This window comes from Lampris incognitus, chromosome 4 (assembly GCF_029633865.1).
Source record: "Lampris incognitus isolate fLamInc1 chromosome 4, fLamInc1.hap2, whole genome shotgun sequence".
NCBI lineage: Eukaryota > Metazoa > Chordata > Actinopteri > Lampriformes > Lampridae > Lampris > Lampris incognitus.
Window position 1 is genome coordinate 26,484,863 of NC_079214.1, and position 144,179 is coordinate 26,629,041.

A 144,179-nucleotide genomic window follows, 5' to 3' on the forward strand; every position below is an offset into this window, starting at 1 on the left:
TTTGGTGAGTACTGCGTCACCCGAGTTCAGTGGGCGCAGTGTCCGCACGCCGTTCCTGCGGTTGTAGTAGAAAGCCTGCCTCGATTTGGCTGCGGCGTCAGCGGTTTTGATCAGTTCCTCTTTAGGCCAGGCCGGTTTCAGGTTATGCTGCAATGTGGGTAAGGTGGTTCTGAGTCTCCTACCCATGAGCAATTCCGCTGGACTGGCTCCAGTGGAAGAAGAGGGTGTAGCTCTGTATGTCAACAGGGCGAGGAGAGGGTCTTCCTGCCTTAATATGCTTTTGGCTATCTGAACAGCCCTCTCTGCCTGTCCATTACTCTGGGGGTAGTGTGGGCTTGAAGTCACATGGATGAAATCATAATCCTCACTGAACCTCCTCATCTCTTCTGAAACTAGCTGTGGCCCATTATCGCTAACTACAATTTCAGGGATACCAAAACGTGCAAATGTAGCCTTCAGCCTAGCTACAACCTGACTGCTAGTAGTTGTTGGTAGATTTAGGATCTCCAAAAACCTGGAATAATAGTCAGACACTATCAAGTAGTTTTGCTTTTTGTACTCACACAGGTCTATGCCAACTTTCTGCCATGGTCTGGATGGGAGCTCACTTGACATTAAAGGCTCTTTTCTCTGTGTGTTCTTGTGTTCTCTGCAGAATTGACATTGCTGTATCTTTGTTGTAATGTGCTCTGTCATTTTGGGCCACCACACTGACTGGCTAGCTCTCTCTCTGCACTTAACTATCCCCTGGTGCCCGTCGTGTATTCTGTCTAAGATCACCTCCCTCATCTCTGTGGGAATGACGATACGACTGCCTCTGATGACTAAACCATCTACCTCAGATAACTCCCCTCTCACCTGATAAAAGTCTCTGACTGTCTCCGGCACTTTATCGACATACTCAGGCCAGCCGTGTCTGATGAAGCCCAACACTGTCTGGAGCTGCAGATCCCCATCCGTGCTCTGTTTTATCTCCTGCATCCTTTGAGGTGTGGCAGGCACCTGGCACACGATGGCATCAATGTGCGCTGCAACATCATCATGAGAAGCACCATCTCCGTAGCACTGCTCTGGGCCTCTGGAGAGTGCATCAGCCACAGCTAAAGTTTTGCCTGGTGCGTATTCAGCCACTGCATTGAAACGCATCAGCCTCATTAACAGTCTCTGGCACCTAATGGGCACATTATCCAAGTCTTTGCTGTTCATGAGAGGCACTAGTGGTTTATGATCGGTGACAAGTCTGAAATTGTCAAGCCCAAACAAGTACTTCTCGAACCTTTCACATGCCCAGACGCTGGCTAAGCACTCTTTCTCGATCTGTGCGTACCTTGTCTCTGCGTCACTCAGCCGTCGGGAGCAGTAGGCCACGGGCTTCCAGTGTTCCCCGTGCTGCTGGAGCAGAACGCCTCCCAGCCCGTAGCTGCTGGCATCTGCTGACACCACCGTAGCCTTAGTGACGTCATAAAAGGTGAGTACCGGGGCGGTGGCGAGTGCTGCTTTAAGGTCTTGGAATGCTGTGTTCTGTGCAGGTCCCCACAGCCACTCTGTCGTTGCTTTAAGCAGTCCATAAAGCGGCTGACCTACAGTGGACAGCTCTGGGACGTATTTTGCCAAATAGTTCACCATCCCGAGGAACCTCTTGAGTTCCGTCACGTTCTGGGGCTGAGGAAAGTTCTCTATTCTGGCCACTTTGTCCGGGTCAGGTCTGATGCCTGCCTCGTTGATGATATGACCAAGGAAGCGGACTTGTTTCTGTTTGAACTTGCATTTCGCTTGGTTCAGTTTGAGACCTGCTGTTTCAATGACCCCCAGCGCCTCTGCTAGGCGCCGGTCATGGATTTCCTCAGTCTCTCCATGTATAAGGATGTCATCCATGTACACCTCTGTGCCCTCTAGCCCGGTCAGAGTTTCCGCCATCTTTCTCTGGAAAATCTCTGGAGCACTCGTTATACCAAATGGAAGGCGGCAGAAAGCATACCTCCCAAATGGGGTGATGAAAGTGGTGAGCCCCCTGCTGTCTTCATGCAAGGGGATCTGGTAAAACCCACTTGCTGCATCCAACGTTGTGAAGAACTTTGACCCTGCGAGCCTTGGCATTATTTCCTCCATAGTGGGCAGCACGTATTTCTCACGTTTCACCGCTCGATTCAGCCTCCTGAGGTCAGCGCAGCAGCGAACCTCTTTCTTGTTCGGTTTCAGCACCGGCACCATAGCGGCGCACCATTCTGTGGGCTGAGTCACTTTTTCAATAATGCCCTCATTTTCCATGCGCTGCAGTTCTTTCTTAACCAGTGGTACAAGTGGCAGCGGTATCCGTCTGGCTGTATGCACCGCGTATGGCTGGGCACCCTCCACCAGAGCTATTTTCACTGGGTCTGTTTTCAGCAGTCCACTTGAACCGAAAACTCCACTGACCTCATTCATCCGCTTCACTAGACCCATCTCCACTGCCTCTGGACGACTCAGCAGACAGCTGCCTCTCCCCTTGATCACATACACTGGAAAGGAGTATTGTTTCTCCTTGTAGTTGGTTGTGGCTTGAAACTGTCCTATGCAGCTGATGTTTCCACCTGGGCTTATGAAGCATGTGTCAGGAGGTCCCAGTTTTATGTTTGGCTTCAGCTTTTTAAATGTCCCTTGGTTGATAACAGTAGCGTCAGCCCCCGTGTCAATTTTAAAGGTTATTGGTACATCACTTATTGTTAAACTAACAGTCCAATCTTCCTGACTGCTCTCTTTGCCAACTTCTCCCAGAAAGTACAGCTGTTTAACCTCTTCAGTGACTTCTCTCACCGCTTTAGAGTGACATACACGCTCCCAATGTCCCTTTTTATGACACTTGTTGCACTTACTGTTCGTTGCAGGACACTTCCGCTCATCGGTGTGCTGCGTCTTGCCGCACCTCCCGCATTCATCTACTTTGTTGGTTGCAGGTCTGCTGCAACCATGACGCTGTCCGCCCTTTTTGTTTTGGCGTTCGTCCCGCCATCGGACAACATTGACGTTAGCCAGCTGGGCCTCTGGTTGGTTAGCTTGGAGGCTGAGCTGCTTTGTTATTGCCTCCGCCTGGCGCACTTGTTCAATGACTTTCACCAGAGTAAGGTCCGCTGTGAGCTGGAACTGACGGGAGAGCACTTTGTCTTTTATGCCCACTACCAGACGATCTCTGATATGTTCATCCCTCTTGTCCCCAAACTCACAGTGTTCAGACAGCTCGTACAATGTCCGGATGTACATCTCCGCTGTCTCTCCTGGCTGCTGGCTACGTTGATAGAAGCACGCCCTCTCATGTATGATGTTACGGCGGGGAATAAAGTAGTCGTCGAACTTTTTCAGTACGATATCATAGTCCACTTTATCACCCTCCGCCGCGAAGTCAAACGAGCTGAATATCTTTTCAGCCTCGCTGCCCATTGCATAAATCAGCGAACTCACTTGAATCTCCCCGTCGTCTTTATCCAGCTTTGTCGCGAGCCTGAAGCGCGAAAACCGTTGTCTCCACTCCGGCCATTCAACGGGGCAGTCAAACTTGAATTCACTCGGCGGATTAAACTTCGGCATGACCGCTCGTGTTCAGATACACAGACTATTCTGACACCATGTAATGTCCGTAGACGCCTTGTCTTACTGACATAAGAATAATTCAAGAACGAGCCGACTTCGTAGGTTCTTAACTGTGTAGCTTTTACTAGCGTTCATCCGACATACAACCTTCATAACATGCGCGTCTCCCTTCCTCTATACGTCACACGCACTGCACGTACACCCGTGAGTAGGTCAAGTTAAACACGTGACCTTTCATTCATTACAGCAGGTGTAGTCACCGATGGAAAATCCGCCAGCAAACGCTGAAAAACATCCCCTAATGCTAAAAAGTTAGCGTGTGTTAACGGCCCGGCTCCCCCTGTCTCGCACGGAACAGTGGCGAAAGACACAGCATCAATTAAACGGCGGTTTGCAACATCAACCAGCAGACCATTAGCACACAGAAAATCCGCGCCGATAATAGGAACAGTAATGGCGGCCACTACAAAGTCCCACTCAAAATGGCGCCCGTGGAAACAAACAGTCACCAACCTTGTGCCAAATGTCGCAATGGACGAACCGTTAGCTGCACTTAACTGTGGGCCGCCGCCTTCGGTCGACCTGTGTCTTAGCAGGAGGGAGTAGGCTCTTTTGCGAGCCTGAGTCCACCAGAAACCGTCTTCCTGACATCGTGTCCTTAATGAAGAGCAGCTCACTACGTCCGCCAGCGCCCACAGCTGCTACTGCGCGCTGGCCCTGGAGTTTCCCGGCGCCTCAAACGTGCACGGAGGGACGCAGCGCCTCGCCTTGCCGCCGAACCGCTGGTGGAAGAAAAAGAGGCTTCTCCCGCGCCGTCTCCGGGCAGTTACTCCAGCCACCAGCGCCGGGTCCGCGTCCTCCGACGCCGGCTGCAGAGGCTCAGATGCCACACTGCACAGAGAACCGTCTGGTAGCCAGCAGGACCCGATCGGCCTCCTCAGCCAAACCTCGGCAGTCACCAGCGGCCAGACACGGGGAGTTAGCCAAAGCCGCGCGCACAGGAGACGGGAGCTGGCGCAGGAAAACGTGCGGGAAAAGGAATCCTCCTTCGTCCGAGCCTAGCAGCGACAGCATATTGTCCATGAGATCCACAGCCGTCTCGTCGCCCAAACCGGATAGGGAAAGGATTCTATCTGCCCTCTCTGCGGCAGATAGGCTGTACCTCCGGAGCAGAAGATGTTTGAGGGCGACGTATTTACCGTGTTGCGGAGGGGCGCGCAACAGCTGCATGGCCCGGCGTGTGGACTGCTGGTCCAGCGCAGCGACGACCAAATAATATCTTGAGTCGTCCGCGGAGATTCCACGCAGGTGGAACAGCGCCTCGACATGCTGGAACCACGAAGCCAGGTCGCTCTGCCAGAACTCTGGGAGCTTCACAGCCGCGGCGAAAACGGCCGGCTGTGAGAGTTGGGGCGGCGTGGCCGAAGTGGATTCACACTCATCTTCTGCTCCAAACATGTTCAATTCGGGGTCACCAATGTGGCAGGATGAGGAAAAAACACAGGAGACGAAGGCGAGTTTGCTGTTTATTCCTCAGCTCCAAAACCAAACTAAAGCAGGAACAACCCTGCACCAGCAAGCCCGGGAACGTAAACCACGCCCCCAGCTCACAGTCCTGCTGGGTGAGAGGCATAGCCCCTAGTGTCCGCCACAATGCTACTTTTGTTTAATCCTACTAAGAATTATGTTTTAAAGTATTTGTTCCCTAATGAACAATTTCTTTAATAAATATTTATACTTCTAACCCAAAATACACCTTCATGAAATGTAAACATGACACACACAATACTTTAAATGCAAATTATGAATTTAGTAAATGTAAAAAACAAATATCTAAATCAATAATAAAAATAACAATTATTCAAAGGACAAGATACTGTAGTGGGAAATGCCTGGGGATGTACTTGGAATGTTGCACTGGGCTCGTGCAGCTAGAGGACCAATCACAGGTTAGCTCGTGCTGTCACAGACGCAACTATATTAGACACCGCGGGAGAGACAAAGCGCCAGAACTGTTTAGTAACCATATCGTAGACTGTCACCTTAGCGTGGGATAGAGCAGGGAAACCTAGCGTATCCTGGGCTAGACAGTAGATACGGTGGCTAGCAGTGGTAGTGTTAGCAGCCGACTGCCTCGGTACCTGTAGCTAGCTGACTACCCCCGAGAGCTTCCCCAGAGAGACTAAGAGAGACATTCACCCGGTCACACCGGAGCCAGAGTACAGAGAGAGAGAGAGAGACGCACCCCGGAGAGCAGCCATCCATCTCCCGCCCCGCCTAGAGCTCAGCCGCCCTGTTCCATCACCAGCCCTGGTCCCAAGGTGAGCTTGCTAACCCATTAGCACACGGCTAACTAGCTAACTAGCAGGCTAGCCCTAGCATTGGCGCAGTTATCTAGCTAACGGTGGTGAAGCCCGGTTTGTCGCACCTAAAAGTCCCCGCCTCCATCCATAGTTACCCGGGCTATAGAAAAACCGCGACAAGTGGTGTCAGAAGTGGGATAAAAGGTTGGGATTCGCCATAATCTCAACACCGGAGGATCCTGCCCCGGTCACATGGCGGCATAATTCAGCCTGCACACTGTGAGCTAACCCAGCTAGCAAGAAGCCATTTTGTGAAGCACTGTAATTTCTTCAGTAGTCACGTAAATCAGTGGAAAAATAAAAATGTCACAGGACAAAGAAAATGTAAAAGAACAGTCTGAGTTGAGTCTGGATGGTGCTGGTGTGGGGACAGAAGACCCCGGAGAGCACGCCTGGATGAAGCTCCTCCTGGCGCAGATGGAAACCATGAACCAGACCCAGGTTCAGATGCAACGCCAGATGGAAAACATGGAACGCCAGACCCAGGTTAAGATGCAACGCCAGATAGAGATGCAGATGGAGGCCCTCACAGCGCGTATCGATGGACTAGCGGAAGCGGTGGCTAAGCGATCTCGTCCCCCCACACCTCCCATTCAGCGCACCGATTGGGCCCGTCATCGTTCAGATATCCAAGGTGAGCCTCCCGGTTTGTCGCCCATCGCTCAAGTAGTGAAGCAAGGGGTTTCTCCTAGTAGCCCTCAAAGCGATAGTGGTGTAGGGTCGGCAGGGGCTGTGCTCGGAGAACGAACTAGCAGAACGGTGCAAGACATGAGCCTACTCTCGCAGTTCACCCCGGCCCGGGAGAACCCAGGGGCCAGACAGCGAGACGGCGCTGATCACCTGTTGCCAGCAGCTATGGCCGCAGTGGCTAACTTGAGCGACCGGCGCAACGAGGAGACGCCAGCCTGGCCGAGCAGCAAAGCGGCCCCAGCAGCCCTGCGCTATACAGGAAATGGACCCAGTGAGCCCGCACCACTTACCAGCACTCCGATCGGTCATGGTGGAAAAAATGGAGCGACTGCAGTACCACCCCCCCACGGGATGCAGGGTGGCCAAATGTCCCTGGACAGCAACGGCAGCCGAAACCTGCTGGATGACAGCGTTGGAGGGCAGGCAGGTTCCTCTAGAGGTCAACAGAGCCAGACAGGAGACCTTCAAAGTCGGAGCGGCAACCGAAGCTCACAAGGTCCCGACCGAGGACACGAAAATGACATCAAGCTCCTCGCCACTTTTGATGGTAAGGGCGACTGGGATAGTTTCGTTGGACCATTCGAACGGATGGCGAGAAAGAGGGGCTGGACCGACGAGACCTGTTTGGACGCCTTGTATCTCCGACTGAGGGACAACGCCATGTCTTTTGTCATCGCGCAGCCGGCTCCGATAAAAGATGACTACCACGCGCTCATCACCCAGTTACGCCGCCGCTACGGTAAAGAGCTGCCTGAGGGAACTGCGCGCCGTAAACTCAGCGAGGTTAAGCAGGCCAGAGAGATGACCCTCTATGAGTTTGGCGAGGAAGTGAGGAGACTTGTCACACTGGCATACCCGCAGGTTGGTGTTACACTGCAGGAGGCCTACGCTGCAGAAGCCTTTCTGCGCGGGCTGAAGAACCAAAACATCGCGTATGAAGTCCTGGGGGCAGAACCCAAAACACTAGCTGGAGCAATCAGGAAGGTTGAGGCACGCGAGTATGACTTTAAAGCGACGCTGGGGCGAGAGGTTGAAGGAAAAGGGAGAATCCGGCGAGTAGCATGGGAAGACGAGCGGCGTCGCGATAGCTCTCCAAGTCCTCCGCCGGTAGGAGACAGCATGAGCACCCCCGAGCTCAAGACCCTGGCCAGTGGCATCGACAACATTAACAAGGTGCTCTTAAACATCGAGCGGTACATGGTCAAAGAACAAGTAGGAGTGGAACGGGGAAGGACGCTTGAGCGGGCTACCTACGCGCACACGGGGCAACGCGCGCAGCGGTCCCCGAGCCCAAGTTCCCGCAGCAAAGGGACCTGTTACCAGTGTGGAGAGGAGGGCCATTTCAAGCGAGAGTGTAACTCACGGTCACCAAGCCCGAGGGCTCCGAGGAAGGTCAGCGAGCAGCCATCAGTCAATCTCGGCCGAGCCTCGGGGAATGGACCCAGTCTCGTCATTCCCATCACCGTGAACAGCCTGCAGCTGAAGTGCATCGTTGACACAGGGGCCGAAGCCACGGTGATGTCCCGAGACACATTCCAACGATTAAATCTGGCCGACCAGCCGAGCGTCGGAATCGCCATTCTGCGTAACGCTGAAGAGGGTAAAGACATGGCTGAAACCCCGAAGTATAGGGTGACCATCCGCTTGGGCCCCAAGACCATCGAATGGGATGTGTTCGTCGCGCCCATCCGCGACCCCTTCCTCCTGGGCCTAGATCTCATGTTGGCCGCTCATGTCACTGTATCCGGGGGAGGCCAGGTCTACGTCGAAGGGGAGCCAGTGGCCACAGTTATCGTGGGTACGTCCGTGGGGGAGTACGCCGTCTCTCGCGTACTGCTGCAGGACTCTTTGACACTATCAGCGGAGAGCGAGCAGGACGTCTGGGGTGTGGTGGAAAGCCCCAAGGCAGGTATCTCCGCCGTCCTGGAGCCTGCTGGCCTCACCGAGGGAGTTTCATCTGGCAGTGTGTTGGTCAACGTTGCCCCACACGTCCCTGTGCGACTGTGTAACCTGATGCCGAAAGAAGTTAGGCTGAAGAAAGGAGCCTGCCTCAGCGTGCTAGTGGAGGCGGAAGAGGAGCTTCAGGCCCCACAAGAGGACGACATGAGCCGAAAAAATGAACCAGCCACAGTCCGACGGATGGAGTCGTCACCAACTATGGGTCTGCCCGACCATCTGTCGTCCCTGTATGAGTCCGCCAGTGAAGGGTTGGATGAGGATCAGCAGAGGGCCCTGCAACAACTCCTGATTGAACACCAGGGCGTGTTCGCGGCCAGTGACGCGGACCTGGGGCGCTTCGATGCGGTCCAGCACCGAATCAACACTAGCGAAGGCCAACCTGTCCGACAACCGGCTCGGCGCACGCCCCTGGGCTTTCAACAAGAAGAGGAGCGGCACCTGAAGAGCATGCTAGAGGCCGGAGTGATTACACCATCCACTTCGGAATGGGCCTCTCCAGTGGTGTTAGTTAGAAAGAAGGACGGAGGTGTGCGGTGGTGCATAGATTATAGAAGACTCAACGACCTGACTCTCAAAGATGCATATCCACTGCCGCGGATCGAAGAGTGTCTGGACACCCTCGAGGGGGCCACTGTATTCTCGACTTTAGATATGCAAAGTGGATATTGGCAGATTGGAGTGCACCCGGATGATCGTGGAAAGACAGCCTTTATAACACGCTATGGGCTGTTCGAGTACACCCGAATGCCCTTCGGGCTGTGCAATGCGCCCGGCACATTTCAACGTGCGATGGAGGTGGTGTTGAGAGGGTTACAGTGGAGACACCTGCTTGTATACCTCGACGACATCATTGTGCTGGGGCGTGGAGTCGAAGAGGGTCTGCAGAGCCTGGGGAAGGTCTTGGAGCGCATCCGGGCGTACGGTCTCAAACTCAAGCCATCTAAATGCCACCTGCTGCGGAGGGAGGTCCTGTTCTTGGGGCATGTCGTGAGCGGAGACGGAGTCAGCCCGAACCCGGTGCTTGTGAAGTCTGTGAACGACTGGAGGACCCCAAGAAACCTCACTGAGCTCCAGGCTTTTCTCGGCTTGTGTAACTACTACAGACGGTTTGTGCGAGGATTTGCCCATCTGTGCAGCCCCCTCTACGAACTTCAGAAAAAGGGGGAGGAGTTTAAGTGGGGCGACACACAACAAGTAGCCTTCGAGGAGTTAAAGGCAAGACTCACCACGGCACCTCTTCTGGCATACCCCACTCGAGATGGACTGTTTCTGCTCGACACTGACGCGTCCAACACATGCGTGGAGCTGTCCTGTCACAGATGCAAGCAGGAGAAGAAAAGGTCATAGCCTACGCCAGTGCACATCTGCAAAGCACACAGCAGCGATACTGCGTCACACGCCGAGAGCTTCTGGCTGTAGTCCGCTTCACACGGCAGTTTCGCCACTACCTGTTGGGCCGGTCGTTCATCATCCGGACGGACCATAACAGTTTGATTTGGCTGTTTCGGTTCAAGAGCCCAGAAGGCCAGCTGGCGAGGTGGATCGAGGAGCTGAGCCAGTACGACTTCAAAATCGAACACCGGCCAGGAGTCAAGCACAGCAACGCGGACGCGCTGTCCAGGTCACCCAAACCCGCCTGTGACTGCTATCATGCTGGGGAGAGTCTGGACTCGCTGCCTTGTGGAGGTTGCTCCTACTGTCACCGTGAACACCACCATTGGGTAAGGTTCAGCGACGATGTGGATGATGTGGTCCCGCTAGCGATCCGTCGAACTGACTCGGAAGAGAACACCTCCGGAGCGGCAGAAGAGGGCGTTCCACCATCGGCTCCAGGAGGAGAGGCAGGAGGCCTAACGATGTCACAACCTGTCAATGAACATCAGAATGGTGCCGAAGAGAGTGAACCACCTGCTATCAACTGGTTAGCCCAGTATTCGACCAACGAGCTAGCGGAGCGCCAGAGGGGAGACGCCGTGCTAGCGAAGTTGCACCAGTGGAAGGATGAGGGGAAGCTACCGTCACAGGAGGAGATGGCGCTGGAAGGACCTGCTGCACGGAAGTACTGGTTGGTCTGGACGCAAGTAGAAAGGCGAAATGGAGTCCTGTACTACCGCTGGGACGAAGGAGCTGACACGCCATCCATCCTCCGTCTCATTGTTCCAACAGCGCTCCAAGAAGAGGTCCTACGTTTGTGTCACTGCGCCCTGCTGTCCGGTCACTTGGGCCGTGAGAAGACCTACCATCGAGTTCGCAGAGAGTTCTACTGGGTTGGTCTGACTGACAGTGTGAACCAGTTCGTCCGACGCTGTCCTGAATGTCAGGCGTGTAAATCCTCTGGAAGAACAGGCAGAGCTGCCTTGCAGATGTACCAGGCCGGCGCTCCTAGGGACAGGGTTCACATCGACGTGGTTGGACCGCTCCCAGTATCCAAGATGGGGAACCGATACATCCTTGTGATGGTGGACCAGTTCACGCGCTGGGTGGAGGTGGCCCCGATCCCCGAGCAAACTGCAGAGATCACCGCTCAGAAGCTGCTACAGGAGTTCCTCTCCAGGTTTGGAGTACCCCTGGAGATCCACACAGACCAGGGATGCAACTTCGAGAGTGCCCTGTTTCGTGAGCTCTGTGAACTTCTCCAGGTGGCCAAGACCAGAACGACCCCCTACCATCCTGCGTCGAATGGTCAAGTCGAGAGGTTCAACCGAACTCTCCTGCAAATGATCCGCTGTTACGTGGGGAAACACCAGAGCGAGTGGGACCAACACCTCCACCTCCTCGCCGGGGCTTACCGCAGCTCACCCCATGCCTGTACGGGTTACACACCAAACCGGATGATGCTTGGGCGAGAAGTCAACCAGCCGCAAGGACTCACCCTGAGGGTGCAGGAAGCCAACGTTCATCGCACTTCCCCAGCCGAGTACGTTGCTGACCTGGAGGCGAACATGCGGGACACCCACGAAGTGGCGCGCCAGCATCTCCGTGCTGCCCAGCTCAGGAACAAGAAGGACCACGACCTACGTGCTCGACAACGCACATTTCACCCTGGAGATCTAGTGTATGTCCGGGACGACACCAGGAAGAAGGGTCAATCTCCAAAGTTGAAGCCACGGTGGAGAGGTCCCGGCCTCATCACAGAGAAGATGGGAGACGTCTTGTACAGAGTCCAGGAAGGTCGTAAGGAGAGAGTCCTCCACCACGATCGACTGCTACCCTACCTCTCAGACGACGTGCCGGTCTGGATTCAGCGGAGGCGCCATGCTCTGTTGTCTGCTCCAGCACCAGCCATAGGGCCGCAGGAAACACCTGAAGGAGGTCCTCCCGCTGCTGACATGGAGGAGCCGGGGGCGCAGAGAACAGAGGAGTACGAAGGAGTGACAGAGCAGGAGGAGATCGATGAAGACCTTGATCTCCGGCTGGAGGACCTGTTCCACGCAAACGACGATGGAGGACCCAGCACACCAGGCTCCCCGGCTCGGTTCCAGCCGCTCCAACACACTGCTGCCAGCTACTCTTCAGGCGAGTCGACAATCACCCAACGACGTGGGACAGCAGCCTGTGCTCCGGGCGGGCAGTCCAACGCCCCTGACCCAGAAGGAGACGAAGCCGACGCCGCTGAGTCCCATCTCCCGTACACCACCAGACGGGGCCGGCCAGTCCGGAGGCCCGCCTGGCTCCTAGACTAACTTTGACGGACGTGACTAGTTGACTTGGGGGTTACTAGGCTAGTCACAAGAGTCCAGTATGGATAGCGACCACCCACATTTGTTTGACGCCCTTTGTTCCGGGCCTAGTTCATTTCGCGGGTGTTCTGTCCCGTTTATCGTGTTAGATTAATCAGACTGATCTTTGTAGTCTGTTGTTCATTTATGTTGAAGGGACTCAACAGTGCTGGAGGGGGGCAGTGTAGTGGGAAATGCCTGGGGATGTACTTGGAATGTTGCACTGGGCTCGTGCAGCTAGAGGACCAATCACAGGTTAGCTCGCGCTGTCACAGACGCAACTATATTAGACACCGCGGGAGAGACAAAGCGCCAGAACTGTTTAGTAACCATATTGTAGACTGTCACCTTAGCGTGGGATAGAGCAGGGAAACCTAGCGTATCCTGGGCTAGACAGTAGATACGGTGGCTAGCAGTGGTAGTGTTAGCAGCAGACTGCCTCGGTACCTGTAGCTAGCTGACTACCCCCGAGAGCTTCCCCAGAGAGACTGAGAGAGACATTCACCCGGTCACACCGGAGCCAGAGTACAGAGAGAGAGAGAGAGAGACGCACCCCGGAGAGCAGCCATCCATCTCCCGCCCCGCCTAGAGCTCAGCCGCCCTGTTCCATCACCAGCCCTGGTCCCAAGGTGAGCTTGCTAACCCATTAGCACACGGCTAACTAGCTAACTAGCAGGCTAGCCCTAGCATTGGCGCAGCTATCTAGCTAACGGTGGTGAAGCCCGGTTTGTCGCACCTAAAAGTCCCCGCCTCCATCCATAGTTACCCGGGCTATAGAAAAACCGCGACAATACTTCACATCACTTAAATGTATTGACCTTTTGATAATGGGCTTTCTAATTAAATTCCATTTGACTTTAAACACGTCGTATTTCGTTACCTATATACCTCCTATCCAAAGGGCCCACACACACTCTCACACACACCCTCAATACTGCAAAAAAACAAACAAACAAAAAAAGCATGTCTCTTTTCAAAATAAAATGTTGCAGGCCTGAGTCGATGCTTGGGAGCGTGGTGACCAAAAACAAATGGCCGTTTCACTTGACTACGTCACGCAGCAAAATAAAATAGCACGTGCATTGGTTATTGTTACTCACAGACCATGAGTTGGAACTGACGAATGAAGCGAGTCAAGGCGATGAAAACCACGAGTGAAACACAGGCGGGAAATCGTCAACATGTCCGGATGAAGGGAGAAGCTGTGTGGAAGACATCTACTTGTCTTTAAGGTCCAAGGAGTACTTCCTGATCCTCTCGGTCTAATGAGTGTACATGACAGTTTTTTTTCCTCAGTCACTGTACTCATCATGAAACTCATTACTTTTCATATTGAGTTCAGTTAAGCTTTAGCGGGTTGCTAAAATAAATATATGCTAACACACAGTTACATGAGCTGCTGCTACTACAGGAAACACAGGCTAATAGGCTAATACGCTAATCGCGACTAGCATGACAATTCTTTACTCAGATATAGCATCGTTACAGAGTGATACAAAACACATATACTGAGATATTTACCTTCGGCAGATTGTACACGTCCTTTACACATTGGAAAACTCTGCATTCACCGGGTAAAGTACATTACGCTCCGCTCTCTCTCTCTTGGTGTTTTCAGAACGTCCTTCATATAGCTGTCTGCTTGTCGTCTGACTAACTCCCTGAATCGGACCTACGGGTTCAGCTTGAGTTTCTCGCCCCTCCGCCATTCTTATTGGCTTTTAAGTTGGCAACAACCAATGCAATTAACAAAATATCATGACAGGCAACCAAATATTGCCAAAAGTTAGTTTGTGAACAGTCCACGTTTTTCCCTTGATTTGTATAGCCAAACAAACTATTTAAATTTCTATTAACTTTATTGACACTACAATGAACGTAACGCAATGACATTTATCAGCCTATAGTGCTTTTCTTTTTTTTATTCACATGAACTGTATTAAACATTCATCTTAACTGATTTTCATGAAATACTTTTTAAAATTTTATTAAGTCATATATATTTGTCTGAAATGTCAGATTTTAGACGGGGCTACATTATGTTTTCAGTGTTGCCTTGAAATATTTACAGTGTTTTAAAAAATGTGCACGTTTAAAATAATGCACTTATGTCATAACATGTTTACTTAAGGGGCAGTAGAAATGTGATTGATGCCAAATGTTTTGTATGTTATGAAGGCATTTTATTTTAAGAAGGGAGATGTAGTATTCCTGTAACCTGTCTATTGTATTTTGAAATCACGTCAGGATACAGCGCTGTCGCTCGACACAACCTCTACGTTGCATTCTTTATTTAGACTGACACAGCATCACAGGCAGACCAAACAACCCAGAGCCCGCAGGCATCACCAATCGATCCCAGCACAATAGAACAGCACCAAATCAAATGCAGCACTGTCGATGTGTGCAGACATAACACCCCCCCCCCCCCGGCAGGATTTCAAACATGAAAGGTTGACACAAAGTCCTCTAGGTGGCCAGGGCGTAAACGTGTGCGAACAGGTCGCGGGGCGGCCTGAGGCTGGGCAGGCCGAGGTGGGGAGGGAGAAGGCAGGGGAAGCTGAGGCCCAGGAATGTCTGGGGCCCGTGTAGGAGCTGCATGAAGCCCCGGGGCATCTCGCCATGCTGAGGGAATGGCTAAGGTTGTGTCACCAGCTGTGTGTGGCGGAGCTGACACCTTCCGTAGACGACTGGAGTGCCACCGAGTGCCATCGCTGAGGAGGTAGGTGGCTGGGCCCAGCTGACGGGTGACTTGGAGAGGAGAGGACCAGTATGAAGCCATTTTATTGTCCCTGTGGGGCCTGCGGACCCCGACCCAGTCTGACACGTTGATGTCTGGCACCCTGGTTCATTTTGACTGGTCAAACCGTTGCTTCATCCGCGTCTGCTGAGGAGTGACTGAGGCTCTGACCCCAGAGGGAGGTGCCTGGGGTGTGGAGGAGCGGAGCCTGTCAAGGGGCATGCACAGTTCCCGGCCTAGCATGAGAGAGGCTGGGGAGACGCCTGTGGTCGAGTGCTGTGTGGCCCGATAGTGCAGCAGAGTGTGACGGATGGCCTGCGTGAAAGAGCACCCTTGGGCCATGTGTGCTCTGAGGCCGTTCTTCAGTGACTGGTGAAAACGTTCAACGCCGCCATTGGCCTGGGGGTGGTAGTACGCAGTGCGTATATGACGGATGCTCTTGCTTTCGAGATAAGCAGTGAACTCAGCGGAGACCAGCTGAGGGCCGTTGTCAGTGGTGATGGTCTTTGGGAGGCCCCAGCGAGAGAAAAGAGAGTCCAGGAAGTCGATGATGATCTGTGAGGTCACAGTGCCAGAAGTGGTGAGTTCAGGCCATTTTGAGTGTAGATCGTAGGCGACCACCATGAAGCGTTGGTGGTGGGGAACTCCATGGATCTCACCACAAATGTCCAACTGCAGGTGTTCCCAGGGCTGAGAGGCCCAGGCGAGAGGTTGCAGGGGTGGGGGAGCCTGGTGGCCAGTCTTGCCACTCACAAGGCAGGCAGAACAGTCCTTCACCAGAGCCTCAATATCTCTGTCTATCCCCAGCCAACACACCAGGTCTCGGCAGCGCTGTTTCAGTTTCACAATGCCCAGGTGGCCTTCATGTGCCATATTCAAAACACGCGCACGGAGAGCAGCTGGGACCACTGTGCAAAACCTACGTGCCACGCAGGTGTCGTTCCAGCAGGAGAGCTCCTGTCTGACTCGGGCGAACGTAGCCAGCTCCTCTGGGACCTTGTGAGGCCAGCCGTTCTGGATGTAGGTGCGGAGAGGACAGGGTCCTGTTCGGAGGCTGCCCTCAGCTTCTGCAGAGAGACAGTGGCCTGAAGGGGTGTGTGTAGCATTTGGACAATGTCCTTTTCCACACAGTCAGTGTCCGTCTGAGGAGCTGGGGTGGAGACAGAGCGAGAGAGCAGGTCGGCGACATTGTCTCTGCCTGGGGTGAACTGCAGGCTGAAGTTGTACTGGCGGAGGCGGTCAGACCAGCGGTGCAGCCTCAGGGGTTTGTGACCTGCCCCAGATGTGGACAGCAGCGCTGTCAGGGCCTGGTGATCTGTCGTGAGGGTGAAGGAGCGGCCATAGAGGTAGAGGTGCCACCTTTCACAAGCCCAGATACAGACTAACGCCTCACGCTCACCCACGGAGTACCGCTGCTCGGTCAGGTTGAGGGCACGGGAGGCGAAGGCGGTGGGCTTCTCCACACCGTTCTGGGTTTGAGACAGCACAGCCCCTATCACTGTGGCTGATGCGTCACAGGTCACAAAGGTGGAGCTGGAGATGTCGAAGTGAGCCAACACTGGTGGTGAAGTCAGTTGAGTCTTGAGACCACACACAGCGTCACTGCATGCCTTTGACCACACCCATGGCTCGTCCTTACGCAGCAGCTGGTGCAGGGGGGCTGTGGTCGCAGAGTACTGGGGAAGAAACCTCAGGTAGTAACTTGTCATACCCAGGAAGGAGGCGACCTGGGCGGCCGAGCTGGGCTCAGGGATGGCCTGAATGGCGTCCACGTTGGATTGTAGTGGAGTTACACCGCTCGCTGACAGCCGGAACCCCACGAACTCGATGGCTGACACAGAGAGGACACATTTCTCAGCATTGAGAGTTAGCTTGTGCTTGGACAGGGCTGCGAAGACCATGTTGAGGCGCTTGTTGTGGATTTCACTGGTGGGCCCGTGTACCACTATATCGTCCAGATAAATGGCCACGCCCAGTATGCCAGCCAGCACGGAGAGCATGATTTTCTGGAAGCAGCTAGGGGCGGAGCTGAGACCGAAAGGCATCCTGGTGTAGCGAAACACTCCTGCATGTGTCACAAAGGCTGTGAGGTTTCGGCTGCTGGGGTGGAGGGGCACCTGTAAGTACCCCTGTCTGAGGTCGAGCTTGGAGAAAACCTCAGAGCCATAGAACTGAGCAGTGAGTTCTTCTGAGGTGGGCAGTGGATACTTATCAGGGACCACTGCCTTATTTACTGCACGTAGATCGACGCAGACACGCAGGTCCCCCGACTTCTTAGCCACCACGAGGTTTGAGACCCAAGGTGACGCGTCCACCGGTTCAATGATGCCAGCTTCCAGCAGTTGTTGCAGCTCAGCGGAGACCCCATCGCGGAGAGCCAACGGGATGCGGCGCAGTGGTTGGATGACAGATTTCACAGCAGGGTTGAGGAGAGGTTGATGGGCGAAGGCGGAGAGGCAGCCCAGCCCCATAAACAGCGATGGCCACTTCTGCTGCGAAGGTGTGGCAACAGTCAGGATTGCTGCCCCCCTTGTGTCTAAGAGGGAGAACCCCAGAGCGGAGAACAGGTCCAGGCCCATCAGGTTGGCCCCACGGCATGCCACATGAAAAACTGCATTGGGCACCAGCTTGGTTCCATAGTGGACAGTCACTTGGAGAGAGCCAACCAGATCGATTTTGGAGTCACCATACCCACAGAGGACAGCTGAGGGTGCGGACAGTGACAGTGAACCGAAAAATTGACTGTAGGTATCAACATTCAGGAGAGACACACCTGCACCGGTGTCCAACAGCAGGAGGATGCACACATCATTAATGTTGACTGTGCATGATTTGAATGACACTGGCCCAGAGCTCACCTTGTGAATGACGGCTGTTGAAGACTGGGGGGTGTGGCCCTCTGACCCAGCCAGAGGGTCAGAAGGCCACACCAGACGTTGGCAAAGTGATTTTGCTTACCGCAGCTACGGCATGTCTGGCCACGGGCAGGGCAGTTCTGAGCCCTTGAAACATGAGACCGAGATCCACAGTTACCACAGGACTGTTGAGGGCGGGGCCGAGAACGCCGTCGTTGCAGTTGCAAGACGTCCCCAGTGGAGCCGGCGCCCGCCTCGCTCTGGCTGGGTTGCGTCCCGAGGGGCGGCCGTGAGTAGAGGGAGGAGTCGTTGGCAGCTTGACTGGAGGTGGCCACTTGCTGTGTATTTAGCATAGCAGCACACTCAGCTGCTCTCTCAACCTATAGTGCGATGGTAATTGCTCTGGACAGCAGCAGATCGTCTTTTTCCAGCAGGAGAGTCTCACGCACCTTTGCGTTGTTGGTGTGTTCGATTAGCTGGTCGCGAACCATCTCGTCCTGAAGCGCGCCAAACTTGCATGAGCTAGCTAGCCCTCGCAAATTAGCTACGTACTGCTGCACAGACTCACCAGGCAGTTGGTGTCGCTGACGGAATATAAATCGCCGAAGGAGGGCACTCTGTGGAGCAGCGAAATGGGTGCTCATAAGTCCCACAGCTTCGTCAAAGTTTGTGACGTTCCCCAGAGTCCCGAGCACACGATGACCCTCTGCTCCCAAGCAGTGTAGCAACAGAGCCGTCTTCCTAGCCTGGCTCACGTCGCCGAGCCCTGAGGCGATGATGTAATTTTCAAAACTATGTAGCCAGCGAGTCCATGGTACCGGGGGCTCGCCAGGTAATGCCAGGAAGGGGGCAGGTGGTGGGAGAGAGATATCAGCCATCCTCGTCGCCAATATTGTATTTAGAAATCACGTCAGGACACAGCGCTGTCGCTCGACACAACCTCTACGTTGCATTCTTTATTTGGACTGACACAGCATCACAGGCAGACCCGATCAAACAACCCAGAGCCCGCAGACATCACCAATCAATCCCAGCACAATCGAACAGCACCAAATCAAATGCAGCACTGTCGATGTGTGCAGACATAACACTGTCACGTTACAGTTGCCACGACAGGATATGACATATGACGTACGGAAGTACTTGAGGTCAGAGATGTCATGGGGAAGACCCGATGGAGTTGATTAAAGACAAACAATTTGAGTAAACTGCCTCATTCATTATACCATATCAATGAATATGACATGCGATTGTGGCGCATCAGAGCGTATTTATGGCGACAATAATAGGCAAACTAAAAATGAACACTTTTTCAGAGGGAAACAAAACGGTGAGTTGCTAGCTACAGCGTGGCTTGTTTACTCGAAAACAAAACAGAGCGGTGGAGCACATGCGTTGAAAGGTTTGAGTATTTTATACTTGCTAATGTTGGACTGCAACTCACTCTACCAACTCATCTTCATCTATGTGAGAGCGTAGTCCTGCGTGTTTGTTGATAAAGCAATAGGAGAAGATGTCCGGTCTCAAAACCATCCGTTTTATTTAGCAGTAAATGGATAAAGCATACAGAGCTCTGGGTCTAGATCTTCCTATCCCCGACAAACAACAGATTGTGTCAGTTCACGAAGTCTGACTCTCTCTCCTTTCCCTGACCCAATCTTTATACTATACAAAGTGTTGACTGAACATGAATGTGTGGTCTTCTTTGTGATTGGTCCGTTCATCTGACTCCATTTCCACCTCACTGATATCCGGACTCCAGGTAATCTTCTTCTACATCTGCTGTGACCTCCTTGTTGCAGCTGCCGTCGTAAAATCCTGTTCCTATTTCTGAAACCACAAATCACAGCACATCTTGTCTCTACTCCCCCTTGACCACAACACCCTTATTGTTCCCTTTCCTATTCAGAGCCGCTAACCTTATCTAAGGTCAGGGATCCTCACTCTTTTACCTTCCATGGAGATAGACACACTCTTCTTCTTGGGACATCTTATCATTTTATTGCCCCCCACTTCTCTTCCTATAATTTACCCTGCATTCCTCTGTCTGCTAACATACTCAATACTTTTCCACTGCCACTATAGCCCCTTATGTCCTTGTAACAAGCCCTGTTCCTCATGCATATGATTTCCCAATGATTAATATATCCTTATATCCCTTATTCCAATCAATATGTTGTAATCACCATTATTAAACATCACACCATTACATTTATCTACACTAACAAGATTAATGGAGAGGTGGTAGTGCCAATCTTCTTGAGTGTTATGGGAGGAAAACCATTTAACCTACTGCACAGTTTAGTGCAGCCTGACAAGCCAGGGGACAAATCATATGATGAGATAGTCCAAATACTGGGAAATCACTACTCTCCTAAGCCACTGATAATCGCAGAGCGGTTCAGATTCCATAAAAGGAACCAGGAAGAGGGGGAATCTGTTTCACAGTTTGTAGCTGCACTGAAACAGTTATCTGAACATTGGGAATTTGGACATGTGCTCAATGACACCATACGTGACAGATTGGTGTGTGGCCTATGTTGTGAGCTCATCCAGACACGACTACTTTCTGAGGCTGATTTGACACTGAAAAAGGCCATAACAATAAGCATGTCAATAGAGATGGCTACTAGTGAAGCACAGCAACTAAGGGCATCAACACAAGTGCATCAGTTGTCTTATGAGTCCAAGAACAAGGCAACAGCTGGCAAGTCATGCTACCATTGTGGTAAAACAGGGCACCAGGAATCAGAGTGCTGGTGTAGAGACTTAGACTGCAGACACTGTGGTAAGAAAGGCCATACTGAATGTGCCTGTAAAACAAAAAAGACCCAAACATACAAACAGCACATTGAAAATAAGGAAAGTGGCTTCCACAGAAGCAAAAAGAAACACATGAATAAGATAGAGCATGACCAGGATGAGCAGAGCAGCTGTGAGTCTGATGATGACATAGTGTGTGTTCTATCTGTGAGGGACAGTGATGATGGATACTGGGTCACACCACTGTTGGAGAACCAAGCAGTGCAGATGCAAGTAGACACTGGTACATGTATATCCATGGTATCAGAAGCTGTCTATAAGGAGAAGTTGCAGCATCTTGCTCTACGAATGACAAAGTTGAGATTAAGGATGTACACGGGTGAGGCTGTTCCAGTGTTAGGCACTGTTGCTGTGACTGTGGAACACAACAAACAGAAAATGATTCCTCCACTCTACATCATTAAAGGAAACTGTCCAGCTCTGCTAGGCCACAGATGGCTGGAAAAGCTAAAACTGAACTGGCAGGATGTGTTACTGGTTAATGATAGAGACTTAGGCTCCCTACAGTAGATCTTGGAGAAACACTCCAATGTTTTTGATGGAGAACTCGGCAGCATGAAAGACATTACAGTTAAGCTGACAGTCAGTCCAGGAAGCACACCAAGGTGTCTAAAAGCTAGACCTGTCCCGTATGCCATCAGACCCATGGTAGAGGCAGAATTAGACAAATTAGTGAAGAGTGGAGTATTGGAACCAGTGAGAACAAGTGAATGGGCAATACCAATTGTGCCAGTCATGAAAAAGGATGGATCTCTAAGGATCTGCGGTGATTTTAAAGTCACTGTGAACCCTGTCTTAACTGCAGAACAGTATCCTTTACCCCTCATCGATGACATCTTTTCAGGTTTGTCTGGAGGACAGAAATTTAGTAAGATAGACTTATGTCAGGCATATCTGCAGATGCATGTGGATCCAGAGTCACAGGAACTGTTGACCATAGTGACACACAAAGGGCTATACAGGTACCACAGGCTCCCTTTTGGGATTACTTCAGCTCCTGCACTGTTCCAAAGAGCAATGGAACACATTCTGAGTGGGCTACCAGAGGTCCAGTGCTATCTAGATGACCTCCTTATCACAGGTCCAGAGGAGGAGTCCTACTTAAGGAACCTGGATGCAACACTGCAAAGACTGGAGGATTATGGTCTGAGAGTAAGGAAGAATAAATGTGAGTTTTTCAGATCTTCTGTTGAGTACCTGGGCCATGTAATTTACAGTAACAGACTCCACAAGGCACCGTCAAAGGTGAAGGGTATTGTGGATGTGCCGTTCCCGAAGAATGTGAGTCAACTGAGATCATTCCTTGACCTGCTGACATACTATGCAAAGTTTGTGCCTAACCTAGCCAATAAGCTGAAGCCACTGCATGAGCTTTTAAACAAAAGCAAGATATGGAAGTGGACAGACAAATGTGAGGCAGCTTTCAGAGAAGTCGAGTTAACCCTCTCTGAATCAGAGGCCCTCACTCATTTCGACCCCAGACTACCACTTCAGTTGACATGTGACGCCTCGCTGTATGCTGTTGGTGCAGTAGTGTCACACATCGGGGAAGAGAGACCAATTGCCTTCACATCGAGGACCTTGGGCCAGGCAGAAAGCAGGTACACAGAGATTGAGTGTGAAGCACTGTCTATAATATTAATTCCGTCAGTACCTTTTTGGCAGGAAATGTACGCTACTGACTGACCATCGACCACTCACCTCTATCTTTGGTCCCCACACTGGCATACTGTCACTGGCAGCCAGTCGCATGCAGAGATGAGCTCTGTTATTGTCCGCTCACCGGTATGACATAAAGTACAGCAGATGGGCACGGGGACGCAGATGGGCTCTCCAGGCTCCCTTTACCTGTCACACACGCTGAGCCAACACAAGCTGAGATCTTCTACTTCAAGGAAGTGCCTGCTGCTCCAGTGACCTCGACGCATGTGAAAAAACACACGTGGTGATCCAGTCCTGTCTGAGGTTATGGACATCATCACCTGTGGAAGGAGAGGAGAGATGACACAGAGTTTGAAGCCTTACCTGGTGAGAAGGAACGAGCTTTCAGTCCAGTCTGGATGCTTGTTGTGGGGCTATCATGTCATCATTCCACCGCCACTAAGAGAGAAAGTGCTTGATGATCTCCACTCTGGACACTGTGGTGTGGTGCGAATGAAAGAGATCACATGCAGCTATTTCTGGTGGCCGGGCCTAGACACAGCTATAGAGGAGAAAGCAAAGTCTTGTTCTGCCTGCCAGAAATTGAGAAACCTTCCACACCTGGCTCCACTACACCCATGGGACTGGCCTGAAGAACCGTGGCAAAGAGTCCATATAGACTTTTCTGGACCGTACCGCTGGAGAACTGCACGTTTTTAGTGGTGGTTGACACTCATAGCAAATGGCCTGTGGTTGCCGTCATGAAGAGCACCTCCTCAGAGAGAACCATGAAGAGCTAAGGTCTACCTTCAGCCGTTTTGGTTTACCACAGCAGCTTGTTAATGATAACAGCCCACAACTAGTGTCTGAAGAGTTCAAGACATTCATAGAAGAGAGCGGAATCCAACACATCAAGTCTACGCCGTATCACCCAGCTACAAATAGGCTCGCAGAAAGATTCGTACAGACCATGAACCAGGTGCTCAAGTCCTCTCAAGGTACACAATCCCCCAACCGGTGTCTCAGTGCCTTCCTGTTGTTTTACCGAAACACACCTCATGCTACCATAAAGATGTCTCCTGCCACGGCTCTGCTTAAGAGACAACTCCGCACTCGTCTGGACCTCCTGAAACCACAAAAGACAAGAGAGGTTGTGCACCGTCAACAAAGAGCTCAGGTAGAGAGATGAGGGAAAGCAAGACTGCGGAGCTTCACAGCTGGTAACAGGGTTCTTGCCCAGAACTATGCCAAGGGGGAAAAGTGGACACCAGCGACAGTTTTAGCAAAAACAGGTCCAATGTCTTACACAGTAGAAACCAGTAGTCATCTAATCTGGAGAAGACACATTGATCAACTACTCCATGCTTCTGGTTCCTGTGTTGACTCAATTCAATTCAATTCAATTCAATTCAATTAGATTCAGTTCAATTCAATTCAATTCAATTTTATTGTCATTAAAAACAATGCGCAGGCACATGTTAAAAATGAAATGAGGGCTGTGGCTTCACCAAACAGTGCAAGACAGACACAGACAAACACAGCAAACACAGTATAAGATATACACACATGAAGACCAAAAGCTAAAAATAAGTTAAAAAAAAGAGGTGGAGTACAAAATATTAAAAATATCTACAGACATTCAGTGGGTAGCCAGGTTCAGGTGGGCAACAGCTTGTGGAAAGAAGCTGTTTTTGAGCTGGGTAGTGTGGGCTCTGAGGCTCCTGTAGCGCCTCCCAGAGCGCAGGGGGGAGAACAGTACATGGTTGGGGTGGGTGGGATCTCTGCTGATGCTCAGACCCCTTCGAATGCAGCGTTTGTGATAAATGTCTTTTATGGTTGGGAGCTGGGTACCGGTGATATGCTGGGCCGCCTCACCTCAGCCGTTATCCTTTGATCCAGAGCTGGAGGCCTACCAGGAACCAACTCCATCACCAGAAGATCCCCAAACGCCAGCATCTGGAATGGATACAGTTCCAGACACCACTACGCCTGCTGAGGTGCCTACGCCAGGCATTACTTTGCCCAGACCAGGATCCATACAGGCCCCAGCCAGAGACACAGTGACTGACTTACCCACAGGTCGCACTTACCCTAGAAGAGACAGACGACCTCCGGATAGACTGACACTGCAGTCTAGAGACTAACCCACAGTCTACTACTACTACTTTCGGCTGCTCCCGTTAGGGGTCGCCACAGCGGATCATCCGCTTCCACCTCTTCCTGTCTTCTGCGTCTTCCTCTGTCACACCAGCCACCTGCATGTCTTCCCTCACCACATCCATAAACCTCCTCTTTGGCCTTCCTCTTCTCCTCTTCCCTGCCAGCTCCATATTCAGCATCCTTCTCCCAATATACTCAGCATCTCTCCTCCACACATGTCCAAGCCATCTCAATCTTGCCTCTCTTGCTTTGTCTCCAAACCGTCCAACCTGAGCGGTCCCTCTAATATAATCGTTCCTAATCCTGTCCTTCTTCGTTACTCCCAGTGAAAATCTTAGCATCTTCAACTCTGCCACCTCCAGCTCCGCCTCCTGTCTTTTCGTCAGTGCCACTGTCTCCAATCCATATAACATAGCTGGTCTCACAACCATCTTGTAAACTTTCCCTTTAACTCTTGCTGGTACCCTTCTGTCGCAAATCACTCCTGACACACTTCTCCACCCACTCCACCCTGCCTGCACTCTCCTTTTCACCTCTCTACTGCACTCCCCGTTACTTTGGACGGTTGACCCCAAGTATTTAAACTCAAATGCCTTTGTCACCTCCACTCCTTGCATCCTGACCATTCCACTGTCCTCTCTCTCATTCACGCATAGGTATTCCGTCTTGCTCCTACTGACTTTCATTCCTCTTCTCTCCAGTGCATACCTCCACCTCTCCAGGCTCTCCTCAACCTGCACCCTACTCTCGCTACAGATCACAATGTCATCCGCGAACATCATCGTCCATGGAGACTCCTGCCTGATCTTGTCCGTCAACCTGTCCATCACCATTGCAAACAAGAAAGGGCTCAGAGCCGATACTTGATGTAATCCGACCTCCACCTTGAACCCATCTGTCATTCCAACCGCACACCTCACCATTGTCACACTTCCCTCATACGTATCCTGCACCACTCCTACATACTTCTCTGCAACTCCTGACTTCCTCATACAATACCACACCTCCTCTCTCGGCACTCTGTCATAAGCTTTCTCTAAATCTACAAAGACACAATGCAACTCTTTCTGGCCTTCTCTATACTTCTCAATCAACATTCTCAAAGCAAACATCGCATCTGTGGTGCTCTTTCGTGGCATGAAACCGTACTGCTGCTCGCTGATCATCACCTCTCCTCTTAACCTAGCTTCTATTACTCTTTCCCAAATATTCATGCTGTGGCTGATCAACTTTATACCTCTGTAGTTGTTACAGTTCTGCCCATCGCCCTTGTTCTTGAAAATCGGTACCAGTATGCTTCTTCTCCACTCCTCAGGCATCCTCTCACTTTCCAGGATTGTGTTAAACAATCTAGTTAAAAACTCCACTGCCATCTCTCCTAAACATCTCCATGCCTCCACAGGTATGTCATCAGGACCAACTGCCTTTCCACTCTTCATCCTCTTCATAGCTGCCCTCACTTCCTCCTTGTTAATCCACTGAACTTCCTGATTCACTATCCCTACATCATCCAACCTTCTCTTTCTCTCATTTTCTTCATTCATCAGCCCCTCAAAGTATTCCTTCCACCTTCTTAGCACACTCTCCTCGCTTGCCAGCACATTTCCATCTCTATCCTTGATCGCCCTAACTTGCTGCACATCCTTTGCAGCTTGGTCTCTCTGTCTAGCCAATCGGTACAAGTCCTTTTCTCCTTCCTTAGTGTCTAACCTGTCATACAACTCACCATATGCCTTTTCCTTTGCCTTTGCCACCACTCTCTTTGCTTTACGCTGCATCTCCTTGTACTCCTGTCTACTTTCTTCATCTCTCTTACTATCCCACTTCTTCTTTGCCAACCTCTTCCTCTGTATACTTTGCTGTACTTCCTCATTCCACCACCAAGTCTCCTTGTCTTCCTTCCTCTGTCCTGATGACACACCAAGTACCTTCCTAGCTGTCTCCCTCACTATTTCTGCAGTGCTTGCCCAGCCATCTGGCAACTCTTCACTACCACCCAGTGCCTGTCTTAAGTCCTGCCTGAACTCCACACAACAGTCTTCCTTCTTCAACTTCCACCATTTGATCTTCGGCTGTGTCTTCACTCGCTTCCTCTTCTTGGTCTCCAAAGTCATCCTACAGACCACCATCCTATGCTTCCTAGCTACCTTCTCCCCTGTCACCACCTTGCAGTCTCCAATCCCTTTTAGATGGCGCCTTCTACATAAGATATAGTCCACCTGTGTGCACTTTCCTCCACTCTTGTATGTCACCCTGTGTTCCTCCCTCTTCTTGAAATATGTATTCACCACAGCCATTTCCATCCTTTTCGCAAAATCGACCACCATCTGTCCTTCCACATTTCTCTTCTTGACTCCATACCTTCCCATCACCTCCTCATCACCTCTGTTCCCTTCACCAACTTGTCCATTGAAGTCCGCTCCAATCACCACTCTCTCCTCCTTGGGTACCCTCTCCACCATGTCATCCAACTCACTCCAGAATTCTTCTTTTTCATCCATCTCACACCCAACTTGCGGGGCATATGCGCTGATAACATTCAGCAATAAACCTTCAATTTCCAGCTTCACACTCATCACTCTGTCTGACACTCTCTTCACCTCCAGCATGCTCTTGACATACTCTTCCTTCAGAATTACCCCTACCCCATTTCTCCTCCCATTCACACCATGGTAAAAGAGTTTGAACCCACCTCCGATACTCCTGGCCTTACTCCCCTTCCACCTGGTCTCTTGCACACACAGTATGCCTACCTTTCTTCTTTCCATCATGCCAGCCAGCTCTCTCCCTTTACCAGTCATAGTGCCAACATTCAAAGTTCCAACTCTCACCTCCACATGTCTACCCTTCCTCCTCTCTAGCTGCCTCTGGACATGCTTTCCCCCTCTCCTTCTCCTTCGCCCAACAGTAGCATAGTTTCCACCGACACCCTGCTGGTTAACAGTACCGGTGGTGGTCGTTGGTAACCCGGGCCTCGACCGATCCGGTATGTAAGTCTTATTTATGATCCGCATATTTGATTTGGCAAAGATTTTACGCCGGATGCCCTTCCAGACGCAACCCTCCCCATTTGTTCGGGCTTGGGACCGGCGCTAAGGATGCACTGGCTTGTGCATCCTCAGTGGCTGGGTTAGAGACTAACCCACAGTGTTGGGGCATAATAATCCCCAGGGTTCAGTCCGGGAAATGAGGTAGTCTACCCTCTTTCCCTAGTTCACGCAAAAGTTCTATATTGTCAAAACAAGTTTTGGTAATTAACACATGTTAATTTGTTAAAAGTAATTATAAAGGGAAGAATACCAAATAGAGACTGTGACACAGTAATAGAATTTATTTGAAGCCGAGACTTTGAATAAAGTATATACAGAATGAAATTTTTTACTTTTGTTAGGGAACATCAAAAGTAAAGGGGGAGGGATATGTTATGTATTGGCCATCTAGGTTTGTCCCTTCTGAGATACTGTCACGCTTCCCTTGTGTAACTTGTGTGTTATGGTTATGCAGATTCCGGGGTTCCAACAAGACTACATCTGACCACATAAAATACTCCTCCGTCTCTTGCCTCTTTATTAGAAGTTATACTCAAGTAGAAATAGGAGTATACAACAATTCATACTTCCTTTCCCAAGCTGTCTCACTCTGATGGACGTATTAAATCAAGAGTGCAGCACTCAGTAGCGTATTATTTCCTCACACAAGCAACCTACCGGGCATTACGTGGTATTAACTGTAGCCTATTGAATACATTTATTACTCATTTAATTATAATGAATTATACTTATTTAACTAGCCTATAATTAATTAATTATAATAATTAATTAACTAATTATGTTATTGCACTCTGTGCGTGCTCCGTCTGTATTCGCCAGCTGTCTGTTATATTGCATTTACTTTTCATGTTGGTGAGGAGTGAGGATGGGGGGGGGCAAAACGGAAGTAAGGCCTAGGGCCCATTAACGTCATGATCCGGCCCTGTTTAGCCCTTCTACAGCATTATTAAAGCTAGATTTCCAGGACAGGTAACTAGCAGGCTGGTTATCGAACACTTTCAGTCCAGGTGTGATAAGGTCTCGATGAGCCAAATACACTGCTAAGTCAGATACACCTGGTGTCTCTGATCGTGAGCCATGTGGAAACTTGTTTGCTGAGTTTTAGTGATGGCATGTACAAAAGGTGGGGGCATTCACATCTGTTTGAACGGATGCAGCACCTGAGAGATTTTTCCTCTAACGGGTTTGCTCCAGGGCTTAAGTAGGAAAGGCATAGGAATCTGACTGATGTGAATTTTGACTGTCATGATGACTTTCAATGTCTGAAAGGCGTCTGTGTTGTATACGAGGAGCCTCTTTTCCTTCATCAATTTGAGCTGAAGCGTAATTTTGACGGGAGCCAAAATGTGCTTGGATGTCCTCACCAGTACGATGTATTGACTGCTTTGATGATAGAGAGTGACTAGCTTTACTCACAAGGTCACAATTCTCTAAATCTGCAGCTGCTTCAAACACTTGAGCTTCTGCTGAGGCAGCCTCAGCTTCACTCTTCTTTTAGTGCATTCAATTTAGCCTCTATGCGTGCTTTGTCCACTTGCATATCTATTTGACGCTTTGCATAGGCTGCCCATGTGCACACAGCTTCTGCTTTAGCACGAGCTTGAGCAGCAGCTACACCGGCTGAAGACATATTTGATTGAGCATGGCGAAGATGAGGAGGATGAAGATGATGCAGCACATACTGACTTGACATCCATGTCTTGAGGATCGATATTGATGGGATTTGGGTCTGACATCAATGTATCGGGCAGGTGGATGTATCTCCAGTCCACAGGAAATACTCTTGAGGATGTAGGCGTTTCTGTTTTTTTTGTTTTTTTGTTTTTACTTTTGTAAACCAAATGGCTGAAATATGTGCTCAAGTTGGGGGATGGGATGCTAGTCTTCTGTATGTGTCTAATCGATAAAACTAATTGCAGTTTGGCAGGGGATGAACTTGTATGTCCCGTCGACTGGATTCTCCTAGACGGATGGATATACAGTGCTGCTTGAAAGTATGTGAACCCCTTGAGCAGTTTAGATTTTTCTGTTGTTTTACCATGATTTTCTTATTCTATCATCCCCAGTTTTCATGTATGAAATGTCAGATATATGTTTATCAGTTGCATGTACTTGTTTAGTGGGACTTGTTTAAGTAGTCCAAAAACTACATGAAACATGGAATTAGTGTGTGTGCAAAAGTAAGTGAACCCCCAGCTGCATTGGTTAAATCAAGCAGGTAACAGACTCGGGGTGAAACACATTTGGGTGCTTAATTAATCATTTAAGCAGACCAATGAAATGAGACATCCTTGGGAATGGGTTTTGCCTGCACTAATTAAAAGAGAGAGGAAACCAACCAAACCACTGTGGTCCCATACAAATCAACAATGCCGGGAGCAAAGGAGATATCCGAGGACATGAAGAAGAGGGTAGTGATAGCCCATCAATCTGGGGAGGGATATAAGACCATCTCCAAAAGATTCCAGCTCCATCCATCCACTGTAAGACAAATAATTTACAAATGGAGGGCCTTCAACATGACAGCAACTCTGCCTAGAAGTGGACGCCCATCAAAACTATCACCCAGAAGCACCAGAAAAATAATAAATCAGGTAAAGGCCAACCCACACATCACCTCTAGAGAGTTGCAGACCTCTCTGGTAGCATCTGGGACAAATGTGCATGCGTCTACAATCAGACGAAAATTGAATAGCCATGACATTCATGGGAGGGTTGCTAGAAGGAAGCCTCTGCTCTCAAAAAAGAACAAAGCTGCCCATTTCAACTTTGCCAGAGAGCACTTGGACAAACCAGAGACCTTCTGGAAGTCCATTCTCTGGACAGATGAGTCCAAAATAGAATTATTTGGTCACAATCAAAACCAACATGTTTGGAGAAAAGCCAACACTGTATATGAAGAAAAGAACCTCCTCCCAACAGTGAAGCATGGTGGTGGAACTGTGAAGTTCTGGAGCTGCTTTTCTGCTTCTGGACCTGGACGACTCCATATTATCCAAGGAACCATGAATTCTCCGGCATATCAACAAATTCTTGACCAGAATCTCCTGCCATCAGTCAGGGAGTTGAAGCTGGGATGAAAATGGATTATGCAACAAGACAATTACCCAAAGCAATCCAGCAAAACTACAAAGGAATGGCTTCAGAGAAAGAGGATTTGTACTCTGGATAGGCCCAGTCAAAGTCTGGATCTTAATCCAATTGAAATGTTGTGGCGAGACCTGAAGAAGTTGGTACATACCAGATGTCCCTCCAACCTCTCTCAACTGGCTGAGTTCTGCAAGGAGGAGTGGGCAAAAATCCCCATAAGCAGATGTGAGAGATTGGTTAGTGGTTACAGAAGAAGTTTGGTTGAAGTAATGGCTGCAAAAGGAGGAGCCACAAGCTACTAATACAAAGGTTCACATACTTTTGCACATGTTAAATGTTCAGTTTTTGTGAAATAAACCACCTTTGTTGAATTAAATAATGAAAATATATCTCTTTTTGTGTGTGTGTCCATTATTTGGAAGGTGTGCTTTACAAATTGGGATTTGGATGTATGTGTAATAAGCTTATTTTAATGTTTTTTACAAAAAAAAGTGACCATGTCTGGAGGGTTCACAAACTTTCAAGCAGTACTGTACGTTATTTCTTCACAGCTTGTAATGATGGTACATCTTTTCACTATTCGGTCCTTGCTAAGTGTTGTCCCCATGAATGTATACTCAGCTATACAGACAGCTAAACACTCTCCTAATCCAGCTCCAAAGAACGGACAGATGTGTTGAAATTGGCAGTTTAAGTGTGAAACTGGACAAAGAACGAGGATATACAAATGAAAATATTACGCTACAGTACTAAACAACAAAGAACAAATAATGATGCATATATGTTACTTTTAAACCAATAAAAAAATGCAACTTACAGATGATGCCATGTATAGGCTATGAAGGAAAAGATTGTGTTGTATTGTAGCCAGCAGTAACATGCGGCCGTCTCTGGCAACCTCTCGAGAGGATAGCTCTCCTCGTTCTTTTTTCTTGTTCTTGTTCTTGTTCTTTTTGCTCAGCCTATCCAGAAACTGTGCGTTGTCTTTTTGACATTGTCAATATTCTAAGACTCTATGGAAAGATGTTTCAAAATGTATTAGTGACTCCTTATACATGGATTTCACATTGTTATATGAGTATTTTATTTTCGAATTCTTTGTCTATGACAATAAATTTGAGGAAAGAGCATATAACATAAATCTGTTGATTATTCTAGCTAAATTCTATATATATATATATAAGTGCAAGTTTACAAACCAAAGACCCCTTTTTATTGTTTTTTATAAAGGTTTTGAACAGTACCCAAAAGTATTAATTCTAGTGTCAATAAAAACGCCCAAAAACTGTAATGGCATGTGTTCGCTGTAAAATATGTATGTAAATGAATTGTGATCTTAGCTGTTGTGTCTTGAATGTTTTTCTTTTCTTTTCCTTTTTATTTTTTTTATTTTTTTATTTGGCCTACCCCCCTGGCATGTTTGTTTTTACTGTAGTCATTCATATTGTAACGTGCATGGATAAGACACGCTGGCCGTTGGCTCGCGGGTCTGACCCTTCAGTCGAGCGGTTAGCGATGCCTCCTACGGTGCGGTCGATACGGGTTCGCGTCCCAGCCGCGGCAGTTCCTGTGGTTGCGTTGTCCCCCGAATTCGCTACAATATTGTAAAAGTATGACATGTACAACTTGTTGTCAATTAGTCAATAAAGGGGAAAAAAAGCTCGCAAGAAGAAGTGGCGCACTTCCTGTTTCCGGGGTTAACAAAAGGAAATACTCAGAACAACCACCGGGGGTGGCAAATTCAATTTAAAAAAAAATCTGGTTCCATCGCAAACATACCCCTTGTGCAGCAGTAACTGCAACTAAACGTTTCTGGTAACTTGATCAGTCCTGCACATTGTCTTGGAGGAATTTTAGCCCATTCCTCCGTACAGAACAGCTTCAACTCTGGGATGTTGGTGGGTTGACCTGGCCAACTATTACACGCCTTGCTCTTGGAGTGATCTTTGATGGTCGACCACTCCTTGGGAGGGTAACAATGGTCTTGAATTTCCTCCATTTGTACACAGTCTGTCTGACTGGATTGGTGGAGTCCAAACTCTTCAGAGGTGGTTTTGTAACCTTTTTCCAGCCATGAGCATCAACAAGGCTCTTTCCGACGTCCTCAGAAATCTCCTTTGTTTTTGCCATGATTCACTTCGACAAACATGTGTTGTGAAGATCAGACTTTGATAGATCCCTGTTCTTTAAATAAAACAGGGCGCCCACTCACATCTGATTTTCATCCCATTGATTGAAAACACCTGATTCTAATTTCACCTTCAAATTAACTGCTAATTCTAGAGGTTTAAATACTTTTGCCATTCACATATATGTAATATTGGATCATTTTCCTCAATAAATAAATGACCAACTATAATATTTTTGTCTCATTTGTTTAATTGGGTTCTCTTTGTCTACTTTTAGGACTTGTGTGAAAATCTGATGATGTTTTAGGTCATATTTATGCAGAAATATAGAAAATTCTAAAGGGTTCAGAAACTTTCAAACACCACTGTACATAATGAATACATACAAGCAAATCAAGAAAAGAAGAATTAACCAAAGACAGTTGGTGTACAATGTTTATCATGCAGTTTAAATATTACAACGCTGTCATTAGATGTAAAAAAAAAAGAAGAAGCAATCTTTGGAATGAAACTCTTATCAACATCATTGTGATGGGGTAAAAATTGCCCCTGTTGTAACTACAAGCATGTGCTTTCTAGGGTACCATCCAGTGATCTAAAGATTTAACCACAATACATTTGAAGTTCCTCAGACTTTGCAAACGATAGACAGGGGTGGGGGGGGGGTGTAAATGTTAAGGTCCTTATTAAATTACATACAAAACTCTTAATGGCATAGCACCTTCATACCGTCATACATCTCTGACCTTTTAATATCCTATCAAGCTCAAAAGGCCCTTAGATCCTCCGTTGCTAGTCTTTGAATTGTGCCCAAAGTACTCCACAAACAAAGAGGGTAGCTGCTTTGATGTGTTGTGCACCAGCCTTGTGGAAGTCCCCCCCCCCCCCACCCACGTGTCTATTAATCAGGCAGGCTCTGTGGACACTCTCAAACAAGAGCTTAAAATACATCTTCATACTGCAAGGCTTTTAACTAACCCATTTTATCTTGTGTTTTATGCCCTAATCAAGTTATGTTTTAGTTGTTATTAAACTTATTTTAAATTTTAATTTATTTTCATCTACAGTATGATGTTGTATTTATTTGTTCTTGTCATATTTTGAGCTAAATAAATACAGTATATTATTATTATTATTATTATAGTTGTTATTACATACATAAATGTACGACGTGTAAACTATTATGTTTTTTAAGTGCTCTCATAGTTCATTATCGTGGATGTTTTCGTGTACATTATGGGTCGCCTATCACTAGTGCCATTTTGAGGCTCGCATTGCGATGTGTTCGTCTTAAAACGTAGAACCTAAAATATACAATCCATTTATTTTGTGTGATGAGTTGCTCCTCTGGTGATGATCTGGTCTTTACTGAGTGGTAGAAACTGTGAACACATTTTGTCAGAAGAAGAGCGCATTGAACTAAACGAAATTAAGCAGCACCAAGAAGAAGAGAATGCGAGTTCATGTGAAGGGGAGTAGCATTCTCGGGGAGCGGGAAAACGGCACAAGACCTCAGAAGGGGATATATGCAGGCATTGCCTTTGTATTCCCCCTTCTGTTGGTAGGCAAAAAAAGGCTGACTTGTTGCCAAGTCCAAGCACCGGAGAAGCGGAGATACACCTGGCAGAGATCTTTATTCTACTGAGTACACTCTTCTAGTTAGCTGATAACCTTATTCAACACTATTTGCATAGTCTGCATATAGATGGGAGGTTGATCAGCTGGCCCTCTGGTGTGGCCATAACAACCTGGAGCAGAGCATGCTCAAAACAGTAGACTTCAGGAGGAGCCCCCCAACACTGCCTCCCCTCACCATACTCAACAACACGGTGTCTACGGTGAAAACCTACAGATTTCTGGGTTCTACACTCTCCCAAGACCTAAGGTGGACATCCAACATAGACACAATCATCAAAAGGCCCAGCAGAGGATGTACTTTCTCTGCCAGCTCAAGAAATTCAACCTGCTTCAGGAACTGTTGATTCAGGTCTACTCTGCAATAATCCAGTTTGTTGACTTGACTCTGCACATCCATCACTGTCTGGTTTGGTTCGGCCACCAAACAGGACAGGGACAGATTACAACGGACAGTTAGGTCTGCAGAGAAAATCAGTGGTGCTAACCTGCCCTCCATTCAGGACTTATACACCTCCAAACTCAGGAAACGGGCAGGCAACATCACTGCAAACACATTACACCCTGGTCACAACCTGTTCCAACTCCTCCCCTCTGGTAGGCGCTATAGAGCACTGTATGCCAAAACAACCAGATTTAAAAACAGTTACTTTCTGCGGGCTGTCATTCAATTGAACACTTAACATTGTCAAATAAATCCAACCACGTTGCATATAATGTACAATGTACGTATACTGGTACACTCTGTCATGTCCATCTACCTCAGGCATGTATGTAAGTAGCCTGCCAACATCTATTTCAGCATCTCATATATTCTCTGCACCGTTGCACTTTATCCCCTCTTATTTCACCTGTGTATAGTCGTCCTTGTGTATATTTCTGAATATTGTGGTGTTGTAGTGTTGTTATTCTGTGTTAAGTACACTGAGAGCCACGAAACCGGAGTCAAATTCCATGTATGTGCAAACCTACATGGCCAATAAACATGATTCTGATTTTGATGTATAAAGCACGTCTGTCATTTCTTTACTGAAATACACACTGACAGGTGTTACATATTTATCACTATTAAGTAGTTAAGATAATAATAGTCATGGTGTTGTTGGTGTTGTTGATTCAAATGTTTCATTTATAAAGCTCATCTCAGACAATAGGTGGACTGTAGATGATTTTTCTCCTCTATTCCTGCGTGATGGCTAGGCCAGGATACAGACACACAGCTGTGCAAAATGGTAGAGAGAGATAGAGAGCAAGAGAGAGAGAGTGTGTGAGTGAGAAAAAGAAAGAGAGAGAGATTGTGTGCGTGTATGTGTGTGTGTGTGTGTGTGTGTGTGTGTGTGTGAGAGAGAGAGAGAGAGAGAGAGAGAGAGAGAGAGAGAGAGAGAGAGAGAGAGAGAGAGAGAGAGCAGAAATCATATGACCTAAAACCAGATGTGCTCATGGGTAGGGTCGCTGGATGGATTGATGCTTAAGCGAGTGGCCTACTTCCAAACACACATCAGGACCACTTACATATTCTCTCTCCTCCTGTTTTTAGTCTCTGATCATTTATATTGTGTTAGTTGGATTGTGCCACATTGGTATATGCTCCTTCCTGTAAACAATATTGCAAGGTATGTTAAAGACAATACAGTAAAAATATTGCCGAGAAATAAAATTGATGTTGTTCTCCTCTGTTGTGTACTATATTTGTATATTGTCCTTAAACCCACTGTTAAAACTCTAAACCCTTTAACAGATATCCATTAGATCTGCACAGCTTCATGTCTTCCTTCCAGTGCAATGCTCAATGTCTGAACACTGTAGACACCCACTATCTGCACATTTTTCCTATTTCTGAATTGTTGGGTTTTGCTTTTTGCACTCTCTGCAGAACATACATGTATGATTCAAAATTCTTGTTTGAGCTCTTTTTTTTTTTAATAGGATATTGTATTCTTTGTGGTTTTATGAACATCACAATTGCTTGGCTATTAATAAAACATGACGTGACATATAAAGGCTGAAATTCGAATAACATCCTTTGTGTCTTTCCAAAAATGAGACAAATGGTGTGATGTGGAAACCAGTTTTTAATGCTGCCTTGAGCCCTTTTCCCTCCCCCATATCCTTTTTACATAACACTGAGATTTCGACAAAGAACACATATAATTTTGAGTGCTTTGCTGGTGTTTATACAGTTATACACAAATGCTGTTTGCCAAAATAATCATGTCTTACTTTTGCAATAATACATTTCCTGCTCTGTCACGACTTGAAACTGCAATAGTATTTTGGAATCAGTAAATAATTCAGTTACGTTTGCCTTAATGGGGCCCCCTGCTGGCTATGGCTCACTTCCTTTGAAATGGAGACTGAGGCAACACCCTGTCCACAACACATCAGCGTTATTTCTTAAAACATGCAGAACAGTGAGAGGTGAGCTCCTGGTGTCCTTTATTTCACAAAATTGACAACATTTAAGCAATTCGCGTTGTTTTATTCATCTTGTGATGAGAGAAGACTCCATTATTTTTTTCCGTCCTGGGGAGAAGAATGGGTTGTACTTCAGGGCCAAGCTGGAACCCCCTTTAGCTTGCAGCCATCCATGAAATGAGAAAATCTATAATGCATTTAATTCTGCTCTGTGTAGATCAGGGTTCTGTCTTCCAATGCACCGCAGAGACGACACACACTGCATCACCCCCTTTCACCCTGCAGCAACCACAAACAGCCCTGTAGGCTCTATAGAGACATATTTTTTGGCTCTTTCTCAAGCTAACAGCATCCACCATTTCACACACACACACACACACAAACACACACACACATGCACGCACACACACACACACATGCATGCATGCATGTGAACACACACAAAATCACAGATACATCTGCAAGACTATACATGCACGTGTAGTGTGTCCATGTGCCTTGGTATGCAGTTATAAACAAAATGTTCTCAACGTCTCCCCTACAACATTTGCACCCATTTCCTTATGGACAGTGTGAGATAACATTTCCTTATATAAACTTCCACACAGCTAGGACTCTGTTCTTAACCTTGATCTCATTTTTCTTGGCCAAGGCTGCAGTAGCTCTGCTGTTTAAAAGATGAATCCTACGCTGCATTTTAATAAGCTAAAGTGCACGTATACCCATCTCCTCAATTATCTTAAGAGTGATCAGTTAACAACAGCCACGCAAGAGTGTTCCTGTCAAAAATTAGAATTTACGTTAAACTGCTGACATATATGAATCTATTGTTGGATATAGAGGATGAAAAGGAGAAACTGCCTCAGACCAGTAACATAGTACCATCTAGCCATGGGTGGCACTAGGGCATCAGGTATGGGGAAGCTACATTTCCTAGGATTTTCATAAAACAAAATTAGCTTAACCCAACAGCTAGACTGAGAATTACAAATAAGACAGTGCACATCTTGCTAAAATACGACTCAATAAACCTTATTCAGCTGTGAGCATTTGACTCAAAATTACATTCAAATTCCCTATTAGGCCTATATGTTGTTTTTGCTGGTGTCATCAAACTGAGATGGCGGAGCAGAATAATTCCATTCATTCATTAACATTCATTTATCCTGAGGTTACCAGTAAGAGATATTTAAGATGATCACAGTCATGCATCTCAGAATGAAAAGGGTGTTTGCGTGCCCTTATAAGCTGTGGCTGGTAGACAGAGGATCTCAAACCTGTATTTATTATATTTAAACCCGTATCATAACATTTTTTTTATTTTACCAACACATTCTAGAGTCATAGCGAACTGAAAATGAAAATAATCATAGTTTTGTCCACCTCAACGACTAGAGTATTACAAGTATCTAGCAGTACACCACATACGAAATGAAACAAACATGAAATGAACAGCAATACGCGTGTAGTCGCGTAAGTAATGTTATTGTATGCTAGGGTAGTCTACGTTCATTGGTATTGAAATAGCACGAGCAGAAATAAAATTCATAACAAGAACGTTCAAAAACAATATTTGTGAATTTCAAAACAAAATAACAATAATATTAATAACAATAAATATAGCCGCAAGCGGCGATTAATGGGGTCCAAGCAGTATTGCAGCCGCCATGTCTCCGATCTGTTTCATATTTGGTACGTGGCTTCTATGGGCCACAAAGAACAAGCCTATCAAGTTTCATGAAGATTGGCCATTCACACTAGCAGATATTAGCTGCTGAATTTTGATTGGCTGTTTGGCAGCCATTTTGGTAATCCAGCCAATCAGCACTTAAGGCAATGTAGCCAAATGGGTCCAAGTATAAGTATACCAAATTTCAGATTTTTTGATCAAGCGGTTTTTGAGATATAGATATGTGTCAGTTGTAGCGCCCCCTATGGACGAAATTTCACAAAATTTGGCATGCTTCCAAAGAATGTTGTGGCGATTGTGCGTGACAAGGTTCATTAATTTGGGACAATCACATCACTAGATATAGGCAATAGAATAATATGGGCCACACCTTAAATTTTGATTGACATGTTACTTCGAAATGGAATGACATATCAAAATTCGTTTGGTATGCGTCATACCAAATTTTATGCGAATCGGATGAAAAGCCTCAGACAAGTTCATTTTACTTTCATGGTGGGAAAATTTGGTAGGCGAAATTGGCGCAAATGGGTGCGTTAGATTCGGGAGCTTTCGCAAAAATTCCATAGAGAGCCCGAGATATGACCCAAAACGTAAATGTGCTTATTATAGTGCCCCCTAGAGGTGTGTCAAGGTAATATCTCTACTGTAAGATCGTTAACAGGTCTGGAACCTACCTACCAAGTTTGGTGTCTGTGCAACGTGTAGTTTTTGCTGCCCCAGACATTTTTAGGGTATTTTGCAGATACAACAACAATAATAATAATAAGTAGATATGACAATGTCGGATTACTTGGGTTGCCTGTGTCCTAGACGATTACCGTATTTTTTTAAAATGTCGTAACACTTCCATTGCTTCAGAAACATGTGCCAGAGTTTCCAAAACTGGACCAGACGGTGTCTGATTTCTTGCGCCCTAGCCGACTGCCGTAAAAAGAAAAAGTATGTCGTTATACCCAGGTGTCCTGGCATGTGGTATGTAGAGCTGCAGCGCTTCCACACCAAATAAGTCAAAATAGCGGGCAAACTATATGACTGACATAGGTGGTCCCAATAGTAAAGTTGTTGAGCACATTGAGATGCATGGGTTGATTAAGTTTTGTGTTGATCTGACTTATGCTGTGGGAGTTATGGCCTTTTAAGCATGACCCTTTGTTATAGCGCCACCATCTGGCTGACATGGGTGATTTGTAGTGCCAGAGTAGTGGGGGGCCGTATGAATCCACCTACCAAATTTGGTTGGTCTAGGACTTATGGTTGCTGAGCCTCAGACACTTTTAGCTGAGAAACCGCGCCCAAACTAATACAAGTCAAAATGGCGGGCAAACTATATGGCTGACATATGTGGTCCCAATAACAAAGTTGTAGAGCACATTCAGATGCATAGGTCTGTGCAGTTTTGTGTTGATCTGACTTATGGTGTGGGAATTACGCATGACCCTTTGTTATAGCGCCACCATCTGGCTGACATAGGTGATTTGTGGTGCCTGAGTAGTGGGGGGCCATAGGAATCCACGTACCAAAGTTGGTTGGTCTAGGACTTACGGTTGCTGAGCCTCACACACTTTTAGCGGAGAAAAATAATAATAATCCTAACAAATACAATAGGGTTCCACCAGCTTCGCTGCTTGGACCCCTAATAATAATAACAATAACAATAACAATAATAATAATAATGATAACGACTTCTGGACCTCCGTCCTGCATCTTCCCCTGATCTTAGTGAGTTGTAATGTCGTTACTGCCCCCCCAAAAAAGCTTATGCCCCCCTGGAAGGGGATGTTGCGTTTGGTTGTGAACATCTCATGGTTGCCGTGATTCAAAACCTTTGAAAAGTGTTTGTTCTTGCTATCTTCGCCCCCTCTCTTCATTCCAAGCTCTGCCCACATTCACCGTCCTACCTTCTCTTTCATTCACTCTCTATCTCGCTCTCTCGCTCGACCAGCGCTACAATCTGTCACTGCCAGTGTGGATGCGCATGCGTGACTCACTTCTACGGTTGCCTCAGCTCGGGCAGCGATAGCGTCAAAACTTTAAGTATTCCGGTATGTCTTGAAAGTAAACGGGAAGTCGATCGTATTTCGCAAGTCAGCAAAAATTCCCTGCTGATCTCAGCACAGGAGAACTGAACCAAGAATAATAACATCTGTCTTTATTTTCATAATATTGTGGCAATTTCGGGGGGCAGCCCGGCCGGAAGCCGGGACGCGAACTCGAATCCCCCGCACCGCGGGCGACAACGTTAACCAATCAACTAAAGGGTCCGACCCGTTAACTATGGGCTAACGTGTCTACTTATTCGTGTACGTTACATTGCCCCCTTGCTTTGGGAAGGGTGTTCCCGGCCGGACTGTCACAGCCAGGGCGCGAACTCGTGTATTCCGCACCGCGGGCGACAACGTTAACCAGTCGACTTAAGGGTCAGACCCATAAACCGTGTCTACTTATTCGTGTACGTTACACTACCCCCCTCCTTCGGGAAACGCTACCAATGGCTTCACGGTTCTTTACGATCCCACCGTCCCACTTCTGACACCAATGTAGCGAATTCGGGGGGCAGTCCGGCCGGACCGTCACAGCCGGGACGCGAACTCGGATATCCCGCAGCGCGGGCGACAAGGACCGTGAGGCCATCGGAAGCATTTCCCGAAGGAGGGGGTTGTGTAACGTACACGAATAAGTAGACACGTTGGCTAACGGGTCGGACCCTTTAGTTGACTGGTTAACGTTGTTGCCCGCGGTGCGGAATACACGAGTTCGCGTCCCGGCTGTGATGGTCCGGCCGGGCTGCCCCCCCCCCCGAATTCGCTACAATTTAATAAACCTGGTCTAACCGCTCATGCTCGCGCATGCGCGACTTACATGTATCGTAGACGTCTCCCGGTAGGAAAAAAAAAGAAAAACAGTGGTGGTTTGTCGCCAAGTCCGAGACCCGGAGAAGGGAGATATGCCTGTTGGGGATCTGCACTCTTCTAGCTTAACATTTTTTCAGTGACAATTTGTCTTACTAGCGCCGCCTATACATCTAGGATTTTTTCCCTAATGCAAGAGAGCTGTTCCCCAGGCTTTACACTTGAGCCAGGAAGAGATGTCAGCAGCCTTAGTCACAGACCCTCAACAATATACCCTTTAAAATCACTCAGAGACAAGGGACTTAAGAGCAACAGATCACTGGAAAGAATTCTCTAACTGTAATTGCAGTGGATAGCTGTCCGTGCTATATAACACTTCATAGTTACAGAGCCATTTCAAGGGATCCTGCAGCTTTAAAATGGCTTGACAAGAGACATGCCATTTGAAAGCTAGTTCTACTACAAGGCCAAGGAGTGTTAATAGACATACATTAATCTCTGCAAGATCATATCAAATTTTCTTTACCCCATAGCCTTCAATTAACTCTACTATACACATCTTTTAGTGCACTAGCGGTATGATGATTACAGAGGAGCTGCAAAGTTTGACTCTGACTCCAACACCCTAGAGAAAGGATAGTCACCAAATGCCTGTGAATAGACTTTATGGACACAACAATATTGCACATACCAAATGATGGCTGTACCATGCCGTTAATGTTGACACTGTTTATGTGCATGTCACCTTCTCCATGGGCTACTGGCACACACATTTCTTTCTTTTGTCCAATGCATCATGGTGGCTAGCAGGCAAGCTCTATGTGGTGATGGCTTTGTGACTTAACTAGGCCATAGTCATAATGTCTGGGGTTGTATCACCAATACTATGATCCCTGTCCCCTTATTCTTTATCTAGGAATAAAGAATGAGAGATAACGATGGGTAAACAAAAGTGGCAGAAGAGGGAAAATAGCTATACAACAAGATTCTAACCTGCTCCATAAATCCCATTAGCAAGATGTTGGAAGAGATAAGAAGTGGGGGCATAAGGAAAGATTTGAGTGGGCTTGTTGTAGCTTCAGTGGAACTGACTCACTCTGTGGATCCTCAGGCCTTCAGCAATATAAGACAGAGTATATTGATGACATTTTGGTAAAATGGAAGAATAACTGCAATGCCCTCAATCATCATCACAGTATCTCACATTACTAATGCGTAAGTTCAGACATTGTCCCATTTGGCAGCCTCTCCATCTAACGTTATCGATGCTATTCGTTGGCTACAAGGTGAAATGTTGAGACAAGTAGGGTGGGAGATAAATAGGCTTGTTTAATCCAAATCTCGTCTCATCATATTTTAAAGTGATGCACTCGCTGTTTACGAGCCAGCACAGTGAATGTAATTCTCACTGTCACTCTGAATTTTGTCAGATGCAACATTTGATTTACAGACACTTTGGAGATCTCCACGTTTGTATGAGTGGTGATCAGTGTGAATAGCTAAGAAAATTAAGCAGACTGACTCTTACTAAGCGGCAAGACTTCAAAACCACCCCTAATTCTGCATCCTCAATAAATAAATAAAAAAAGAAAAATTAATGAAATAAAACAAACCCCCGTTTTCATTTATGGTAGTGAGACTCACGATTGGAAAGCGTGGCTGATTTTATTTATTTATTTATTAATTCCCGTTATATATTTTTCCCTTATTCGACAAGCTAATTATTTTAATCACAGCACAGGTTATTATCGATATAGGTGCCGTTTTACTCCATACCCCACATCTCTTGAGATCAATGAACACGACTCTGGAGCGCTGTGAACATAGACATCCTAAACTAGAACAGGTAGTACCACGGCATTCACACGGGAAACAGTTTCCAATAGGTTGTCTGACAATATTATCAATAGTAGTAGTTGTGTGATTTTTCAAGACACGAACCTCCTCGATACAAAAGCAAGCAAAATCTAAAACAAACAACTAAATAAATAGATACATGTCACCACCTAGAATTCCCAATTCTATGACCATGCAGTCGTGCCTTGAGAACGGCGTGACCGCGCATGTCAGGTTCGATGCAGAGATCCTACTGCCTCGGCTCAACCCGAATAATCCCAGGCAGCGATGGATACCAGACGGACGAATTCACATATTTAAATAGATGACCGGGCAAATCGGCAGTTTATCAGTCGGTTCGGGGGAAGAGGAAGAAGAAAAAAAGAAAAGAAAGTCACCGCAACCCTGCCGTTTGTGGAGGGACACGCCACTGCCAGGCCGTGGGCAACATCACTGATGGGATTCCCAGGAGTTGCTCGACGGAGAAACCGAGAGGGGTGGACTCGTTGTAAATAATTAAATATCCATCCGCTGCTAAAAATATTTGAAACATGCATCTACATCAGGTGCTGACGGGAGCTGTGAACCCCGGGGATTGCTGCTACTCGGTGGGAAGCGTGAATGACGTTCCGTTTACGGTGAGGTTTTAATTTTATACCAACTGCTCAGTGATGTTGGATAGAGCGAGTACGAGTGGCTAGCTAGCTGGTTAGTTAGCCTGCTAGCTTGCGTTATATTGGTACTGCATGAGCTGGCTATCGAGCTTTCGCTTTGGCTAGCTTGACTATTGACAAGTCTGTCTCACCGAGAGATTCACGAATAATGTCAGGTCCCATACTGTTTCACCTGTCATGAAGAAGTAACTATTCATTCGCGTTGACGTCTTCCTTTATGATTTACTCTCGGACCTTAGCAGGCTAGCGACAGCCGGTTGGTGCTCAAGGTTATCGTTTCCGTCCAATTTTTGAACAGTATATTCATATGCACTGTCCAAGACAGTAAGCCGCTCAGATGACCTTTACCAGCATCTCGTAGTATTATTGCAAGGGAATCCCTTAGTGCAGTCATGACATTTTCGGCTAAATGGAAACGCATGCCCAATTTTTAGTATCGCACTCCACTGACTCGGTATTGAGTTTTGGGGTTAACACCGCACTAACCTGTTTACGTGTTAATCGAACCAGGCTTGGCTGACAAACATTAGACATTAGTCCGCTTCTCGTATCATTTACGCCTGTCATCCCAGCATCAGCTGTGCGAGCCATGACGTAGAGAGCCATATATGGATACATGAGCTAGACTGGCTGGATGGCAGTGTTTTGATGTGGAAAAATGCCTTTTTTTTAGTACAAATTATGCCATTTTCCCATAATCTGAATTTGTAAAGAAAACGAACAAGCCTCACTTTCCAATCTTTTCCTGGATGTGGATGGGCAGTGCAAATATTGTTATAGTTCTAAGTTTCACAACGGAACAAGGAACCATTTGTCATCCATTTAATGTGTGTTTACAATACATTTGCATCATTTTTGATTATCATAGTTATTTTAGAACCACCTTAAGTATTTTGGATAAACTGTCCTGCACGGTTACATGTACTCTATTTATATGCGTTGTTTGGCATTTCCCCAACTATTCTCTGTGCGCCTCCAGTTGACAGGACCAAGACCAGTCAATATTCCATTTAGAGCAGCAGCGAGATATGAGATGACTTACAGCATTGCAGGGTATGTAATATATCTATGTTGGCAGACAGAAGGTGTCAGGCCAGGCTAACCCATCTCCTGCGCCACAGAGGTTTACAACCCCTTGCAGATGTCATGGTACTTCTGTTTCAATTCAATGAATTGAGTCCATTGTTTTCTGTGCTAGAGAGCCATCTGTTAATGAGAATAGTAAATGAAAATGGTGATGGCTTTATTTATTCATAAATATTCCCAGCCCATATGGGAAGCTCACTGCTTGTGTTTAATTTCTTCTTCGCTAATTGTTTTAATGTTAAGGATCAGTTGTAGCCTATCAAGCCCACAATGTGGTGCCTTATATACAGTATTGCTTAGTAATGGAGCTTGCATTTTGTCATCTCTAACTTACTGCTCAAATACTATTAAGTTGAGGTACAAGTTTTTACAAATGAGTCTTTTCTTTTTCACTTTGTAGTATTTTTGTCAGTGAAAAGGAAAGGAACTAAGAACAATTTCTTAGGCCTGCATTGTGAAGCAAAGTTTTGCTGGGCCCAGAAACTGAAAGTGGGGAAATCATACTACTTACTATGTCATATAGGTTCTATGGCCCTAGGCCTAGATTAGAAACACTTACCACCTAATTGCATCATAATGGAAATAATCCATGTAACAATACACATTTCAATTTAAGGGCTTCCATAGCTGATATTTGGCATGCCAGTGCCCAAAATCAGATGCTTACACAATGTCTGTGACTCTGCCCAATACATAAAATAACAAAGCCTTTTTAGCTAAAATTTGTCACCCTACTATTCAAATACAGTCTTAAGCTGAGTGAAGAGTCAGTATTGTGCAGTGCATATTGAAACCACTTTCAGCTCGGCAGCTGCCTGTCAGATCTGAGTTTGGCCGGTCTGTTGTTGCCTATTAGACAAGTTGTTGTTGTCTTTTTACCAGTAACACATTACAGTAACATTTTCCGTTTGTTTCCCGTCATGACAAATATGAGGAGAGGGTTCCTCCATCCCCTCATGCTGACCCTGCTTCAACGTAAACAGGCAGGGTTTGAACCCAGGGTCATTTTTATTCAACAGCATAAGACAGTGCTAGCTATATAGCAAACGCCTTTCACATCACCATGAGGCCCTGGTTTCTATGCCTGGTATTTTCTTTCTGTGTCCAAGAGGGCATTTGAAGAACATCATGTCCAGTGCTGTTACATTCACATTGACCCCTCGGGGTCTTTAGGCCAGACTCTGATATACACAAACGCACAAATGTGCACGCGCACACTTAGCTTACCTAACCGACAATAGCCATGAGTTCATCCTAATAGCCAAACATGTATGAGGCTGACTCCCCACTGCCTCATTGCAGCCATGCCATAGGGAATGACTGAACATATACACTGATGAGCCAAAACATTATGACCACTCACAGGTGAACAGAATAACATTGATCATCTCCAAACAAGGGCACATGTCAAGATCTGGGTAGATTAGATGATAAGCAAACAATCAATTCTCATAATCAACGTGTTGGATGCAGGAGTAAAGACCTGAGTGGCTTTGACATGGGCCAAATTGTTATGGCCAGAGGACTGGGTCAGAGCATCTCTGAAACGGCAAGGCTTGTGGGGTGCTCCTGGTCAGCAGTGGTGAGTACCTACCAACAGTGGTCCAGGGATGGACAAACTACAAACGGGCGACATGTTGTTGGGTGCCCAAGTCTCATCGATGCACAAGGGCAACATAGGCTATCCCGTCTGGTCCAAACTGACAGAAGATCTGCTGTGGTACAAGTCACAGAATATTTTAATGATGGTTACGGGAGGAATGTGTGACAACACACAGTGCATAACACCCTGCTGCGTATGGAGCTGCATAGCCACAGACTGATCAGAGTGCCTATGATGATCCCTGTCCAATGTTGAAAGTGCCTACAATGGGCACGCAAGCATCGGAACTGGACCTTGGAGTGGAATATGGTCACCTGGTCCGATGAATCACGTTTTCTTTTAGATCATGTGGATGGCTGTTTACCTGGGGAAGTGATGGCACCATGATGCACTGTAGGAAGATGACAAACCAGTGGAGGGAGCGTGATGCTCTGAGCAATGTTCTGCTGGGAAGCCCTGGGTACAGCCATTCATGTGGACATCAATTTGACACATGCCACCTACCTAAAGATCGTTGCAGACCAGGTACACCCCTTCATGGCAATAGTATTCCCTGATTGCAGTGGCCTCTTTCAGCAGGATAATGCGCCCTGCCACACTGTACACATTGGGCCTCATTCATCAATTGTTCATACATACAAATTTGTTCTTACACACCAATGGAATTTTTTCAGGTCTCAAGATTGTCTGATAGTCAGAAGCAAAGCCTGATGGCTATTTGATCAAGTAACAGTAGCACTTAACAACTCTGTGATTTTACAAAGTGTGGCAGCCAACAATCTTGGTGTTATGTTTGGGCCCATCCAGCCTTTCCTTTGATAAGCACATTAAAGAAATCACCAAGACTGCCTTTTTTACTTACATAGCAGCTAAAATCCAGTCTTTCCTGTCCATGGCTGACACAGGGACTCTAATACATGCATTTGTTTCATTCAGACTTGATTACTGTAATGTTCTGTTTTCAGGTCTGCCACATGCTAGTACTAAAAGTCTTCAGATAGTTCAAAATGCTGCAGCTAGAATCCTAAGTAAAACTAGAAAATTTGACCATATTACATTAGCTCTTGCCTTCCTTTATTTGCTTCCTATCCATCAGTCTTCAAAGTGCTTCTGCTGACTTAAAAAATCCTAAATGGGCTTGCCCCATCATACCTGTCTGATCTCATTAAACCATAAATTCCATCTCGAGCTCTCTGCTCTCAAAATACAGGGCTCCTGTGTGTACCCAAAGTTAAAAAGAAGTCAGCTGGTGACAGGGCCTTTTTCTGTCAGGCCTCATTCTTGTGTAATAACCTGCCTGCTGCCATCAGACTATCAGTCTGTTGAGTCATTTAAATTCAAACTTAAAACTCATATTTTTTGCTTTAACCTACAATTTGTTGCCTTTAAATTGAGTACTTCACGACTTGTACTGCATGGCGGGTCAGTTTCTGTCTCAATGAATTTACCAAGCAGTGTTCTGCCAATGAGATTATAGAGTATAGATTATTAACTATTGCAGCTGTTCTCTTTTCTCTCTCTCTGATGTCTTCTCCTGTGTATGTGAATGGTGTGATGTGAGTCTCCCCCGTGTGCATATGTAGTCTGTCCTCCTCTCAGTCTCCATGGTGATGGTGGTCGCCACCTGGATGCTGCTTGGCATCCTCCTCATCATATTCTTTATATATCGTATAACTCTATATATTTTTTTATCCTGTTTCAATGTTATATCCTTCTCCCTCTCTGATGTGTGACTGTCTTTTCTTGTCACTTCTCCACTGTATGTGAATGGTGTGATGTGAATCTCCCCTGTGTGCATGTGTAGTCTGTCTTCCTGCCAGGTCTACATGGTGATGGTGGTCGTGTGGCTCAGGTCCTAGGCTGTTCCGGTGGCATCTGGACACTGCTTGGCATCCTCCTCATCATAATATTCATATGTCTTATAATTCTGTCATCCTCGTTCAATGTTGTATTCTGTAAATTGTTCACACACAACATCCATTGCATGTATGTCTGTCTTGGGAGAGATATCCCTCCTCTGTTGCTCTCCCTGAGGTTTCTTCCCATTTTTTTCCCAGTTAAAGGATTTTTTTTTTAAGGAGTTATTCCTTTTCTGATGCGAGGGTCTAAGGACAGGATGTTGTAATTTGTGATACTGGGCTACACAAATAAAATTGATTTGTAGTTCCTTCCACCTAACATCTTTTGCCTGCCTTCTTGCACCAAGCAATCACCCAGGCTTGTAAAGACATCAGTGTTTGCCAGTTGGTGTCTAATTTCATGGGTTACCCAGGTTTTACAGTGGTCTCTGAGACAACCGTCAGGGCTAAAAAATTCCATGGGTGTGTAAGAACAAGTTTGTACATACAAACGATTGATGAATGAGGCCCATTGTTCGGGAATGGTTTTAGGAACATGATGAAGTGCTCAAGGTCTTTAACCTGGCCTCCAAATTATCCAGATCTCAATTCGATTGAGCATCTGTGGGATATGCTGGACTGACAAATTTGATCCCAATCCACGGCGGCTCCACTTCACAATTTACAGGATGTGGAGGATCTGCTGCTAATGTTTTGGTGACAGATACACACGGAGGACCAACAGCATATTAGGCAGGTGGTCATAATGTTTTGGCTCATCAGTATATGGTATGACTATAAACGCTGGGTTCAAAGTACAGAACTTTGGACTATGCTAAATATAGCCTGGTTGTCTTAATACAGATTGACAGAGGAGCTAGTTCACTGTTGGCTTATATTGATCACGTCATGTTTTTCAAGTTTATAAGCTTCATGTTTATTTAAAGGTAACCTAGATCGGTGAAAGCTAGGTGAAAATGAAAGCGGTACCCAGTGTCTGTGACAGGAATACGTTTGCATGGCTGCATTCAGCATAGGGAATCGGTGACATTTGAAAAAATGAAGTCAGAAATGATCTTTCGTCACCCTTTCTTTCCCTCTTATTTTATTTTCATTTTCAGCCACTGATAATGTTTGTTTTTCCTCTTAACCCAACTTCAGAAGCGGGAACAGGCCAGTCTATCAAAACGACATTTACCCTGGAAAAAAAACAGGGCTTACTACCGCAGCTGCTTTTCCATTACTTAAAGATTATTTACGACGCTCTTAACCAGCAAGGTGGGAATCTTTCCATCTTGCTTCAGTCAATAATAGGAAGATCTTATCTGGATGAACAAACTGTCCTCCTCAGTGTGTGGAAGCAGTATTAACAGGCTGTGTTTTAAAGCATGAAACCTCGGTGGTTCTCCATATCTTGCCTTAAGAATTTAACTAGGACTGAAAGGTGTTTAATTGATCATTGGGTTGCTAACAGATGAAAAGAGAACCACTATCAGAGAATTTCCCTGATACCAAAACCCAATAAAAAGAGCTTTGTGCAACATATCAGAAAGCAAAACAGTCATGGGATTTTCCGCGTTTTTTCCTCCACAAAGAGAACTCTGTCTGAATTTTAGTGTGTTTGTCCATCAAAATAACAGTGTTATATCAAAACTTACTATCAGACAATACATTTAGCCCTCAGAGTTTTAAAAGGAAAAACATGTTTACTTTGGAGTTGGTTCATAAAACTTATTTCATACACTGATACTATACTGTATAGAATACGTCAAGAGTAATGAGCTTGGTAATGGGCCCGTATATTGTAAAATATGCATCAATAGTCATTATTAAGACTTGCTTGTTATGATGTTCGTTCGTTGAGTAGGTATTCGGTTTTCAATTTTGGGATTCGGATCGTTTTGTTTTTTTATGTAGACTATCAAAGGCGAACTGCAAAATGCATTTTGTCAGCACATTCTTGAACTATATTCATACTTTTTTACTTGCACTGTTAACATGTGGAAATATATACCATCTGAGCTTGGACACCTGACATCCCTCTCACAGCAGTGAACGTCACGCTTCAGCTCACCTTGGCTGTTAAAGGGAAGACAAAATGCCAAAGACCTCAGCTGTGTAACGATGGGTTAAATGCAGAGGACAAAAATGCGTTTCAGTGAATGCTAGTACTGAGAAATGACAATAACGAACTTATAAATAAATATACATTTTATAAATATATATCTCAAATCTTAAATTTGTCGGAGCAAGTATGCTGTTTCTGCGCCTCTTGTTTCACAGCGCTTTGTCGGATGTTGTCTCGGATCCAGAGCCTATTATTATGAGTATTTATGCAGGTCTAGAATTTATTCATGATAATAATTTCCCTCCCTTTTCTCCCCAATTGTACTTGACGAGTTACCCCACTCTTCCGAGCCGTCCCGGTCGCTGCTCCACACCCTCTGCCGATCCGGGGATGGTTGCAGACTACCACATGCCTCCTCCGATACATGTTGAGTCACCAGCTGCTTTTCACCTGACAGTGAGGAGTTTCGCCAGGGAGGTGAGCATGTGGGAGGATCATGCTATTCCCCCCAGTTGCCCCTCCCCCCCGAACAGGCGCCCCACTCGACCAGAGGGGGCTGTAGTGCAGCGACCAGGACACATACCCACATCCAGCTTCCCACCTGCAGACACGGCCAATTGAGTCTGTAGGGATGCCCGACCAAGCCAGAGGTAACACGGGGATTCGAACTGGCGATCCCCGTGTTGGTAGGCAATGGAATAGACCGCTATGCTACCTGGATGCCCCATGATATTAAAAATGGCCGCAAGCTGTTATTATGTCACAAAAAGTACATAGATAGGGCCTCGTTCAACCAAACCCATCGGGATTACAAACGTGCATGAAATACACCAAAACTTTTGGAAAGTGTTTATTAACAAATAATACAAACAACAATACTGTAGAATAACAGAATCCTTAAAAATAAATGCCTTTAACTAAACCAAAAGACGTGTTGCAGCGCTATGCTGTCCATCTCAGCCGAGAACAGAAACATATCTGGCTGAGTCCAGCACCCCCACCATAATCTGCTATAGCAAACTGATTTATTTCCATCATCAATTGATGTCAATGAATGATGGAAGAACTTCAAGGCTGATTGGCTGAGATATTTGTTTTCTAATCTCAGCCACTGAGAAACTCTCGTGCAGTGCATTGGAGGCAATATAGAACAGCTCTTTATCGAAGGAGAACATCGATTTCTCTGTCAAAATGAATGGCGCCGAAGTGGCTATAGTTTTGAAAGATGGCACTTAATGGACATGCAGATTAATAGGGGTGAAACGTCCCTTTAAAGCGTATTTATCCCTTGATGGTATACAACTGTAGGGTAATTTGGAAATAAAGGATTGTACGTCATGTGGTGCAAATGTTAACCATAAAACTGTTCTCCATTTGTCTTTCTAGCCTTCAAATCAAGTTGTGCGTTTGACCATGAGTGCGTGCATATATGCATGCCTGCCTATGTGTGAGATGAAACCTGTCAATGTAGCTAGAGATGAGAACAAGGTTAGAATGAAATGCAGGGGCCAAGTGACTGGCTGACTGAAGGAAATACAGGAAACACAGGGCAAATACAAGCAAACAAAGAGGTGCTGATAGGTCTTTCTACTCAACAGATACCCACACACCTTACCAGACTGGCTCAAAGTGGTACTATGTACAAATTACCTGGATGACAGGGAGTAGGATGGACTCTCAGTCACATGCTGTTCTGTGTGTGTGGGAGGGTGAAAGAGGGATAGAGAAAGTGTGCAGAGCAGGCCTAGACTGCGTGACGGTGACTGCTTTTAATTTCAGCTGTAATGTGCAGGAGCATCTGTGCTGCAGCGATGGTAAAGGAGGACTGCACCTCCTTATCTCTCTCTCATTGTTTCTTTTTTATTTGTTCTAGGTTATTCTTTGTCCTTCTTCATCTTTCTTCTTCTCCTGCTCCTCTTCCTCCTCCTCTGGCCTTGGGCCAGTTACCTTGTCCCATAGGTGCCATTGCTGCTACTACTATGTTTTACATAGCTACCGTCCGCCGCTGTATCACCACTGTATTGATTTACCCTGCTTCCCATAACCCAAATCCTAACCCACTCCTGCCCAGCGGAATGCACTGGCTCTAGGGGTTGGGCAGAGATTTGCTCTGATGGAACCATTTTAGTAGATGGGATGCCCTGTGACATTCATTGCCCGACTGTGCCAGTCAAGTTGACAAGATTTGTGGCTTGGCGGTGCATGGTTGTAAACTATGTCCACTGGGTCTGCACAACATTCTACTGAATTTTCTTAGTCTACTGGAATTTTGAAAGAGGCAAATTCATGGGCCTGTCATTAGACCAAAACACGCTTATCTTGACTCTGCATTCTGTTGATGTGGGTGAATTTAGATGAAGGGCTGACTTACAGAGAGTAAAATGCATTTGTATCCCTTTTTAATGGAGAAAAAAAAAGCATCATCTCAACTCCTGTCATTTACTGAAAATACAGTGTCTGTTTTTCTAAATGTGTTATTTGGTCAACCTAGCATATAACTGCTGTTAACTACTATTCACTGTTTGCTTTCAATTTGTGTTTTATGTTATTGAGTCATTATCAATCTTAAATCAGCAGGGTCTCTAAATTAGTTATCTCATTAATAAAGTAAAATGTTCATTAAAGAGTTTACATGTCATGAGGATTAACACACACAACACTGCTGAATTCAAAATATTCCCAAGGTTTGTTTTCCAGATTACTATACACTTCCTCTCTATATTTATTTGGGAGTAAACCAATGCTAGTTTAGCACCATAAGAAAACAAAGTAAGGTGGTACTATACTAGGTTAATTACCGGTACATTTTAAATATTACTTTAACTGCCATTATGTGCTAATGTTGTATCAGTCTCACAGTCATTCAATGCTTCTATGGTTTTACAACTGTCTTTTTGATTGTTTACCATACCCCATTTTCCTGGGTAGAGTTTACTTAGTAAATTACTGCATACAAGGGAAGCTCCCCTTGAATGTGCCCTATCTTGCTATTATCAAATACTCACTCTAAAAAAAGAGATCAGTGATCAGGTCACTCTCATGCACCAGTTCAGTGTTGTGTAACAGAAATTCAAACTTTTTTTTCATAATCTACTGTTGGAAGTGTACTGTATTGTTAGTCTTATTAGTGAAAACATTCATAATTCAACATCTTGTAAGTTAAGCTCAGGTTTATTCATATTTCATTTCAAGCTATTGCAAGACAGTACGTGAAATGTGCAGCTGAAGAAAAAATTTACATGGATTCAGCATTTGCCTCTCTTGCTTTCAAAACACTTGGAAGTAGTACCAGCCCTGAAAATCTATAACTCTTATCTTGCCTTCTACGATATTAGGGTTCAGTATTCATTTTGGGGTACAGATTCATTTGGTTCATGTGGCTTCCTCTGATTCGATCCCCCTGTTGTTTCTTCACCTTTTCCAGGCCTATGGCTCAGGCTGTGATATAGTGATCCTGGCCAGCGACTTTGAGTGTGTACAGATTATCCCAGGAGCTCAGCATGGAAACATACAGGTGGGCTGTGTGGAGTGCTCCCACCAACTTGGCAGGGTAAGTCCTACTTACACGTATGCGCCCACTCACACACACACACACTCACTCACACATATTCTGTCTCTCTCACTTTCATTCTATCTCGCAAAATTCCAGTCCTCCAAGACATCACCAAATACATAAAGCAAAGGAAAAATGAAGCCATTTCTTTGCTGCTGTCATTCCCTGCCATCCCATGCACTTCCTTTCTTGCTACTCTCCTCTCCTGATCCATTCTCCACCTCGCCTTCTCACATGGGAATGACTGTGCAGTAACACTGATTAGATGAGTAATGTTGTGATAATGATTGCAGCTCTATATTTTTAGATTGCCGCGTCCTACGGGAACACAGTCTGCATCTTTGAACCCATCGCTACCAACCCAAACAAACGACACAAGGTAAGCACAAACCCTGTGTATGCACACGCCAAGCTGTCTGTCTCTGTATGCATATTCTGATACATGACTATAAACAAATATTCTCTACTATTTGCACTTTGGATAAAAAAAAATGATGATGAGAATAAACTGTATTCATTTGTTTGAATGAATTAACAATATTTATTACAGAAGCTTCCTCGAGCCATATAAGGCAAAGCATGCCCCTGAGGCCCCCTTGGTTTCTTTGATTGATCTTAACTAAATTGTATTGACGGGGCCTTGGCCTAGATTCTACTTTTTGTGAAGGCAGTGGATCACACATCGAAACAAGATGTGTGTGTGTGTGTGTGTGTGGGGGGGGGTTTGGGCACCTTTGAGTGCAAATTTTGCACTTAGTAACACCTTTGGAGTTTTCCTGAACTTGTTACTGCATAATAACTGCAATACAACTGAAACTGTTGGTTCAATAAAAGTATCCGGTTAGGGGAATCACACCTATAACATTGCATGGTGTGGTTGCGTGTGAATGCTGACCTGCTCTCATGTCCTGTCACTAACAGCAGCTTAACTATCAGTGGCAAAAGACAGGACAGTTCTTCCTTGATGCCATCACCTACAACCTGGCCTGGGACCCACAAGGTAGGCCAACGCGTTAGGTGTCTGAACAACCCAGTGACTGCATGACTAACTAAATCCTAATCTACAAACAGTTCCCTCTCCCAGCTTCCGTCTGCTTGTTCAGGGACTGCCTGTTTTTATGTGTGCTTTCACTGTGCACACTGTAAGAAACGCAGCATGCATGTAGCTCTGTGTACTGCAGTTGCAAAAGTGGGGCATAATGCATGTAACACAGTGCACGTCTGTCCTTAGGGAATCGTATTCTAGCAGCAACTGAGCGCCTCCAGCTGTGGGCCCCGCCGTTGACCGATGCCCTGATAGAGGAGGAAGATGGTCAGACCACAGATGACAAACCCCACCCTGTCCTCAATGACTGGAAGTGTGTCTGGCAATGCAAGTATGTCTCCAAAGTATTGGCACACATGCAAATGATCTTTTTTAAAACTGAACACACTTTCAGTTTTTTTTTTCTTTTTTTCAAATTTCATATGTGCATACATTACGCATTAGATGTATTTAAAAATATGACCTGTTAGCCCACCCTAAACATAAAGGTGTATCCCTCGGGCACCAGGCTAAGTTATGTACATAGACAGATACATTCTCAGGTGCAAAATATAGTCTCTTTCTGAGTTGTAGAAGAGGGCTCTGTGTCTACAGCACTTTCATCTTGAGCTCTATTTTGTGCCCAAATTGGTTATTGTAATGATGTGTAAAATATATATTGTGTATCCCAAAAAATAAAAAAAATAATAGCATTCATTTTTGAGGGTGAAATTGAAAGTGAACTGTAACATTGGTAAGAGCAATAAAGAAAACAACCAGACTTATTTTCTTTTTCATGGCTACAGTCAGCAGGATTGAAGTGACCTTTTTCTCTGACACTTATCTTTCAGTATGGAATTTGGGTGTTATTTCCAGGCTAAACGATGATTTTTCATTTTTCCGTCAGAAGTGATTTCTTGGGGGCATGTTAGTGGCCACGCTTACATAATTCTTATAGGCTAAAATTTACTGGCAGTTATCAGCAAATCCAAACTCGTCCTCCAACAGCAGTCTATGAAAGAGTCAAAGGCCACACCCTGTGTATCCAGCTTGTATGAGATTGTCACTGCTGTGTTTACTGTTGCGTAAAGAGCCATAGACATGTGACCTACTGGAATGATGGTTGTCATCTGCTGACTCAGTACATATTCAACCAACCTTTGTCACTGCTTGAGGAAGAAGTCTAGAATGAAGAAGTGCAAGTGTAAAATTTCCAACTGCAGCATCTGCACAAACAACAAACCACGCACATACGCACTGACAGTTTTGTGTTGAGCTGTGATCTATACTCCTTTTCCCCCTGACAAACATGTCTTTTTAGCCTAGTCTTGTTCGTTTGAGACAGGGAGGTGGAGTAGTTTCCCACAGAGAAGTGAATGTTATTCATTTCTGGTTTCTTTCCCTCAGGACCGCTGCGTCCATTCACATAGCCAAGTGGTCTCCTGATGGGGAGTATTTTGCAACTGTTGGGAAGGTGGGTAATGCCCAAAAACAGTAACATAAAAACAACTCAAAACAAAATCATTTTCTGTTCCCTATTTCCTGTAAATGTTTTCAGCAGTAACATATTTTTGTGTGTTTGCATGTGTTTCTGGACAGGATGACTGCCTGCTCAAGGTGTGGTATCCCAGCATAGCCTGGCGTTCTGCTGTGGTGGTCCAGGACCCTTCTGATAAGAAGCCCCCACCTGTTCACTTCTCATTTGTTTACCTCGCTCACCCTCGTTCAGTCACTGGCATGTCCTGGAGGAAGACCAGCAAGTATATGCCCAAGTAAGAAACCACACACACACACACACACACACACACACGCACACACGCACACACAAACACGCACGCGCGCACACACGCACACGCACCCACCCATCATCATTGACGGTCACTCGAAGCGAGTATGACTGTCCTCTCCATTGGGTTGTCTACTTGTGGGTCTTCAGATGGCTGTAGAGGCTTATCCCCTATCCACATACTTTGGTGCAGTGTGGACAGGGGAAAGTGGTGGTGGTTGAGCCTTTTTCTCTCTCTCCTTGCAGTGCTGTCGCTTTTTCTCTGTGACACAGTGGAGTTCCATTTCATGACGTGTAGCTCCTTCCTGCACAGATTTCTTCCAGGAGTGCCTATCCAGTGTAATGTGTTTCCAGTTGCTCAATGTGATGTTGAATTTCTTCAGAGTGGTCTTGATATTGTCCTTGAAACGTTTCTTTTGCCTGCCGGGAGTTTGCTGACCTTCCTTCAGCTGGGAATACAGGATCTGGTTGGGGAGACGTGTGTTGAACATGCAAATGACATGGCCTGTCCATCAGGGTTGGTGCTGCATTATTGTGGTGATGGTGCTAGTCATGTTGACTTCTTCCAGAACAGTGATGTTGATCCATCTGTCCTTCCAGCTGATCCTCCAGATCTTTTGTAAGGATCTTTGGTGGAAGCAAACACACACACACACACACACACACACACACACACACACACAATAACAATTTGTATTGATTGCAGGCCTATCCATCTACCTTCTCATGAGTGCATGTTTGATTAGTGCCATGGTTTCTCTTGATCTGTTTGCTTTTTTTCTGTCTAGGGGTTCAGTGTGCAACGTGTTGCTGACATCCTGCGATGATGGCGTGTGCAGGCTGTGGTCAGAGACCCTTCTTCCAGAGGACAGCCTGCTGGGGGGGCAGATCTCTGAGAACACACACACCTTCAGCTCCAGCCTGCCTGGTCTGGGGGGCAATAAGGACAAGATACAGCATGCACTGGAGGTATACACCTTTTCTTGACAAACACAAGAACCAGAAATCCTTAGCTTGTTTGATGAAGGAATAACAAAATTATGCTCCCCTCCCACTCTCTCTCTCTGTTACTTAACTGTGCTCTGTGATTTGACTGGCCAGTCGATCCATCACCTGAAGCATCTGCGCCGGGGCAGACGAAGGTCCTCTGCTCTTGTGGCTCACACTGAGCTACTTCCCTCTCAGCTGGGCACACAGGACACACACACTCACCGCCACATTGCTCACCATGCCAACGCCCTGTGTCACTTCCACATCTCTGCCAGTATTAACCCCAGCACAGGTAAGATGAGCATCATCTCTGCATGTCCCCACCATAGATCAATGAATACTCTATAAACCGCAGTTCTAGTCTTGTTACAGGGTCAGAATTTCCACTCCCCTTTCTCTCTCTATGACAGGAGCGTATCTTGACCCCAGTATTACTCATTTTCTACCTTCATCCCTCTATTTCTCCCTTCTTTTATCCCCTCCCTCCTGGTATCAGACATCCCATCCATGCTGGCTGACTCTGCAGTGTTCAGCCCAGAGGATAGCACTGGCGGGGGAGGTTTTGTGGTCCACTGGCTCAACAACAAGGACCTTAGCTTTACTTCCTCCATGGATCTCTTCATGCTGCAGCTCCGTAAGTTTTCTGAACAGCAGTTGGAACAGACTACTGATGACCCCCTGGAACCAGAAAGCTCTCCCATGAAGTTTGACTTTGGTATGACCCATAAAGCAGACCTAATGCAGTTTTCTTCAAACACCGACATAGGTAATATCGCAATGAAGTCTTCTCTCTGCCTTTTAAGATCTGGACGAGATGTCCGACAAGACATCCTCTGAACATGGTGAAGAGGGTGAACCTGGAGAGCAGGGAAGTACAAAGGCTTCATCACCAGGCTCAAGTTCCAGCATGCCACTACCCTCCATGCTACTTGAGAGGAAGATGGAAACATTGACCATAGAGTGGAACAAGAGCCCGGACATGCTGTTTACCATCCACCCCGCTGATGGCTCTTTTCTAGTTTGGCACATTAAGTACCTGGATGAGTTTATCCAAGGCATCTTCAGACAGGTCCAGGTAATGCATTAACTCTCCATAGCCACTCCATGTACAAACAATCATTCACTCATGGTGAGGCAATACTATAACTGCAGCAGCTTGTGCAGAATAGAGAGTGACTCAGCACTCTCCTGCTTTAGCTAATACTCCCACTGTTCTTAACTTTTTCTGTCTTGATTCTTCTCCAGGTGTCTTTCTCTTCTCGAATTCCAGTGGCATTTCCTACAGGCGACGCCAACTCATTGAGTAAAAACATCTTGATGTATGCCTGCACTGTGACTGAGGGTGAGAGCCCAGGGGCAGCAGAGCAGGGCAGGCGAGCCCACCGTGTACCCCGCTCTGCCTCAGCTTTGGCTGGCCTAGGACCACCTGCCCTGGGGCCCTCCCTCACTCCTCGCCCTGGGATTGGCCCTGCTGTAATGATGATCTCTAAACACGTTGATGGATCTCTCAACCAGGTAAGCAATGGCTGAACCAAAGTGCCCTCTAAAGCCTGAAAACATTGGATTACAATAATTAATTGTTTAACCGTATCAATAAAAGGATTTGTTGATGTGTATACTTAAGCCTTTTAGTATGCACAACCCTGAAATAAAAGTTTCCTTGTGATTGCCTCTGTCTCTAGTGGGCAGTGACCTTCGCTGAGCGCTCTGCCTTCTCCAATGTTCTGACTGTGTCTCACAAGTTCCGCTACTGTGGCCACCGCTTTCATCTGAATGATCAAGCATGCCACACGGTGCTGCCACTGCTGCTGACCTCCTCACATCACAATGCCCTGCTCACCCCTCCCTCAGCTCCTGGCAGTCTGGATGGGGAGCAGCCCCCTTCCCTACCCCTACCCAAAGGACAAGCCAGGTAGGCATGCAGAGAGCTGTGGATGGAGAAGCAGAGCAATAAGGACGGGGAGGGTGGGTTCAGACAAGAAGAGGCAAGGGAGAGGGAGGGATAAATTAAAGATTTAAGACTAGCAGGGATATAAATGTTTATAAAACACAATATACAATAATTTTGCCATGATAACTTTTCCATGACACTGGACACGAGTTCAAATCTACTGGACAGTGCCAGAGATGTAAAATGGGTGCACTTCCTCTGTTTGCTATTCATTTGGGTGCTCAGCTATAGTCTAGGCAAGGCAAATGTATTTATATAGCACATTTAAGCAACAAGGTAATTCAGAGTGCTTTACATAAAACAAAAGGCATTAAGAGAAGCAACATAAGGCAATAAAAGGACATTTAAAAACAAATAAAAAGTAAAAGTTACAGTGCAGTGTAAGATGAAAATCAAAACCTTCAAGTTTTATTTAATAAAAGGCAGCGGCAAAGAGGAAAGTCTTCAGCCCTAGATTTAAAAGAACTGAGCATTGTGGCAGACCTGCAGTTTTCAGGGAGTTTGTTCCAGATATGATGTGCATAAAAACTGAAAGCTGCCTCTCCATGTTTAGTTTTGACTCTGGGGACAGAAAGCAGACCTGTCCCAGACGATCTGAGTAGTCTGGATGCTTCATAGTGTAACAGTAGATCAGAAGTTTATTTTGGCCCTAAACCATTCAGTGCTTTATAAACCAAGAGCAGAGTTTTAAAATCAATTCTTTGACGAACAGGGAGCCAATGTAGCGACCTCAGGACTGGAGTGATGTGATCCATTCTTTTAGTCATAGTAAGGAACCATGCCACGGTGTTCTGTATCAGCTGCAGCTGTTTGATCGATTTTTTTTATATAAAGACCTGCAAAGACACCATTACAGTACCCGAGTCGACTGAAAATAAATGCATGGACAAGTTTTTTTCAAATGCTGCTGAGACAAATCCTTTAATTCTTGATATTTTCTTCAGATGATAGTAGGTGGACTTTGTAATTGTCTTAATGTGGCTATCTAAATTCAGGTCTGAGTCCATGACTATACCAAGATTTCTGGCTTGGTTCGTTTTTTTTTTAACATTACCGATTGTAGCTGAGTGCTGACTTTTAATTGTTCTTCCTTGGCTCCAAAGACAAGTACTTCAGTTTTATCTTTGTTTAATTGAAGAAAATTCTGAGACATCCAATCATTGATTTGTTCAATGCACTTACTCAGTGCTTGTATGGGATTATAGTCCCCTGGTGATACCATTATGTAAATCGCCGTGTCGTCTGCATAATTATGGTAACATATTTTGTTGTTTTCTATAATCTGGACTAGTGGGAGCATATAGATGTTGAACAGAAGTGGCCCCAGAATGGAGCCTTGGGGAACTCCGCAGGTCATTTTAGTATGCTCAGATTTGTGATTACCTGTATACACAAAGTAATCCCTGTCTTTTAAGTAGAATTCAAACCAGTTTAGTGCTGTGCCAGAAAGTCCCACCCAGTTTTCCAATCGGTCCAGTGATATGTTGTAGTCAACTGTGGCAAATGCAGCACTGAGAGCCAATAATACCAGGACTAAGAGTCTGCCACTGTCTGTGTTTAAGCAGATGTCATTAAAGACCTTAACAAGAGCAGTCTCAGTGCTGTGGTATGGTCGAAATACTGACTGGAAGACACTGACACTGTTGTTTAGTGCCAAAAAGTTGTTGAGCAGCTGGAAAACAGCTTTTTCAATTATTTTACTCAGAAACGTGAGGTTTGATATGGGCCTATAACTGTTCATAGTGAAGTGTTTAAATTATTATTTTTTTAAGAATGGCTTGATGACTGCAGTTTTCAGGGCCTGTGGGAAGAGACCTGAGAAAAGAGATATGTTGACAATTTGTAGAAGATCTGAGGACATGCAATAAGAAACAGTTTTGAAAAAGCCTGTTGGCAGAATATCAAGGCAGCAGGATTTCAGAGGTTGTATAATGTCCCCCAAGTTTTTATAGTTGATGGGATCAAATTGTGACATGCTATTTGAATTGATTTTAGGTGTACTTAGGGACAACATGCCCTGTACCTAGTATGGAGGCACTGGCTGCCTGCCATTAAAGAAGGAGGCAGCACTGGCTGCCTCCTCTTTTAATGACAAAATTTTCTGAATTTTGTCATTAAAGAAGGAGGCAAATTCATTACAGGCCCTGATAGATAGAAATTCAGAGGGTACTGCCACTGGGGGGGGGGGTTGTTAGCCTGTTGACAGTAGAAAACAAGGCACGTACGTTATTGTTGTTTTTGGCAATGATATCAGAGAAGTAAGACTGCCTTGCATTTCGCAGATTCCAAATTATAAATGCACAGTCTCTCTTTATAGATTTCATAATTAAGAGTAAGGTTTGTTTATTTGCCACCAGCGTTCAGCTTTATGATGCTCTTTTTTTTCTATTCTGACCAGTGTGGCACATCTCCATGGAGATCTTTTCTTACCAGAAACCACCTTCACCTCAGTCGGTGCAATAGCATCGATAACATCTGTAATTTTAGAATTAGAATTATCTACAAGCTCATTGACTCTGATCCGAGAGAGGGCGGGTGTGGAAGAGAAAGCCTAAATAAATATTTCACTGGTGCTTTCAGTGATATGCCATTTTATGATTACCTCTGTTTGAGCATTTGTGCACATGGAGATAGTACTCTCAAAGAAAACATAGGAATGATCTGAGAGAGCAACACAGCACAGTGGCCCAGTGGTTAGCGCTGCTGCCTCACAGCAAGAAGGTCCTGGGTTCAAACTCCAGGCTGTCCCAGGTCCTTTCTGTGTGGAGATTGCATGTTCTCCCCATGTCTGCGTGGGTTTCCTCCGGGCACTCCGCGTTCCTCCCACCATCATAAAAGATATGCATGTTAGGGTTAATACTGCTGTCTGTGCCCCTGACGAAGGCAATAGGAAGAAATAACTGGAGTTGGTCCCCGGGTGCTGCACGGCAGCTGCCCACTCCTCCTAGCTACACAGATAGGATGGGTTAAATGCAGAAAGTAAATTTTATTTGTATATATGTACAAAATGACTAATAAAGAGTATTCTGTTCTATTCTATCAGTCACTGCAACCTTAGCAATGTTCAGACCCCTTGGAGAAAATTAAGTCCACAGTTTACCCCTTGTTGTGTGTGGGCTCTGTCACATGCTGAGTCAGTCCACAGTTATCAAGAACACAGCACAGTTCTTTAGTTCCTCTGTCCTGGGGGTTGTCAGCATGGATATTTAAATCACCAACAATAACTACACTGTCAAATTCAGTACAGATTATAGACAGCAGCTGAGTTAAGTCATCAAAAAAGTTTGCATTGTATTTAGGTGGCCTATACATGTTTAGAAATATAACTCGAGGAGAGGAATTCAACTGAAGAGCCACATATTCAAAAGAAGCAAAATTTCCATAAGATATCTTCTTGCATTGGAGCAAATCATTAAATAAAATGGCAACTCCACCTCGTTTTTTATGCTGTCTGGTTTCGCTCACAAAACTGAAATTGACAGGGTTTGATTCAATAAGAGCAGTTGCACTGTTGTCTTGGTCTAACCAAGTTTCAGTTAAAAACATAAAATTGAGATTGTGCTTGGTGATAAAATCATTGATTAGAAATGTTTTTCCTCTTCAGTACTTTGTAGAAAGGCCTTTGGAACCAATTACAACTGTGTCTCTTCTTGGGTGTGAGCTTTGCGCAGTTAGATTTTGGAATTTTTGCCTACTCCTCTATGCATATTTGCTCCAGATCTTAAAAAATATGTGGCGAGTATCAATGAACATCAATTTTTAAGTCATGCCACAGATTTTCTTTGGTATTTAAGGTTATTCTCTTAGTAATACTGTGACACAGATTTGTTGAATTGTCCTGTTACTTTAGAAGCCTTTGTTATTTGTCATTGTAGGTGCTATACCTGTTGCACACTTAACACTAATTGCTATGGAAATGATGTGCTTGCTTGGCTAAGATATTCTCACTGTTCAGTGCTCTAAGATGCAGAAGGTTGACAGATGAATATAGCTTCTGAGTACTGACTTTGTAAATTACTATAGATAAGTGTCTGCTAAATCGGAAAACTCAGATGTAAGTCTGGGCTTTGGCTGAGGCATTCCAGAATATTAACCTTTTATTAAGCCATGCCTTAGTAGTATTTGGTCTGTGCTTTGGGTCATTGTCTTATAGGAACATAGATCTCCACCTTAAAAGCAGATCTCTTGGTGACTGAAACAGATTGTTCTTAAGGATTGCCTTGTATGTGGCCCCATCCATCTTATTCTTGATGGCAACAAGCTTTCCAGTCCCTCCTGCTAAAAAAAAAACCAAAACAATAATATTGATAATAGTAATGAAAATAATAATCATTACATTTATATGGCACTTTTCTAGACGCCCAAAATGCTTCACATTGAAGGGGGTAACTCACTTCAACCACGACCAATGTGTAGCACCTACCTGAGTGATACACGGCAGCCATTTTGCACCAGAATGCTCACCACACATCAGCTTGAGATGGAGAGGGAGGAATCATTTAGCCAATTACATTGGGGGGGGGGGGGTGACTAGGTGGCCAGATGGAGAGAGCCAGATTTGGAATTTTAACAGGACACTGGGGAACCCCCTACTCATTGTGATAAGTGCCATGAGATATTTAATGACCACGGTAACGTCTCATCTAAGGGATGTTAACTCCTACAGTCCAGTGTCCCTGTCACTGCACTGGGGCATTGGGATTTGATATTTGCTATTTTTATTAGGACCAGAGGGAAGACTGCCCCCTACTGGCCCACCAACACCACTTCCGGCAGCAACTCGTTTTTCCCGGGAGGTCTTCCATCCAAGTACTAGCCAAACCCATACCTGCTTAGCTTTCATCATTTGGCAGAGCCAGGGTACATGTTGGTATGGCTGCTGGCATCGCCATTATTATTATAACATCTCCATTGCATGATGTTGCCACCACCGTGCTTGGTGTTAGGGATAGTGCTGGGCTGCTTTTCATTTGCACCAAACATACACTTTTTCTTCAGGCCAAAGAGCCCAACCTCATTCTAATCAACACTGAACAGGTTCCCCCATTTGAGCCAATGAGCTCTGCGACTCTGCAGGTGTTGCAGCTGGTCTCTTTGTCACCTCTATGACAATTGCACTGTTCATCTGGTTGCTCAGTTTGGTAGAATGGCCATAACTTGGTAGTGTCTGGGTGATGCCGTAGTTTTTCCATTTTGTAACAATGGACTTTACAGTGCTCCTATGAAGATTCAAAGCTTTGCCAGTTTGGTTGTGTAACCCTCTACAGCTTTTGGCCTCCTAACAACTTCATCTTCACCTCAAAGCTCCACAAGGGGTCACAGAACTAATATGATATATTGTTTCAGATGCAAGATCTCAAATATTTGGTAATATTTAGCATGCAATCATGAACAAAGGTGGATTCGATATCCATATAGGTAGACCTTGTTAATGTATAGAGTGTGATCTCACTAGAATATAGAAAACGCCTGGCCCAATTTTAATTTTTTAATGCAAAGAGGGTGAATGTTTATCAATTAAGGAATTATCTGATTTTTATTTTCAGTATAATTCTGAAGACATATAAATACTTTATTTCATTTTGACATTATAAATATCTTTGACATTTGGAGTAGAAAAAATATGAGTTAAATATATTTTCATTTTAGGTTGCAACAGTGATTGCAACAGAGTAAACCATGAAATAATCAAGTGAATACTATTTGAAGCCAATGTATGTGATTTTCCAGGAAGCAACTTCGTAATGCAGCTACAAGGACATTCCACGACCCTAATGCCATCTACAGCGAGCTGATCCTGTGGAGGGTGGACCATATTGGACCCCTGTCCTGCACTGGGGGGGTCTCTGAGTTGGCCCGCATCAACTCGCTGCACACCTCTGCCTTCAGCAATGTTGCCTGGTTGCCCACACTTGTGCCCAGCTCTGTACTTGGTCAGTAAAAGTATGGCTGTGTGCACACAAACACTTGTGCCTATGCTCATTGTGAACATACTTACCATGGACATTTGTCATGTTGGTAATGCTTAACCTTTTTACTCTTGGACTGTAAAATGTGTAGAATGTTCTTCTTTTAATTACTTTCAAGACATTAAATTTACAGGGAACTGCCATTCATGCTGAAACATCTAAGGTTCTTCTCTGAGAACTGTTATCTTTGGTTGTTACATAAGCACACCTACATAGTCTTTGCTAAATATTATTTCACAACAGAGTTGTGCTTTGGAATTGATTTTTTCTAATGAGAAAAATGCAATGAGCTATAATGTGTAAAACAGTACAATTTTCAATCACACCTTTACACAATGTTGCCATGTGTTCTTTTTTAATTCTATGGAAGCATACTTTTTCATGTGTATTCTTCCAAAACATACTGCAAGGTAGAATTCTAAAGGATTCTAGAATGTTGTTTTGTTGACTATTTTATTGGAAAAGGTGCAAAAAAAAAAAAAGCATTCCTCTGCAGCTGAGGCCTGTATAATGAGCCTTGTGTCATTTGTTACTCAGGAACCTACTGTAATAGTGCCAGCGCTTGCTTTGTAGCATCAGATGGTAAAAACCTGCGTCTCTACCAAGCTGTAGTTGATGCCAGGAAACTACTAGATGAGCTGTCAGACCCTGAAACATCTGTGAGTGCACATACACACACTCATTCACACACAAACACACATGCAGAAACACACAAAATCTGGAATCAGGCCCACAACAGAAAGTTTTTATGCCCCAAAACTCACTCCTTCCTCACCCTCTCTCAACTGAACAGTAATACTATACTCATCTACACTGAACCTACATTTAGCAGTACACCTCGTTGACAACATTACACTAGGACATTTATATACTTGCTTTTGGTTTCAACAGCAGTAAGGGTAAAGAAATGATGTTAGTGTGTGTGTGTGTGTGTGTGTGTGTGTGTGTGTGTGTGTGTGTGTGTGTGTGTGTGTGTGTGTGTGTGTGTGTGTGTGTGTGTGTGTGTGTGTGTGTGTGTGTCTTTTTCCAGAAATTGGTTGGCGAGGTGTTCAATATTGTAAGTCAGCAGTCCACTGCCAGGCCAGGATGTATCATAGAGTTGGATGTCATCACCAACCAGGTCAGCAGCTGCTATGCTCTTCTTACCACGAACACTTCAGATCAATACCGGATAGACGTCCGCTCACCCCTTTAAGCGCTGATCTCTTCTGACAACTAACTGAAGTGAAACCTATGTTATTCCCCCTAGTGTGGCTCTAACACCCAGCTGCTGCATGTGTTCCAAGAGAACTTCATTCTAGGCTATAAGCCACAGGAAGAGCCAGAGATGTACGCATCTAACTTTCCCTCCACTGAGGGTAGGACACAAATCACTAGTTCCTCTTTTCTTTGGTCTTTCTTATTAATTTCCACGCTGCATAAATATGTTAGGGAATGAGTGATATAAATGAATTGGTGATGTGTTCCTTTTTTGTATATGTGATCAATTATGCAAGGACCTACTTGGAAATGGGTTTGAAATGCCTTTTTCTCTAAATCCAGAATACCACCCTCCCCCATTCTCTGAGAAGTTCTTCTTGGTGGTGATAGAGAAGGATCTCAACAGGAATTCTGTCCTGCAGATGTGGCATCTGCACCTCAAGTCTGTCCAAGCCTGCATGGGTAAGTGTAGAGTATGTAGGATACAGATGAATAAACAGTAGATGTCACAGCTAGATATTTTCTTGATATCACTAGGTGGTTTTATAGAGCATCACCATTACAATATTAATACAGAATTAGTTTTAAAAGACTTCATCAAAAGTTATAGCTCTTTATCATAATCAGTATGTCTCTGTTGAGCAACAGTCTCACTCTAGTATTGCCATCCTTGTGCGTCCCCAGATGACCCCGTTCCAGACTACAGCCTCCAGAGCCAGTTGATGGTTCCCAATCAAGCCATAAATCCTGAATCCTCCCCGGAGACCTCCCCAGTGAGTCCCTTGCCCCGCTCAGCCTCCACAGCCAACCTTCAGTCAGCCAGCAAGTTGATCCTCAGCTCCAAGCTGGTGTACAGCAAGCGGCTGGACCTGCCCCATGGAGTGGAGGTCACCCGGGCCACTCCCTCTGCTGGTAGGGACAAGCACACTCAGAAAAGCCCACTCACTTTCATTCACAACAGCATAACCATGATGAAGCAATAGAAACCAGAACCTAAGTGAATAAGAAAACTATGTATCACAACATCAGATAAAAGTGTTTTCTTCACTCTCTTGTCTTCTCCTCATTCTCCTACCTTCAGGCCATCTGAGTTCTTCCTCCATCTATCCAGTGTGCCTGGCTCCCTATCTGATTGTCACCACCTGCTCTGACTCCCGTGTGCGGTTCTGGCGCTGCGCTGTGGAGGGCGAGGAGGGGGATGGCGAGGAGTGGCATGAAAAGCATGTTTACCGCTGGGAGCCCTGGCCCCTGCTTAATGAGGAGGATGATAACAATAGCACTGTGTGTGTGTCGGGACGTCCTGTAGCAGTGTCCTGCTCTTATACTGGCCGGCTGGCAGTGGCCTTCAAACAGCCACGACAGGGACAGGTGGGAGACTGGTTTCTGGCTGTGTGCTATTTTTTGCTGTATGCATTGTACTGTGGCATAGAGAAATGTTTCCTGATCTAAGCCCTCCATATATTCACAAATCAGGAAGCATCTGGTTTGCATATGTAACCCTTTTTTTTATATATATATACATGATTTTCATCTTGTACATGTGTTTAACTCTGCTTAGTATTGCCATTTTAGTTCGACATTTTGATGAAGTTAGTTCTTTCCTCCAGCCCCAAGGTACTGGAGGTGACTTTTCCATGCACGTGTCCATCTATGAGTGTGAGTCTACTGGGGGCTCAGAATGGGTGTTAGAGCAGACTCTCCACTTGGATGACTTTACCAGACCCTCTTCAACCTTGGACCCTCGAGTCAGTGTTGACTCCAACCTCTTTGTCTACAGCAGGTCAGGACACTAATTTTTTTTTCTTAGTTTGTATTTATGTCTTTGGCTGCGTATCACTCACTGTTTGTTTGTGGTTTAATGTATATGTTTTTTTTTTTACTTAAGTTCTCTCCTTTTACATTAGAAATGACCTGTATATGTGCAGAGATCACAGCTCCCCCAATATCAAGCACTATGTTCACCTGGACTGGCTCTCTAAGGAGGATGGATCCCACATCCTCACTGTTGGGGTTGGATCCAACATCCTCATGTATGGGCGCATCTCTGGCATGGTCAATGAGCAGACCAGCAGCAAGGAGGGGGTAGCTCTCATCACCCTTCCCCTAGGGGGCAGCATCAAACAGGGCATCCGCTCTCGCTGGATACTGCTCAGGTCTGTGAACCTGGTGTCTTCCGTAGATGGCACGCCGTCGCTGCCTGTCTCACTTTCCTGGGTGAGGGATGGCATCCTGGTTGTGGGCATGGACTGTGAGATGCATGTGTATGCTCAATGGCATCAGGACAGAAAGCCCGGGGAGGCAGAAGACGGCAGCTTGTCTTCAGTCGACAATATATCTATGGGCCAGACTGGAGGCACCTCTTCAGTGTTTGAAGGGAGACCCAGGTCAAAAAGTGTGTTTGAAGGGAGTGCTGGTGTAGACGAGGCCCTTCGTGCCCCAGCAGGACTGCAGGATGGAGGGCTATTTGAGGCGGCTCACTCCCTGTCTCCAACTCTTCCTCAGTACCATCCCACCCAGTTGCTAGAACTGATGGATCTGGGAAAGGTTCGGCGTGCTAAGGTGGGTCTATTTCCGCTTCATCCATCAAGACTTTCCAAGAAGATGTCACTAATTTTTTATTCTGTATTTTAACTGACAAAGCTGTGCTAAAGAAATACTATCAATATTATTAACAGTATGAATATTTGATTTTATTAGTGCTATTAATATCATCAGATGTGATCAAAGACATATTAATTTACTCCCATTTGCCCTCCCTATTTCAGGCTATCCTGTCCCACTTGGTAAAGTGTATTGCTGGGGAGGTAGCCATTGTCAGGGATGTGGAAGCAGGTGAGGGCGGAACCAGGAGGCACCTGTCCAGAACCATCAGTGTGACTGGCAGCACAGCCAAGGATACCATCGTGGCAGGTCGCGATGGAGGCAGGGACTACACAGAGATCAACTCAATCCCTCCCCTGCCCCTCTATGCCCTGCTGTCTGCTGACCTGGACACTTCATATAAGGGAGGGGAGGAGGCCGCCAAGGGAGCCAAAGCAGCCGAGGGCGAAGGGGGCCAGAAGAGTGCAGAGGACCAGTATGCAGACCTCTTTCAGGTAGGTCAAGGTGGAAAATTTATCTTTTTGTTTTTATCAAGAAGTCCCAGTGATATTTTAACATCAAATTAATCTGTGTTTCACAGGTGCAGGCTGTGACCACAGACGACTTTGTTAGCTTTGCTACTGAGAAACCGGAGAAGAAGTCACGAGTCATCAACCTCTCTCAATATGGCCCCACCTACTTTGGACCAGAACATGCACAGGTACTGCTGAGATGCTCCCACCCAGGGGTGCACATTCATATTTACCAGCACCTACAAATTGGTTCTGGGGGAATAGAATTAGCATGATAACTGATGTGATTTTTTTATTTCAAGAAAAACAAGTATAAGTATTATAACCAGTTATTTTTCCTTGAACCTTAATCTTCCATGGAACTCAATTTTTATAACACATTACAGATCCTGTGATACAGCCTGTCAAATGTTAATGGTTATTGATACTTGTAGATGCATTATTAAAAAAATGATTCCACTAAGGAACCTGTTATGGAGGTTCTGTCTGTGTCAACTCCAATTTTTCCTCTACTCATCTCTCTGCTTCTCTGTGTCTATCCAGGTTTTATCTAGTCACTTGATGCACTCCAGCCTGCCAGGGCTGACCAGATTGGAACAAATGTTCCTCGTGGCTCTGGCTGATACTGTGGCAACTACCAGTTCTGAGGTCACCAGCTCCACCGACCAAAAGTACACAGGTCTGTATGTGTATATTTGTTTGTGTTGGTGTGCACATGTGACTGTAATAATATCTGTCAACAGTTGCTTAGGGCGGCCCAGTAGCATAGTAGTTGGAGAGACCATCCCTCATACAAAGGACCCAGTTTGAGGGCAAACATCTACCTCATCTATCACTCTTAGAGCAAAACACTGTATCCCTTCCAGTTCGAGGGGTGTTGTTTCATACCTGAAGCCTAGTCTCGTCTCTGACTTCCCAGTGGAGGTGGAAGGCAAAAAGATTATTCTTCCCCAGGGATCAATAAAGGATCGTATTATTTTCATTATGAATTTGATTTTTTTTTTTTGCGTGTGTAATAGCTGTGCATGCATCAGGCAACCACTGAAGTCATGTTGGTGTGTTGGCGCGCCTGGGTGTCTGCAAGTCCATCAGATGCCCTTAGAAAGAGATCATATTGTATGAAAACCCATCTAAAGGTTACAGAAATAAAAGCTAATCATCATTTCTCCTTGATTCTATGTTCCTTGGTTATGGTTATTATCTACAGCCATCAAATGTTGCTAACATAAACAGCAATGTTTATCCTACCGCACTTAAACTGGATATCAATACACACAGCAGTCGTCCACCACTAGACCTACTAAACACACATATCTCTGTCTTTTTTCCACTGAATTTCCATCCTATTTATTTAGTCTTTATAGGAGAAGACATTAGCAGGTTGTTCCAGAGCTAAGTAAGCACGGAGAGGGTAAGAAGGTTCAGGGACAAGTGTCGTGTCCTCTCTGACAGGAACACATGAACTAGAGTTACACCAAGTTTTTAAAAGTCTTTTCCCTTTGCACAAAGCCTGCCAACATTTCATTTTTATTGAATAGGATGATCTACTGATATCAGTGAAATTGCCATGGTTAGGTTTAAAACATCAGGCTGGTGTGTTTCTGCAGGTGGTGAGACTCTAGATGAGTGTGGCCTGAGGTACCTGTTGGCCATGCGTCTCCACACCTGTCTGCTCACCTCCTTGCCCCCCCTCTACCGCATGCAGCTGCTCCACCAAGGTAAAACACACCCACTGACATACAGCCTGCTGAACTACAATGACATGAGCTATTAAATGGAAACAAGGGTCTTTAGATTTCCTGCATTGTCATAATGAACCACATTATGACACTCACTGCCTTGTCACATTTTGTGACTGATCATTTCAGATATACTGTGCAGTTAACTTGCAGAGCTGACTCTCTGACTGCCTCTCTTTCTCCTTTTTCTTTCACTCTCTTTAATCCTTTCTTGCCCCCTTTCTCTCTGGTTCTCTTTCTTCTCTGTTAGGCCTGTCAACATGCCACTTTGCTTGGGCCTTCCACTCTGAGGCAGAGGAGGAGATGCTTAACATGATTCCAGCCATGCAAAGAGGGGACCCTCAGTGGTCTGAGCTGAGGGCTGTAGGGGTGGGCTGGTGGATACGCAACATCAACACACTGCGCAAGATGGTGGAAAAGGTATCAGGACACCTCCAGACCAGTACCAACATAGCCTTATTACTGAGATTCACATGACATTCAGAACCCCTGCTCCTTTATCTATGCAATGTACATAAAGCTATTGATTGATTGACAGGTTGTGTAACTAACAATAGTCTATGTGAATTCAGATAGGTAAAGCTGCATTCCAGAGAAACAATGACCCGCTGGATGCTGCTCTGTTCTACTTGGCCATGAAGAAGAAGGCTGTCCTCTGGGGCCTTTTCCGGTGGGAAAGCATTTTCATATGCAATCAAGAGCCTTTTCTAGTTTGAGTAGTTAAGATAATTAACAATGTTTTATAATAGATTTATTATTAATTAGTTCTCCATCCATCCATTATCCAATCTGCTTATCCCAATCGGAGTCACAGGATGCTGGAGCCTATCCCAGCAGTCATTGGGCGGTAGGCGGGGAGACACGCTGGACAAGCTGCCAGGCTGTGGCTCTCAAAATATTATAAATTTGCTTGACAATTAAGGCAAATAAAAGACAGATATGAGGCTTAAAAGCATAAAATAGCATAAGAAATGGCATAAAACCAACCATAAAAGCTTGGGTTGGAAGAAGAGTCTGGTTAAAGGGTAACAATTTTGTTGTCTCTGAATTCCCTGACTGGTCGTATGACTTCAATTTTTATCTTTTACAGTAAAGATCTTTATGTGACCGCAACTTGTGTGTTTTCTCTCAGGTCCCAGCACGATGAGAAAATGACTCAGTTTTTCAAGAATAATTTCACTGAAGATCGATGGCGAAAGGCAGCTCTAAAAAATGCTTTCTCCCTGCTGGGCAAGCAGCGCTTTGAACAGTCTGCCGCCTTCTTTCTTCTAGCGGGATCACTCAAAGATGCCATAGAGGTGTGGATAAACCATGCCATAACTCATAACTATTTAGCGTGCTCCATTTTTGTGATTGTCCTTGCAGTGAAAACTTGGTTCATGAAAGTACAATAGAAGGTGTAAATATGTATGCGCCTTTGTTTATTTTGTGGCTAGAATGGAAATAACACATTCAGTAACAGTGTCACATTATGTTGCTTGTAGTGCTGGATAATTTCCAGCTCTGAGCCTTTAAACCACAGGAGAGGAGTCTAAACACTACTGATAAGATACATAAATAGCCTGCATAGTCTGCCTTGGCCCAAGTGTGCCACACCACACAGTCAAAATACACATATAAGCAAAAACAGGATAGTGGAGTGACTTTTGTATGCTGAAACTCCATTAGGCTATATCAGTAGTGCTTGCTAGCTCAAAGTAAAATAATTTCTGAATCATATATTTATTAAGTTCCTGTCACATCAGTTTATTGCAACATTTCATTCACCATGGGTTTTTTTATTTTTTGTAAAAGCAGGGTTTTAAACCTGTCTCTACTCTCTTCTGCTTTACTCTTGTGGTGTCTAGGTGTTGTTAGAGAAGATGGAGGACCTCCAGCTAGCCATGATAGTAGCCAGGCTGTATGAGGCTGACTTCGAGAGCTCATCCACCTGCCAGGGCCTGCTTTATGAGAAGGTCCTCGGTTGTAACAGGGACGGCAGCAGTTACCATTGCTCTAAGCTCCATCCAGACCCCTTCCTCCGCAGCATTGCTTTCTGGATGATGAAAGACTACACTCGAGCCCTGGACACTTTGCTGGAGCGTATTCCAAAAGAGGATGACGAGAACCCCGGTCAGTTATATGTATTTTTTTTTTCAGGGAAAACAAATCAAACTAAACAATTGCAGTTGAAAGACTGATATTTTTTTTACATTTTAACATCCCCAAATCCCATTTATCCACATCCTGCTCCCCTCTATCTACTCCTTCCCCTTCCCGCATGCCCCTTCCTGGAACAGTATTAAACCACATTACAATAGGTTAAATATAAACATGAAAAAGGAAACAAAAGAAGAAGGAAAAAAAGAAAAAAATTAGATTGAAAAAATACAAAATAAATAAAATGAAATAAAGACGTGAGTAAATAAATAAAAGAATAACTACTGTACTTGCATCTGAGCCATTTTAATGGCCTTTTTGGGTTTTATGAGGTTGGGCAACTGCTGGCTGTGTATGTGGTGAGTAATCCGCAAGGTACTCACTCACCCCAGGCCGGCCCAAGCCCGATTTCTATGGCGCCACCTCGCCAGGAGGGAGGCAATCAACATATTCAATCAACATATTCAATCAATGGCTTCCAGTGAGAGTAAAACCTATCAGAGGAGCCCCTCAGTGTAAACTTTATTTTTTCCAGTTTAAGTAGAAACAAAATGTCCCGTAGCCATGCTTTAATAGAGGGTGGCTGAGAGGATTTCCAAAGGATGAGGATTTTTCTAGGGGTGATTAAACAGGCAAAGGCAATAACATTAGATTGGATAGCCTTTGTAGTGATTTTGTCTGGGGGTCTACCAAAGATTGCTATGTGAGGGGACAGACAGATTTTCAACTTCAAAATCTCTGAAATCATGTTAAAAAATGAATGCCAGAAGCCAGTTAGTTTGGGACATGACCAGAACATATATGAGCCAAATCGCAAGGGGCTAGGGAACATCTTTCACAATTTTCATCCACTTTGCTTGGGTAAAGTTTGGCGAGCTTAGCCTTGCTATAATGGAGTCTATGAACTACTTTGAACTGTATGAGACTGAGCCTAGCACAACTAGTGGAGGAGTTGACAGCTTCCAGAGCCTTTTCCCAGAAAGCATCTGAAAAAGTGGTCTGCAGTTCTTTTTCCCAGCAAACTCTAATCTTATTGATGACTGACTCATCCGCTGGGGACAAAAGGTCGTAGAAATAGGAGACATAGCCCTTGAATAAGGTTCCCACCTTGAGTAATAAATCTATACCACTAGGAGGGGGGATTTGAGGGAAGAGGGGGAATGAGTTCTACCTAAATTTCATAGCTGAAGGTATCTGAAGAAATCAGGATGGTCTAACTTAAAGGCCGCACGCAGTTGATCGAAACTGGCAAATAGACCATCTATATACAAATCTCCCAGGTAGCGGAGACCTCTCCTTTCTAGCAAGGAATACAGAGGATCCATCTTGGCTGGTATAAACAAGTGATTGTTACGTATCGGAGTCACTTGGGGGAGGGAAGACCAACCAAAATGGTGCATGACCTGTGCCCAGATCTTCAAGGTGCCTATTACAATGGGGTTAGAGGTGAATTGTGAAGGGGAAAGGGGTAGGGCGCTACACACAAGAACTTGGGGTGAAGAAGAGGAGCATGACTTTGCCTCAATCTTACACCAGCTGCTTTGAGGTGAGGTGAACCAGAGCATGATCTTGTGGGCATTAGCGGCCCAATAGTAGCCTATGATGCTGGACAATCCAAGTCCCCTCAGGGAAAGTTCCTCTGCAGTAATGTTCTACCAGCTCTTGGATGTTTACTAGCCCAGATGAATGAAGAAATTATACTGTCAATTGTGGTAATAAAAAAAAAAGATCTGGGCAAGAAGATAGGTAGACACTGGAACATGTATAGATATCTAGGTAATGTGTTCATTTTTACTGTCTGTACTCTTCCCGCCAGGGAAAGTGGTAAGCGACTCCACCTCTGTAAGTCGGCCTTCACTGTGGTTGTGAGGGTAGTCAAGTTTCTCTTCCGTAATGTGCGAATGGATCGTGTGATTTGAATATCTAGATATTTAAATCCTGCATTAGACAGCCTGAAGGGTATGGACTATAATGATATCTCTGTAGCCAATTGGCTGACAGGAAAACTCTCACTTTTGTGGCTATTTAATTTGTATCCTGAAACCACACCAAAAGATCTCAAAATTGAAATAATATGAGGGATACTAACTAAAGGATCAGTCACATACAAAAAAGGATCGTCGGCATATAGTGAAACCCTATGTTCAGCGCCCTACCTCCGAATCCCCTTCAGTCCTTTTTCCACCTTCAGAGCGATCGATAGTGGTTCAATAGCGATAGCAAACAATAACGGGGAGAGTGGGCACCCCGAACGTGTCCCACGGGAGAGTGAAAAAAAATTCGGACCATTGAGTATTTGTGCATACTGCCGCATGAAGAGATGAATAAAGTAGCTCGATCCAAGAGAAGAGGCCAGTGCCAAAACTGAACTGCCTTAGGGAAGAAAATAAATAAGCCCACTCCACCCTGTCGAAGGCCTTCTCAGCGTGAAGGGACACAACCAACCCTGGTTCAGTGAAGATGGCGGAGTATGAATGATGCCGAGAAGCCTTCGAATATTTGTAAAGGAGTGCCTCCCTTTTATAAAGCCGGTCTGGTCCTCTGATATGATTGAAGTCATTACTGATTCCAGTCGCCGAGCGAAAATCTTTGCAAGTATCTTGACTTCTACCGGTAGGAGCGAGATCAGACGAAACAAAGCACAACTCAATGGGTCCTTGCCTTTCTTAAAAATCAGAGAAATTGAGGCCTGTGTGGGAGTGGGTGGTAGGGATCCCAGACGGTGCGACTCACTGAACATTTCTAATAGCAATGGGGCTAGTTGGCCTGAAAACTTCTTATAGAATTCAACCGGGAATCCGTCTGGTCCCGGGGATTTACCACTTTGCATAGACTGTATTGCTTCTTTTATCTCGCTATGTTTTAACGGGGCATCAAGCATCTGCTGGTCACTAGTCAAAATCTTGGGAAAGGTTAGCTTCTCAAAGAATGAAGCAAGCTGGGTATCGTCATCTGGGGATTCCGAGGTGTATAGCCGGGAATAAAAGGTTTTAAAAATGTTGTTTATAACGCTTGGGTCAGATATAATTGAGCCTTTCCCATCCCGTATCGGAGTGATTTGATTTGCAGCTACCCTAGCTTTTAGTTGATGGGCCAGGAGATGGCCTGCTTTGTCTCCATGTTCATACATGGACCCCTGGGAGTGGAGGAGGAGTCGCTCGGCCTCTCCCGTCAGTAGAAGATCGAGCTCGGTTTTAAGTGTCATCCTATCTTTTATAAATCGGGTGTTGATTGGTTGAGAGCAGATTGTCAATATTTGTAATGGATGTTTCTAGTTCCTGCTGACGTGCTCTACGGAGTTTATTAGCGTGAGCTGTATATGAAATAATCTTGCCTCATATAAAAGCCTTGAGGGTCTCCCATAATAGGGATGCAGAAGTCTCTTCATTTTGGTTGGTCTCACAGAAAAATTTAACTGACTCAGAGACGTATTTGCAGAAGCTTGCCTCTGCTAGTAAAATGGGGTCTAAATGCCAAAATCTAAATCCCTTGGGTTTAACGTCGAAGTGTCCATCCAAGATCACGGTTGAGTTATCTGAGACTGTTATTGGGGAGTATTTAGTGGAGACAATTGATGCGATGAGTGCTTTATCAACAATGAAATAGTCAATGCGCGAAAAGGAGCGGTGTGCGTGGGAAAAAAGGAGTACCGTCTTGTGGATGGATGCAGGACTCTCCAAGGGTCAATGTAACCATATTGGTCCATAAAAGTAGAGACAGTCTGGGCCATTTTGGAGGGTGCTATTGGTCTCGTACTGGACCTATCAAGAATTGGATCAATAACACAGTTCATGTCTCCTCCTAGTAATAATAGATGGGAATTCAAATTTGGAATAAAGACAGCAGCAATTTCATAAAGTTTTGGTCCTCCCAGTTGGGAGCATAAATAGATGCTAATACAATTGGTTTCTGATAGAGTATACCAATGACTATGACATACCGGCTGTTCGAATCTGATTACATCCTTAAATGTAAAATTCAAATTTTTTCTAACCAATATGGCAGTGCCCCTCGTTTTCAAGTTAAATTTAGAGTGGAAAATATGTCCAATCCAAGGCCTTTTTAGCTTCGCTTGGTCAAAGTTGCATAAATGTGTCTCCTGAATAAACATTATGTCTGCGCTTAGGTTTTTAATGTGTCAGAATTTTTGTTTGTTTAAGTGAGGAATTTAACCCACTGGTGTTTAGTGAAATTATCCTTACCGCCTGCCCACCACCAGCCACCACATCAGTCACGTTTGCCATGATATATAGCCCATGACTTCAGAGACATTTGACCTGACTCAGGATGCAAGAGACAAAAAACAGGAAAAATTAAAGCCACAAGCGGCGTTGGGAGGGGTCCAAGCATTGGCACTGTCGCGCCCCCTATGGAGCAATTTGAATGGTTTTGTCCTCATGATCATATACCTTCACCCAACGTAAATAATTAACGCTATGATACGTAGGGGCCTTTTATACACCTAGCCTGTAATAGACTACCATTTCAACATGAAACTAAACCGCTGTTGGTAATGTAATAAAGATTGAAGAATCTTGCTTCAGAAACAGTAGCCTACCTGAGTTTCCAACAAGATATGACAATGTCGGATTACTTGGGTCGCCTGTGTCCTAGACGATTACCGTAATTTTTTAAAATGTCGTAACACTTCCATTGCATCAGAAACATGTGCCAGAGTTTCCAAAACTGGACCAGACGGTGTCTGATTTCTTGCGTCCTAGCCGACTGCCGTAAAAAGAAAAAGTATGTCGTTATACCCAGGTGTCCTGGCATGTGGTATGTAGAGCTGCAGCGCTTCCACACCAAATAAGTCAAAATAGTGGGCAAACTATATGACTGACATAGGGGATCCCAATAGTAAAGTTGTTGAGCACATTGAGATGCATGGGTCGATTAAGTTTTGTGTTGATCTGACTTATGCTGTGGGAGTTATGGCCTTTTAAGCATGACCCTTTGTTATAGCGCCACCATCTGGCTGACATGGGTGATTTGTAGTGCCAGAGTAGTGGGTGGCCGTATGAATCCACCTACCAAATTTGGTTGGTCTAGGACTTATGGTTGCTGAGCCTCAGACACTTTTAGCTGAGAAACCGCGCCCAAACTAATACAAGTCAAAATGGCGGGCAAACTATATGGCTGACATATGTGGTCCCAATAACAAAGTTGTAGAGCACATTCAGATGCATAGGTCTATGCAGTTTTGTGTTGATCTGACTTATGGTGTGGGAATTACGCATGACCCTTTGTTATAGCGCCATCATCTGGCTGACATATGTGATTTGTGGTGCCTGAGTAGTGGGGGGCCATAGGAATCCACGTACCAAAGTTGGTTGGTCTAGGACTTACGGTTGCTGAGCCTCACACACTTTTAGCGGAGAAAAATAATAATAATCCTAACAAATACAATAGGGTTCCACCAGCTTCGCTGCTTGGACCCCTAATGAAGCACTTGAAAACAATATGGCAAAATATAAGCGACATAGTCAAAGTGAGGTTGTTTAACAAACAAAAAACAGACAAAGAGGTCCTCCCCCACACATAACTTCGGCTTCCCCATACCGTCCCACCCTCCACCTCCCAGGCCGACTGCTCCCAGGTCGACCACCCCATCCCTGTGTCCCATCCCGCTCTCGCCCTCGGCCTCCCCACCTCCCCAATACCAGCCATGGCTTCCCTTTCTGCGATGATTTTATTTCTTTTCCGAGACGCCTCAGTATCCACCCTTCATAAACTATCACCCCAAAAATGTATAACAATATATAAAAATAAACAGTTGTGAATGAAATCTAGGTTGTACAGTGTATGAGTTCTAACACTAACTCCATTGCAAAAGAAATCCACTGGTCAAATACATAGAGATCACACACACACACACACGCACACACGATGAAAGAACAAACAAAAAAACATGGATATAAGAAAGACAATAAAAAACAATAGAAACAGGAAAAAAACAACAGACCAACAAATAATGTCAAATAAGTAAATAGGATTATAGATTCATAAACTTCTGATTAAGTAAATCGAGCAACAGTAGTCCACTCAAGGTATATAGCACATACTCAACCACACTTTGGTAAGGTGTCCCAGAGTTTAATATCAGCGCTTCATTTCTGCCGGTAGCCAGCCACGAAAGTTCCCGCTTCCTCGGGCGAGGAGAGCCGTTGTTAAGCCCCGTTTAAGGTGTGACTTGTCAGCGAGCCGTTTAAAGCAGGGATGGCTTGAGACCTAAATCGTACAGCTTCGACATGACTTGTCGGTACTTCACTCATTGCTCCGGCACCTCTGGGGTATAATCCTCGAAAATTTGTACAGTTCAGCCACGCTATTGTAATTTACCCCGACGTTTGCGAGCCTCCCTGATAATCTGGTTTTTGATCCGGTGGCGGTGTAGGCGAATAATCACAGGCCGTGGCCTCACTCCGTTTTGCGGTTTAGCAACAAGTGCCCTGTGTACCGAGAGATTCTGTTCGCCCAGTAGTTCAACCAAAAGTTGTGAAAAGAATTCAGTGGGTCTTGGCCCCTCAATGGATTCACGGAGGCCGATGATTCTGAAGTTGTTTCTGCAGCTCCGTCCTTCCAAATCCACTGTTTTAGCCATTAGCCTAGCATTGCTTGCGGCTAGAGCCTCACGTCGTTCCTCTAGTTTACTGATGCGCTGGCCCTGTAGGTTGGCGTTTGATTCCAAAGACTTGATGCGTTGACCCTGTTCCGTCACCGCAGACTGTATTTTATCCAATTTTGCCTCCAGGACCGCGAAGATCGTCTTAATCTCTGCCCTGAGGTCTGCTATCATGCTAACGACGCTCGTCTCGGAGGAGCCACTACCTGCAGGCATGTCGTCTGGTTCGTCTTGTTTTGATAATTTATTTTGTTTCGGCATCGTGCTGGAGTGTTAAAGGACAGTTAGCCGTTCACAACTCTACTTCAAGACTATCTGGGATGGTGAACAAAGTAAGAATTGAAAGAAATTAGTGGGAGAGCCTGAGGTTATGCTTCCTCTCACATGTGCCCCAAACCGGAAGTCCTCGGTCAGTTATATTAACGCAAAGACACAGGGTTTATAAGGTTCAGGTCTTGAGAAATTATTCTCACTTGGAAACAGTTCTACATTTTCAAGAATCGGTTATTAAGGGGACGTTCAGGTAGCATAGTGCTCTATTCCGTTGCCTCCCAACATGGGGATTGCCAGTTCTAATCCCTGTGTTACTTCTGGCATTCCTACGGACACAATTGGCCGTGTCTGCGGGTGAGAAGCTGGATGTGGGTATGTGTCCTGGTCGCTGCAGTAGCGCCTCCGCTGGTCAGTCGGAGTGCCTGTTGGGGGGGGGTGAACTGGGGGGAATAGCATTATCCTCGATGCGCTACATCCTCCTGGTGAAACTCCTCACTGTAAGGTGAAAAGAAGCGGCTGGTGACTGCAGCCCTCCCCGGATCGGCAGAGGGGGCGGAGCAGCGACCGGGATGGTTTTGAAGAGTGGGGTAATTGGCCGGATACAATTGGAGAGAAAAAGGGGGATAAATCAAAAAAAGAATCAGTTATCAAGAAACATGATTTGCGACGCCATTTATTGAATCCTGAATGCATAGTTTCAGTCACAATTGCAACAACTGAAATGTATTTAACATTACAGCAGGACCTGCTGCCCTAACAAATTCATTACTGGTTGTGTTGTGTCAACACAGCATGTAGACTGTTTATGACAGTGCTGACTTGAGCAAAAGATCTGAAGTATAGTCAAGTTTCACTTGAGAAAATTGCAATACAGCAAACTGCATTCATTACATTGAGATATTTTCATGCAAGTAAGGAAACATTGAATCATGGTGAAGCACTAACTGCAGCATGGTTTAAACCTAAATCCCCTTTTTTCAATGTTTCTCCCACTCTTGGACATCATAGTGCCCCAGATTCATATGGGGCTAGTAACATTAACGCCTTCCACAAACAGCAGACATCCAAATTTTATATGGTGAAAGAGGAAATGATATTTGTATTCCATTGTTCCCTTAGAATTTAATTCACAGGCAATACGATCCCTCCTCCAGTTAATACCCAGAGATCTTGTAGGGAGGCTCCATTAATTATTGGAGTGAAGATAAGCAACTAGAGTGAATAGGTTTAACCAAGGGATGACAAGATCACAAGTGTGGTGGAAGGGTTTAGTGATGTACCGATTGCAATTTTCTTGGTCAGTTCCCATTTTTAAAAGTCGAACCTGCCGATTCCGATTTTGGCCAATTCCGATTTTTTATTCCGAAGAATTATAATTGACTGCATACAAAAACATTTTTGTAACTTATCTTTAATGGAAATTTCATGTGTATGTTCTTAATAAAACATTGACTATGAAATAATTTTTACATTTTCTCCAAAACTGAACCAGGACCTTCTTTCACTCTATCAAACAAATCTCAAAATAAAAAAGTGCTCCAGGTAACTGGACAGAGCTTTTTTTACAAATAAAATTCAGCTGAAAATGAATGCAGTATATCCAACTTTATCTAACATGTTTTACTTTACAGCGACGTGTGTGTGGCTGTGATGTTACTGTCTGTGCCGTTGTGTGCATGATGTGAACCATTGTGCACTACATGCGTGTAAATTTGACTGGCACAGAATTAGATATATCTGAGACTGACCGACCGGTCACCGGTAGTGGCCGATCAAGCTGAAAATCGGCTGATTCCGGTCACCAGCCTGATTGATCAGTGCATCTCTAGAAGGGTTACATTGTTTTTCAACCATACAATTGCTCACATTTAGGTGGGCAAAATGCATGATTGATAACCAGTTATTTCCAGGACATTTATCTATAATCATTCATGTATTATTTATAATTCATATCCTGCAGTTATTCTCCATTTCTGGCTTTTACCTCTTTCTGGTGATGGCTTTGTTTGCTGTATACAAAATTTTAAATACATATTTCTCTTCCTAATCTTTGAGTTAGGGGCAGCATAATGGCACAGTGGTTAGCGCGGTCACTTCACATCAAGATGGTCCTGGGTTCGAACCCCCTGGTAGTCCAACCTTGGGAGTCGTCCCGGGTCGTCCTCTGTGTGGAGTTTGCATGTTCTCTCCATGTCCGCATGGGTTTCCTCAGTCAGATGAATTGGTCATACCAAATTGTCCCTAGGTGTGAATGTGTCAGCCCTGTGATGGACTGGTGGCCTGTCCAGGCTGTCTCCCGCCTGCCACCCAATGACAGCTGGGATAGGCTCCAGCATCCCCGCGACCCTAAGTAGGATAAGCAGCTTGGATAATGAATGGATCTTTGAGTTACAAGGTTTGGACTCCCATATATAGGACCTCCCATATACATGGAACATCTGCTTTATATACTTTTTGCGTTACTTTGTGAACTTTTAGCCACTAAAAACTTATTAATGGACAGTTCCAGCATAGTTTGTAGTGGTTGGCTTTCTGAGATCCACAATGCCTCCAACATTTGGAAGACTTAATAATAATAATAAAAATAAAAATCAAACTTATATAGCACTTTTCTAACACTCAAAGTCACTTTACAATAATTGGCAGTGAAACAAGACAACAGATAAACATAACACAGACATACAAGGGTGGATGGGAAAGGGGGTTGTGAGATGGAGAAGTGGCAGCCACACACAATGCCAGCAGTACTCTCTGACTTAAACAGATACAGAAGGGCAAGAAAAACAAAAAACAGCATTGTAGACGTTGATTTTCTGTAAGGGTTTACTCCCGTAGCCTATTCCTCTCCCGAGGTATCCACTAGGCAGTGGTACTATTTAACTCATAGCTGGGGGCTGGTTCGTGGGCATCAGGGAATATCCACGCACCGGTGGGCCTGTGTACCACACATCTAGGGGCCAGACCTCCTCCGAGTCCCTTGTAGTTCAGCCAGGGTCCAAGGTGTACCCAGTTACCCTGTGTCACCATGAGGAGGCACTACGTAGGGCTTGCTGTTGGAGAGGTTATGTACTGGCAGGGAGAGACTTATGCGCTCAGCTCTCCAGTTCAAGACGTGACAGGCACAGAACACTACACCAACACACTAGACGCTTCACAACAACGCGACTTCTTACACAAGAATGTCAGACACATGTCAGACTTATGTATGGTTTATACTTTATGGTGATTCTTAAGTGCAGGAATGATGATAAACCATGTAAGGTTTCTCCAGCAATACACACTCCATGATGCTGAGCTAGATGTCTTCCATCGTTGCTCACATACGTTTAATATTTTCAAGTTATCATCCCCTTCCCTGTTTTGGGATATGCGTTATTATGATTTATGATAGTAGAACTAGAATTCTAAAAAGCAGTAGTATCTAGGTGTACTCATTTGATTTGTAATATTGCAAGCATGGTGGCCCATTGGTTAGCGCTGTTGCCTCACAGCAAGAAGGTCCTGGGTTTGAACCCCAGGCTGTCCCAGGTCCTTTCTGTTTGGAGTTTGCATGTTCCCCCTGTGTCTGCATGGGTTTCCTCCGGGTGCTCCGGTTTCCTCCCACCATCAAAAAGACATGCATGTTAGGGTTAATACTGCTGTCTGTGTCCCTGACTGAGGCAATAAGAAAAGAAGAACTGGAGTTGGTCCCCGGGTGCTGCAGCTGCCCACTGCTTGTAGCTACCCAGCTAGGGTGGGTTAAATGCAGAAAATAAATTTCCCCAAGGGGATTGATATAAAGTATATCTAAAGAAATGACCGAGGTCCAGCCATCCATCCATTATCTGAACCGCTTATCCTGCTGTCAGGGTCGCAGAGATGCTGGAGCCTATCCGAGCAGTCCCTGGGCGGCACGCGGGGAGCCACCCTGGACAAGACGCCAGGCCATCACACAGGGCTGGCATACACAAACACACACACACACAGACACACACACATTCATACCTAGGGACAATTTAGTACGGCAAATTCACCTGACCACATGTCTACCTCATGATAGATTACCTCGCGGCTCAAAACCAAGACCTTCTTGTTGTGAGGCAAGCATGCTAACCACTGCGCCACTGTGCCGCCATGACCAAGGTCCTAAACCCCAAATATGATACTGATATGATTGATTTTGCTTATGAACATTTTCATTTCTTATTCAGTATTTATGATAGGAATTGGGATTTATATTAGATAACTGGAATTGGAATAAATAAAATCCAACCCTGGCAGCACAGTTGCACAGTGGTTAGCGTGGTTGCCTCACAGCAAGAAGGTCCTAGGTTCGAACCCAGGGTTGTCCAACTTTGGGGTTCATCCCAAGGGGAGTTTGCATGTTCTCCCTGTGTCTGCATGGGTTTCCTCCAGGTGCTCCCGTTTCCTCCCACAGTCCAAAGACATAGGTCAGGTGAATCGGCCATTCTAAATTGTCCCTAGGTGTGAATGTGTCGGCTCTGTGATGGACTGGCGGCCTGTCCAGGGTGTCTTCCCACCTGCTGCTCAGTTACTGCTGGGATAGGGTCCAGCATCCTGCGACCCCAATTGGGATGAGCAGCTTGGAAAATGGATGGATGGAAAATCCAACCTTACATGTCAGTCACTGAATGGGTGCCACTGAAAACAACTCGTTTTTGTATTTGTATCAGTGACGATTATTGGGCCAAAAGGTTCAAAGGAAAAGACGTTTGAGTAAATTTTATTTTTTCCCTTTTCTCCCCCTCTCTTTATTTCCCTTTCCCTCGCTTCCACTTTCTTCATTTTGCTTAGATATGACGGTGAAATCATGTAACCCTGTGGTGTTCAGTTTCTATAACTACTTGAGGACACACCCCCTAATCATCCGTCGCCACTTCGCATCACCAGAGGGCACAGCAACCACTGTGGGACTCACCGCTGAGAGGAGCAGTGCAGATGAGATCAACCTCATAGAGCGCAAACTCTTCTTCACCACTGCCAATGCACACTTCAAGGTGGGCCAGGTTTAAAGTTGCTGGTAGTGAAGGGAAATATGAGTAACTTTTGTGTTTTCACATTTGGCAGGTTTCAACCTCTCAAATAGACCATGACTCACCAATTTTTTTTGTATATGTGGATGCACCTAACAAACTCAAACCTCTCTGGAATGAACCAAGCTTGAACTTCCTCAGGAGGTGTTCTGAGTGAGGTTTGTGTATGGCTTGTGTTCTGGTCTGGTTGTTTCACGTCTTGGGAACATAAGGCGGTCTCAGTTCCTCTTACCTCTTGGTCCTCAAGGCTTAACAGAGGAACGAAAAACAGAGTGGTTATACTGTTTGGATGGTACTAAGTTTAACTGACATTTCATCGGAAATGTATGTCCATCCATCCATCCATTATCCAAGCCGCTTATCCGAATTTGGGTCGCAGGACGCTGTAGCCTATCCCAGCAGTCACTGGGTGGCAGGCGGGGAGACACCCTGGACAGGCCGCCAGGCCATCACAGAGCCGACAGACACACACATTCACACCTAAGGGAGGAAATGTTTGTGGTATGTGGAAATGTATTTGGCACGGTGGTGCAGTGGTTAGCACTGTCGCCTTACAGCAAGAGAAGGTCCGGGGTTCGAACCCCGGGGTTGTCCAACCTTGGGGGTCATCCCAGGTCGTCCTCTGTGTGGCGTTTGCATGTTCTCCCCATATCTGTGGTGGGTTTTCTCTGGGTGCTACAGTTTGCCCTACCATCAAAAAAAAAAAAAAAGACATGCATGTTAGGGTTAGTACTGCTGCCTGTGCCCTTGAGCAAGGCATGTCAAGACGAACTGGAGTTGGTCCCCAGGTGCTGCACGGCAGCTGCCCACTGCTTCTAGCTACACAGCTAGGATGGGTTAACTGCATTTAACCCATCCTTCTCTGCATAGAAGAATTTCCCTTCGAGGATCAATAGAGTATATCAAAATCAAAAAAATCAAAAATCAAACACTCATACAACAAAGAACATGATCTATTAATGTGCTGTTGATTTTGTGATTTTGCTCAAATCTTATATAGTTTGATAGGATGATCTCATTACTTCATGGTGCTGAAGAAAAGAAATAAGAAAAATAAAGCCCTCTACTCGGGTATACGTATAGTATAGTTCTTATCTTAGTGTTGAATCTTAAAACTGAATGTCAAAAGAACCAAATGAACTCTGGAACTGATAACCTGATATGGACTGATAAATGCCCCCCAGACCATGTCTTCTCTGATTTCATTTCTGGTTTTCTTTCTCCTAATGCTTTGAGGTTGTTTTAAGGAGTTTGTTACTGTTGATAGACACTGTGCAGATATGGTTTGTACAACATTGATTCATCGATGATAAAAAAACGTCAAGGCTTATTATGGTGGAGAACTACCCATTATCCAAAACAGGTGAAGGGACATTTACAATTTTCGTAATAGGGGAGAGGGCTTTCCTGGCTTGATTGCCAATCACCTCTGCACCCATCTCTACTGGCAAAGGTGGGCTTGCTGCTATTACCAGAGGCAACTTCTATCCTAAATGTATTTATTTGTATGTAATTATGTATGTAAAAATGTATGTGATTACAGAGCCCTTCTCCTATTTAAGATACTATGTATATGTACATAGTCAAAGTGCTTGCTTTTCCTGATGTTTTCTATGTCTTTCTTAATTATACTGTACCTTGCTCGTGTCAGTATTCAGCCTCTGGCTATTTCAGTTTTTTTCATCGATTTTTATTTAATTTTTCCTATTTAAACAACAAAACATGGGAAATTGTATCACACCACTTTTTACTTTTCTTTTTTTCCCAAACATCCAGTTACCCTAATTTATTTTGTTTAATTGTACATCTAAATAACTTCAGATGTCCATCCCTAAATTTCAAAACAAATTATGCCCTTTTTTAGTCTACTAAAATATAAATCAACCTTTTTTTTAACCCTTGGCCAATGCTCTTGATTACCTCCTGCAGGTGGGCTGCCCAGTCCTGGCTCTTGAAGTGCTTTCCAAGATCCCAAAGGTAACCAAGAAATCTGGCTCCTCCCCCCTCAGTAAAGGTTCATCCATGGCCAACATGAGCTCCAGCAAACCTGTGGAAAATGGTACCCGGGGAAGCATGGACTGGGGTGCCCCAGCTTCCCCTACCCAGGCCTGGGAAACCAACAATAGTGCTGCAGGGCTAGACTGGAGCCAGCCTATGGTCAAGGTGGAGAACGAGGGGCTGCAGCTTGACTGGGGAGATGACAAGGAGGATGATGATGAGGATGATGAGGGAGGTCTGACTATGAAAAAATCAGAAACTGAGTCCAAAGCAGAGGAGGGGTTCAACAGCGGCCACCCTAGGCTACAGAGAGAGGACTCTCAGGTACGATTGCCATAGTGTAGCTAGAAAAAACACACAATCATAAATGCATAAAACTAGCTCGTTTTATGCTGTTATTGTTTTATGCTGTTATACTTTACTGAAGAAAAAAAAACTGAGGTAATTTAGCTCACAATCTATTCTCTCAGGGTGAGTCAGAGGTGGACGTAATAGCAGAACAGCTGAAGTTCCGTGCCTGTCTGAAGATCCTAATGACAGAGCTGCGCACATTGGCCACAGGCTATGAAGTGGACGGAGGAAAGCTCCGCTTCCAGCTCTACAACTGGTTGGAGAAAGAGATTGGTGCCATGCATAAAATTTGCAATTACAAGGTGCTTACTGATAACATTTTATATTCCCTACCCTTCAGTCTATTATGCAGTGAATTACTAAATGATTCTTCAATTTAGGGCAGCAATATACTTAGTGCAGAAACCAAATTTAACAAGTTCTTACTAACATAAGGAAAGGCTTGAAGAGAAACCAAAGTGCCACATGAGCTTCAGCCTCAGCAGTGTGCAAAGATGTGCTAACTGATCTTTTGAGTGGAATTCTTAACATATCTGTCGCTTGTGCATGATCGTCTGCAATTGGTCTAATCTATCACATGACTGGTTGCATTGCCAATCGGCTCCATCACCTTTTCCAGTTGATTGCCAGGCTTACATCTTATGGACAGCCCTTAAAGATACATTGTTTGAAAGGAGGCCTTGCTTAGGTCGTTAGAGGATATCAGTTCTTCATTAGTGATCAATCATGGATGATTTACTTTATATTTTGATATATGATATTCTTCATGTGCCCTCACTGGTGTGGAGTGTCAGTAAAAAACAAAACAAAAACAAAATGTAAGAAGCTGCAGCAGGTATACACACATCTGCATACAAGTCTTCATTTAGTTATACTGCCAACTTGATTTACTATGGTATTTTTAATGCGTAGGTGGATGGAAAAGAGGAGAGTAATGAGGGAGAGCGCTGGGGGGAGCGCGGGACATCTCTGGACATCTCTGATGAGGCCCTGGAGCGAACGGAGGCAGGGGCCTACGAGCGTCACCAGATGGAGCGCCAGCGTCTGCAGGCTAAGCAGCTGCATTCAGAGAGGCGGAAAGCATGGTTGAGGAAGAATCAGGCCCTGCTGAGGGTCTTCCTCTCCTACTGCAGCCTGCACGGCGCCAAAGGAGGAGGAGTCACCTCCGTACGCATGGAGCTCATCTTCCTGCTGCAGGAGAGCCAACAGGTCATGTGCACACTCACACGCACGCATACCCAAGGATACAGTACAAACACCAGGCAGTACTGTGACACCCCCCCCAGCTGCAACTTGTTTTTAGTTTTCTGAATTTTAAATATATCCATGGCTTCAGCTTTTTAGTTATGCTGGTTGTCTCAGTATTTGTATATGTATTTACAGTTGTATGCCTTCAGAATGTCATAGTTTTTACCAATGACATAATAGAATCTTAATAAAACTTGGTGTAATATCATAGAGATATTTTTCACTTTTAAATATCAATATTTTCACTAATTTCTATGTAACTGTCTGATGCAGACTGTTTTGCTTGGATCAAAGGTCTCGAACTGAAAGTAATATTTTACCTTTTTGCATTGTATTTCTGTTAGGTTCAAAGGTATACTTTAAAATTATAAATTATAATTTGTTTTTATATATACACACACACACACACACACACACACACATATATATATATATATATATATATACACACACACACACACTTTTATATATATATTCACACCGGTTTCTATTTTATTTCAGTTTTCGTGATGTTTTTATTTTCTTGATTCATTTTTGGGTTAGTCTTGCGCACTCACATGCACACGTACACACACACACACACAACTGCATCACCTTTATTTCGGAGCTGTGCTAATGCAGAGTCATTTTTCTTGAGTAAAAACAAAATATGTCTGCATTTCCTCTCTATAGGAGATTACAGTGAAGCAACTTAAGTCTCCCCTGCCTCTGCCCACCACTCTGCCCCTGCTGTCAGCCAGTATTGCCCCAACTAAGACGGTCATAGCCAACCCTGTCCTCCACCTCAGCAACCACATCCACGACATCCTCCACACTATCACCCACATGGAGGCTCCTCCACACCCTGACGTTATGGATGATCGGGTTAGTCATTGTATAAAGTTCTTTCTTTTTGTTTTTCTTTTTTGGGAAGAAGGTGGGGGCGGGGGGGTTAAAACGTCTTGCATTCATTCTAACCTTTTAGCATTCAGTTGGCAGCTCCCCTGCAGCCATATTAAAGGGTGCATTTAAATTGAAGCCCATGCTGAATAATTTAAATGTAAGGCATGTGTCTTCCTCCTCCTAGGTAAATGCCTTGCACACTCTGGCAGCATCTCTGTCTGCCTGCATCTACCAAGCGTTGTGTGACAGCCACAGTTACAGGTAATCTCTCTCACGTTCCCTCGCTCACCCTCCCACTTTATCATTCACACACATTTACACCGTGTGCCTCTGCAATGCAGTGCTACAGTCCCAACCAGTACTGCGATCATTTCTATGTGTCTGACTGAAAGAAAGGAGAAAAAAACACAGGAAATAACCATAAAGATCCACATTTGTACTCCTTAGATACATTTGTGGCTTTTATTCCCAATATTTGCAATAAAGAGCAATGCACTGTATGCCCATGACCAACCATTTCCTTTCCCATGGTGCATTGCAGCTGCCAAGCTGAAGCCAACCAGTTCACAGGGATGGTTTACCAGGGTCTGTTGCTCAGTGAGAGAAGACGGCTCCGTACAGAGAGTATTGAGGAGCATGTCACTCCCACGTCAGCTCCTGCACAGTGGCCAGGTAACAAAGCCCAAACTAGCTCAGCCTGCACCAGCTCTGTCACTCCACATGAAGCTTCATGTGTGAATGTAGCTCTTAAGTCATAGCCTCTAAGTTATAAGACTGGAAATTGGTAAGTGATATGCAAAAAAAATTGAAGTTGACATTTCCTCTGTTACATAGGCAGTCACACTGCAGGCAAAACAAGAAAACAAGAGTGCCTGAGACTGAGAAAAAAGGGGATGGTTTTGAGTCAACTGCATCTCCTGTCACTGGATAGTCCTCTTTTATGCTTGGTTGGGTTCTCATTTAACAGGCATTTGTGTTACTCATTCTACAAAAGATTGTCCGTGTTGTAATTTACCTTTATAAGTTCGATCAATGTTCTGAAGCCCTTATGAAATACGCATTACTGGAAGCCATTTGACACATGTCTGAGCATCAAAAGTGTGGTAAAAGGAGAATGGGAGAGGAGGGAGGGTGAGCAATGCAGGCAGTCTTTGTTCATGTAGAGGGGCAGATGGTGTTCTAGAACAGGCGCTTCACAGCCTCTGGGAAGAAACAGAAAAGCAGACTTATCACATCATCTTTCTAATGCTCTGCTAAATGACCCTATATCATATAAAGACACATTTGCTGTCCATCTACAGAAGTTTTATTGTGAATTTCAAGTTAAAATGTATGTCACAATACTGCAATGTGTGTGTGCGCATGTGTGTGCATGCATTTGTGTGTCTGTGTCCACCTGCCAGGTGTGTCATCCCTGATCTCCCTGGTGACTTCGGCCAGAGAGGAGGACCAGCCTAGGCTCAACGTGTTGCTGTGTGAGGCGGTGGTGGCCGTTTATCTGTCCCTGCTCATCCACGGTCTGGGCATGCACAGCAGCAACGAGCTGTTCCGCCTAGCAGCACACCCCCTCAACAACCGCATGTGGGCCGCTATTTTCGGAGGAGGGGCCAAAGTCATCATTAAGCCAAAGAGGCCTGAGGCCCCACCAGGTATACTTTCTTTCCGGTCCCATCCTTTTGTTTCTTTTCTCGCTTTGTCATTCCTGTCTGCACACCCCTGCACTCCCTCTCAGTGCTCTCTGTCACCACCTACTTTGCACTCACCCTTTCCCCATCATCTCCCTCATTCATCTGTCAGCCAGTTCTACACCTTGTGTATTCCCCCTGTCTGAGGCATCTCTCATACCTCCCCAGGTCTGTCTATTTGACTAGATAGACATTCACCCTTTCCCATGCTGAGTGCAGTTGCTTAGCTGAACTGCTGCTGCTGCCACTGATGTGTGTGTAGTCTCCTGTATGAGTGTGCCCTCTTCCCTGTATCCCAGCACCAGCTGATTTTCAAGCAGCCAGGCCAGAGGATGCTCAAGAGACAAGAAGCCCTGATCAGAGCAGCCCCACCCTAACCCCTGCCCCCATCCCTGCTGTCACCCAGGCCCCTAAAAGACCCCCTCCCCCAAAACCAAGGGGAGAGGGGTTGGGCACTGGGGTACTAGGCACCAAGACCAGCTGTGAGTAACAGTGCTGGTGGATTGCAGTGCTGGTTTTGATCTGCAGAATTGAATTGCTGATTTGCAGGACTGCTGTGCATGTCAACTCTGAGGATTTCTGTTGTTGCAGATGCTTGACTTACCCCTCTCTGTCATACAACTAAAACTGAATGTACAGTATGTAAACACAAAGCTTACCCTGTGCATTGGCGATCTGGTCACCTGTATTCTATGTTCTGTATAGCCGTCAGTGGCCTGTGTTTCTATAGTTGTGTGTGTTTGTGAGTGCTTTTGTGTCTGCATTGCATTGCATTGCATGTCCATGTTACTTCTTGCGTGCTCACTTCATTGTCTCGTCCCACTGGAGCAGCAGTTAGGACTAGTGTGGAGTGTTCGGAGGCCAAGGCTGAGCAAACCACAGAGACTAAAGCTGAACATGACTCTAAGGCTAAATCAGGTACACCTTGGGAGGCGTCTTAGACTAAAACAGAAATACTACATTTTGCTGTGCTCAGATATTCCTGTTTAGCCCCATTTGTTGTGTTAACCACTGAAAACATAACTGAGTGATGACTGTGCAATAGACTAGAGTTTTGTCTTCGACTCCCGAGTATTTAAGAAAACATTGTAGGCTGGTAGTGGCTGTAGTTGTGTGATGGAATTAATGGTTTGTCTGGCTTAATTCCATATAGCCTAAGGATTTAATTCCTTGATGAGAGGCTATGTACTTCAGTTGCCTAATAATACGCTGAACTTCATGCTGCTCATCCATATTCACCAGGGCAGGATGAGTTAGTTTGCTTTGACATTTGTGAAAGAGGTAGATATGGGCTGGCATTACGACTCCGTATCTCCCTGAAAACTGAGATGCCTCTTAATACATTTTCTAAGCCAAGGGCCTTTTGAAGACAAGGGTGGGGAGGGGGGTGGATCTTAAATGCCAGATTGTCGATAGACATCAGTTCTTCAAATGTTAGAGTTCTGCCCTTTCAGGCACAGCTGAAAACACACAGGTACAACACACTCAGAGACACCCATATAGAAACAAACACATATATTACACATTGCACAATATTCTAACCCGGACACACTCTGGACGTTAAACCTCATCATCCTTGTTTCATGCTTCCCTCGTGCAACCACTGTGCATACCAAAAACATGCCTTGAACATGATTTCCCAACAACTTCACCATAATTGTTTGGCATGTGTCTCTTTGTGTGCCCTGTGTCACATCCCACATAAAACGTTGACTGAGTAGGATGTCATTCAGCTCTGTAGTCTGTGTATGTGTGCGTGTGTGTCTAACAGCACCATCTGCTCTGGTCTGTGTTTTGTCTTGTCTTGTCTGGTGGACTTCAGTGGTACCAGAGATAGTCAGCCAGGATAATGGTGCAGGTTTGTGCACAACCTAGTGTGTCTTGCCCTATATCCATCTCTAGCCTATATGTGTGCGAGTATTTGTGGATATGAGTTATTCATTTTCCACCTGTATTTGTGTGCTATAAATTGTGACTCAAGTTATGTTTCAGACAGATTTCAAGGCTTGTAATTTAGCTGTTTGAGTGTTTTTTATTGCACTCTTGTCAGTCAACAATACAGTGCAAGAGCAGTGTGCAGTCTTTCTAATCTATTACTTAACCCTCTCATGGCCTTAAAATGCAGCTGAACTTAGTTTGCCCTCATATTGTCTTGGGAAAAAAAAGTAGTAGTGCCTGTGTATACTGCCGTCCTAACTTTGTGTGTGCTGCAAATGTACCTCAGTGTGTGTTGCCAAGATATTTCCTATTCTTCTCTTCCCTCCCTCAGCCGTGCCCCTTCAACCCCCAGCTGAGGATGTGGACCGGCACAGGCGCCGATTCAACATGAGAATGCTGGTTCCCGGGCGCCCTGTCAAAGAGACCCAGGCTGCTCCGCCTCCTTTGCCCATAGAGAGACCCACCTACAGGGAGAAGTTCATCCCACCTGAGCTCAGCATGTGGGACTACTTTGTAGCCAAAGTAAGACACAGAGTTCCACATATTAGCTCCCACACTTAGTATCGAATCAGTGATTCACAGCAATAGATATATTAGTGTTTTGAAACACAAATCTCTTTCTCACTTTTCGTTTTCTCTTTACGGCACCCCCATCCTCAAATGTCGCTTTTTCTTTCTCCATCTCCAACTCTGTTTCACTCTGTCTTTCTCTGTCTCTCTCTCTCTTTCAGCCCTTCCTGCCTCTGTCAGACAGCGGTGCTTTGTATGACTCAGACGAGAGCGGGGCGGAGGACGATGAGGATGATGATGATGCCTTCCTCTCTGACACACAGATAACGGAGCACTCTGACCCCAACTCCTACAGGTAGAGCTCAGCCCCTCCCTTCTTGCTCCTATACTGTGCAGTTTGAAGTCTGTGCTGTGACATGCAAATTCTAAGCCATTGTTCAACCTGTCTGTCTCTCTGGGTGGTCTCCACAGCTGGGCTCTCATTAGGCTGGTTATGGTCAAACTTGCTCTACACAACGTTAAGAACTTCCTCCCACTCACTGGTCTCGACTTTACAGGTACTCTCTCAAAAAAAGCTCAAACATACGCTTAGCCACTGCTGAGATTATTCTTATCCTGACCGCACACTGGATCCTAACTATTGTTACAGCTAACAGGTTATCAAACCTCAAAACCCCCAAAATGCTTTCTCAGTAATCCAGATATACACACACACACACACACACACACACACACACACACACACACACACACACACACACACACACACACACACACACACACAAACACACACAGTTACCTTACAAGATGTTATGAATCTTGCCACAGTCTTAAGCTCATTCTAATCAGGTAGCAGTGTGTGTGTGTGTGTGTGTGTGTGTGTGTGTGTGTGTGTGTGTATGTGTGTGTGTGTGTGTGTGTGTGCTAATGTTGCTGTTTTTTTCCATTTGTTGTTCTCAGACCTGCCGGTGACCTCTCCTCTCTGTAACGCTGTGCTGAAGACTCTGGAGAACTGGGAGCAGCTGCTACTGGAAAGGATGAACAATTTTAATGGCCCCCCTCCCAACTACATTAACACCTACCCAACTGACCTCAGTGCAGGAGGGGGGCCTGCCTTACTTCGACACAAGGCCATGCTGGAGCCAGACAACACACCTTTCAAGTGAGCGTTAATTCATAATCACACACTCAAACACAAGAAACTACTCACCAAAAAATAGTTGTTAAATAAATCATGAAGCTGTTAATATATTTTTGTCTGTTTTTTTTTCCAGAACCAAGAACCACCTGTCCTTCCCAGCCAGGCGTCTTTGGCATTTCCTGGTTAAACAGGAGGTCCTTCAGGAGATTTTGATCCGTTATATTTTCACAAAGAAGAGGAAGCAGTGTGAGGTCAGGAACCCCCAGTCTCTGTTTGACATTGTTATTATCAGTGTTATTATCAAAGATAATAACCCCATGGTTTATCATTTCATTTTACCTAACGCCCACATTGGTCCATACCCACACCAAAAAGCCTGCACTTCTGTTGTTATCCCACCCACCCCAAATTGTTTTCTCATAAGCAAAGAAATGAAATTAATGTGCTGATTACCCACCACAAAGACATTGAGTTAGCTACAGCTCACCCACAGAAAAGACATGGGTTTTTTTTACAATTTTGCTTTGGCTCTCTCAAAGCAGAAACCTTGGTATCACTAAGCACAAACAGATTTGTTATTATTTTCTGTTTCGACAAGGGGGCAAGCAAGGCACCTTGAATTGCTGATAAAGCAGCCATTTATTGAGTGCTTCATCTACTTTTGATGTAATATGATTGCCTGTCTTAACATCTTTTTATTTCTAAGTTGAGGTGCTTTTGCAGTAGTGCCTCCTTTTAATAGTCATCTCGACTGATAGCCAAAGAGCACTGTAAATTATTGCACACAGAGAAGCAACCCATTGAGCATTTAACTGTCTTAATAGCATTATTGTTTTGATTTGTTAGTCATCTTTAGTCAAGTACAGGACAGTCCACTGCTTTCTATGATATCTGGAACCAGACATTACTATATAATCTTTTTTTTTTCATTACATACTGCTACTGCAGCTCTCAAATTAAAATTGAATATTTGAACCAAACTGAACATATGGCATGGTCGCCTCACAGCAAGAAGGTCTTGGGTTCGAACCCCGGGGTTGTCCAACCTTGGGGGTCGTCTCGGGTCGTCCTCTGTGTGGAGTTTGCATGTTCTCCCCATGTCTGCGTGGGTTTCCTAATGTAGGTCAGGTGAATCGGCCGTACTAAATTGTCTCGAAGTGTGAATGTGTTGGCCCTGTGTTGGACTGGCGGCCTGATCAGGGTGTCCCCCCGCCTGCCACCCAATGACTGCTGGGATAGGCTCCAGCATCCTGCGACCCCGATTGGGATAAGCAGCTTGGATAATGGCTGGATGGATGAACATATGGCCTCAAGTTGTGGATGAATGAGTTCAAATCAAAGTATGTCACCCTCATGTCAGTAAGACTCACAGTACCCATCCAGTCTCAACTCCTCCCAATTTTTGACATTAGCTCTGTTCCAAAAGGGTTGCGTTATGGCACTAAACAGTTCCTTCCATCCAATCTCTGACCAAATATGCATCACAAATCCTGTCAACCCTTTTCAGTTTTCTTTTCATTCCATGTTTTATTTCATCTGTTTGTGCATGTTTTTCATGTTATGCTGTGTGTGTGTGCGTTCTTCGTCCATACTGCCTTTGTGTGTATTGTACAGTCTGTAGACACCCACTCGGACCATCTAAGCCCAAACTGCATTGCAGGAGCTAGCAGTCCTGATAAGGTAGTATCATTCACCCGCCCCGGGCCCTGGCTCTGTCCATCTGTCTGTCCGTCTGCCTGGGAGAGTCACTATACAGCTAAGCTTGAAGGATCAAGATCATCAAAGGCTGAAGTTGTCTAAGCAACAGTAGTAAAAGAAAAAAGTCAGGTTTAGATTTCAAGGTCGGGGTTTGCAGTAGTGTCGTATAACAAAAAAGCTTTTGATGTCTCCTCTCCAGCATTGCCTGATGGTGACTGCTCTCGCACTATCTGTCTGCCTGCCCGATCCCCCTGGCAGTAATCTGCTCAAGACTCGAGTTCTAACATGTTAGCTGTACCTCTCTCTCGAACTACTTTGGCTATGTCTCATTTTCCGTTTCTATCGTAAATTTGTCAAACAATCGCTTATAATTGCGTACCGTATTTTGTGCTTTTGTAAACTAATAGCATTAATTGTTGATAGCCCTAGTACAAATAAATCCAAATTTTTAACAAAGAACATCAAATCGATTCATCATATGTGAAAACGAATAAAATGGGTTCTTATTCTGGTTATGATTACCTCAGCTCACATAACCTTACCTCCACTCCCCCGTCTGCAGCACTCACGCTTCACCATGTTTCTCACTCCTCTCTCGTCGAGCTGGGCTGACTCTGCTGGACCTTCTCAAGTATTAATCCTCCCCCCACTTAGATTCTTCCCTCAGGGACGTGGCACATAGAGCTACTAACCTGCATGCTAACTGTGTTGGCGGTTGCGCGAGGCTGGCTTGTTGTGTTGTGAGTTCAAGGCTTGTGTTGTGAGTGATAGTGTTTGTCCTGATATGTTTCCAGGTGGAGGCTGATCTGGGCTACCCAGGAGGAAAGGCTAAAATCATCCATAAGGAGTCTGATATAATCATGGCCTTCGCCATCAACAAGGTAAGGGTTCCCTGTGTGGTATCAGTACATCAGCATCACTGCTGCTTTTCTGTCCATTACTGCTGCTCACTCTGCCTCTGTATTCACTCTCTTTCTTTTTCTCTCTCCTTTCTTTCTGCGTCCTTCCCCAGGCTAACTCCAATGAGATAGTATTAGCGTCCACCCATGATGTCCAGGAAGTGGATGTGTCCACTCTGGTGGCTGCCCAGCCCTTTACATGGATAGGAGAGGACTTCGACAAGGAGTCCCGCAGGTCAGATTGACAGTAGCACTTTGATGGCACCTAAAATCTTAGCTGTACTTGTCCTCCCTGGCCCAGACACACATGCTTCTATGTCTATAAAACATCTCCAAAGACCATTTTCCAATGCATGTGGTGGCACATTGACAGGTTGGGTAATGATTGTCAATTATTTCACAGCTCTGATGATGCAGACTACCGCTCATCTCACACCAACATTGCCCAGGCGAGCTCTGTCCCCTTCGCACAAACGCAAATGCCGGTCTCTGCCTCCATGCCTTGGCTGGGCACTGGGCAAACCAGCATGGGAGCCAGTGTGGTACGTCAATATACACAAAAGAGTGGCACATACACACAAACACACACACACTTGCAAACATACAGTGAAAGTGTCAGCTACTTCCTAGAGGCAGTAATATGGATGTAGTATTAGATGTAATAGCTTGTAGCGGCTGGTAGGGGGAAACAGAGTTCTTTTGTGGCACTTACTGTAAAGCCCTGTGTTTGCCCTGTATTGGACTCCTCAGTTTTGTACAATGTGCTTAATACTACGTCCACGTTAGACTAGTAAGCTTTATTCATTGTAAGTTGTAATATGCTTTTCTGCCATATAAACAGTAGTTATGGTATAATTTTAGTAGTTTGTCTGCTTAGGCTTTGTATGGCACTACCCATTTTCTCAGGGAGAAGTTTTTATTTCTAATGGTTATCAGCACAAAGCCATGAGAGCTAAACAGCCATCCTGCTGAGTCTGTTGAGGCTCATGTAGACAGGGAGTGTGTTTGTACGGCAGAGATGGGGGCATATAAACACAGATAGTCTCAACTCCACCAGCCGGCTAGCCAAGGTACAGATCTGCGTCAGACACACAGCCAGGGTTCTCTGTGTCCCAAAGACGGCGATAAATCTGAGCAAGACACACTCACCAGGACAAGACATAGGATGTCACACAGGTTCAGTGACTTGAAGTTGGGGTTATAGAAAAAAAAAAGGGCTCCAAGGAGGCTCCCCATCCCCAAGAGGTCCTACAGGGAGGTCTCCAGTAGATGAAATGATAAAATTTTCTGTAGTATTTCATGCCTGGCATAGTACAGAATGTATTACACAAAGAGATCAGAATCTGTCAGTTTTAATGGTGGAACACGACAGCCAACAAAAAACAAAAACAAAAAAAAAACATTGAGAAATGAGGAAACAAGAAAAACAGAAAGGTTTTAGTTTCTCTTTTCCCCTTAAAATGTTAAGAATTGTGACACTGTTGAATTCCTGCTAAAACTATCTTCTTATTAGTGGATGGCTTTTTAAAAAATTAACCTTTATAGGAATGGACTTTAAATTAACTAAGATTTAAGTCAACCAGATCACAAAACAGTCAAACTTTTAAGCTTGCTTTAAAATAGATGTGTTTTTTGTTTTTTTGTTGTTGTTTTTTTCAGTGGATTTTATGTTTTGGGGGTTATTGTTCCATGGTTGTTTAAAAAAAATCTACATTTTAAGCTCTCCCAAAGAAAATTAGTGAAGGCCAGTCACTGATCTGGAAGATGGGCAGGATGAGATAAATAATTGATTTGATGTTGCTGTTTTTCAGATCATGAAGAGGAACTTAAACAATGTGAAACGAATGACATCCCACCCCATATATCAGTATTGTAAGTGGCTTACAGTCTCAAATGTCATATTTCTCCAAATACAGTGAATTGTTGAATCCCCTAAAATTCTCTCTGTCCTCTCATTTTGTCTTTTTCTCTGTTGCTCTCTCCTTATCTTCTTCTGTGTGTGTGTGTGTGTGCATGCATGCGTGTGTGTGTGTGTGTTTGTACGCCAGACATGACAGGGGCTCAGGACGGTAGTGTGAGAATGTTTGAGTGGAACAGACCTCAGCAGCTCATTTGCTTCAGACAAGCAGGCAATGCCAGGGTAACACGACTGTACTTCAACTCCCAAGGCAATAAGGTATACAGACATGTGTACATGCATGCACATGTGTGCGCACACACACACACACACACACACACACACACACACACACACACACACACACACACACACACACACACAAAACCATTTACACAACATGTCCAAGTTTTGTCTATGTGTTCTGTTTGCCTACTGTTCTGATTCGCAAGCAAGATGTTCCTGGGTTCGAGCCCCGGGGTAGTCCAACCTTGGGGGTCATCCCAGGTCGTCCTGTGTGTGGAGTTTGCATGTTCTCCCCGTGCCTGTGTGGGTTTCCTCCAGGTGCTCCGGTTTCCTCCCACAGTCCAAAGACATGTGGGTCAGGTGAATCAGCCATACTAAATTGTCCCTAGGTGTGTGTGTGTGTGTGTGTGTGTGTGTGTGTGTGTGTGTGTGTGTGTGTGTGTGTGTGTGTGTCAGCCCTGTGTTGGACTGATGGCCTGTCCAGGGTGTCTACCTGCCTGCCGCCCAATGACTGCTGGGATAAGCTCCAGCATCCTCGTAACCCTGAGAGCAGGATTAGCGGTTTGGATGATGGATAGATGGATGTTCTGATTCGCCAATATTCTCTCTGTCTCTGCAGTGTGGTGTCGCCGATGGAGAAGGTTTCCTCAGTCTCTGGCAGGTCAACCAGACCTCCTCCAACCCCAAACCCTACCTGGTGAGGCCGCAGACCTCAGCCTGCATGCAGAATAACTAGTTGATAGAAGACACGAAACACAATGATCAAAATAATGATAACAACTTACTTATGATCATCTTTATTGTTGTTGTTGTTGTCTCTCTTGCTCCTCCTTTACCTGTCCCTGCCACCAGAGTTGGCAGTGCCACAGTAAGACTTGTGGAGACTTTGCCTTCATCACCTCTTCTAGTCTCATCGCCACAGCAGGACAGTCCAATGACAGCAGGTTAATACCGAATCCATTGCTGGAACCAAATGTATCTAACCAAAATAGTTTTTACACCAGTTGATATTTGTTGACCTAATCCTTGCATTGGTTTACTTTCTCCACAGGAATGTGTGTCTGTGGGATACTCTTATTGCGCCCAGTAATACCATGGTCCATGGTGAGAAACAACAAACTCTTTAAACAAGTTAGACTACTTTAACAAAGAAATTAATTGGTTTGTTGCACTGTCATCATTGACATGATTTTCCCCAAAATGTACCCCCCACTCCCCCATCAGCATTCCCCTGCCATGAGAATGGGGCCACTGTGCTGCAGTACGCTCAAAAACAGCAACTTCTGATCACTGGAGGAAGGAAGGGCTTTGTATGCGTGTTCGACATCCGCCAGAGGCAGCTACTCCACACCTTCCAGGCCCACGACTCAGCCATCAAGGCCCTGGCCCTGGACAGCTTCGAGGACTTCTTCGTCACCGGCTCTGCAGAGGGCAACATGAAGGTGACACACACTCCTATCTCTCAGTTACTGACCAGACAAAACTCATTTAGCACCACTGTATGTATTTCTCCAGGCAAAGACTACGTGGTCATTTTACTGTCTGTATGTGTTTTGTTTGTTTTTTTATGTGTTAATTTATTCTTGGTGTCTTTACACTTTCATCAGCTGTATCTTGATAGAAAAAAAAAGATTGTTTTTTTTTCTTTTTCTGCCAAGGTTGGCCATTTCCATGATGTTATTTTGTCAGAGACTGTCAGAGTTTGATTAGATAACTGGTTTGAAATGCTAAAATCTTTGCCATAAAAATGCTAAATGTGAGTGAGTCCAAAAACATCTTTCGCTCACATATATTCTCCTTTCTCACTTCCTATGACTGCAGGTATGGAAGCTATCAGGTCATGGGCTCATGCACTCCTTTAGCAGTGAGCATGCCAAGCAGTCCATCTTCCGCAACATAGGGGCTGGTGTCATGCAAGTGGAGACCCGGCCCATTAATCGCATATTCACCTGCGGGGCAGACGGCACCCTGAAGATGAGAGTCCTCCCTGACCGCTATAACATCCCCAACAGCATCTTTGATGTCCTGTAATGTCTGCTTCAACTTCTGAGGGTCTGACGAGAGGAAGGGTGGGAAAGAGGGAGAGAGGCAGCACTGAGGCATATATATCTTGCACTAGATGTTAATGGGTTTTAATTGACAATGAAGAGAGAGGTAGTCAAGAGGTAACCATGCTTTTTGGCAGCTTTGAGTGTGCACTGTTCCATGGGTTTACTGCTTATGTAAATCAGATCACCAGTGATGAATGGAGCTGCGAACAATTTTCCCCCCCTTCGCAAAGCCTGAAAGCAAAGAGTTACAAGCAAAAGGTATCATACTTGATTTTAAAGCTAGATTTATTGTAATTTTATTGAAGAATCTCTACTTGTAGAGTGTGTCCATAGGGAAGCTATGCATGTCCTGTTCTTGTTACGCGGTGCAATCACAGGTCTATTGATAGTGCTCTGTAAAAGTGCTCAAGCAAAAATTTTAAAAGTGTGTAACTGTTGTCATTTTGTGCCCACAGCTGAAATCTCTTAGCATCTACTTTAACCAGCACTGTGGTTTGTTATTAAGTCAGTGGTTTCCAGTGTGAATCGAGTTATTGGAATCTGCATTTTGTTTCAATGGTTTTCACACCCCAACCCCACCACCACCCCCACCCCGGCTTCCCTCTACCCTTATGGAAGGGTTTGATGGTGCATTGCTCCTGTAGTGATCCCTGTTTCACTGGCTGCCCAGACACATGCTCAGACCTTAACCCAGTATGGCTTGACCCTGCCTTGGTTTGGTCTTTAACTGTGTGTTCACTCTGCCGTGTTTGCCATCTGTACGCCTGCCCGCCCACCTGCCCTCAAATGCCTGTTTGTGTGGCAGGCTCACTGCTAGAACATTCTTGTTTGGAAGATGATGTGTTTTACACCTGTGACTGTGGTTTCAACGTCTCCATTTGTCTGGTCCAATCCCAACACCCTCCCACCCTGAGCAGAAACACAAAGGTTCACTTCTGGTTTTGCACAATATATATATATATATATATATATATATATATATATATATATATATATATATATATATATAGTTTTAATTATTTATATGTTTGTGTTTGTTTGTTTGTTTGGTCAGTAATTCCTTTGTAAAATTGATATTTATGTTAACTTATTGCCTTTTATGTTAGGAATGTAAGGGGTCATACTGTATCAGACTCGGAGATAGTGCAACATGGTATACTGTATGTAGGTGTGCGTTTTACCTCGCTAGTTGTTTTTACTGTTTTATCCATAAGAAATAGATATTTGCACTCAAAATCTGGAGACACTATAAAAGTTTTATTTCAATTGAATAGGCTATCAAAGACAAAACTGTTATATACAAATGAATGTCTGGCTTTATTTGGCCTAGTAGTTGAAAAAAAGTTTGAAATAGTTTTAATATATGAATTATATATAAATATATATATATAGATATATGAAATATCACAACAGCTTGTACAAACATAAAAGCGTTTTATTTATTTTTGGTTTGTATCATACCAGCTGGATTAGTTGTAATCTTTGTTAAGTGTGTGTATGGTATTTATTAAAGAGATTTGTGTTTCTCTCCCTCCTGCCCACCATGTTTACTGTATGCATCTAAGTGTTTCACAAATGGTCCTACTGAAGTCTGCCTTGTGTGTGGGTGTGCATGCATGCGTGTGCGTGTGTGTGTGTGTGTGTTAGTGTATGTGTGTGTGTGTGTGTGTGTGTGTGTGTGTGTGTGTACCCAATCCAAATAATGAAGCCAACTGCATGGGGAGACACTTAATTGGGCACTTGAGTCTGGAGGTGTGTGAGAGAGAACAGGGTATTCTACCATGGTCAGAGTTTTACCTTTGTAAAGTGAATAAATTCTTTTTATTTCATCGGGGTGATTTTATGCTGCTCCTTTTTTTCTTTTCATTTTGTAGTAATTATTGTTGACCAGTGACCATGCTGCTTAACCAGAAAAACAGACAATATATATATACATGAGCAGCAGAAGATAGGGAAGGCATTGGAAACTGTATATAAAACAGGAATTTCAAATAATTGGCATGCAGTTACATTTGAAACAAGGAAAATATGCAACAAAAGAGGCATTGAAAGTTAATATATAAATTCAACTAACACAAGTGATTGATAAAAAAAAGCACAAATCTTTTTCATACTGTTAGTAATTCCATAGCCTCTTATACAGTTGAAACAGGAAATAAATACACCACAAATATTTACTTTCGACACCGTAACACAACAATCAACAAGCAGATTGAGTTTTCCCTCCTTAAGGGGGGGGGGGGTGATCTTCATGAACTTATATTGGGCTATACAAATAAACGACTTGATTATGCATTTTTGCTGCCATGTTTGAGTCCTCAAATAGTTGAGTCCTGTAGTATTGAGTCTTACAGAGGACATCTAAATATGACCAGCTTACAAAGATATAAGTGAATATTCAGTGGCTAGCAGGACCTCGATCCCTCTGAAATGGAACAAAATAAGACAGAGTTGTAGTCATATCTCTGAGTGCTAGTCACCCATCATCATAGTTTATGTAAAAGCCGAAGGTCAGTCGTCAGAAATGAAGTGGACCACGTACAGCCTAACGTAGCTGCTGTCCCATACATACAGATGTCTATCCTTGGGGCTGTAAGAGAGCATGGCAAGCACACCTCCCGGCAACCTCAGGTCAAAGGTTACATTGACCGGCTTGCCTTTCAACAGGTCGTAGGCAAAAGTGACTCTGGTGTCTTTGGTGTCTGTGACATATAAGACCCCACAGGCGATGAAGGCGTTGCCAGCCTTGTTGCGGGGGTAAGTGGTGTTCATGTAGGACGTGACGGAGAAAGTCTTTTGGTCCAACTGGGCCACCATTATACTGCCATCCAGACTGGAGGCAAATATCAACCACAGCCCATTTTCATCTCCAGCCAGTTTGAAGTAGGTCTTGGAGTTGTAGAGCAGGTAGGAGAGACTGTGGTACAAAGCATTATCTATGAAGAGGGAGTGAAGCCTTCTGGACTGCAGGTTAAATCTGGAAACACACACAAGAAACACATTTAACTCACCCTGAACTCAGAGGAATACCTTGATCATCTAACAAACTCACAAGAATGTCCATCCATCCATCCATTATCATGGTCGTGGGGATGCTGGAGCCTATCCCAGCAGTCATTGGGCAGCAGGCGGGGAGACACCCTGTACAGACCATCAGACCATCACAAAGGGCCAACATACACACACTCACCCACACACATTCATACCTAGGGACAATTTAGTATGGCCGATTCACCTGACTACATGTCTTAGGACTGTGGGGGGAAACCCACGCAGACATGGGGAGAACATGCAAACTCCACACAGAGGATTACCCGGGACGACTCCCAAGGTTGGACTACTTCGCAGCTCGAAACCAGGACCTTCTTGTTGTGAGGCGAGCGCTCTAACCACTGTGCCACTGTGCCGTCTCACATGAATGTAACTCACGCAAACTTCCCTACGTGCAAAGTTAACCCTCACCTGCCAATAGTTGAAGTACCAGCGATGTGATAGTAGAAGGAACCATTATGAACTGTGTGGCCACAGCCATGATAGAACTTCCTGACATCTATGTTGATGTAGCTGTTGTTCTGAAAGGAGGCAATGTTTTTATACTCCTTCACTTCACGACCTGAGAGGGAAAGGAGACATTCGTTCATCATCAGTGTGAAACAGATTTATACCTAGATGGCAGAGACTAAATATTAATTTGTCTTTTTCATTGTCCTCAAAGATACTTCTTTGAGGTATCTGTGTCAACCTGACACACTCCTCTACAATGGCCTTAGTGTAGATCACAATAATTGATGTAATATTTTCTCAAACTTGTGACTAATGGTGGGGGGGGGGTTCCAGGTAGCGTAGCGGTCTATTCTGATGCCTACTAACACGGGGATCGTCAGTTCGAATCCCCGTGTTACCTCCGGCTTGGTTGGGCGTCCCTACAGACACAATTGGCCATGTCTGCAGGTGGGAAGCCAGATGTGGGTATGTGTCCTGGTCGCTGCACTACAGCCCCCTCTGGACGGTTGGGGAACTGGGGGAATAGCGTGATCCTCCTACGCCCTATATTCCCCTAGCGAAACTCCTCACTGTCAGGTGAAAAGAAGCGGCTGGCGACTCCACATGTATCGGAGGAGGCATGTGGTACTCTGCAGCCCTCCCCAGATCGGCAGAGGGGGTGGAGCAGTGACCGGGACGGCTTGGAAAATATGGTAATTGGCCAAGTACAATTGAGGAGAAAAAATCCCCCCCCTCAAAAAAACACAAACATGTGACTAATTAGACAGACATCATGCTGGGTTTTCACTATCTGTCCTCTGTGGCCAACATACCAGAGAAGTGCTCTGCCACCCATATGCGTTCATCATTCAGTAGAGCAGTGTCTTTCATCCATGAGCCGAATGTATTATCCATTTTGGTCACATCTCTAGGGTTGATCAGGGACTTGATCAGACACTCTAAGGAACAAACAACATAGCAACATCCTCAGCAGCTCTGTTCAAAATTTTGCAATTACCGTTCACAAATGTACATGGGATAACGTCAATGAAAACACATACCTTTCTTTTTTGATGGCATTACTTGCAGTTTCTGACTCTCCTTTGCCAATGTGATTTCATCATTTGGAACCGCTTGCAAGGGCCCTGAAAGAAACAATATTGGTGTTGGTGCAATTCACCTTAATGAGTCATGATGATGAATAAATAAATAACAGTTTGGATAAAGGTCCCTCACCAAGGGTCTCGGCAACATGGTGAGCTCTATGGTTCCTATTTCTTGGTGGTCCCTGGGGCCCAGGAGGTCCTGGAGGGCCCAGTGGGCCAGGAGGTCCTGGCGGCCCAGGAGGACCTGGAGGACCTGTGAGGAAGCCAGACAACAATATCCTCAGCTTGACACTAGAATCAATGTCAGTGCTCTCTAACCCAACATTAAAGTTACAAGTGTAGTGTAGTGGATGAGATTTGGACATGGTTCAGCCACGCAGCAGTGGACCTGTTTGCATCAGGGGAGGACTCACAGTGCCCACTGTTTTTCTCCCTGCATGACCAGAGTGCACCACTGGGAGTGGTTGCGTTCGCGTACGAGTGGCCGCGCATTCCACTATATGGATTTCCCCCACTGGTCTTGATTCCCCTGACATTGTTCAGGGTGTGGGAGAATTGTCTTTCTCTGATTTTGATCGCTCCTCACTGGCCGTCCATGCATTGGCTGGCGGAAGTGAAGCAGCTCCTCTGCGTTCACTCGTGGGCCCTTCCACTGCACAGAGACCTCTTCTCTCAGGCGCGCAGGTAGATATTTCACCCCCACTCAGAGCGGCTTGCCCTGTGGGCCTGGCCCATGAGTGGTTTAATTTAAGACATACTGGACTATCACAGAGTGTCATTAATACGATTCAGATGCCAGGGCATCATCCACCAGGTCCCTTTATGACTGTAAGTGGAGGGTATTTGAGGAATTGTGCGCTAGTGCACAGGAAATTCCCTTTCAATGTCCGGTTGTCCAATTTTGTCCTTTCTACAGGACTTGATTGACAAGAAGGCATTTTCTACTGTCAAGGTTTACTTGGCTGTTGTTTCCGCTTGCCATGTCGGTTTTGATGGTAAGCTGGCAGGCCAGCATCCCCTTGTTTCTTAGTTTATGAAGGGTGCACGGAGACTGATACCCAACTCTAAGCCTATGTCACCCTCCTGGGATTTGACTGTAGTGCTAGAGGCCCTCATCAGTCATCCCTTTGAGCCATTCAAACACATAGACATGAAAATGTTATCTCTTAAGGTGGCTTTGTTGTTGGCTTTGGCTTTGGCTACAGCTACGAATATCACTCACATTGCCATGTGAGTGATATTCGTGCTCTGTCTGTGCATCCTGCTTGTATGCAGTTCACCCTGGGGAACCTTGGGGTGACATCGAAGCCTAATCCTGATTTCGTCCCTTTTTTTTTTCTTCTGTCAATCAGGACTTCGGAGCGCAGAAGCCGTATAGGTTAGGGTTAGGGCTGGAGAGGATCGACCCATGGATTTTAAAGAAATCTTTAACATTTCTCAACACAAAAACACGAAAAGTATCCTTGATACCTCAACAATATGACAGGCTAATGTTACGCCCATCTGTTTTCATTATTTCTCCTTCGATTCTGAGAAATCAAGCTTGTTTTGGTCGGTTTCAATAGCGGAAGGCTATGTTAGCCTACCCATGATCCTCAGCGAGTTTAAAAGTTGTGCTGAGTGTCACAAAAAAAGGAAGATAATTCGTGTCCGTGTACACGAATCAATAGATTAAATGTCGTGACTATTTCACGAACTGCCGTGATACCGGGCTGAGTTAGTGTTAACCTTGGTTAGCCAGTTAGCATTTTTTTAGCCAGTTAGCACCCCTCTTTACACCTCTGCTCACGGCCTGTGTGAAGGTCTTCATCTATAAGCTTGAAATCATGTGGTGTTGGAGTTTTTGTTGTGAAATGGGGACCCACTTTGCTTAGTAGCACTGCTAGTGGCCAAAAACTCTGCAGGTCAACTTTAACTTACTGACACCAATGGTCACTGTTGTAGTTATAGTAGTGTTTGAGCAATCCAAAATCCAGAGATCCATTTGAAATTAACTTCAGGGATCAGTGCTTCCATGTGAAAATCTTCTCTACCGCCAAATAAATAAAACATGGTTGAACCTGTGTTTAATGTATTGATTTGGTATGTCGATAAAGTTCTTCTATGGTCTCGTTGCTCTAACATATCTCCCAGAAAGTTGAATCAGCTCATCTGGAGACAAAGTTTAGTGGGAGAGACGTCTCATTACTTTGTTAGATCGCCGGTTTTGGTCATTATGCAACTGTGCTTTTTATAAGGGTGGGGATACCTATAGTCAGTTGAGACTGACTATGTCACTTAGATGAGTGACAAAACGTTTCTCCCACTAAACTTTGTGTCCAAATGAACTGATTCCATTTTCTGGGGTTTCCTTGCCTGGATTATTGAGCATGCATCAAGGCATTCTGACATATCTGTTTGCTATGCCCCCAAAAACTTGGCTTCTTCTTTGAGCTTGCCACTAGCTGCCTTCTTCTTCTGCATCTGGATGCCATGTTGAAGATGTAAAACAATATGTACTTTGTCACTTTTCCTTGGAAAGTCTTTTCTGACATTAACTATTATGATGTACAAACCACAAACGTGCTCATGGTATGAAATTTCGAGGCACTGTCGTCTTAAGGCCATGAAAGGAATAACTCGGTTTCTGGGGTCTTTACTATGTAGCCTACGTACATAGTCAAGACAAACTGAATACCTTTTTCATGTCTGCCCATGCAGTTTAATGGTGAGTTTAACTTGGCTTATCTAGAATTTTGGATGCATTTGTGAAAATGGTTCACAGAAGTGGTTAATGCTTGGCTAACAAGTAAAAAATATTAATGATCGGCTTTGGGCAAAGTGTGTTTCCCTTCTTTTGAAAGGAGCTGCTAATGATCCCAGTAGACATCCAGCAATTGTGCTAAGCTAGGCTAAACTCATAGTTCAACACGTTTGTCTGACTCTATGTTAACTGGGGCACATAGTAAAAACCCCAGAAACCAAACTGTCCCTTCAAGCTGTTGTGTTTGTTATACGTGAAATATATAGAAAGGATCCAAAAGATTATCCTGTGGTGGACACGTATTGGGGACAGAATTCAACCCAGGAACTAAGGGTTAAGTCATGGTTGCCCTGGCAGGTTAACGCAGGGTTAAGTTATGGTTGTCCAGCCAGTTTTCTGGTTATTCTTGCCACCTCCGCTCAGTCGAGCTGTGGTTTGGTTGTCTCTCTGATTTACAGTGGATTAAAGAAAGTTGCCTACACGGCTAAAGTGTGAACCTACGGTCTTCTCCGTTCCTTCGGCTCTACACTGGTGACCCCGACGTGATGGTTTTCGGATAAGTTTTCTGAAACCACACACATTATGGCTACGAACGCCGTTGCAATTAAACTGCCGGAGTTTTGGGAGGCTTCCGCGGCTACATGGTTCGCGCAGGCTGAGGCACAGTTCGCGCTCAGAGACATAACAGCAGACGAGACCAGGTACTACTACGTAGTGGCAGCGCTGGGGGGCGCTACGGCTTCCAGGATAAGCGGTTTCATAACCAACCCACCGGCCGATGGTAAATACGCCGCACTTAAACATCTCCTCCTTGAAACTTTTGAACTGTCAACAACGGAGAGAGCACGTCGCCTCTTCGCAATTCAGGGCTTGGGAGATGGCAAACCATCGGAGCTAATGAGCAGGATGTTAAACCTACTGGGTCAAGAAAAGCCATGTTTCCTGTTTATGGAGCTGTTTCTGCGCAACATGCCGCCCCACGTCCAGACTGCGCTCGCTAACTCCACCATCACTGATCCCCGTGAGCTGGCAAAGGAGGCTAACCGATTCTTCGTCGCTACACAACGTTCCTCCCATGCCGGGGTGCTGGCTCCTACCTTCACTGGCCCCCCGCCGACATCGCGGGCGTGGCCCGACGGTGGCGCCACAGCATCAGACCGCTACAAGCCCTCTGGACTCTGTATGTACCACGCTCGATTTGGTGCGAAAGCTAAACGGTGCCGTTCCCCCTGCAACTACAGGCCGACGGGAAACGAGAGGACCAACACTCAGTAGTGGCCATGAGTGCTGGCGATACGAGCAGGCTACTCTTCATCCTCGACACCATCTCCGGTCGGCGATTTCTTTGTGACACGGGCGCACAGAGAAGCGTGCTCCCTGCTACTGACGTCGACATCATGGGCGGGGAGCGGGGCCCCCAGTTGGCGACGGCTGACGGCAGCCCTATCCACACCTACGGCGTGCGGTCTGTAGAACTGTGTTTTGGTGGACAACGTTTCACGTGGGAGTTCGTCATGGCCAATGTAACGCTTCCCCTCCTCGGAGCTGATTTTTTTGTGCGCTTACGGTTTGTTAGTGGACATTCAGAACAGCCGTCTGGTCGATGCCTTAACCTTCTCCTCCTTCGCATGTACGCGGAGGGAAGCGGCCTATGCAGGTCTAGCCAACTCTCTCTCAGAGGCAGACAAGTTCAACCGCCTCCTCGCTGAGTTCCCTGACCTCACCCAGCCTACCCTCTCTGCACCCACCGCTAAGCATGGGGTGGAGCATCACATTGCTACGAAGGGGCCCCCGGTCTACGCCAGAGCCAGGCGTCTCGACCCCGCCAAACTCGCCATTGCCAAGTCTGAGTTCGAGCACCTGGAACGCATGGGGATCATCCGCCGCTCTGACAGCCCGTGGGCGTCCCCACTCCACATCGTCGCTAAGCCTGATGGAGGTTGGCGCCCATGCGGGGACTACCGCCGACTAAATGACGCCACCACGCCTGACCGCTATCCTGTCCCGCATATCCAGGACTTTTCTGCAAACCTGTCTGGCAAATGCGTCTTCTCAAAAGTCGACCTGGTCCGTGGTTATCATCAAGTTCCCGTGCACCCCTCAGACATCCCCAAGACAGCGGTGACTACCCCATTCGGCCTATTTGAATTCCTACGAATGCCATTTTGACTCAAAAACGCGGCCCAGTCCTTTCAGCGGCTGATGGATTCAGTGCTCCGTGGCCTTCCTTTCATCTTCGTCTATTTGGACGACATACTCATCGCCAGCGCCTCCGAGGAAGAACACCTGTCCCATCTTCATGCTCTCTTCACACGCCTCAGCCAGCATGGGCTGATCGTCAACCCGGCGAAGTGCCGGTTCGGGCTGACAGCCATTGATTTCCTCGGGCACCGCATCACTGGGGACGGGGCAGTCCCCCTGCCCTCAAAGGTGGAAGCGGTGGCGGCCTTTCCGCGCCCCCAAACAGCTCGTGCGCTCAGGGAGTTCATCGGGATGGTGACATTCTACCACCGCTTCATTCCTCGAGCCGCCTTTATCATCCGGCCACTGTACGAGGCGCTGAAAGGCATGTCCCCCAACCAGGCGGTCGACTGGACAGCAGAGCGGGACCGTGCGTTCACCGAGACTAAAGCTGCGCTCTCCCAGGCTACCCTGCTAGCGCATCCTTCACCTACAGCGCCTATTTCCATAACCACGGATGCATCGGACTGTGCTGTTGGTGCGGTTCACGAACAGTGGGTGGGGGGGGCTTGGCAGCCTTTGGCCTTTTTCAGTCGCCAGCTTACACCCCGAGAGCGCAAGTATAGTACTTTTGACAGGGAACTCCTCGGTCTCTGGCTCGCCGTCCGGCATTTCCGTTTCCTGCTAGAGGGCCGCGAGTTTACTGCGTACGTGGACCACAAGCCCCTCACGTTTGCCATGTCCAAGACGGCCGATCCATGGTCCGCTCGCCAGCAGCGACAACTCTCCTACATTGTGGAATTCACTACCGACATCCAGCACGTCGCTGGTAAGTCTAACCAGGTAGCTGACTGCCTCTCTAGGGCAGTGATTGGAGCGGTCCACCTAGGCCTTGACTATGCACAGATGGCTGCTGACCAGGCCACGGACCCGAGCATCCTCCGTCTCCGGGCCTCCGACACGGGGCTCCGCCTGCAGGACGTTCCTTTCAGCGACACAGGTGTCACCCTCCTGTGTGACGTCTCCACAGGACAGCCCAGGCCCATCGTCCCGCACAGCTGGAGACGCCCCGTATTTGAAGCTGCGCACGGCCTCTCTCATCCAGGCGGTAAGCCATCCGTGCGCCTGACCTCTGCTAAGTTTGTGTGGGAGGGACTTAAGAGAGACATGAAAGCGTGGGCCGACTCGTGTGTTGCCTGTCAGCGGGCTAAGATACACCGCCACATTAAGGCGCCCCTGGAACGCTTCGCAGTGCCGGAGAGACGATTTGACCATGTCCACGTCGACCTGGTTGGTCCCCTACCCCCCTCCCATGGGTTCACCTACCTCTTCACTGTGGTGGACAGGACTACGCGCTGGCCTGAAGCTGTTCCCCTGGCATCCACGACGTCTGCTGATGTGGCCCGGGCTTTTATTGGGTCGTGGGTCTCACGTTTCGGTACGCCTTCCGACCTTTCATCTGACCGCGGGCCACAGTTTACCTCAGAGCTATGGAATGCTGCGGGTGAGGCTTTGGGCGTCAAGCTTCATCGCACTACCGCCTACCCCCCTCAGGCGAACGGCCTATGTGAGCGCTTCCACCGGTCCATGAAGGCTGCGCTTCGGGCTACTCTCAAGGACTGCAACTGGGTCGACAAGCTCCCATGGGTCATGCTGGGCCTGCGGACCGCCCCGAAGGAAGACCTACAAGCCACCTCTGCGGAGCTGGTGTACGGCACGCCGCTGCGAGTCCCAGGCGATTTCATGCCCAATGCAACGCGTCCCTGGTCAGCTGTGGACCAACGAGCCTCCTTGCTGGACGGGGTCAGAGCTTTCACACCCGTCCCTACCGCCCAACACGGCGCTCCGGTGTCCCAGGTGCCCCCAGGTCTGCAGTCAGCGGACTACGTGTTCATCCGTCACGACGCACACCGCCCCCCTCTGCAACCCCCTTATGACGGCCCCTTCCGCGTCCTGGAACGGGGAACTAAGCACCTGGTGGTGGATTTTGGGGGCACGGCCGAGCATGTTTCAGTGGACCGAGTTAAACCCGCACACCTGGACTTGACGCAGCCGTTGGAGTTAGCCCAACCTCCTCGTCGCGGTCGTCCCCCGGCTCCGCCTCCTCCCACCGTGGAGGCCCGAGCTGCCTCTTCTGCTCCTCAGGCCGACCTCCACAGGCCCGCGTCAATGCCTCCCAGAGACACTCCGGCCCCTGTTATCTGGAGCCGCCGCGGACGGCCCATCGACCCCCGCGCCTGCCTGACTTCGATTACTAGGGCGAATTCTGGGGGGGCTCATGTGGTGGACACGTATTGGGGACAGAATTCAACCCAGGAACTAAGGGTTAAGTCATGGTTGCCCTGGCAGGTTAACGCAGGGTTAAGTTATGGTTGTCCAGCCAGTTTTCTGGTTATTCTTGCCACCTCCGCTCAGTCGAGCTGTGGTTTGGTTGTCTCTCTGATTTACCGTGGATTAAAGAAAGTTGCCTACACGGCTAAAATGTGAACCTACGGTCTTCTCCGTTCCTTCGGCTCTACAATCCCATTAAAATGGGCAACATTCTGCATCCAGACAATATATTTTCGCTCAAATTATGTCATACTTCCCATTCTTGAAGCATTTTGAGATAGCCATTTTGGGTTGAACACTTAGTTTATTCAGCTGGGGATGAAAAGCCTTTTCATAGAAAACAAGCCCCAAGCATGCTGCAAGCTTTGAGCCCACTATAGTTTCCCTCTACTTGCCTTCTAGAATGACATCATTGGATGGCTGGGCCTTCTCTCCAGGGGGACCTGGCTCTCCTCTTTCTCCTTTCTCTCCTGGCTCTCCTTTCTCACCTGGTGGATGGGACACATTAAAAAAAAAATCCAGAATGCATCAATAGAAAACATGCACTCAGCCTATTGTGAGAAGCAAGAATAATTCTAGTGACATCTTATCTCATGGTGAATCATGGCATCCGCTTACAAGGAGCATCCCATTCACTGAAGCGGGAGCGTACTGAAAGAAAATGTTTTCTGGCCAATTCAGCGGAAGTCCAAACCACAATTATGAATATCATTAGCTCAGAAAGAGGAGGGAGGGCTTTCAGCCTCTACTTCCAGCTTACAAAGATTGAATCCACTGTGAAAAATGTCTGCCATCAGTATGATATATGAGTGTGTGTGTCTGTCTGTGAGTGCATATGATGATGATGATGTGTGTGTGTGTGTGTGTGTGTGTGTGAGAGAGAGAGAGAGAGAGAGAGAGAGAGAGAGAGAGAGAGAGAGAGAGAGAGAGAGAGAGAGAGAGAGAGAGAGAGAGAGAGAGAGAGAGAGAGAGCGAGCGAGCGAGCATTTTCCTGTGTGGTCTCTGTGTATTTGATAGTTTGACCCTGAGGTTATACTCAACCTTTGCACTGTTACATTGTCATAGTATGTGCTTTTGCTAAAATGGCCAACATTACCTAAGGCATTAATAAAAATGGATGCTCTTTACCTCGTTTTCCTCGTTTGCCATCCACCCCAGGCAGTCCATTCACTCCTGGAGTGCCATCAGTACCATTGTATCCAGGCATACCATCCTGACCAGGCAAACCTGCAGTAACACAAAATCATGTTCACTTGGGCAGCATGTTAAGTGGTGGGGAATTCATTCATTGATGATACAGGTCACTAGAATGGAAAGCAGACAACTGAAATGGACTGAAGTCATTAAGATATTCAAAATTGAAAGCAAAACTCACGGTACTATATAAATAAAGTTTATTATTATTATTATTATTATTATTATCATCCTCATCTGATTGCTGTACTTACCAGGAGGTCCTGGGGGTCCTGCAACAGAATAAATATAATTAATAAATACTGCTATTTTAGACTTGGTCGTTTCCATACATGGTGTATTTATGAAGCATACCTGCTATGCAGACTCCCTTAGTGCTGTTGCAGATATCAATTAACAGCTTGATCTGGAGACAAATGGCAAAGGGAAATCAAAATTTAGTCTTTGACCATCATACTATGTCCGATGACAAGATAATTCAGTATTATATTGATGGAACTAAATGTTAATCATTTGAATATTTACAGCATTGACACTATGCCAAACATGCTCCACATGAATAGTTATGAGTCTATGTATGTATGTATGTATGTATCTATCTGTCTATCTGTCTGTCTGTCTGTCTGTCTGTCTGTCTGTCTATGTGTCTCACCGGGACCATGGAGTAGGTCACCATCGTCAACATATCGTCCTGCACTTCTGTCTTATGGGAATTCTGAAAGTGCCGGTGCTTGTGTCTCAGTTTATGCCCCATCTTCATCCCAGTCTCCTCTCCCATCTCCTGGCTTGTCTCCTGATGGGGCTCCCATTCCTCCTCATGGGTCAGCTCTTTCACCTCTTGCTTTAACCCCTTCTCCAGCTCTTTCTCCAGCTCCTGACTTCTCTTGTTCCTGGAGCTGGTGTACTGATACTGGTACTGGTGCTGCTTCTCCATGAGTTCCCCCATCCCTGTTCCTCTTCTGGGCACCTCCTGGAGGAGCTCCACCACAGAGCTCTGCTCCACCTCAGCCAGCCTCGCCTCAGTCTGATCCAGCCGAACCCCTTGCTTGTTTTGCTGAATTAGGAGCACCATGAGGCCCACTGAGTTCACCAGTACCACAGCACACGTCCCGTAAAGCACCGCTCGCTGAGGGACAGTCATGCTAGGGGTTGGGATCCACATCGTTCCCCGTTCTCCTCCTTCTGTTTAAGGGTCACCGACTAGCTTCAGTGTACGCACAGGAATGGAGCTATGTTTGAATCCTAGTAAGGCTGTGGAAATCCTGTGAGTCTGGACTGGAACAAGCTTCCAACAACTCAAAGCCCAGCAGAGAAGAAAAAGCCAAATGATCTCAAAGATCAAGTGGCTGCTTGCAGCCAAAGCCAAGATAATTCAAAAGTAAGAAGGTCCTCCACTGTACTAGATCCTGTCCAAATGATTTGTTAGTACCAAAAAGAATCCACTCACTGATTCAAAATCTCCACTCCACTTTTGATGAGGATGTCAGCCCTCGTTGGTCTCAGTGAAGGCAAACGGCTAAATACAGTCCGTGTTGTGTTGAGTGCCAAGTGGAGAAGGGGAGTGTGTATGTATGTATGATTTTTCTACTGTGTGTGTATGTGTGTTTTTGTGTGTAAATGCAAGTCAGTAATGTGGGAGTGGGCATTACACAATCCTCTGAGCTTGTCTGGGAAGAACCCCCCCTGCCTGTTCAGTCACCTGATTTATATTCTAGTGCCCTGCCGTGGGCAGGCTGACATCACACACACACACACACACACACACACACACACACACACACATACACACACACACACACATATATTTTGACTTGTCGATTTACATAAACTACCAAATGGCGTTTTCTTGTTTTTTTTTCCTTTTTCTTTTAATTTCATTAAATTTTGTTTTGTTCTAAATAGTCTCTTTGTGCTCCTTGTCCATGACGTCTTTATGTATATGTATGCAATGATTTACTATATGACATGTATGAGTAAATTCATATTTAAACATCTGTTTTAGATACAACATCTTCACGCAAATATATTATAAGGGGAACTCTTCAGATTTTTGCATGAAATCAATGCAATGACATTTAAGGAAAAGTCTTAAGCAACAACGTATGCTATTGTTGGGCAATGTGATATTCCAAAATGTCTGTCTCAGTATAGAATCTGTTTGCTTATCTATATGTCAAGCCATTTATAAATCGATATAAATCCAGTTTTTTTTATTTCATCCCCTTTAGTAACAGTAATACCCACTTCCCAAACTAACACTCTTCAGCATGCATTACCATCTCTCTTTACTAACTAGCAAATTGTGGATTTTCCACAGGAGTTACTCTGCTCTCCCATCCCTGTTTCAGTTTCTGCTAGAAACTTCCACATCCCCCTCGTTTCTCCCGCAGGCGATAGACCTTGCTGTAACCTCCCAACTCCTCACCGCCAACTACAGCAATGACCCATTTCCATTGCTCTGATTAGGGCCAGGAGCGTGACATTTCACCAGGAAAATGACAGGATGTCAGAAAAAAACTCAGTTCCGGCATGTGACTCATCCCCCGATGTAGAGAAGTGCCGGCAAGTATGGCGCTAACCACTCCAATCTAAGTTTGCAGGTAACTTTCCCCTCTATGCAACTGTGTTAGTTAGCATATTGCAAAATATATGAGTGAGTCAGCTAATTAGCTGATTATCTGATGATATCGACCAGTGCTAGATTAATGGAGTTTGCACACAGTCCTGCAGTTATTTTGTGACCCACTTGCCCTGTGAGGACATATGTAAACACACCCACACACACACACACACACACACACACACACACACGTTTGTTTATCAATCCTTGTGAGGACAAAAAATTTTTTGAGTCAAAACCCTATTTCTGTAACACCAGACCCTAAAATTAATTCTAACCATGACCCTTTCTCTAAACCTAGCCTAACCCCAACCAAAACCCTAACTTTAACCCTAAACTGAACCAAAACAAACTGAAAAATAATCCCTAACCTTAACCTGGGGCCTCCTACCGATGCCTAACTTTATTAATAGGCTGACTAGACTTAAGCCTAACCATAACCAAAACTGTAACCCTAGTTTGTAAACCTAACCCCAAACCCAGAAATAACCAAGTTCTTGATGTGGACCAAAAAAATTTCCCCACTAGGTAAGAGGTTCATGATTTTCCTGCCCTCATGAGGACATTTGGCCCTCACAAGTATAGTTAAACCAACACACACACACACACACACACACACACACACACACACACACACACACACACACACACACACACACACACACAGAGAGGAAACGTGTCCCGGTAGCTGTGCATTACTGTAACAGGAAAAGTCTGAGCTGTGTTGTGCCAGACTCAGCGGGCCCTTGGGGCTATAGGTCACTGGCAGACATCTGCTGTTACTGTACAGCATGAACCACTGCAGTACAACTACACACAGCAGAGAGGCTTACATGTATGAACACAATGGCCGTGATTATTCTGAACTCTTTCCACCACTGTGCTTTGGCTTCACCCCATCTGCAGAGAGGAGCTAACAAGCTACGACAGCGTTCACCCCTCACGTCACTCTCTGTGTCATAACAGCAGCCTGCCTACAGATACAATTATGCACTATCGCAATCTTCGTCAAAACATGCACTTAGTTGTGCAACGTCCGATTATATCAAAGAAGAAACTAAACCATGAATCTGAGTAGTAAATCCAAAAAAATGATTTTATCTAATCTAAGTTCATTGGTATCTTAGATTAGATAAAATCATTTTTTTGGATTTGGAGACAAAGCAAGAGAGGCAAGATTGAGATGGCTTGGACATGTGTGGAGGAGAGATGCTGAGTATATTGGGAGAAGGATGCTGAATATGGAGCTGCCAGGGAAGAGGAGAAGAGGAAGGCCAAAGAGGAGGTTTATGGATGTGGTGAGGGAAGACATGCAGGTGGCTGGTGTGACAGAGGAAGACGCAGAAGACAGGAAGAAATGGAAACGGATGATCCGCTGTGGCGACCCCTAACGGGAGAAGCCGAAAGTAGTAGTAGTAGTAGTAAGTTCATTGGTATCTCCACTGCCATGTCTCTGGTCTGCGCAGTGAGATTATCTCCTTTTAAACGTAACAAGCAGCCGCCTACTAGATAACAGGGGGAACTGCGTATCAGTAAATACCTACAGGCGTGCTGTTGTTTGCAGTTGGAGTTATATGAAGGGAATACCTTTAAATCAAGTAAGAAGGTCACAATTTTACAACTTGGGTTTCTGAACAAACCAAACCAGCGTTGCCCTTCCAAATTCAAACGTGCTTTGCAGCACCATGGATCCCAGTATAATGTAAGAGGTGTTGCAGCGGCCTCCTGCATATCATACACTTCATAACCCGTGACGCTTCAGCAGTTAATGCATTCTCACCCACACATGCTGTCAGCACTGGGAAACCTTTTAGTTTAGTTTTCCTGCAGACGAAACCGTTGCAGAGTCAATGGTGAAGAGTAAGCAAAAGTTATACGGTCCAATTTTCAGAGGTAACAAATGCCGCTCAGACAAATCGTTTATTTATTTATTTACCCCCCCCCCTTTCTCCCCAGTTGTATCCGGCCAATTACCCCACTTTTCCAAGCTGTCCCGGTCGCTGCTCCACCCCCTCTGCCAATCTGGGGAGGGCTGCAGACTACCACATGTCTCCTCCGATACATGTGGAGTCAGTTGCCAGCTGCTTTTTTTCACCTGACAGCGAGGAGTTTCGCCAGGGGGACGTAGCGCGTGGGAGGATCACGCTATTCCCCCCCACTTCCCCCTCCCTCCTGAACAGGCGCCCTGACCGACCAGAGGAGGCACTAGTGCAGCGACCAAGACATATACCCACATCCGGCTTCCCACCTGCAGACACGGCCAACTGTGTCTGTAGGGACGCCCAACCAAGCCGGAGGTAACACGGGGATTCAAACCGGCGATCCCTGTGTTGGTGGGCAACGAAATAGACTGCTACGCTACCTGGACGCCCAAATAGTTTATTTTGATTGTGAAATTCTATCGGCTACTTTTCCTCAGCAGCTGTAATTCACTGCACTCTGGTGTCTAATCTGTGTGATCTATGGCACAGTGAGGAGCTGACATTAAACAAAAGCCAAATCTGCAGCACTCCTTCCGTCAGTCTCCTTGAATACAACTCCATGCATGAACTTATGCAGGGGGGCGATGGAGACGGAGATATGGTTGACCACGACAAAGAGGACGGAGACGAGGTTACATTAACATATATTTTCCCCAGGCACCCGGTCGGCTGGAGTGGGAATCGGAGAGCGGGCCGGTGGCACAGCGTCTGAGTGAGCCTCTGCTTATTAATGCATAAGAATTCAGATCCCAGTCGTCACACAGGGCCGTGTTATTGAGTCAAGGCCTCGGCACACAGACCACTATTTGAACGGCGCGCATTCTTGGGCCCGATAGTAGGCGTTGAGTGAATTCACCGAGTCATTTATGCAGAATAAATGGTGCACAGGCACCCCGTCCCAAACAACATGGGCTCTGTTGTTGCAAATGACAACATATTGCAACTAGAATTGTTTCTATAGCTGTAATTTAGGGAAAGTAAAGAAGTACATAGATGATAATAATACACAACAAAGAGACCAAATGGGAGGTGGTAGTTTTGCTGTTGCATTGCTGGATGTTCAATAAGACCTATATTAGATGCTCACCAAGTCAAATTCCTTATATATGAAGGAATGATGATTTATTTCGAACATGTAAATAAGCAAGATATAACATACAGATGAACCATTTCCAGTAACCTGAAGTGATAAATAAATCCACCCAGCAAACAAATCTCCATATGCATCAGATTATTTGTTACATGTTGGAAAAGGAGTACGAGGAAGTATACACTTAATTTTTTCTACCCCTTCTCTCCTATTCTTAAGGTAATTCAGCTACTGTACATTTCAAACTCAATTCCCACTACACTGTATAGTTCAAATGCAATGCAAGTTGTGCTGCACAATACAAACGCAACTACTGTGAATAGGAGAAAAAACACACAACAAAAACACGAAAGAAAGAAAAAAGAAGAAGGAAAACACATCATAACGTCATGTAACAAGAACAGATCTCCATACTACATACAACCCAAATATCCACTCGGTGTCATAGAAAGAAAAACGGAAAACTCTTCATCATCCCTACATCATGATAATCAGTGCTTTGTACTTCTTCTTGAGCTGTGTAATGTTTGTACTTGGAGTTCCATGCTCACACTGTTCCACAATTATACCCCACAGACTGAAGTGCCCCTGCTCTTCAAAGTTGTACGAACACATAATTTCTTAATTTCCCCCTCAAATTATATTCCCCCTCTCTGTCTGAGAATATTTTTGCATATTACTCGGTAGTAGATTGTTTCTTTTTTTAAATTTCCTCCCTTTTTCTCCCCCAATTGTACTTGGCCAATTACCCCACTCTTCCGAGCCATCCCGGTCGCTGCTCCACCCCCTCTGCCGCTCCGGGAGGGCTGCAGACTACCACATGCCTCCTCGGATACATGTGGAGTCGCCAGCCGCTTCTTTTCACCTGACAGTGAGGAGTTTCGCCAGGGGGACATAGCGCGTTGGAGGATCATGCCATCCCGAACAGGCGCCCCGACCGACCAGAGGAGGCGCTAGTGCAGCGACCAGGGCACATACCCACATCCAGCTTCCCACCTGCAGACACGGCCAATTGTGTCTGTAGGGACGCCCGACCAAGCCGGAGGTAACACGGTAACACGAGGATTCGAACCAGCAATCCTCATGTTGGTAGGCAATGGAATAGACCGCCATGCCACCCGGACGCCCCTAGTAGATTGTTTCTTGCTTTGAACATTATTTGTGCTGTGTTAAATTCTACTAAATCCCTGAACTTCAAGGCACTTGACTTGAAAAATAGCTTGTTGGTGTGTTCCTGATATCCTCCATTATTAACTATCCGTATAGCTCTCTTCTATAGTATACATAATGGCTGTAGGTTGGGTTTTTTTAGGTGTTACCCCATACCTCCACACAGTAGATCAGATATGGAAAAATAAATGAACAATACAGAGTGTACAATGATTTATGATCCAGAATGTGTCTTGCTTTTATATGCAAACTCACTTAGCGAATCTGTTAAGTCCGGTTGTGTTGACAAGTAACACAAATCTCCCAAGGAGCAGTAGAGACTTGTTGAAAATGAGACTTTGTTTTAGTGTTTTCTGCAAGAGGCGAGATGGGTTTTGGTAAACTGTGGCAGGAGAGAGACTGAAGTTTGTAATAAAGGGAAGAGACCTGACAAAAGCTGCATATGTCCTTTGACTCCGGTAGTTAGCAACAGCGAGTGGCACATTAGTGTGTGTTGTGTAGATTTTTTGGGTTTCTCTTTAAATTCCAAGCCAATCATTGCACGAAAATAACCGACTAACTTACGAGTAAAGTGGATGTAATTGAACCACGAGGAGCAGTAATTACTGCGTAATATATGAGTAAAATATGGGGATTTTCTGTATCTCTAGTTTGCTTCCTTGACATTATAATCCATCCATCCATTATCCAAACCGCTTTTCCTTACTCAGGGTCGCAGGGATGCTGGAGCCTACCCTGCAGTCATTTGGCGGCAGGCAGAAAGACACCCTGGAAAGGACGCCAGGCCATCACAGGGCCCACACACACACACACACACACACACACACACACACACACACACACACACACACACACACACACACACACACACACACACACACACACACATTCACACCTAGGACAGTTTAGTACGGCCGATTCACCTGACGTCTTTAGACTGTGGGAGGAAACCGAATCACCAGGAGGAAACCCACGCAGACATGGGGAGAACATGCAAACTCCACACAGAGGATGACCCAGGATGACCACCAAGGTTGGACAACCCTGGGGCTCGAACCCAGGACCTTATCGCTGTGAGGCCTCACAGCAAGAATAATATATAATTTGACTATATAATGTATAATATGAATATATAATGTGCCGTTAAATATAATCTACGTGGGATACATTCAAAAATCACACTTTTGAACCCTTTGAAACACAGGGATAAACAGTAATAAGCTGTTAAACTTGAACACAAGGCGAATATTGAATGTCGTGCTGTCTTCACTGTGCTCATGTTACTCAGCAGGACATTCACTATTCACCTTATATTCAAGTTTAACAGCTAATTCATCCCTGAGAATTTATCCCAAATTATATTCAGCAGCACACCATAATGACAAGGACGCAAACTAGAGATACAGAAAAGCTCCAATTTTACTCATATATTGCTCAGTAATTACCACTCATCTTAGCTCAATTACACCTATTTAGCTCGTATATTTCTCGGCAATTTCTGCAAAATGGATAGCCTGTAATTTGAAGCGTTGCCGCGTCTGTTTTAATTCTGAGTTGTCCTCGCATTTTGATGAGTTGGCGTTATGATGCTGGAGCCTCGGTCACAAGAGAACACTGCCTCACTGTCTCAAAGCTCTGCCTCTCCATCTGCTGGTGGTCTGACAGAGAGACCTGGTAGTGCACAACATACACCCCCACACACACACACACGCACACAAACCTCAACTCCAAGGAAAGTTCAATTATGAAATGCATGAAATAACTTCATTAAACGAAACATAACAGATACACACATCTCTGAAAGCCGCCACACCATGAGTTCTGTGGGACTCCAACACAGCATTTGAGTTTGCGACAGGGCCGACCACATGAGTCAGTCTGAACCTTTCTCAGCCCTTTGGACAGATGAAGAGGGGAGAATGTAATTCGGGGCACTACAGAGAATTTCATTTCCGCCTTGCGTGGGAGATAAAGCTGAAATATCTACACGAACCAAATATCTCCCTCCGGCTCTCAGAAAGCGATCCAGATTGCAGGTGCTTCCACGCGCTCTCCCACAAGGCTGGGATGCGATAAAGCGGGACACGACCCCTTCAGCTCCCTTTGATGATTGAAGGAGGACGTGAAAATGTTCTTCTCGTCACCAGAAACAAAGAGTCAAAGGTCAAACCCATGAGAGGGGTTCACCATTAACTTGGGACTGTAATGTAACTTGCGCCGATTGAAGTAACTCCAGCATGCTCAAGGACGCTGGCAAAACTCCAGCCCCCAAGGTTGTATGGAAATTGTTTAAAATGTTCCTTTTTGTTATGACTTTTGCATTACCCTGACCTGGCATGTAACCAGCTTCGACTGCCTATAAAGACAAGTCCTGAGCATTAAGACAGCCCATGTCCCCTGGATCAGCTACTGGTGTGTATGTACGGTTCTGCAGAGATTATTTCATTCAGCCCTCTCATGGATCTGTTCTCTGTTTGCAAACGGAGAGTGACTCTGGTGCAACTGGACACCGAAATGGCCGACCTGCTCATCTCTGGGTCAACCAATGCCACAGCGGTGGGATCAGAGAGCCTCGCCATTACAACTGGAACACTGTTTCTGCTCCTGTCTCTGCTCTTTGCTGTATGGAGCCATTCAGACAAGACAACGGTACCTGGTCAGTCACCCCCTCCTATCCACACCTGCTTATTACATATCCCCAGTGTTCCTGAGTCGAGTATTTATTTGTGCGTTTCATTCTGTTCTGTCAATCCTGAAACATCAATATAAACTGGAGTTGCATGATGAGTTTTGTCATTTGCCATCATAGGTCCTTCTTTCTGTCTTGGTTTGGGGCCATTGCTTTCCTATATGAGGTTCATTTGGACAGGCATAGGAATGGCCAGCAACTACTACAACAAAAAATACGGCGATATTGTCCGAGTCTGGATCAACGGGGAGGAGACCCTAATAATCAGCAGGTTGGTTGCCTGTGTAAATGTTGTCCAGTGAAGCCACCTAATTTGCCAATTAGTACTTCCAACACCTGTGTGGAAAATGTATTTTCTCACCATTAGGCCATCAGCAGTGCACCACGTACTGAAGCATGAGCATTACACGTCTCGTTTTGGAAGCAAGAAGGGGCTAAACTGCATTGGCATGGATGAGAGAGGCCTCATCTTCAACAGCAACATCAGTCTGTGGAAGAAGATGCGCACCTATTTCGTCAAAGGTAATTGTTAACTCACACGTGTGACTATCAGATTCAAGGGAAAGCCTAACACCCGAGTTATTCTTTGTTGGTAGTGACTCAATCAAACTTTTTGGTGTATCAGCCCTGACAGGTCCAGGTTTGCAGCAGGCGATGGAAGTATGTGTGTCCTCCACACAGTTACACTTGGACAGCCTGTGGGGACTAAACCCAGATGTAAAACTAACTGACAGCTCAGGCCAGGTGGATGTTTTAAGTCTGCTGCGTTGCGTTGTGGTGAACATCTCCAACAGACTATTCCTAGGTGTAGCTGTGAATGGTGGGTAGGCTCGTTTCACTTTTATCGTACAGGGAACTTCACTTTTACTTGGTAACATTTCTTGAATTGGTGCTGATTCTTCTTCTTTATCTTTTTGTTTTTCTTCATCTTATTTTTTATTATTGGTGTTGTTTTATCTATTTGCAGCCTGTTGTCTTTTTCTCCTGCACTTCATCAAGTTATTCACATGCATTTGCCCTCTACTTCATCATAGTCAATCAGTATTCACACGAGTAATGCGTCCATTTCTGATGTCTTTATTTGTTTGGTTAGTGCAGTCACCTCACAGCAAGACGGTCCTGGGTTCGGAATATATTTGCTGAGGTCAGGTGTTCAGCTACCGTGGCTATTTTTCTGCTTTGTCTTAAATCCTTCATCATTTCATCTCTGTTTCCAGAGAAGGAGCTGCTGCTGAAGATCCAGAAGTACTTCGACACATGGCAGGCTGTGTTGATAAGTCCGGACATCTACTTTAAGTTCAACAGGAATCAGCAGAGGCATAAGAAAGCAGCGTGAGTTGCCTTATCAGTGTTCATTAATCTGGTTCTTGTTCATCAAGTCTCAGCTGGGATACTTTCGTTGAACAATAACAAGGTCTTAATTTGGACTCTTTGAGGAATTTAATATTTTCCTGTCATTGTTTTGGTCCAGCCAGGAGCTGCAGGATGCCATGGAGAGCCTGATAGAGGAGAAGAGAAGAGCTCTGGAGGAGGCAGACAAACTGGACAACATCAACTTCACTGCTGACCTCATATTCGCACAGGTCAGTCTCAATAACTAATCACCGTCTGACTCTTGAAGGCGGAGGTTCCTGACCATTGAAAGAAAATGTCTCTTATTCATCTGTTGACCTTTGTTGTTGACATCGTTGCACTTCTGCAGTACCATTACACTTCTCCCAATGGAGAAATGCTTCTGTTGAGCATTTTTTCTGAGGAGTTTTTCCTCATCTTGGTCGAGGATCTAAGGATATGTTTTATATTATACTTACTGTAATTGTAAATGTCAAGCCTTCTGGGATGAAACTGTTATTTGGGGCTACACAAATAAAACTGCCTTGACTGTGGGGAGGGGCTTGCTTTAATTGCAGGGTTGCACATTTTGACTTGCTTGTGATGATGGTGCTGTTTGTCTGTGTGCTGTCAGAACCACGGTGAGCTGTCTGCTGATAATGTAAGACAGTGTGTGCTGGAGATGGTGATCGCAGCCCCCGACACGCTCTCCATCAGCCTCTTCTTCATGCTGCTGATCCTGAAACAAAACCCTGACGTGGAGCTGCAGATTCTACGGGAGATAGACTCTGTTAAAGGTGAGGACCAGACAGACTGGGCACTCAAGAATACAAACCCCTCTAGGGAATTTCCCTCCACAGTTTATCATCATCAGTCGAAATGCGGATTTATCATTTATCATATACCATACCCAAACCATAACATATATTAGGAATCTTCCCTGACATGGCGTTTTCACCTCTCTGATAATATAGGGCTAGTTTGTCAGCGACAAGTAAAAAGTGGCCATTAAATAGTCATCAATATTACTATTTGATGCAGGAAGCTCCCATTGCTGAAAATGATCCATAAGAGCTCATCTGAGCAACATAGATGCATATTGACAAATAACTTATAGTACCATATGTAATATGTGATAGTGCCTGTGTAAATTTATCTATCCATCTATCTGATCTGATAGATCTACACTACGATAAATATATCTCATTGCTTGTCTGTAGGTGAGCGGGAGCTCCAGAACGCTGACCTCAAGAGGTTGCAGGTGCTTGAGACCTTCATCAACGAATCTCTACGCTACCATCCTGTCGTGGACTTCATCATGCGCAGGGCCATATCCGATGACATCATAGATGGCTACAGGGTACCGAAGGGAATAAACATCATCCTGAATGTTGGCCACATGCACCGGGCAGCATACTTCCTCAAACCCAACCAGTTCAGTCTGGATAATTTTAAAAAAACCGTGAGAACATTTCTTTCAGTATTTGGTATATGCCGAAATGATCGGGAACTCGGCACAATAGAAGAGCAGATAAGAGCAGCAAGTTCTAACTACAGCTCTGCTTTGTATCCCCTGTTTTCCCTCATCCTCCCCAGGTTCCCAGCCGTTATTTCCAGCCGTTCGGTTCAGGTCCTCGCTCCTGTGTTGGCAAACACATTGCCATGGTGATGATGAAATCTATCCTGGTGACACTGCTGTCACAATACTCTGTGTGTGCCCATGAGGGCTTGACACTGAACCGCCTTCCACAGACCAACAACCTTTCCAAGCAGCCTGCCGAACACGTGCAGGGGGCAGGTTCCCTCAACATGACCTTCATACCCAGGAAAAAAGGAAGTTTTCACAGAAAATAACTCTGATTATCATTTGGTATCGACACCACGTGTGCATCTAATTTTCTTCGACTATGTATGATGTAACTGTGTATTTTAAACTGAAGTAAATATAAATTATTGCACAACCGTTTTTGATTTTTTTTATCTCTTTATGCTGTCATTTTTCTGTGCGTAATCATCTGCACATCTCTTCAATAACTGCTCACTTTTCTTTGCAAAATGCCATGCTGTTGCACGAGCTAATCAAGAGAGGGCACTGCAACACAGAATACAATGACTTAATTGCTGTCCTCACCAAAGTCTAAATAAAGCAAGCAATCTGTTCATTGTGTCTCATTTCAAGTGTAACGATATGCCTCTGGCCAAACACACAGAAATGAGTTTTATAATTCTCCATACAGATGGTTCAGTTTGTGCAGCTTCCATTCTCTAAACATTGCCTCGAACACTGAAACTTAAGCTACAGAAGCCATGTGGTTCTTATTTAGTGTGTGTGTGTGTGTGTGTGTGTGTGTGTATATATATATATGTGTGTGTGTGTGTGCACAAAAGAGAGAAAGAAAGAGGGAGTGAGAGAGACAGTAAGACAGTGAGACATTAGGCAAAGGATGGAGAGAAACCAAAAGAGAGTAAGACAGCGATGGTGATAGAGGAGAGAAATTGCGAGTTAGACAGTATGGAGGAGTTTTGTGCTGTGTATTGCAGTTCCTTCAGGGATATCAACCTACCAACGATGCAAAAAATACAGAAGTATCGATCATTATAATTAGATGTGTGGAAACAGCATTATCTGGTTTCACCCACACACACCACCAGGGAGCTGATTCAAACTGCAGCCTGAAATGAGAGGTGTATGTCAGAGGAGGTGCAAGGTGATCAATGGCAATAACAGATATATTCACCACTTTAACATGATTTCAATGTGTGTTGTTATGTATAAATAAATATATATATATATATATATATATGTGTGTGTGTGTGTGTGTGTGTGTGTGTGTGTGTGTGTGTGTGTGTGTGTGTGTGTGTGTGTGTGTCTTGTCCTTGGTGTTTTGTGATGTAAGGGATGATTCACCTTATTCTCCTTATCACATGTGGAGCCACAGGAAGATTAAGAAGAAATGAATTCTTACACCCAGCGTACTAGCTATATCACATCTTTATGTAATGTACGGCTGATAAAGAGCAAAAAAAAAAAGCATTGTTCATGTCCATCTTCCAAATTTCTATCTTCTTCCCTGTCTTTCTCTGCCACTTCTCTTTTCTCACATCTCTCCCTCAGTTCCTCTCTCTGGGAGGCTGTTGTAATGAAAGGTGCAGTTGGTCAGAGGGGTGTAAATAGGGAACTAGTTAGGTATACCAGGTTGTTAAATGGAACTTGAAATAAACAAGTTTCTGCTGAGTTCTTCTCAGAAACCAACTGCTATTCATGGTGGCCCAGTGGTTAGCACTTTTGCTTCACAGCAGTAAGGTCCTGGGTTCGAACCCCAGGCTGTCCCTGGTCCTTTCTGTGTGGAGTTTGCATGTCCTCCCCGTGTCTGCATGGGTTTCCTCCGGGTGCCCCGGTTTCCTCCCACCATCAAAAAAGACATGCATGTTAGGGTTAATACTCCTGTCTGTGCCCCTGAGCAAGGCAATGGAAAGAAGAACTGGAGTTGGTCCCCGGGTGTTGCAGCTGCCCACTGCTCCTATACGATAAGATAGGTTAAATGCACAAGACAAATTCATAGTAAAAATACAATTCATTGTAAGAATATAATGACAAAATAAAGTGGCTTTCTAAAATGTGGCTTTCTTTCTTTCAGATTTTGTCATTCCACAACCAGGAAATTCTCAAGGGGTGACTTTGTGCTTTGGGCCATCTTTGTTTTGTAAATAGAGACTGCTAATCATTCAAGCAAAACCCCAAGCTGTTTCTATAATCCCTTTGAAATCAGTAGTCTGAAAGGCCAATCATACAACCACAAAAAAGCATTCATTACTTTTATGGGAATTGTAGGGAGAGGGTCACAGTGAGAAACAAGTTTTGGGTAAAGGTCAGATAATGTCTGTGAGGAGACATTTTTGGATTCTTTCCTCTGTTGCCTAATGAGCAATGCTTCCTACTTCAAGCAGCACAGAACTGACATCTGACCCTCTGGCCACTGCAATAAACATGTCTGACTGGAGTGCTTTCAGAACTTGGAAAATTATCCACTCTGTGACATATTCAGTAAATCTCACTTTTAAAAAACCAAATGAGAGAGCAACTGACAGAGGGAAATCGTTATGCTTGTTTCCAATCAAAATCAGTTTTTATAACTTTTTACAATATGGTTTTGATATTTTAACATTTCAGAAATAATTGCACCCAGCCTGATACATGCTGTCAAAATTATCTTTCCTCCTGGTGTCCTTGACTATTTTTAGACAGCCCAAAACAGACAGCCTCTGTTTTACTAATTACAGGGTTATTTCTAAATGACCAGTCATTAAAAAAAAAAGTCTTGGAGAAGGTTTGAATTTCTAGAAGTGTTGAAAAATAATAATATGGGGGAAAATTACAGTCCAATTTTTTCAGCTCCATAGCTTTACCATCATTTCTTTTCTGTCAAGATGGTAAATGATTTACTGAATGCCAACAAGAGTGGTCTGTGCTTGTGCTGCTTGATCTAAAGTAAGTAAAAAAGTAAGCAACTTTTTGAAAATGTAGGTTATGATATTTTCACTGATTGATATTTCTGAGTCCTCTGGACTGGTTGTTGTCATATTTGACAGGCAGAACATTGCCTGTATCCACTGATGGCTTTGTCTTGTTTTCAGTCTCGATTCAATGTGGAGTGCAACAAGTCTCAATTCTTGATCTGATTCTGTTTTCTTTCTATAAACTCCTTCTTGGTCAATTACTGTGAGCAAGCTTTGGTACTACACAAATCAATGAAAATTCAATAAAGAGGCGATATGGCGCAAGTCGCTATTTTGTCGCAGGTTGAGCACAATGAGGGGAATGTTTGCTCGCTTGAGTTGAAAACATTCAACTGGAGTGAAGAATTTGCTTGCGGCAAACCAATTGACTTCAGAGCAGCTGCTAGAAAATCCCTTCAACCCCAAATAAGTGAAATCTGGTTTGAAAAAAAAAAGAAAAAAAAAAGAAAAAGGAGGGCAGATTAATCGTCTCCTTAAATGTCACAATGTTTTTGATAGCTATGATTGGACATACTATTCTTATATGATACAAAATAATATATAATGTGTTTAGAATAGAAAATAGTTATATGTCATGTTCATAATTTGAATCTATTTTTAACAGTAATTAACTTGCCACCCCAACAAATAGAACGCCACTTCTCCAGTCTATGCATTATTTTGATGCATATGTTGGATGATTCCAATGCATGTTTGGCCTGAAACGCAACTGTGTCAGCATACAACGAAACTAGCCATATGCCACGTTACACTAGAAATGAATGGAACTGCTGGTGCAAATTAATGTAATGATATAGCCAGTGTGTCCGCATCATTAAACCATCCCCCATTGAGTCCTTTCGGACTCGAGCCTAAATTTTGAGCTTGACAACCATTTTTTTTTTAAATTCATCACTTTCATTTCATTTGAGAATAAACAGTAATGCTGTTGTTCCATCACTTTACCCACTGCCAAACAAACAAACATGGTTGAACCTGATTTTTGGTTATTGATGTTGCAGTATCTGTTGATGAAGGTCTTCTACAGCCTTCTCCCCTCCCATATCTCTTTGTTAGTCACAGTAACTTTGCTTCCTCTTCAAATTCCCCCACTTCCCTGCCTTTTTACTTTGCATTTGGGTGCCATGGTAAGATGTAAAACATTATGTGTTTCATCATTATTTTTCGGGGAAGGCTGGTTAATATTCTACCAGACAGGAACCATTGAGAAAAACAATCACAAAAGCCTTATGATGCAGATATTCAGGGATTAGCTATTGTCTTAGACATGTCAGTGATAGACAGTATTAAAAGGCATATCTGTTTGCTGTTGGATTGTATCTTTAACCAAAGAAAGACAGAAAGGTTTTCAACATATTCAGAATTCAGCTGGTAGACTTAACCAAAGCAAAGAAAGACCATATCACGCCTATTTCAGAATCTCTCTCTCCCACTCTCTTGTTGCCTGTGGGTTTTAGAGTTGATTTCAAGATTTTATTGATACCATTTGAGGCTTATCAGTCTGAACTTCTGAACCCTTATGAGCCAGAATGCAGGTTGAGACCTTCAGGCAAGAACCTTTTAGTGATAATGGAGTTCAGACTAACCACTATAGGTGACCAGATTTTTGCTGTCAGGGCTCCTCAGCTTTGACAAGGATCTGTTTGAGGAGCTGAGGTTGACGAAGCCCTTATCATCTTTCAAATAACTTATGTATATATATATATATATATATATATATATATATATATATAGAGAGAGAGAGAGAGAGAGAGAGAGAGAGAGAGAGAGAGAGAGAGAGAGAGAGAGAGAGAGAGAGAGAGAGAGAGAGAAAGAGAGAGAGAGAGAGAGAGAGAGAGAGAGAGAGAGAGAGAGCGTAAAGGTTTTTTATTTGTTTTATTTCTTGGTGGCTTATCAGTCATTTATCTATCAATCCAATACCCTCTCATCCCATGGCGTCATATATTGACACCAATGACCCCATTGACAAAGCGTCACTATGTTGACATGGACGGTATGTTTTGGTGGCTGGACAGAGACATGGCAGATTTTGCATAGACTCCAATGTGAAACTTATTTTTGATTTTTTGCTTCTTTTTTGGGGGGGGGGGTTCCGCCCTTTTTCTCCCCAGTTGTATCCGGCCAATACCCCACTCTTCCGAGCCATCCCAGTCACTGCTCCACCCCCTCTGCCGATCCCCATTTTGGTAGGCAACGGAATAGACCACTACGCTACCTGGATGCCTCCAATGTGAAAACTGCTCTGATTTTTTTATATTGATTACCTATAGTTGAGTCAATGGTTAAGGTTAGGGTTAGGGTTAGGTTATGGTTAAGATTAGAGCTCAAGCAGGGCATCTCATACAGATGCTGAGGGGTACCTTTTGTGTAATGTGATGACACTTTGTCAGTAGTGTCAATACTCTATCCACCTATATGACACTGTTGGATAAGGACAGGCTCATCAATCTGTCTTTCCCCATGACTCAGACTTTATTTTTTATATAGTTATGAGATTATTGGTACTCCTTGGTCACCATCAGTAAGAATGTTAATGTCAATCTGTATCAAACAGCAATGTATTATCCTAATAGATTCAGTTTTGAGACACGGCACTTCAGCTGGCATCCTCTTCCTGTCACATTTCCCCCTAGTCAATTTCAGGGTGAAGCTTTGCTTTAATTAACACATTTCTGTGCTGAAATTGAAGTGCCAATGCCATCACCTCCTATTACAGTCACTGTCACCAAACAGTCATGCAAACAACACACATGCTAACAAAATCCTTTTGAACACACACACACACACACACACACACACACACACACACACACACACACACACACACACACACACACACACACACACACACCGACATGCACGATCATATATTAACTAGAATGATGAGAAATTGAAAAGCTTTTCCTTCTTCTAAAATACCTCTCTATCCACCTATCTACCTATTTATCTACCTATCTATATGTTTGTCTGTCTGTCTGTCTATATCTATCCACCTATCTATCTATCTATCCACCTATCCATCTATCTATCTATCTATCCATCTATCTATCTATCTATCTATCATCTATCTATCTATCTATCTATCTATCTATCTATCTATCTATCTATCTATCTATCTATCTATCTATCTATCTATCTATCTATCTATCTATCTATCTATCTATCTATCTATCTATCTATCTATCTATCTATCTATCTATCTGTCTGTCTGTCTGTCTGTCTGTCTGTCTGTCTGTCTGTCTGTCTGTCTGTCTATCTATCTATCTATCTATCTATCTATCTATCTATCTATCTATCTATCTATCTATCTATCTATCTATCTATCTATCTATCTATCTATCTATCTATCTATCTATCTATCTATCTATCTATCTATCTATCTATCTATCTATCTATCTATCTATCTATCTATCTATCTATCTATCTATCTATCTATCTCTCTGGCTGTCTGCAAAACGAGACATGGGGTGAGGATCCACTTCAGTGCAGTGGTAAACTCTCTGTGTCTGAGCCCCAGCACATACAGTTAATACTGATTTGACTCTCAGTATGATTACAGCTCCCAGACTGGGAGCAAGCTAATATAATTCTTCTGGCTCCAAACTGCATGATATCAGGCATCTGCTACATAGATTTGTGGTTACTGCACACCATCTTTGTGTGTGTGTGTACGTGTGTGTAATGTGTGTGGCGTGTGAGTCCATGTGTGAGTCTGTGTGTGTGCATGTGTGCGTGTGTGTGCGTGTGTGTGTGTGTGAGTCTAGATGTGTGTAAGCATGTACATTTCAACCCTTAGTATGAGTCCAGGTTTGGGTGAAAGCTGTAGGAAGGAACGGAAAAATGTTCATTTTTAAAACGACCTTTGGTCTGCTTCTAGCCCATGTTTCTCTTTCACTTTCATCACAATGGTCCTTTTTCTTGGATATTATCTGCATCCGCTGGAAGGCTTAAGAAAAGTTTTATTAATGACCTGTAATGATACCCCATGTTTCCATGATTGGACTTCCAAGATAGGCACAAGTACAATGTACAACAAAATATGTTCGTTGCCAAGAACAGCAGTAACTTAACAGCGTAAGGGTGAAGATACGAGTCCAATTTCCCTGGCAGAAATGGTGCTCTTTGTCTAAATATCTCCGCTCTGTTGCTGCAATGGATTTTCATTTGTGGTTGCTGTAAGCCAGACAATGTATGTTTTCAGTTTTTATTACCGTGGTCCTGTTTCATTTTTTCCTTTTACTGCATGACAGGTTTATAGAGGCAAGACGTCAGACAACTTTGAAAATAGCTCTGTCATAAAAAAGTTTTGAATGTCCTTTCTCATGTTCTAATAGACAATCTGATTGATGAACAACTGTTTACACTCGCAAACACACACACACACACACACACACACACACACACACACACACACACACACACACACACACACACACACAAACAGATGCCGTTAAATGCTAGCGGCCATATTGTCTCTCTATGTCAGTCCCCAGCTGGATTAGCACTTCATTAGAAGACAGCCTTGGTTACCATGGAAACATCTGCCCGAAGACGGTATACCAGCAACACACTCGCCTCATTGGGATATGATGCACACATTCGATGACAGCCCTGTCCTCAGCCCTACACTTAGCAACTACATTGTTTTTCATGTCATCATTAGATGCTTGAAGTTGATTATTATTTAACACTCTCAGTTTAGTGTTGATGTCTCCACATGAACGACACAATCAAGTGAGACCATCAGCAACAAGATTAGGTATTGCTATATGATGATTTCAAATGATGGCTATATGAGGATTTTCAAACCCTCTCCTGGACCCAGACCTGGGAAGGGAGCTTGCCGGCAAGTGTCTGGTGGCTGGGCCTTGGCCCATGGGGCCCGGGCAGGCCCAACCTGAAAAAACAACATTGAGTCACCACCCTGTGGACCCACCACCCACGGGGATGAGCATTGGGGTAGGGTGCAATGCAGGCCGGGTGGCGGGCAAAGGCGGGGACCGGGGCGTGCCAATGTCCAGCATTGCAGACTGGGAGGAGACCCCGGGGTAGACCCAGAACTCGGTGGAGGGACTACATGTCCAATTGGGCCCGGGAATGCCTTGGGATCCCCCAGGAGCAGCTGGGGGGCGTTGCTGGGGAGAGGGACGTCTAAAGTGCCCTACTTTGCTTGCTGCCACCGCGACCCGACCCTAGAGGAGCAGCTGATGATGAGAAATGAGAAATTATTTCAAATGCTTGTCTCCGGGTCAGATTCCCAAAAAAAATCTGACTCAGTGATTCACGGCGCACAGATGGGATACATAACCACAATTAGAGATGCATAACTTCATCGCTGTACATCTTGTACCGCCAGTTTTTTCCAAAACATCACTACTTCTCACAGTCTTCCCTTCGAAACAAATCCACGAGCTAGTAGAGGGCGAATGGAAATCTTTGCACCAAAAGGTGATGCTCATGCAAAACAAAAGTTGTTCCTCCGTGAAACACTAACACTTTTGCCCACAACGCTGCAAGCAGTCCGCAAAAGTCCAAAACTCCTCGTTGCAGCCTTCACGTGTTCTGATTGGCTCTAAACATTGCATTTAATTGCACCAAATTTCACATAAATGTAGTGATATGAATGCCATCAAAAGGACCCAGTTATGAGTCATAGTCTGAGGCCCTTTGAAACAGAAGTGTATCTCTTTCAATGGGCTGGCCTGTGTGAGACAGCCAAGACTGGCAGGCTGTCTGCCAGGAAAGGAACCGGATCAAAGGCAAACTCTCACTTCATGGTCTTTTCATGCAGCATGCTTTGCAAAGTCAGCTCATTCGTTTCTCATTGAACATCAGAGAGTGGTGGCCCACACTCATTACAGGAGATTCTCCTCTTTTATTCCTGGTTCTAATTTCCACAAAAAAAAAAAAACTGTCAGACAGTTTTAAATCTCTATGTTCATATGTTTAAAAGGGTAGTTATAGTCTGTTTATGGATCCTCAAGAAGACTCTTACCTACAGCATCCACCAATCCTTTTGTTTGCATCCATCTGTCCACCCGCTGAAGAAGCTGCCACTTTTCAAAACACATATTCTGTCAATTTGCGTGGGTCATTATCATTTCCACTTAGCAAATGTGCTGCAGCCATCCTTCACCCACTAAAACGAAGTGGCTTTGGCAAACACCTCCTGTGTAGACAGAAAATGACAGTAGTAGCTGGAGCTTGCCCCGCTCATTCAGGGAAACATTGCTGTTATAATAACATCATAAAATGAGTTAGGGATCATTTGCAGAAACTCCTCTTGATTTAAAACCTCAAAGCGCATATCCAAACACTGTTGTGTAACTAAGAGCAGCAATAAATCCTTCTGCTTCTGCTGGATAGCCAATTTATATATTGCATTGTGAGCTCTCTAAATATGGATGAAGATTCAAAGTGCTCCCCTCAGTAACCTGAATGCAGGGTCTTGTTTCAATTTCAGTCAGATACCAAGAGCTCTGTGTTTCCTACACAGTCACCGACTCCATATATGATGTAACAACCCACTGAAAGGCCGGCAAAGTCTTGTTTGCATCAGGCCAGAGAGGGAAGATACACATTTATTTTCGGGATCAAAATAGCTCTGCTTGTTGCAATTAGTGGCACATCCCTTTCTTTGGTCAGTGCAATGTCATAACAGCTAACACATGCACATCCACATGAACAAACACACACACACACACACACACACACACACACACACACACACACACACACACACACACACACACACACACACACACACACACACACACACACACACACACACACACACACACACTGTGTTGCATGTAACTGAGCCTTAGGCATCAGGCAAGCTTAGGCCATCTGGTGTCCAGTGTTCATGCTGGGTAACAGTCAGCTCCACACCTGGGAGATGGTATCGCCTGCAACGGTTGCCGGACCACCAACTGCACAACCACCTGCACCCAAAACTCTGAATCTGAGCTCAAGAGCAGCCCTGAATTTTCTTTAAGCTTCAATATATTCGTGTTGGAAACTTTATTAGAGGGGAAGTGGAAATGTGATCCACTAATTTTTGAGCCACCGACGAAAGGCTATTCAAGTTCACTAAAAGTGAACCTCACATGATACACAACTGAAAATAACCAACTTCTTCTTTCCAGAAAGCAGAAAAACTTCTACAAACTGTTGTCATGCAACTGGGGGCAAGGACATAGTTAAAGAGCAAGACAAGCATCTCAATGATTCCTCAGAGCAAGGAGCTGCAGTGCACACCGAAGCCATGTGACAGCCTGGGAGCCAATAAGAGAGCTAGAGAGTCTGACCAGAAAGATGAATAGTCTGACCATGTTGTTAAGCAGACAGAAAGACAGACGGACATGATAAAACAGATGCACCATAACAGATATTCAAAAGGGCAAAAAGACAGGAGGATGGCTGATCAATAAGCCGATCAGTCAAGCATACCAAGGTCTCCCAAAGTCGGGCCCTGAATCTTCAATGTGTCCTTGTAGGAGGTCTCCAAGAAAGTTAAGAACACCTTAACTTTTTCAATATATGATGCTGTTTTGTTATTTCACTCTGCATGAATCTTCTCACTGAGAGAATGTAAAAATGTGAGTCCATAAAACATTACTTTCTGCACCGTTACCTCCCCCGTCTAGAGTCTGAATCACTTGCCATTATGTAATAAATCATATGAATGTTTGTCATCGGGGACCTTTGGATAAAAAGCTTCCTAAAGTGGGTGACCGTGACTTAATGTGTAACCTATTGGGTTCTTGACATCTGCGAGTTTAGGATCACCTGAGATAGCCTGCGATGCATCGGGGGATTTTCCCTTTTCACGTCAGCCCATGCAATGACAATGGGCCATGGGATTGTAACCAGTTGAGAGGAATCTCAAGTTGCCGTGCCTGAGTCTCTTCTCTTGCTGTGCTGAAACAGAGGCAGCACTCTTGTCCAAGAGACATGGCGAGGGAGGGAGAGAGGAAGAGAGAGACAGAGGGAGAGAGAGAGGGAGAGGAAGAGAGAGAGAGAGACGGACAGGGAGAGAGAGGAAGCGAGAGAGACAGACAGGGAGAGCAAGGAAGAGAGAGAGATGGAGAGGGAGAGCAAGAAGAGAGCAAGAGACAGAGAGGGAGAGAGGGAGAAAGAGGGAGAGAGAAAGAGGGCACTTACAGCATACAGAAAGAGGCAAAGAGTTTGAGTTGAACTGCGGAGAAAAGGAGAGAGAGCTTGAAGGGGCTGAGTGTAACAGTGCCGAATGAGAGAGGGAGGAGCAGGAGGAGGAGGAGGAGGAGGGCAGTGGTGATAGGGAGGGAGCAAGAGAGAGAGGGACAGACTGAAAGTGGGCAAGGGGAGGGAGTAATCAGACGCGGGGGAAAGTAATTGAGAGGGAGACTGAGAGGGAGTCAGCACAGCGCTGGGGAGAAAAAGTGAGCGAGAGAGCGAGAGAGCGCGAGAGCGAGGGCGAGAGCGAGAGAGAGAGAGCAAAAAGAAAAAGCGCAAAAGCAGGAAAGCTCAGCAGATAGTAGTCAGACTCCCCCTCCCTCTCACTGGCCGTGTAGAATTCCTCTCACAGCCACAGTTATTCAGCAACGGGAGGGGAAGTTTACCTCCTCAGTAGAAAACAAACAAAAAAAACATTTTGTATTAGTGTTTTTTGTTTTGTTTGTTTTTTTTTGTTTTGTTTTTTTTGCTTTCATTAGGGAAAGAAATTGGAAGGTGCACTAGAGAGACGAGAAAACAAGAGGAGGGAGAATCACAGAGCTTCTGCAGCCTGTTTGGGTCCCGCAGTGGGAAGATGGATTCTGACTCGGGAGAGCAGAGTGAGGGAGACCTCTCTCCAGGTAAGCCTTGTTCAAGCCTCTCGCCCGTTATCTAGTATGATCTACAACCACAACCACAGATATCTGCTAACATGTGGAGGTAGTCAGACTTTTACAAGCATATTACTCATCCCAGCACATTTCCAGAGAGGGTGAATCTTCTTGTATCTCTGTAGCTGATGGTTGATCGTTGGTGTCTGTAGGCAGCCTTAGAGTAAAAGTGTCACACCTGCTGCTGTGAGCTCTCGTGTGTGTATACGCGGTCAACCTCCGATCCCTGCACACGGTTGCCTGCAAAAGTCCTGAGTGCGTGCACGCTGGTAGGCCGGTTCAGTTGTTAACAAAGCTGGCAAGCTCAAACACGTGCAACCAGTCTCCTCATCAACACATCCAGCCTCCGTGAAATAACCTTCCTGGGTACTAAAATCTTTGCTTTTGTTGTGCATCTCACAGGCGAAAGGTTTTTTGAGAGGGACTTGTCTGCATAGAGGGTGATGTGTGTGATGTGTGTTTAGGTTTTGTGGCAGTGTTGGTTGTTAAAGAGGGTTTACTTTGGTGTTAAGACTGCAGGGCAAAAACCATTTGCGATGATGAGAGATAAGACTCAAGAGATGATTGAACACACACATATATACACACACACACACACACACACACACACACACACACACACACAGACACACACACACACACACTCTACCTTTAGTTCTCCCAAGGTTTACAAGCTCTCACGGCACATTTTCCAGCTTTCTGAACACATACTGTAGTCTATTTAAGGAGAATTCCAGCCGAGAGATGAAACAGATTTCTGCAGATGGTTTAGTGTCCAAACACCATGAATCAAACGACTCTCCACAAGTTTATGGGAGGGTTTCAAAAACAAGAGAACATGATAACCATCAGACATCTCTGTGTAATCTAAAAAACACCAGCTTCTCCATTTCTCTATTGTTTCCGTTTTTCAGCGGTTTCAGGTTTGTGTCTGTATAGTACATTGAGAGAGATGTAGTGTGAGGTTTCCACTGACTATATTTTCTATGAGAAATATCCTGTGGGCTTCTTGAATTGACGTATCATTAGGCACCGCTATTGATCTGTGTGTGCTACATAGCCAGATCTACCATAGATGTCAAAGGATGGACCTGCATGTTGCCAACCTATGTATTTAGCCCAGTTAGTGATGAAACATTGTTTATTGTCACAAAGATGTACAGAGTGGTTGTTTATCAGTTTGTCTGACAAAATAACACTGTGCTGCCATGATAACTTGTCCAACTCTGACCATCTGTTGGTCCATCTGGCCCATGACATGTCCATCAGTCAGGGAAGGGTAAAGAGACGGTATACGTCACATAGTGCTGCACCCACCATCAGTAGGCGACAAAACATCTGCCGAAGTACCTTGCAAGTACAGGCCGACAGCTCGTGGTTGCACACATCTACTGCATCAGGGTTGTAATGGTGTCATGGCTGATGTGCCATGGTCAGCCCAACCTGCATCATGAAGGTCTTTATCAATCTTTACATCATCTGGAGTGCTTTTCACCACTCTTTCTACAAGACGTGAATCAGGCCCAAGGTAAATCTGGAAAAGATCACCCTTTACAAATTATAATATAATATTCCTGGCTATGTTATGCACTCAAAACATCCTCAGGATGACATGAATTGACAGAGTTTGTTGCTTTAAAAAACACGGAAAAGTTAATTTGGCTGTTACTTTGCCATAATGTGTGTTTTTAAAATAAACTTGACAAAAGAAAGTTGAATCAGTTCATCTGGACACAACGTTTATTGAGAGAAAAGTTTCATCACTCATCTACATGACCTCTTCAGTCTCAGCTGACTGCAGGTACCCCCACCCTTATAAGCAATACAGTGACATAACGACTGAAACCAACAATCGGTTTCATATGCAAATTGCTGTGAGCATTAACTAGCGTCACAATGGCCACCTGTACTATTCACAGACGGGAATAGTTGCAATCATAGTATTGTAAGATGATGACGGATGTACTCTTAGCCCCCCCCCCTCAGATGGCCTCTTTGACTCCCCGTTCAAACCAGCGTTCCTCCCTATCAAGGATGTGTACATCCTCATCCTTAAAAGAGGCATGCCTGTAGATGGGTGTAGACCACAAAGTCCTGGCGTGACGTGTTAACTCTTCTGTGTTGTGCCATCCCCTTTGCCAGCGCCAGTTTAGTTTCCCCGATGTGCAAGTATGAAGAATCCTCCTGGCACTTAACAGCGTACACTATATTGCTGTTTGCCCCTGGGAACCCAATCCTTGGGATGGACCAATTTCTGGTGCAGTGTGTGTTGGTTGTGAAAGCAACTGAGACGCAATGTTTGGAAGTAGTCTAAAGGCCAGTGGCCACTCTTTCAAGGATGAGGATGTGCACATCCTTGATAGGGAGGAACGCTGGTTTGAACGGAGAGTCAAAGAGGCCATCTATGTTAAGAGGGAAGGACCATCCCTGAACCAAGGGGGGGGGGCCTAAGAGTACATCTGTCACCATCTTACAATGCTGTCATTGCAAACGTTCCCAAATCCTCTGTGAATAGTACACATGGCCATTGATGCTAGTTAATGGTCACACCTATTTGCATATGAAACTGATCATTGGTTTCGGTCATTTCGTCACTACGGTGGTGGTCGATGGTAAACAAGGCCTCGACCGATCCGATATGGAAATCTGATTTATGATCAGCATATTTGATTTGGCAAATATTTTACACCGGATGCCCTTCCTGATGCAACCCTCCTCATTTATCCGGGCTTGGGACTGGCACTAAGAATGCACTGGCTTGTGCATCCTCAGTGGCTGGGTTTTTGGTCGTTATGCCACTGTATTGTTTGTAAGGGTAGGGATACCTGCAGTCAGTTTAGACTGAAGAGGTCACTTAGACGAGTGATGAAACATTTCTCTCAATAAACGTTGTGTCCAGATGAACTGATTTGCCTTTCTTTGAGTTTCGTACCTGGGTTATTGAGCATGCATAAAGACACTAAACTTGACCTTTAGACTGGGACAGAACAATGCCAGTGAAGATGTATTTAAATCAATCTTATACATTTTCTTTTCTGTGAGAGAACATATGAGATGCATTGCAACATAATAGGATTTTTTTCCCATGAGGCTTTGAACTTTCTATCTTCACCCTTCACCTCCAGCTCCTGCTTGTTTGGGGCTGGTGTGAGAGGCTTAGATTCATATAATAGATTTGGCATTTACTGTTGTTTTGGGTGACAGAGGAGAAGCCTGCAACTCAGAGACAGTTTGAATACTGATATTATTTGACCCCATCTCTCTCTCTCTCTCTCTCTCTCTCTCTCTCTCTCTCTCTCTCTCTCTCTCTCTCTCTCTCTCTCTCTCTCTCTCTCTCTCTCTCTCTCGCTCTGCATGTCAATCTTGTTCAGGCCCTGAGGGTGAAAACCCTTTCCCTATTCATCACTGTGGTCGCTGTGCCACCAGACTCATCAAATGATAGACAAATAACAAAATGTTAATCACAATGACTGTTGCTGCTGAATAGCTTGACAGAGACAGGGAAGCAGATAGGGGAGGATGACCAGAAGCAAAAAAAAAAAAAAACGAGACACATTACAAGACACATGAGACAAGAATTTATCAAAAAGGGGTCACGTGACAGTAGTCGTTTAGACTATTGAGAGAGATTGGACGGAGAGAGGCTCAGAGGGACAGAGAGAGCAATAGAAGCTGTCTTCTGTCATTGGTTTTATTTCTCTGTCTCTTCTGCACACCCTGTTGAGTCCCATCAACCATCCCATCGACTGGCTGCACTATTTAGCTGGAGAGCCCCCTCATACTACTTCTTTGCATACACACACACACACACACACACACACACACACACACACACACACACACACACACACACACACACACACACACACACACACACACACTTACATATATAAATCAGACTCAGTCATTTAACAAGTATACCATGGACCCTACTCATAACCACAAAATGACACATCCAACAACCTTGACCTCATTTAAGGAAGAGGAGAGGGCTGCACCTCTGCAGGAGTAAAAAGGACTGCTGACCATTGACACAACTATGGTGCTGAGTTGAAAACCTCAGACCACACATAGCTCAAAAGAAACTCAAAAAATTGTACAAAAAACCCCCAAAACATTTTTTAATAGTGCTCCCCAGTTGATCAGAGTCAAATTCTGGACACATGGCAACACTGCACATGGCACACTCCTAAATTTCCACTCTACAGCAGAATCATAACAGGTTGCATTGCGCTGACTCATTGATAGAAGATACGAGTGAACAGCACAGAGCTGCCAGTATGCTGTTATACCAGAATTCAATCTACCAGGTACTGTTCCATTTTGGGTGGCACGGTAGCACAGTGGTTAGCACAGCCACCTCACAGCAAGAAGGTCATGGGTTCGAGCCCCAGGGTTGTCCAACCTTGGGGGTTGTCCTGGGTAGTCCGCTGTGTGGAGTTTGCATGTTCTCCCCA

General features: G+C 45.2%; 4 protein-coding genes across 4 annotated transcripts in view; 3 read left to right on the forward strand and 1 right to left on the reverse strand.

Moving 5' to 3' along the window:
• Positions 1–43,618: 43,618 nt before the first annotated feature.
• Positions 43,619–103,355, forward strand: dmxl2 (Dmx-like 2). The gene is made up of 54 exons (XM_056279244.1): positions 43,619–43,849; positions 53,905–54,030; positions 54,341–54,412; positions 54,955–55,033; positions 55,265–55,409; positions 56,465–56,531; positions 56,657–56,829; positions 57,632–57,812; positions 57,945–58,125; positions 58,330–58,548; positions 58,637–58,908; positions 59,079–59,348; positions 59,516–59,745; positions 65,515–65,717; positions 66,291–66,412; positions 66,784–66,873; positions 67,003–67,111; positions 67,296–67,415; positions 67,638–67,865; positions 68,035–68,321; positions 68,561–68,733; positions 68,858–69,512; positions 69,719–70,048; positions 70,135–70,254; positions 70,610–70,745; positions 71,674–71,784; positions 72,056–72,225; positions 72,378–72,475; positions 72,938–73,103; positions 73,653–73,917; positions 85,634–85,836; positions 87,802–88,194; positions 88,341–88,523; positions 89,134–89,430; positions 90,142–90,333; positions 90,536–90,612; positions 90,893–91,023; positions 91,755–92,000; positions 94,306–94,496; positions 94,706–94,839; positions 94,956–95,041; positions 95,445–95,646; positions 95,759–95,876; positions 97,240–97,305; positions 98,118–98,204; positions 98,336–98,457; positions 98,626–98,764; positions 100,034–100,094; positions 100,271–100,398; positions 100,985–101,062; positions 101,218–101,309; positions 101,417–101,469; positions 101,590–101,807; positions 102,187–103,355. Exons 1-54 carry the CDS (start codon positions 43,763–43,765, stop codon positions 102,394–102,396), a joined length of 9,192 nt encoding a protein of 3,063 aa, XP_056135219.1. The 5' UTR covers positions 43,619–43,762; the 3' UTR covers positions 102,397–103,355.
• Positions 103,356–103,436: 81 nt separating this feature from the next.
• On the reverse strand, positions 103,437–116,990 carry gldn (gliomedin). Its single transcript, XM_056278769.1, has 10 exons — positions 116,107–116,990; positions 115,809–115,860; positions 115,709–115,726; positions 115,389–115,487; positions 114,656–114,748; positions 107,136–107,258; positions 106,961–107,044; positions 106,733–106,858; positions 105,879–106,029; positions 103,437–105,393 (listed from the first exon to the last, which is right to left on the reverse strand). The coding sequence occupies exons 1-10, from the start codon at positions 116,614–116,616 to the stop codon at positions 104,928–104,930; spliced, it is 1,722 nt and encodes a 573-aa protein (XP_056134744.1). The 5' UTR covers positions 116,617–116,990; the 3' UTR covers positions 103,437–104,927.
• A 7,783-nt stretch (positions 116,991–124,773) lies between these two features.
• LOC130111678 (aromatase) lies at positions 124,774–128,191 on the forward strand. The gene is made up of 9 exons (XM_056278935.1): positions 124,774–124,972; positions 125,126–125,276; positions 125,373–125,527; positions 125,631–125,825; positions 126,223–126,337; positions 126,477–126,588; positions 126,972–127,134; positions 127,558–127,799; positions 127,934–128,191. Exons 1-9 carry the CDS (start codon positions 124,774–124,776, stop codon positions 128,189–128,191), a joined length of 1,590 nt encoding a protein of 529 aa, XP_056134910.1.
• A 10,960-nt stretch (positions 128,192–139,151) lies between these two features.
• tnfaip8l3 (tumor necrosis factor, alpha-induced protein 8-like 3) overlaps positions 139,152–144,179 on the forward strand; it is a 24,569-nt gene continuing 19,541 nt past the window's right edge. Inside the window, exon 1 of the mRNA XM_056278767.1 lies at positions 139,152–139,692. Coding sequence (XP_056134742.1) covers positions 139,647–139,692 — 46 coding nt within the window. The 5' untranslated portion in view covers positions 139,152–139,646. The remainder of the gene's footprint in view (positions 139,693–144,179) is intronic.

Excerpts from the sequence above, each read along its gene's own strand:
- dmxl2 (XM_056279244.1), top strand. The coding sequence starts at position 43,763 with ATGCATCTACATCAGGTGCTGACGGGAGCTGTGAACCCCGGGGATTGC. Across the intron at positions 54,031-54,340 it reads GCTCCCACCAACTTGGCAGG|ATTGCCGCGTCCTACGGGAA; the intron begins GTAAGTCCTACT and ends CTATATTTTTAG. Across the intron at positions 94,840-94,955 it reads TCTGACCCCAACTCCTACAG|CTGGGCTCTCATTAGGCTGG; the intron begins GTAGAGCTCAGC and ends TGGTCTCCACAG.
- gldn (XM_056278769.1), bottom strand. The coding sequence starts at position 116,616 with ATGTGGATCCCAACCCCTAGCATGACTGTCCCTCAGCGAGCGGTGCTT. Across the intron at positions 106,030-106,732 it reads GGTGGCAGAGCACTTCTCTG|GTCGTGAAGTGAAGGAGTAT; the intron begins GTATGTTGGCCA and ends TTTCCCTCTCAG. Across the intron at positions 105,394-105,878 it reads GGTACTTCAACTATTGGCAG|ATTTAACCTGCAGTCCAGAA; the intron begins GTGAGGGTTAAC and ends GTGTGTTTCCAG.
- LOC130111678 (XM_056278935.1), top strand. The coding sequence starts at position 124,774 with ATGGATCTGTTCTCTGTTTGCAAACGGAGAGTGACTCTGGTGCAACTG. Across the intron at positions 124,973-125,125 it reads AGACAAGACAACGGTACCTG|GTCCTTCTTTCTGTCTTGGT; the intron begins GTCAGTCACCCC and ends TTGCCATCATAG. Across the intron at positions 126,589-126,971 it reads CTGACCTCATATTCGCACAG|AACCACGGTGAGCTGTCTGC; the intron begins GTCAGTCTCAAT and ends GTGTGCTGTCAG.